Source organism: Peromyscus eremicus, chromosome 15 (genome assembly GCF_949786415.1).
Source record: "Peromyscus eremicus chromosome 15, PerEre_H2_v1, whole genome shotgun sequence".
Taxonomy (NCBI): domain Eukaryota; kingdom Metazoa; phylum Chordata; class Mammalia; order Rodentia; family Cricetidae; genus Peromyscus; species Peromyscus eremicus.
In genome coordinates this window covers 40,831,745-40,975,332 of record NC_081431.1, presented here as the reverse complement: position 1 = coordinate 40,975,332, position 143,588 = coordinate 40,831,745, and the positions used below count along the sequence as shown (strand labels likewise).

The following is a 143,588-nucleotide window of genomic DNA, read 5'->3' as shown; positions in this document are numbered from 1 at the left end:
CAGGCAGACATACGCGCAGACACACGCACAGACACACACACACACACACACACACACACACACACGCACACGCACACGCACACGCGCACACACACACACACTCAGCATCATGACAGCCGTCCATTCCCTGAGGGCCTTTTTGTCTTACTGGCACCTGCCCCGATTCTCTTCAGTGTCTAGGGACAGAATGGAGCATTCCAGCTTGGACAGAAGCCAGGGAAGCCTGGCCACTTTGAAGGGATGGCACACCATTAGACTGCCATCCCTGCTCCTTTATCCTATTGGCAGCTGGGCAAAGCCAAGGACCCCTTTGTGAGCATAGGTTGGGGGTGGTTAGAAGAGTCAGGAGATGTTTTTCAAAGCTGTAGAAGAAATTGCGTACACATCTGCCACCCATCCAGACAGGAAAGGCATAGGTCAGAAGTACAGAAGTTAACACTTCCTATAATCCCGTGGAGAGGCCAATGGGGGAGGGGCACATCCCGGTCCTGATGCAGGGATGCTGTTATTTGCAAAACACCCACAACGTCTCATTTGCTCTTTGCTGCAGCAGGTGTGATCATCCTGGGGCTTGGAAGGGTTAATGGAATTTCCGGTGAGTGGCAGCTGGGATGGGAGATTCTGCCTGCCTCTGTGGTGTCCTGACTCCCAACACAGGCAGAGTCTTCCTGAGGAAAAGGCCCAGGCCTCTCCAGAGCAGCGCCTCCTCTGTGAGAGGATCAAGCACTTAGATTTTTCAGCTGTTGCCACTCTTTACCTGGAGTCTGAAGTCTCTGAGGACCAGAGTCAAGGCTGAGACTTTCTGGCTGGCAGTCCTGTTGCCCAGGACCCTGGTAGGTCACATGGTTCCCATCTTAGTTCTCGTGATGATGAGAGGTAATCCTGGACAGCCCTTCCTGCACAAAGATGAGATTCCCTCACTCTCTACCCATGGGGCTTCACCACTGGATGGCTTTCCAAGCTGACCCTGCACTCTCTCCTCTAACACAGTAGTTCTCAACCTGTGGGACGGGACCCCCGACAAACTTCTTTCTCCCAAACTATTTACATTATGATTCATAACAGCAGCAAAATTACAGTTATGAAGTAGCAATGAAAACAGTCTTGTGGTTGGGGGTCACCACAATGAGGAACTGCATTAAAGGGTTGCAGTATCAGGAAGGCTGAGAAACAAAGCTGTAGCAAATTCCACTGGCAGATCCAGCCTGAGAGCCGTGATCGGTGGTCTTGGGAAAAAGTGAGGCTCCTGCCTGAGTCTCAGGGACTTTCTTGGGAGGGGCTGTACAGACTCTGCAGAGACTGTATGCAGATCCAGGAAGCCTGTCAGCCACAGAGCGGCAACAGCTGGCCTGCCTAGGGCATATTTGCCTGGTAATTCTGATTTTTATTTGAATGCCCATCTGCCCCATTCCTGACATCACAGTGCAGCTGTGGTCTTGTTTTCTCTTCCTGTTGCATGCGCCCAGGGCATGGTCTTGCACTCACTCATGGGCAGTTAAATGGCTCTGTGGGTGGCCTCACCCTGGTTAGCCTGTGTATGGGGTGGGTGTGGGTGTAATGGGCAAAGCAGGAGCAACCAGGGAGGCTCTGGCTCTGGATCAACGTGCCCCGGGGGAGGGGCACCTGCCAAGGAAGTATGGGAGCTTCTCATCTGATCTGAGGGAGGAGGCAATACCCTGGGAGCAGACTGCTCCTGAAGCCCAGAAGGGACTGCTTTGTAGTGAAGGGCTCAGCTCTGCAGATTAAAGGACCATGTGACTCTCCATCAGGACCAAAGCAGGGTTTCCAAACCCAGTAGAGACCAAGGCACATTAAGCAGACATACAAAGTGCTCAGTGTTGCCAGCATACAGGAATTCTTATTTCAAGATGAGACTGGGAGGTATGAAGGTCTCCTCATTATTCTGATTGCCCCTAAGTCCCGCCCTCTGCTTTTCCTCACCTCTGTTCTCCAGTAGCAGTCCTGAATGGAAATCTCGACTCTGGCTGCTTGCTTGCTGTGTGTTATTGAAAACTTTCTGAAACTCCATTTCCTCATTTGTTAGGTAGACCTGGTAATCTCCAAACTATTCTAGTATATACTTGCCACCAAACATCAGCGGCACTGTTGGTAATAACAAAAGACTGGACGTTTCACACCACAGAGCCCTCATAAGAACAATTAAAACTTTTACAGGAATATCATGTCGCTGTAAAAAATGGATGCCAGTGATGCTCTAGGTATCTCTAGAGGGAACTTTGGAAGTTATGTATGAAAAAGAAAGAATTTTTCTTTAAAAATTTAAACAACGAAAGTGTACATATATACATATGCATTTGATTTGTTTGCTTTGAAATCAGGTTTCCTGATGTAGCCTAGAGCTCAGTATGTAGACAGTGCCTCAAGCCCATAGAGATCCACCTGCCTCTACCTCTGGGATGCTGAGATTAAAGGCTACCATAAGGCTACCATGTCCAGCAACAATATATTTTAAGGTCTTGATCTACGTGCAATCACCTAAAGAGAGCAAGAAAATGGCAGGGGATGGGTTTGGCCTGGGTTGTGGGAGGCCGAGGAGATCAGGCAAGGAGCACAGGGGCATTTCTCTAATTCCTCTCTGTTGGAATTCCTGGCCACTCCCCCAGCTGCATGACTGCATATGCACCGTTCAGTAGCCAAGCAAGAGGCCTTATGTCCTACGTAGTCCATGCGCTGTGTGATTGCGTAATTTACTTGCAGCATGATCATGAAATCTATGCCCATGCATGGCATGGTGTAGGTCTGTAAACTCATGTGTGCATGTGCTTGGGAACCCATAAGAAGTGGGACACAGGCCCCCGCGTGCCTTCTCTCTCTGCACATGTCTTCCACAGGCCTGGTCACATTCTCTTCTGTCCCTCCCTTCTCCTGATAAAACTCTAAGAGTGGGTTTTGTAGTACCTCGTGGCTTTTCTCACACAGTGACAGCGCCGCGTAATGAATGACATTGCACCGCCTCGTTAAAGCCAACACTCTCCATGTTCTAACTCTTGGAGATATGTTCAAACCTCCTTACCACATTGTTCAAACAGGGGGTCGAGAGGAAGAAGAAATAATGAAGACTCAAGCATGGATCAGTAAGGATAGTAGTACATGAACCAAGGGATACAAGGATTCACTTGATTTTGTGCACCATGGTTCACAAACACACAGGTGTAGCGGCTGCAGGATTGCACTGCCCAAGAAAAAGTGCATCCCATCCTCTTAGGGGCCCATCGGTCCACCAGAAGTTCAAGAGATAACTCTGCCAGGCAACAGGGACTTTGTCTTGGTCTCCGCCAAGGAGAGGAGGGTAGAAAGTGAAGTCCAGAGGACCTTGCACAAAGCCTTACAAATCATCGTTAAACAAAACGCAACAACAAGAACAACAACAAAAAGGCGGCAACGAGGAAGCCTAGAAATCCCTGGGCCCAAAGCTCTGGAGAACAGGGGGAAGCTCCCAGCTCAGGAACGGAACAGAGGTCCTCCAGGGTGTCCCTCCAAGGTGGCTGCCTCATTGTAACATTAAAATGCACAGCCCTGGGTGGAGCTTTAAGATGTTAATGAGCTGTGTGAGGACACGTGAAATTCTACTAGAAGTACACAGATCACACACAGGAAAGTCTTGTGCTATTACAATGACTCAGCCATGTGACATAAAAGCCCACCCTTAGTGCAGCAGGGGGGCTGTGTGAACCACCAACCTTCTTGTCTCTGCTTCGGCTTGCTTCCGTTCTTAGAAATGTACGTTTTTCTAATGAACTGTCCCTGTCTCTGGTGCTATCCACCCATCCCTGCTCAATTTCTGGTTCTTGCACCCAAGAACCTAGAACCCCTCCGAGGTGCCCAGGGACCCTGATATTGGTTAATATCATTACGTGACTCTGGATTCTGAATGCTTTGATTCTTTTTTTTTTTCTTTTCATTTTTCTTTATTAAGAATTTTTCTAGTCACTCCACATGCTATCCACAGACCCCCCCTCCTCCCTCCTCCCACCCCCAAGCCCTCTTTCCCATGCCACCTGGCATCCCCACATCCCCCAAATCGAGGTCTCCCATGGGGAGTAGTGCTTTGATTCTTAAGGGTAGACTCTCAAGTCACCGTTCACACCCTCCTGAGATCAAAGCTTCCTCTCTCACATCACAGGGCTAGAGAGTGTAGCAGTAGCACAGAGAAACTTTCAAGTATTAAGTGTCCTCTGTAGAAACTCTTTGCCCTGTACTCAGTCAGGAGATGGAAAGAAAACATGGCTCTTGAGTCCAGAGATCCTTGAGTCCTTTTGGAAGCCTGCTGGTAGGGGCCTTCATTGTCTCTGTGCAGAAGAGAGAATCGCTGCCGTACCTTCCAGTATTCCAGGATGGTGACAGAGGAGATGACCTGAGGTTGCATCTGTGATCTAATGGAAAACACTTCGGACTTGGGACTGTAAAGCCTGGGGTATTGGTGGTTTCTCCTGTCACTGTGACTAAAACACTTTAAGAAACAACGTATGGGCACAAAGATTTATTGTGGCCCATGGTTTCAGCCAGTGACAAAGGGACTAAAAGAATGAAGGGTGAGGTTCTGCCCGGGGTGGCAGGAGGAAGTCCCCTAGCTGCCATCCATGGGAGCTGCACACAGTTCAGACATGACAAGGCATGCAGTCAGTGGGAAGTAGCTCTAGGAACTCAATGGATGGGAAGTGGAGGGAGGGGCTTGTAAAAACTGTTAGGCTTTGCTGGATGGCGGCGGCGGCGGCGGCGGCGGCGGCGGCGGCGGCGGCGGCGGCGGCGACACACGCCTTTAATCCCAGCACTCAGGAGGCAGAGCCAGGCGGATCTCTGTGAGTTCGAGGCCAGCCTGGTCTACAGAGCGAGTTCCAGGATAGGCTCCAAAGCTACATGGAGAAACCCTGTCTCAAAACAAAGAAACAAACAAAAAATTGTTAGGCTTCAATCTAGGCACAGTGGAGGACACCTGTAGCCCTAGGACTTGGGAGACAAGAGAAAGGGTTTTGAGTTCAAGGACAGCCTCTGCTATGTAACAGTTCCAGGCCATCCTGCCTTATACAGTGAGACCCTGCCTCAAATACCAGAAACAAAGAAACAACAGTTATGCTTGGCTTGAGAAAATCACCTCCCTTTTCCTAAAGAAATGACTTAGTTTGGGTTAGGCCCGTGAGACAGACAGGAAGCACACTGGGCACGGTGCTAAACTTCTGTGTACCTAAAGAAAACTTATTATTCAGCCATTGAAGGTCTCCAAATAGTCATTTTCCAGACAAGAAACAGAACTGTGACATCTTCTTAGGTCAGGCGCAGTTAAAGAGATAAACAGTGAAAATGTGGGTGAAGGATCTAAGAGCGGGGGTGGAGGTAAGTGATGGAAGTGGGAGTTGTCGGCCACCACAGACAGGAAGCGCCGCATCCTGTCTGGGGTCACGCTGGCCTGTCTCACTCAGAGGTGGGGGTGGCGTCTGTGGATTTTGACCAGGCGATGACTCTGAGACTTACATGTACTGTCCTTGTCACCACTAAACTGCCACACTGCTGTCCCGGCGGCAGCGGGACACCGTCTGATTGGTATTTAACTGAGATAAAATCCTCACCCTGAAGAGATGAAGTTCTGTGAGCTTTTAGGTACCAGTTGGGATTTGGCTAAGGGGAGGCTTTAGGGCCTCATCCGTCATCACTTGAGGGGGCAAAATTCTGTTCTAGTTAAAACTGGAACCTGTCACCTCTCTTTCTCTACTGCTCTCTATATTTGAAATTCTTGGGGTGTTTTTGCTTATGTGTGAGTAGGGAAAGGCCTTTGACCTGTAGAAGCTCTTTTTTTTTTTTTTTTTTTTTAAAAAAGATGAGGTATATAAAAGTGGATTATAAATAGGAAAGGTTATGTAAGTAGAAGTGATGTTTTATCCCTGCTGCCCATGGAGCGGCTGTAGGTGACGGTCTCTGATCTCATCTCCCTGGAAGTCTGTCTCCCTTCATGGGGCCTGACCCAGATCGGATGCTCAGAATGACATCTTATATAACCCTCAGATAACTTGAATACAGCTCCTCTTCTCAGTCCTGGAGAGTCAGTGGAGTAGCTAAGAGGGGAAAGGAAATTTTCCTGTTGAGTGAAATTTTAGTTACATCCTCAATGCATAAAATGTGGAAGGGGCAGCTAGGGCTGAGGTACAGGTAGAAAAAGGGGGCGGAGAGGAGGTGGGAGGAGGAGGAAGTCAAGGGTCCTGTTTGGCCAACCTCATCTTTTCTCCTCTAGGCCCTTCTAGGATTCAAAGAGCCCAGTTTAAAAAGCAATAGTTTCCATGTAGCTTACAGAAGGATGCAGGAGAGTACTTCCACAGCTTGGAGATAGATAGAGAGTCGTAGGACACAAAAGCAAGAGGAAAGAGTCAGTGTTAGACAACAACAAAATTTAAAACTCCTGCTCTCTCCATGGGTAGGAAATGGGTAGGAAAGCCAGGCCAGGAAGTGATTTTTGCAGCACAAATATCTGGCAGCACACTTGTATCTAGAACTCTTATAACTCGATAGAAAAAAATGAACAAAAAGCAACTTGCAACCCTGATCAAAAGATTTGGACAGATACTTCATAAAGTCATGTATCTAAGTGGCCAATAAGCCATATTTTAAAATTGGTCCATAACTGTCAGGGAGATGTAGAACAAATAGTTTGCCAACAGTTTGTTTTGTAAATATTGATGGCAGAATTGGAAACAGTCTGTGTCCTTGCTGTTCCAAGGGTCCCTGTATTGGTCAGTTTTTGCTGCTATAACACAATACTTAAAACGATTAATATATGAAAAGGAAAGGCTTATTTTGGCTAGATGGTCCAGTTCAAGACCAGATGGTTCCATTCTTTGGGCCTTGGTTGAGGACAGCTCATCACGGCAGGAGTGCAGGGATAAGAAACCCACTCACACCACAAGCCAGAAAATGAAGACTAGAGACTGAGCGACCAGCATCCATTCGGGACACATTATTAGTGACTCCAAGCCTCCAAAAGGACCATGCAGGGACCAAGCCTTTGATACAACACCCTTCTGAGGACATGGATTCAAAATAGAGCAAGGTCCGAGTACATTTTCCTTCTTTGGTTAAGCCCCTGCCTTTTTTTTTATATCCCTTTTCTTCCTCCAAATTATTTTTATCTATAGCACTAAAGCCACAGAGATACAGCCAGATTTCCACAGATGTCAATGGTTATGTAATTGTTCACGTATAGCTTCACAGACCTCTTTTCTAAGTTTTCAAAAGATGTGTTAGTATTTCTTTTTTGCCAGGGAGCACTCCCCTGTGGGCTGCTGCTACTCCTCCCAGTACTTACTCCTCCCAGTAAGCCTACAAATCCTCCTTATTATCAGCCTGGCACCGTGGTCATCCTCTCCGACCCATAAACAGCCATATTTGAGAAGTACTAATGACAATCTGAAGGAGAGCCAGCCCCACTGGAGCTCCAAGAAGCTCTCCCAGGGACTAGGGGATATTTGGAAAAATCATCCAAGTCCCCCTGAGACCGCTCTGTCAATTTACTGAATCACACAAAGGGCTGGCAAGAGTGTGGACTGCCTAAAATTCTTAGACAGAGGTGGTGTAAAGTGCAAAATAGGTCAAAGTACTTCAGAAAGAAGCTTGGACATTTCACATAAAGCTAAATGCATACCTACACTATGGCCCAGCTACCCTGAAAATACGTGTCTATCGGAAGTCAGGGATGTGATGTTTACTGCTGTGCTCTTCACAGCAGCCGAGATATCAAACCAGCCTGGATGTACATCAATAAAGGAATGGATAGAGAAAATGTGGTGTGTATACATGGTGGAGTCATATTAGCCACACACACATACACACACACACACACACACACACACACACACACACACACGAATAGAATCATGTCATTTTTCAGGAAAATGGATGAAACTGGAGAGATCACCGTGTCAAGTGAAACAAGCCAGATCCAAAATGACAAATACCACTTCTTCTCTCGTATGCAGAGTCTAGATTTAAATACTTGCATAACATAAAGTACAGAGCAACTATAAAAGGAGAGGAAAAGGCTCAAAAGGTGGGGGGACAGTAGATGGCAATGTGGGAGATGAAGTCTAATATTTCATATTTCATATTTTCTCTCACATGTAGAATATAAGTAGATATAAGTATAAACATATATACGTGACATAAAAACAGAAGAGGAACTACAGTCTGTGGGGAGGAAGTAAAGTATGGGAGTGAGACAAATAGGAACAGGGTTATATGAATGCAGTGTCATAATGAAACTTGTTATTTTACAAGCTCACTAAAAAACAATGTTAAAAAGATACATATGCAAATACTTACAACGGCTTTATCCACAGTTAAAGCTTGAAGCAATACGATAAGCAGGACAATGATAAGCAAATTGCAGGCTATTCGTGCATGGAATACCACTCTGCAATGTACAGGAATGTGTTACTGACAGATGGCTCAACATGGATGAGTATTAAAAAGCACTCTGAGTGAGAGAAGGGTTAGGCCCCAAAGACCACATTCTGTGTGATTCTGCTGAGGTCAGATTCTAGGTCAGGGAAACTGCTCTATGTTTAGTTATAGTCAGAAAAGTAGGTCCCTGACTCAGAGTGGAGGGTGTTGGCAGCAGGAAACCGAGAAGGGACACAAGGATCCAGCCAGCCAGAGAGACAGGAATTCTCCATACATTAATAGATACGTGGATTACATTGGTGAATGCATTTGTCAGAATGTCTGAGCTTTTATGAACTATTACTCATGTTTATATATAGATTATGTATATACATGCAATTGTACTTTGATTTCCCTCATCCATCTCCCAACCTCCCTCCCCTGAGCCCCTCCCAACTCCTGTTGCTTGTCCTCTCCCTAACCCAGTTAGCCCCCTTGTGCTTTCCCATCACATATATTCTATTGCTTTCTCTATTTCCCACCTCCCTCATGAGCTTTTCTTCCTTTTCATGACCCCTTCTAGTTTCACAGCCCTCCCACATACATGTATACATACATGCACATAGAATTTTAAATCTAAGTTCTATATATCAGAGGAAACATGAAACATTTATCTATCTAAGTCTGGCTTATCTCACTTAACATAGTGATTTTTTTTTTGGTTGCACTGTTTTCCTGCAAATGTTATGATTTCATTTTTCTTCATGGCTGCATAATTCCACTGCATGTATGCACCGCATTTTCTTTATCCGTTCGTTTGTTGATGGAGATCTAGGCTGGTTCCACTTCCTGGCTGTTGTGAGTAGAGCAGCAATAAACATGGAGGTACAAGTTGGATGTGAGAATTTTGCTCATGTCGATTATAATCATAATGTAAAAATGTTAAGCAGTGATTTTCTGGAATGGCAAAACATGGAAATGGTTAAGGGGCGGTGTGTGTGTGTGTGTGTGTGTGTGTGTGTGTGTGTGTGTGTGTGTGCTGTAGTCTCCAGAGGTTGCAGAAGTTGGGGGGAGGGATAGGATGGAGCTGTGAAACTACCCACTGTGCTGCTTTGGTGGTTGCACGTTTTATACATGATGTGAACATACAGAATGTTCACCATCAAGAGTGAGCAGATGCGAACTACAGGCTATGGATGATAATGGCGGGTCAGCGTAGGTTCACCAGATGAAACAGGTGTACCACTCTGCAATGGTGGGTCTGCTGCTTACAGAGAGTGTGCACCAGTGCGGTCAGAGGACACATTGGAAATCTCTACACTTTCTGCCCAACTTTACTGTGAGTCTAAGACTGCTCCAAGTAAAAAAAATCAACTAAAAGACCTGTTAGGCAAAGAATGAACTAGTTTCCATTAATAAAATTGTAATGTGTGTGTGTGTGTGTGTGTGTGTGTGTGTGTACACCTGTGTATGTGTGTGGGTATTCACATGCCAATGTGCATGTGTGGAGGTCAGAGGATAACTTGTGGGAGCTGATTCTCTTTTTTTTTTTTTTTCAATTTGTAGGTCTCAGGGATCAAACTCAGGTCATCAAGCTTGGTAGCAAACATCTTTATTCACTAAACTACTTTGCCAGCCCATTGGTTTCCATTTTTAAGAAAGCTGAGCTGAAACCTTTCTTGCACTTTTCTCTGTTAAAATGACCTACAGATAACTAATAAAATAAGAAACATCAAAATAAGAGTCTCAATGTGCTGGCTAGTTTTATGTCAACTTGACACAGTTAAGAGTCACCTCAGAGGAAGAAGCCTCAATTGAGAAAATGCCACCTCAAGATCAGGCTGTAGGCAAGCCTGTAGGGCATTTCCTTAATTAGTGATTGATGAGGGAGGACTCAGTCCATTGTGGGACTGGTGGTCCTGGGGTCTATAAGAAAGCAGACTAAGTAAGCCATGGGAAACAAGCCAGTAAGCAGCACCCCTCCATGGCCTCTGCACCAGCTCCTGCCTCCAGGTTCCTGTCCTGTTTAAGTTCCTGTCCTGACTTCCTTTAATGATGAAAGTGATGTAGAAGTGTAAGCCAAATAAACCTTTTCCTCCTAAAGTTGCTCTAGTCATGATATTTCATCATAGTGCTAGTAACCCCAACTGAGACACTCAATGAAACTAGGTAACATCTGCAAACCACAATGCTACACGGAGACAGAAAGCTGATGAGGGAAATAACAAATGACTAATCAGAAGGAACACAAGCCAACCTTAGACCCGAAAGTGAGGTGTGTAGGAAAGCTGACTGGTGAAAGGCCAGTTCAGCTACCTGGAGAATCCCTGAAAGGCTTAGTTCCCGGAGGATCGAGCAGGAGGGTGAAGGGGTGAAGGTTGTGAACAGTGGACTGTTCGAGAACCTACTTGGAAGGGTTCACCTCACCTTTACCCCTCAGGCCCGTTCCCAGTTTGCCATTCTGAAAAATGGAACCCTCTGAAGTCATGGAGTCTGGGAAGGCCCAAACCAGGAAGTTCTGCACAGTGCTTCTGTTTTCTCATTCTGTAAGGCACGTTCTTGACCATAGAAGGCACATACTCAGCTATTTGCTCCCATGGAAGAAGAGAAATGAAATGTTAAGTAAGGAGAAGACAGGTTAATATTGCTAAACCTCACTTGGCTGCTTCCACATACTTGCGCACCACACATTTCTTAGCGTCGTATCTCCTGTAGCTTCTCACTGAAAATGAGTGTGTGAGGGGGTCTAGACTCTCTTTTCTATTTTACATGTAAGGAAAATTGAAACACAGAAAGGTCACACGGCCTGTCCAAGGTCACATGTTACTATCTAACCAGAATGGCCCAGATCCTTCTATGCCAAGATCAGTATTTTCCCCCTCTTTGGTGATAATGGTCCCTTTCCTCAAAAACTAATGTGAGGAGGCAGGGCTGGGAGTGGGGATGAGGGGGAGAAGAGACTACCTTTGGGATACTGTATATATCCACCGTTTGATTATGCTGATTTCACTGGTGTTTACTTACGTCAGAATTTATCAAATACCCATGTACAATTTATTGTATTTTTGTGTAATAACATTGTAGACATAAACGAGTTGCTGGGAGTTACTACAATCATCCTTTCGACATCTTTAACCTTTATGGAACCCTCATGCATGAGGCTAGACACAGATGACACAGAGCCTGACCTCCTGCAGGTGTGCTTAGAGAGGAGAACACCAGAGAAGGAAGTCAAGAGGACCTGCGGGTGGCGGGACTCTCACGCATGGTCTTCTGTGGCCTATGTGGCAGATACTGTTATCATATCTATTCTACTGCTAAGAAAAGTTTCAGGCCAATAATAGCTGGCGTCTGAAGAAGCCCCGTCACTAACAGCCCCACTGCTTGACTTCTAACCCTTTGGCAGCGGAATCAGAGAGACAGTGATGAAAATGTCAACTGGTTACTAATAAAAGCTGTTTTGGAAGGCTTGGCCGAGAGTGAAATAGTAACGCCAAGTGGATCTGCTGATTCTCCTGAGTCGAACTTGATGCTCAGCTTGCAGCTTTCCCCTGAAGTTCCACTAAACTTATAGGACAATAGGGATAGTGGAGATGTGTGTGTGTGTGTGTGTGTGTGTGTGTGTGTGTGTGTGTGTGTGGTGTGTAGGGCATGACTACATTAGGGGAGAAAGGCTGCAGGTAGAATTTTAGGGTGGTCCTTTAACGTGAAAACAGAAGAACCAGAAAGAAGTGTTCCCCTTAACCATCATGCTAGGATCAGAGCCGGGGTCCCTACCAAAGGACGCAGTATATTAGTGAGCTTCTATGCTGCTTAACATGGCCAACTTGGTAAGACCTAACATCACCAGGACACAAGCTTCCATGCACACCTGTGAGGGATTATTTAACCCTCTGGCCAAGCCTGTGAGAGATTATTGTTTTCAGGCTAACTGAGGTTGAAAGACTTGCCCTAAGTGGGTGGCGCCATTCCCTAGGCTTGGGCTATGAACTGCATGAAAAGAAGGAAACTACCTGTGTAGCTGAAGTTTTCTCTAGTCCTGCCCAGCCCCACAGACCCCGCAACCGCTTGTAAAATAATCACTCAGAAGCTTATATTACTTAAACTGCTCAGCCATTAGCTCAGGCCTACCATTGACTAGTTCTTACACTTAAACTCAGCCCATTTCTGTTAATCTGTATGTCGCCACATGTTCTGTGGCTTTACCTGTTGCCTTTACATGCTGCTCCCTGGATGGCAGGCTGGTGTCTCCTGACTTAGCCTTCCTTCCTGTCCCAGAATTCTCCTCTCTCTTTGTCCTGCCTATACTTCCTGCCTGGCTACTGGCCAATCAGCACTTTATTAACCAATCAGAGCAACACATTCACAGCACAGAGAACATCCCACAGCATACCTGAGCGTGAGCGTTCACTGCTCCCTGCTTCCTACAGTGTGACCAGCCATGGCACACGCTTGCCATTTTGAGGTCCCCACCAGGATGGACTATGAGCCAAAAGATACCCTTCCTCCCTTAAGTCAAATTTGTCAGGGTATTATGTCACAGCCGTAGGAAAAGAAACTAAGCCAACTTCATTTTAACAATTCTTTGTAGAGTGTGACCTCCATGCACTGAGTCCTAAATTAATGGAGTAAGGAATGTCTGATTTCAAGGAACTCAATGGTGAACTCTTGGCTAATAAGATGGTTTTTCTGTACTCTTTCATTCGTATGGACACATTCACACTCCTGCTCTTCCTCAGGCCCTGAACCTATCACCAGGAGGGATAAGATGAAATCACGGCCCTGTCTTTAGGGAATTTAATATTCAGGAACTACGAGTTAAAGCTCTGGTTTCGATTTCTTCCTCAGCATGTATTTCGAGATCCCTTCTACACCTTTTAAAGGCTTATTTTTATTTATGTGTATGTGTATGTGTACGTGTACGTGTGTGTGCGCGCGTGTGTGCGTGTGTGCGTGTGTGTGTGTGTGTTTGTGTGTGTACCTATGTGTATGCCACATGTGTGAAGGTGCCCTTGGAGGCCAGAAGAGGAAGCTGGACCAATTAAGTGTGAGCCATTTAATGGGGGTGCTAGGAACAGAATTCTGGTCCTTTGGAAGAGCAGTCAGCTCCTTTAGCGGCTGTGCCAACCCTCCAGGCACCCTACTGCACTTTTTGTTACCCACAAATAGCTTTACCAACTGCAGCCCTATCCACATACCTCATACCCTTTCTCATCCCTTGCTTTTGCTTATTCCAAATATTTGGACTCTGATTCAATGAAGCATCAATCCATGTATACCTGCTGAGTTTAGGACTGAGAGGTAGAGCTCTAGTGAAAAGTAGTACTAGCTACTGGGCACTGCAAACTCTGCCCTTTGTTTGTTTCAAATTTATTTTTGAGATGAGGTCTCTTTCTATAACTCAGGCAGAAACTCAGTATAGCCTGGAACACACGATCCTCTTGCTTCAGCCTCTCAAGTGTTTGGAAGGCAGACATGTGCCATCATGCCCAGCAAAGGTTGGTCTTCATACGTCTAAATGGTGCCCATCCTTCAAGGTCCCCTTCCTTTGTGACGCTTTCTCAAGTTTCCCATCCAGCTGTGCACTTCAGCACCCGCCTGCTGGGGAACCGGGGCTGTGTGTGAAGAGTCTCCAACCCTATCTTTTAAGGTTCTCTTCTTTCTCGCAGACTCTTCTCCAGTTTCCAGTCCCGCTCTGGCTGTTACTTGCCAGCTGGGGAACAGAAAGATGGAGATTGAAGGCTCCTGAGCCACACCCACCTGCAGGAGCAGTGAGGAAAGACTCCACAATCCCATGACTCACCTCCATAGCTGGGTCCCTGAAAAGCACACCTTTCATTCCCTCACTTAAGATGTTGCTGCCTAATATAAAATAAGCAGAAAATGACAGCATCAGTGGGTGGCAAAGGCCACCACATGTTTGGCTGTCCTTGTACCTTACCTGGCTTCCTCCATGTCTAATTCCCCTTTGCCTAGGTGACAAAGGACCTACCTTTTGCCATGACTGCAAGTCCTCCCAAGCCTCTCCCCACCCTGCCTTCCTGCTGCAGGCTCTGCACTACAAGCTTGAATGAACTCCAGCTACAGATGCGCTCAGCAGCCCGCCCGAAGTCTAGGTCCTCGGCCAGTCCTGTCCTTCTCTCATCTTCTCCCACAGTCCTTGTCCCCAGCGAGATGACACTGCTCTGCCCTGGGTGTAGAGCCAGATTACATTTTGATGCAACTCTGTGCAAAAACTCCTTCGGGTTTTTCCGGGCTCAGGCTTGCCAAATGTCTCAGCAGACCAGGGGACATGGACAGATTTTTTTTTTTCTCCTGCTGCTTTAATGGGAATGAAAAGTGTGTGTAGGGGGGTCCTTTATATTATTAAGGAAATTTGATATGGATGTAAATTCAGCTCCAATCAGCATTAACAGAAGGGAATTTTGGCTAGACTATTGGAGTACACCATGGACACTGGACGGGGGCACAGCCCAGCTGGGGTTAGGAACTGAGGAGAGCCCTAGTAACCCCAGAGCCCTGCTTCTCCTCACCGGGGTTCTCTCTGTACACTGTACCATTCACATGGCTTGTTTCTATTTTCATTCACATGATGAAAATTAGCCAATAGAATCCATGTTACATATGAGTCTTAACAAAAGAAATCGAGCCGGGCGGTGGTGGCGCACGCCTTTAATCCCAGCACTCGGGAGGCAGAGCCAGGCAGATCTCTGTGAGTTCGAGGCCAGCCTGGGCTACCAAGTGAGTTCCAGGAAAGGCACAAAGCTACACAGAGAAACCCTGTCTCGAAAAACAAAACAAAACAAAACAAAACAAAAAAACAAAAACAAAAACAAAACAAAAAACAAAAGAAATCGAGAAGAAAACCATTTTCTCAGTCTCAGGTGACTGAGACTACTCAACCGATTGTCACAGCTTCATTTGGATGTGCTCACTCAGTCAAGGAGATGGGGACACACCATCAGAGACGCCCCATTCTGCTGCGACCCTGTGGATGCAGGAGGGGAGTAAGGACATTCCTAAAGACACAATCCACACTGGCCTGGGACTTACCAGGGCTGGAAGCTCATGAACTTCTAGCCTTAGCCTCTCCAGTGTGGCGCCACTATGCCAAACAAAGGTGGACCTTCACGTGTTTCCAAGTTCTCAGACCTTCTCAGGGTGTATTGATCCACAGATACCTCTTCTAAGAAATGGCCCCTCTGAGTGAGTGTTGGTGGTGCACTACTTTAATCCTAGCACTCGGGAGGTAGAGGCAGGTGGAGCTCTGTGAGTTCAAGGTCAGCCTGGTCTACACAGGGAATCCCTTTCTTGAACACCTGCCACTGAAAAAGAAAGAAAGGAATGAATGAAGGAAGGAAGGAAGGAAGGAAGGAAGGAAGGAAGGAAGGAAGGAAAGGAAAGGAAAGGAAAGGAAAGGAAATGGGTCCTCCCATTTTGCATCCACCCACCTGTACATTACTGCTGGTATAGTACAATGAATCCAATAAACATATGCTTATTAATGGGTGCATCTTCTCCTCCTTTCTCTAGACCCTTAAGCACCAGAAGGACAGGACTTGCTTAGACATTTTTAACCCCAGTGCTTATCCAGTGCCTGGGGTCAACGGATCATCTAGTGTCTGCTGAGAGAATGTAACACTTACCCACACCAGGGATGGTTCTGAGCCCTTTGCACATCAACTCATTCAGTCTTTCAAATTACCCTGAAAGGTGGGAACATCTGAGGAGACCAAGGTAAGTTCATGACTTCCCAGAATCATCTGGTGGGTGATACAGCTGGGATTCAAGATAGACCTTGTGAACACAGGTCCAGCTCTGTTGCCTTGCATCCGTGGCTGGTGAGCTCCTGCCTTGCCTGAGGGGTATCGGGGGAGGGTCTGTGTTGGCAATGGGGTTATTTCCCTCTGTGGTCTCCACCTTACGTTTCTGAGTAGGGTCTGTCATCGAATCTGGAGCTTGCTGTTTGTGCTACATTTTCCTCTGAGCTCCCAGGATTCTCTGCCCTATTTCTGTCCCTCAGAACTGATTTACAGGCACCAACCACCACGCCTGGCTTCTTCCGTGGGTGTTGGGGTTATGAATTCAGGTCTTACGTTTGAACAGCAAACACTTGACCCACCGACCCATCTCCTCTGCCCTCCACTGTGTGTTCATCTCACAGATTGGGTGGCTCTGTTGACCCATCAGCGTCCAGCATCAGTTTTTGAATCCCTCTTCTGGGAAAGAAAAGAGAATTTTACACTCACGTACATTCCATTTTTCTTGTCTAGGTCCCTGCCCCTCCTACATTCAGATAATGAAGCTTTAATTTTAATGATTTATAGGGATCCAGTTGGATTTAGGTATTGCCATCTTGGCTGTGGCCACCTTCTTGCCTACCAGCAGGCTTTGGTACACACTCCAAACTCTATAGGACAGTCACTGAAAGCTAGTCATTTTGTACTGGCCACAGATAACCCAGACTCCAACTCTTCCTCTTTCCTCCTCTACCTCTAAACTCATGACCTTCTTGCCTTGGCCTCTCACGAACTGGGATTAAAGGTGTGTATCACCATGCTTGGTTACCCCAACTATTTCTTAACTGATGCCTGGCAACATGAGAAGTTCAAGTATATTCTAGTTGGTTCTGGTCCACTCTGCCTTGCTTATTGGAGAACCCTCTTCCTCCTGCTTTGGGATGTGGGAATCTTCTTGTTTTGTTGCTGCTCAAAAACACTTGCGTCCTCAAGTAACTAATAAATTTCACTAAATACAGCACAATCCGGGACGTGCCTGCCTCTGTCTGGTGCTGTCTGCCTCTGGTGGCCTGTTTTCTTATGCTATGTTTTCTGAAACCATGGTTGCATAAATATTGTTTACTATTCAGCCAAGTGATACATTCTAGTTATGCATTAATTCTCACACTTAATAGAATTTTTCTCATCTTTTCCTGGAGCTTGTGATTGCCTCTTTTTTCGTGCATTTGTTTGTCTATGAACACCTTTGTATAAGCTCTTTCCCATGTCCTCAGAATCTCAGAACCTCTCCCTCCGCCCGCCCCATGGCTGCCAGTCCATCTGTTGTGTATTTTCTGAATCAGACATCCATCTTGGGCCTTGTGACCCCGTATTCGGAGTTGGTTGGTCTCTTGGCCAGCTGTGCAGCTTCCTGCTCTTTCCTTTGCTGAGTTCCTGAGAATTCTTATCTCTCTCATCTCTGATTCCATCTCATTCTCTTTTTCTTCCATGGCCTTATTTCAACAGACCGTGATTTCCAGTGTAGTTTCTGAGAAGGGATGCATGAGAGAGAATTGCTTTTGCTTTTGAGAGGGTTTTTTTTTTTTTTTTTTTTTTTTTTAGGCAGGATCTCATGTAGTGTGGGGCTGAGTTCCAACTTACTGAGTAGCCAAGGATGACCTTGAGTTTCTGGTCCTTCTGCCTCTACCTCTCCATGCTGACAGAGGCATGCACCCTTATACCAGGTTCATGTGGTGTAGGTGATCTAACCCAGGACTTCATGCGTGCTAGGCAAACGCTATCAGCAGAGCTACATCCTCAGCCTTTTAAGACTTTTCTGACAAAAATAACACACAAAAACCCACTTCATTCTCGGCTAGGTTGGTTTAGGATCTTCAGTGGAGGTTTGGGATGTTACTCTGCCTCGTCTTCCTGATGTCATTATTCTTGATGACATGCTGGCTCCCAGGCTCATTTGTAGTCTGGTTTCCCTCCCTCCACTTTGTTACTGGTTTCTTTTTTTTTTTTTTTTTTTTTTTTGTTACTGGTTTCTAACCCTTCAGAATCTCCTCTCCTCTGTATCCCAGGCTTCTAAATGTGCAATGACGTAGGATATTTACATTCAGTAAGTGCATCTGATAGGCCTTGTCAGTCTGGTGTTTGACACTTTGGGGTCATACGTTTTGCTTTATTATCAATTAATTAATTAATTGATTAATTAATTAATTAATCAATTAATTAATTAATATTTATTGTTAATGTCCTCTGCTCTGTTTTCTTTCACCCCACCCCCAGAATTCCTATTAGAAATGAGACATCTTCTTCCTCTTCGTTAAAAACAAATGTTCCTTTATCAGTATTATTGTGTGTGTGTGGATGATGCCTTTGTGAGTGTGGGCATGTGCTATGACATGTGTGTGTGTGGGGTCACACAATACTTTGGGGGAGCTGGTCCTCTCTTTTCACATTGGGTTCTGTCTTAGGATTTCTATTGCTGTGAAGAGACACCATGACCACAACAACTCTTATGAAGAAAACATTGAGTTGAGGGTGACTTGCTTACAGTTTCAGAGGTTCAGTCCATTATTATCATGGGGGGAGCATGGCAGCATGCAGGCAGATGTGGTGCTGGAGCTGAGAGTGCTACATCTTGCAGGCAACAGGAAGTTGACTGACTGTCACATTGAAGGAAGCTTGTGTGTGGGGGAACCTCAAAGCCCGCCCCCACAGTGACACACTTCCTCCCACAAGGCCACACCTTCTATTAGTGCCACTTCCTTTGGGGGCCATTGTCTTTCAAACCACCACAGGTTCTAGCTCAAGTTGTCAGGCTCGAGTGGCAAGCACCTTTACCCCCAGAGCCATCTTGCTGGTCTTAGAAATGAGACTTCTTAAGTTTTATAGTCTATTTTCTCCTTGTTGGGTTTTTTCCAGGTTCTATAGACAAGTATGGGACAGATTTCAGGTGAAATATCCTTTAGTCACTCTGGGCCCCACAAGGGGAAGAGCTGAGAGAGGAGAGTCATTAACTCACAGTGGAGATTCCTCACTTCACATACTTTGAACAGAGAGGGGTCTCTGGTGAGGCCCTGCTCTGAAGTGAATGTGCTGTGGGGCTTCTCTATCCTAGGAGCTTAGGGAGGGTCGTATGTGGGGTAGAAGGTCACAAGCCTGGCTGGCTGGGGTGTGGGCAGCAAGCAGGAAGGGCATCCTGTGACTTTTCCAACCAGGAGATATCTGCCTTCTGAAGGTCACAGTGAGGAGCCTGTCCGTGGTAGAGAGAGGTGACAGAGGGATGTGACTAACCTCCTCTACAGTGGCAGTGTCTGTGATCTGTCTTTATTGTTTTTCAACTTATGTGGAATTTCCCCAATATTGCCTTTGAATACTTCCGTTGATTTTGAGTGTGGGTGTGGGTGGGAGTTATTTTTGTTTGTTTGCTTGTTTTTAAGAATTTGTAATTTGGTGCACTGAGTCCTTGGGGTGCCTGGCTGGGTTGATATAATTAATGGGCTTCTGGTGAGGGCTGCTGCTTTGCTGTCACGTGATCACAGTACGGTTGCCTGGAGTTTGGAGGCTATACACATTTGCCTTTCCTGGGCTGAGACTGTTTCATGCATTTGGGGATCAAAACATGGAATTGGTTTTTACTTTTAAAAAGACATCTTCAGCAATCCCAATGCTACTATCAATATAGTCCTCGATGAAGATGCATGTGCCTGTATTTTGATTGGATTGGTGGTAGTCCTTTTTGAAAGTGTCTTTGAGTGGTTTTATTTGAAAACCCAAGTATCAAAGAATATTGAGTTTAGAATGGTGTAATAATATAGTTATTCTGTTTGAGGACTACAGATTTCATAGATTACAATTGGAGTCCATCTGTATCCTCCAATCAAAGTAGTTCATACTATATTTTTTGATAAACCTAATTTTGAAAAGTTTTCTATTTGTAAACTCCCCTGAGAGATAGAAAAAAAATAGTGGTACAAAGTCTTTCTGGATGGAGCTAAAAGATGATGGGAAAATAGACTTCGTATCTGAAAAATCCCAAGATGAGCTACCATCCCTGAAACAGAATATAAAAGATGGTTCTGCCACAAGCAAAGAACATATACCCAAGCAATGATTTTAGTGAATGAAGCAATTATGAATAACAAGTCAACATTAGCAAAGGGTCATGTACTGTGACTCAGAACCAACAGGAAAACAATTCATAGGTTTCCCCTTCACATCAGGGAAGACCCTTTCCTGCAGTACCATCTGGGGTGGTGCCACTCTGTGTGCTATATCCCTTAATGTCTTGTTTACTAAATATCCATAGACAATTTACTTTCTATAAATTGTATCTTAAGATGATTGTATTTTATAATAAACTAAAATCTACCAAGATAAAACTTATATTTTTTCTCTTGCTTCTTAAGAAAACAAGATATTGTTTTTATTTGTTTGTTTTCTTTCATGAATACTCTTTCTCCTGGTTTTTCTGGGTAGTAAAGAGGAGCTTGGCTTTCTTTCTATTTGTTTGTTTTTTATTCTGTTCCCCTCATTGTTTCTCTGTTTCCCACTCCCCGCCCCCATTGTCCCCCAACTCCTGTGTCTGATTCTTTCTTCAGTCCACTAGGACCCATGCTCTACCCCCACCCACCTCTAGCCCTAACCTTGGTTTTCATTAGCCTCTTTCTTTAAATCTGAGGCCCTTGCTCTACGGTCTGGACCTTGGTTCTGCACCAGGGATATGACCAGGAACTCTGTGCAAAAGATGGAACTTTCAGACAGTTGGACGGTTTTCCTTGGATCCTTTCTCTCTCTCTCTCTCTCTCTCTCTCTCTCTCTCTCTTTCTCTCTCTCTCTCTCTCTCTCTCTCTCTCTCTCTCTCTCTCTCTCTCTCTCTCTCTCTCTCCCCTCTCCTCTCCTCTCCTCTCCTCTCCTCTCCTCTCCTCTCCTCTCCTCTCCTTTCTCCTTTCATTATCTCTCTTGGATTTTCCTGCCTGGCTCCATCCTGCCCTGCCATAGATAGGCCAATGCAGTTTTAATTATCAACCAATCAGAGCAACACATACATCCCCAGCAGGCGCCAGTCATAGAGAAGTATCATGGGAAGAAGGTAAGTTTTGAACTAGCAGTCTGTAGAATGAGCGCTCTGGCTGAGAAATTAAAATGAGCTTAGGGAGCTAAAACATATTCATAGGATGAGACTTATAACTGGTATATACACATTTACCTGTAAACTAACACCAAGTGTAGCAAATAGCAATGGCATAAAAGAAATTCCCAGGCCTGAAGAAGGGCGAGGGGGCTCTGATAGGCTACAGTAAGCTCCTGAGCTGCCCATATAACTTCTACATTCTTGGTCTAGCCTGTGTCCATCACTGGAGGATTCTGTATAATCTTCCCACTCGCTGAAGTCACACATCAGTCCTACAAGCAGAAAGTGGACAAGTGGTGCAGAAACTGTAGACCTTTCTGGAGAGGATTTCAGTGGTTCTGGTTAGGAATCCTATGTGGGGGTACCCATGTGCACACAGACCGGATTTCTAACTCAAGAAGTAGCGGTGTGTGGGTGTGGCATGAAACTCCGGTGTGGTTCTTTGGAAGCCGTCCTCACCACCCCCAACCCTAAGACAGAGTCTCACTAGGTAGCTCTGGCTGGCCTGGAACTTTATTTCGTAGACCAGGCGGGCCTCAAACTCACAGAGATCCGCCTGCCCCTGCCTCCTGAGAAAGAAATCTTGAGAGATGTGAGAAATAGGTTGACTTCCAGTCTGCCTGGAGATCTCTAGGCAGAGTCTCAGCATTTCTGGAGATTCAGTCGGAGTCTTAGCTAAGTGTCTGAATGTAAAAGAGACAAGTGGAGACAAGTCGGCACACGGGAGGACATTAACACGATGGGCATTTGAGTCCTGCTGGGAAGCAGGCCACACTCCCCTCCTCCATGGCCCTGAGAGCCTCCATGCTGAGGCACTGTGTCCTGTATTTTCAGCAGCTCTGCTAAATTGTGTCTCTTAGAAGCAAAAGACAAATCTCCAGAGGTTTCCATGTTTGGTTCACACCTACGATGGCAGCTGTCTGCTGCCCGGGGAAACACTTCTGTGTTGACTTGCAGCAGCCGGGGACAGCACTGTGAGCCTTGTAGCCATCTGCTTGTTCTGTCGCTCTGGCCTTAGAGAAAGTGTGAATGATGCTGTGCCAGACCTCCTTGCTAGGAGAGACTCAGCGGGGGCACTTCTGGGAAGAGAGACACCTAGCCCTGGGGAGGGCACTTAGCTGGTGATGATGGCCAACCTCTGCATCATACCCCAGGCAAAGTCAGTTCTCTTCACAGACACCTGCAGGCTGCATTCTAATAAGACCTTGTGCTGATTCCCACAGGACCTTAGACAGACAGCTTAATTTAAATCTCACCAATTGCCTCACCAAGTATGCAAATGACTCTATGTTAGGAGAGAAACTGAGTCCTAAGAAGTGGGGCTAATCATGATTAAGCCCAACACAGAAAGACCCAGAAATCAGTATATGTTCTCACTATTCTCTTCTCCCCATGGTCTCTGACTGAATTACTCATTTTAAAGTACTGATTATTACTACATGGCCCCTATGCATGCAATGTTATTAATAAAAATCAAAAGGATTTTGATAGAAATATTTTAGAGACTAATCTTTCATATCAAATGGATTTTCCCTCCACTTTATAAGATGATTTTCCCTGGGATGCCATTAATATTGCACTTCCACGGTCCACCTCACTACTGGCTTCTACATCTTTGCTTGCTAAGAAAGGAAGGCATGGGGAGGAAGCATCAAGCTGGAGTGCCCAGGGTCAATGAGCTGAAAAGTAGCCAAAGACCAACAACGGCAGTGAAAACTGGAGAGCATGGAGTCATTCAGTCATGCAACTCTCGAGCAGCCGGGAGTCATGGTCTCTCTGTGTACAGCGGAGCCCTGTCCAGTGGTGTACCCCAGAGGGCCTTTCTGGAGGTTTCAAATGTGCAGGCTCAGAGGGTGGAGGTGGCGGCTGGGCACTTGGAGTCCAGCTGTCTGTCTGGGAGGCTGGACAGCTGCAGAAGCCCACGTTGGAGTTGACTGGCTGGAAGAGTCTGCGGCCCTAAATCCAGAGGAGCGGACTGTTGTTCCTGTTTCCCATGTGGTCGGACTTCTGGAGGAGGAGGTGGGGATGCTTTTGTGCTGATGCTTTGCCTGCTTTTCCTGTCAGCCCCCCGGGGGGGGGCACATGCTGAGAGCATTACAAACATGGGTTGGTATCCTAGTTAGGGTTTCTCTTGCTGTGATGAAACACCATGACCAAAAAGCAAGTTGGGGAGGAAAGGGTTTATTTGGCTTACGCTTCCACATCACTGTTCATCACTGAAAGAAGTCAGGACAGGAACTCAAACAGGGCAGGAACCTGGAGGCGGGAGCTGGTGCAGAGGTCATGGAGAAGTGCTGCTTACTGGCTTGCTCATCATGGCTTGCTCAGCTTGCTTTCTTATAGCACCCAAGACCTCCAGCCCAGGGGTGGCCCCACCCACAATGGGCGGGCCCTCCCACATGAAACACTAATGAAGACAGGCTTGCCTAGAGCCCCATCTCATGAAGGCATTTTCTCAATTGAGATTATCTCCTCTCAGATGCTCCAGCTTGTGTTAAGGTGACATAAAACCATCTAGCACCGTTGGTATTTAAACTCCGCCTGTTGGTTCACAGAGCCTGGGCAATTTCCTCTGTGTCCCAAAGCCCTGGATTCTGCATCAGGAAGTAGAGAGCACGAAGCAGCATGGTATCTTAAAGACTTTGCATCTATTAAGTGCTCAAAATCAGTAGCTGCTATTTTTATTGGATGAGAAGCTGTAATTCAACCCAGGGAAGGGAAAGAGCTGCGTTAGACAAACGAGGTTGTGACTGTAAGTATGGTGAGGATGGGTGCAGTCTACTACGGAGTGGACGAGCCAGGTGTGTTGGCCCATGGTCACAATCTCAGTATTTGGAAGGCTGAAGCTGAAGGATCAGGAGTTTGAGGTCAGTCTGAGACATAAGGGAGGCTTAGTGGGTAGAGCGCTTTCTATGCAAACATGAGGACCTGAGTTCGAATCCCAGAACCCACCCAAAGCAATATCGCTCATGTCTGTAATCTCAGTGCTCCTACACAGAAAGTGGGGAGGCGGAGGCAGGAGACTCTCTGGAAGCCTGGTATATGCAGTAACAAAAAGAGAGGCCCTGCTTCGAACAAGGTGGAAGGTAAGGACTAACATCCAAGGTTGTCTTCTGACTTCCACAAGCATGCTCAACACACACACACAAAATGAATGAATGAATGAATGAATGAATGAATGATGAGTGGATGGTTTTCAGTGTCATCTATCCCCTGAGCCTGGTCTGCATACCCAGTAGATTGGGAATTCCTGCCTCTGTGTGTCGTCTGCCCAGCACAGATTTTTAACTTTGCATCAGCAGCATGGGCGGCAATGAGCCACACCCCTCTGGGCCGTGTAATCAGGAGGTGGTAGTTCAAAGCGGAGGGATGGTGGAGGATCCAGTTTGTGGACAGCGGTGGCTACCGCATCCGCATCCGGTTTCTAGGGGCAGCGGAGTCTGCCGGGGCGGCTGGGGAGTTCTGGGTGGCTGTGGGAGGCTTAGGTGTCTAGCCCAAAGCCCTGGCACCTGCTGTGCCTCATCAAAGCGGTTTTGTTGAGGGGTTTTCAACTGCCTCCCTTTGTTCTTGTCTGTTTTCTGCAACACCCTGAAAATTTTGTGGGGTACCCCAAGATTTTCGTATTTCTCTTCGAGCTAGAGAAAAAGCCTTTTCTTCCTTTCCCCACAGAAACTCCGTCGGTGCCCTCCACAGAGCACCTCGCTCAGCAGCTCTCCTTTCAAGCTCTGCCTTCTTTACGGCAGTCATAATTCACTATTAGTGATATCTGAGATTTCCCCAGTCTTCCTCGGTCCCAGCTTCTCTGTGAGAATGTGGGTCAGTAGACCGGTGCACTCTGGCAGGGCCTGCCGGCTGCTTGGCAGAGCCGTGTGTGGAGCCCACGGGAGCTGTAGGTAGTGACCGGCTTTGGATCCTGGCTCGGTCATGGGGAGATGGTGGGACTCCGTGTGTCTCAGCTCCTCCCCTATTCGTAAAGTGGGATAAGAGTATTTCCCGTGCACCACAGTTGTGAGGATCAAAGGCACCGACATACCCAAGGAGGCTTGGCACCATACTCATGCCTGATTAATTGACATTCAGGGGAGAGAATAGGTTTTTTTTTGGGGGGGGGCATGGGAGAGGGGAGTACTAGTTTTGTCCTATGGCCTCACCCCCCAAAACACACACTTAGGTAGCGACCTTTTCCCTAGGAATCAGGGTGAAAGGTTGTCAGTCGGGAACTTTGGGTTCATTGGGTCCACTCGTCCAGGTGGCTCTCCATTTGCCCACAGTATGTTCATCCGTGTTTAGTTACATAAGCAGCTCATATCTGATCCTCAGCCTGAAGTCAAGCACCTTCTAAAGAACTGAGTTTTGGACCCCTCATCCCTACCCTGACCCGGGGCCCCTTGTATCCCCATTCTTCCAGTAGGACCGCTACTGCTTCCAGGAAGAGCTGGACCTTCTGAGAGCCGGGTCCCCCGAGGCACAAGACTATCAGGGCCAGAGCATCTTGGTCAGTGGGGCCTCGGACCGGCAGCCAAGCCAAACACGGTATCCTGGATGATGGCCCTTTTCTGGAAGGCATGTGGATACTTTTTCCATGGGCTGGCTCTTCCGGAGCACAGGGCCACGTGAGCCAATTGTTGAGTCCTGCCCAAGTCCACAGCGCGACTGAGCCCTAGGCTGTGAGCTGAAGATATCTGTTGCTCTATTTTAAGATTCCCAGCCGTGTTTCCCAGCAGTTGTCTCTTGGTTAGAGAAAAGGAAAGGCGGGGTGGAGGCAGGGGGTGAGAGACAATGAAGCCCAAGCTGCGGAGTGTACTACTTCCAGCTGAGTGGAAATTCCCATCCTTCATGCAAGAAAGTAGCACCCTCCCCCATATCCTCAACACACTCACACTGACTCAGAATCTTTCATTGGTCAGGACAAAGTCTTTCTTATTTTAATAACAAAAATAAAGTTAACATACAGGTTTATTTCTCAGAGTACTTTCACCCCCCCCCACCCCCATTTGTTGGCGGAAACAGCCATTATTAGTTCCTGTTTGCTAATGAGAAAACCCGGGCCCAGAGAGGTTAGTGATTGCTCATGACCACACAGCCAGTTAATCATAGAGCCATCACAGAGTGTAGATTTCCCGTGTTTTATATCGTGTTACTTCATTCACAACTCATTCAGCAGAGAGCGAGGTATTATCTTGCCCATGAATGAAGCAAGGAAGGGCTGATGTATGGTAACCCTGGCGGAGTCTCAGGCCTCTGGCTTGTGTCTCCTCAAGCACAGCCTCATGAGAGGAAATAGTCTGTTGAAGGTTTCTAAGCACATAATTGTTGGCAAATATACACTGTTAGGGAAGGAGAGAAAGGTAAAGTGTATTGCCAGGGGGCAATAAAGGCGTCTTCCCACCAGCTTTTTATTAGAGAGAATTTCAAGCATACAGTAAGTAAGGGTGAAGATAGATGGTTATAGTGTCTACCACTCAGACTCCACAATGCCCTTCCTCCACCACTTCCATAGTGGCCTTTTTCTTTTCTCTTGAAATACAGAAAAGCAGATATGGATTTACACCAATGTATGCATATATGTAGACATATGTAGCTGAAGCATTTGAAAAGAAGTAAGATATGAAATTCACCCCGGCTTGGGAGATAGCTCAGCTTTAGGTAAAGCGCTTCTTGTACAAGCCAAAGACTTGAGGTTTGAATCCTCAGACGTCATGTCAAAAAGCCAGGCGTGGTCGTACACGTCTGTGACCCCATTGTTCCTACAAAGAGATTGGAGGCTGAGAAGGGAGAACCCCTGCAACTTCCTAGGGGTAGCTAGTGACAAGCAGAAAGAGACTGCCTCCAACAAGGTGTGGAGATCGAGAAGCAACCTCAGAGGAGGTTGTCCTCTGACCTCTCCACATGCGCCTCAGCAAGCACGCAGCTGCACTCACACATGCACACAGATCAAATCAAATTCACTCTTAAGCACTTCACGCATCTTCTGAGAATGAGAATGCTTAAACTGGCGAATTTGGAGCTCGGGTCCGGTCAGATGAACGGAACTTCATTGGAAAAAAGAGGAGGGTCACTCCAGGTAGCAGTAAGGCTTTGTGTAAATGCAAACAGGTGAATGACCTCAAGGGACCTGGAAAAAGAGGTAGGCATGACTGATGGACCCGATTGTGAACGAGTTGTGTGTGCCGATAATGGAGTTTCAGTGTGACTCTGGGGAGGTGGAAAAAGCTGGAGACCTTGAGAACAAGAGGACACCATGTTGGTGACAGGTGGGTTGGATGGGAAAGATGGAGAGGGAGGGGATTAAAGAGGCTGGGGGCAGTGGCAGCTCAGGTGAAGGGGAAGAATCCAGCGGCCAGGTGGGAGCTGATAGATCCTGGAGGCTGGCTAGAAAGTGGTGGTAGTGGTGGAGAGAATGTAAATAAGACCCATTCATCCCTCCCACTTCTGCTCTCCTCCCTTCCCTCCCTCCCTCCTTCTCTCCCTCATTCTGACTCTTCTCCCCTTCTCTTTTTTTTCATTATTTTGAGATAGGGTCCCACGTCTCATGTAGCCCAGGCTGTCCCTGAACTCACTATATAGCCAAGGGTGACCTTAAACATCTCCTGTCCCTCCTTCAGAATACAGAGCTTACAAGCATGTGCCACCACACCCGAGATGGCTTTCAAAAGCTGCCAAACAGAGGCACTAACGTCATTCATTAATGCCTCCGATCCAGTGAAGTGGGATGTGGGATGATGCGTCTAAGACATTGAATTGACTTCAGATAGGTTAAGTAGGAAGACTTCTGATTTCCAGGTGGCGGTACAGGTCCTGAACTCTAGGAGAGGCCAGCCTAGGTGTGGGACCCATCAGCATACCTGATACATACAATAGCAGCTGAGTGGTGGAGGCCAGAGTCGGAGCAGAGATGAGGGTCCAGGTCGGAATCCTGGACTGTATCCGCACAGAGTGCACAGATGGGGGACAGAGGACCCGTCCTAACAGACAGGCCACAAGGAGCACTAGATGAGCTCCTGCGTGTGGAATTCCAGACTCTCGGAGAGGGCTTCAGAGTGTAGTACCACGTTTAGAGGGGATGGCCGTTTTAGAATGATGAACAGAGTTGCCCCAGGGCCAAAAGCTCCTGGGAGTAACAGGGTTGCCCTTCTGTATACTGCACTTAGGAAGTTGAAAGCCCTCCCCTTTTTTTTCAACTCCCTCTGGCCCCTTCTGAGAAATGAAGACCGGCTAGAAGTATATGTGAAAGAAAACATTTATTGCAGGAGCCCTCCTGGAGCTCAGGGCCAGAAGTAATTTTCTGGAACAATGAGGGAGGGGGGTTGTGCAGTCTGCAGAGTGAGTAGCTGACTGAAATGGTAGTGGAATTCGATGACCTGGGGGTCAATCACAGCTTGGTCCTTCTGTCTGTTCCTCAATTGATCTCTCTGTGCCTCAGTTTCTCCACCTGTCAACCACGATCACTGCACCTTCTTCAGAGGCTGGGGCAGGATTCTGTAGGACTGTGAGAAGCCGGCATGGAGAACTCAGACGCAACACTCAGTAAATACCCGCTGCCGCCATTGTTATTACTGTAGCCAGGCAGTTTGAGAAGCCTGGGGATTCTGGATCGAGAAGATTCCCTGGTGGCCTTGGAGCAGCTGAGCCAGCTGCCTGCTGGTGGGTGGGGGAGAGAGGCCCAGTCACACAGCTCCCCGCGTGTTGCCCCTGCTCAGATGTGTGGGGCCCCATTATGGAAAGCTCATTTCTTTCTCTGCAAAACATCACGGGCCCCCTGCCGCGCTGCTCCCTCTGTCCACCTGGGCCTGTTTCTGGGACAGCTGCTGTGTCAGGGGCGGATGGCCTGGGAGCTTGTGAAAGGACCACCTGTTCCTGTTGCTCACTCCCGCCCTCCCCCTCCCCTGCTGCCAGACCCAGCCTCCCAGCTGCTCACACATCAATCCACGTTTTTTCTCCCTCTGTTCAGGTGTTGTGGGCGCATTGAGAGAGGCACGTTTGCTTACAACTTGTCCCAGCATCGTGGCTAATGCAGGGGCCGTGTGGAGCCTCTGTTTGCCTATGGAACTTGTGTCTCTGGACCAGCCCTTCTCATCCCCACATCCCACCTCCCCTGTCACCAAGGGGACTCGTGGAGAGTGGCTCAAAATGGGGGGAGGTTATTGCACAAAGGGTCCCTAACTCCTAGGACATGGCAAAGCCCTCCAGTGCCTCTGGCATTATGTTGGAAAATGTCATTGGTGTTCATATGCTGGGGCTTGCTGTTCTGGGGTTCCTCATGTCCCAGATGAGGTCTAGGAGTAATTTAGGATAACGTGGAGACATGACTAGAGTGGTAGCCAGGGCCTAGACCCAAGCTGCTCTGAGATCAGCATTGAATAGTTCTGGGTTTGGACCTTTTGGACACATCTGGGGTCTAGTCTTGGCTGAGTCTGGAGTATTGATGTGTGATAGACTGGTAATGCCACTAAAAATCCTCCTACTCAACACAGACCTGGCTGGCTGGGGTTCTCAAACAGGCATCTTGGGAATGTCCCCTCCCCCCACAGGACCCGAAGGAGGCAGGAGGCGAGATGTGCTGAGAGTTTTGTAGCAGGGGCTTTGAGGGACAAGGAGAGTTCATTCAGGTTCCAGCTGTGCTCGGTGTCCTGTTCCTGGCTTCAGCCTTGCTGTCTGCTCCTCCTGCAGACTTGGTTCCATTTACTGCGCTCCAGGAGACTCCAAAAGCTACTGTGGCGGTCCATGTTAGGGGCATGCATAGCATTAAATTTCACTGCATAATCTAGCCCTTCTGGGACCCGTTTCCAGAAAATTGCCTGGCGTGAGTTCAGCAGAGAATGCTTGCAACTCAAAGACCCTGGGGAGGTAGGGTTGACAGTGATTCTCCAAGGGTATTACATTCTCTATGTCTGTGGGACTTGTTCCTTTGTTTATTCATAGATTTGGTACTTAGCGAGTGTGTATCGTGTTGGATATGGTGCAGGGCATCAAGATTCGGGGTTTGAAGCATCTCTGTGATCATCTCCATCCTGCCTAAGCAAGCTTCCCACCAAGAAGAGCTAAGTGTCCTTGAAACCGGGGATGGTTTAATTTGCTGAGTTTCTGGGCTGGGCCATAAACAGTTAATCATGGGACCTTCCTCTGTGAGTGTCTTTGAGTCCTGCTGCCCCGAATTTGAGAGCTGAGCAATGCTGTCTTCTCACCTGTTCTGGATCTCTGGTGTGCCATTGGCACAGCTGTGGGCTGTTCGCCATTTTCTTGGAGAGTGCTGCACCCTGCTTGGAGTTCCTGTTGGGGGGTGTGTGTGTGTGTGTGTGTGTGTGTGTGTGTGTGTGTGTGTGTGGTGGAGGGTGGCAGAGGGGTGATGCTGGGGATAGCTGGAATACCTCCTCTACTCCAGCCCCAGGGTGGTGGGTGTTAGGGTCCTTCAAGGCTTGGTTCCTGCCTGAAACAAAGCATGGCCTCACCCAGAACCTGCAGGACTCTGCAGTTCTGGGATGAAAAACAGCTCTGCACCTAGTCTTAGAACCAGAGGTCTGACTCCTGCTTCTCAGCCACTTGCAAATGCCAGGCCTCAGTTATTCCCTCTTCTAGAATCTTTCACTCTGAATGACTTCTCAGGGCCTTGGAAAATGCCGACCTGAGGAAAATCTAAAGTTCATTTCCGAGTCTTAGTGAATGGAAGAGAGGTGCTCTCAGAAAAGAGGAGGAAGTGGGTGGGGAGCCACAACGAGGAAGAGGAGGAAGATGTTTAGAAACTCTTAGGTAATTCTCCCAGTTTGGAAATGGCAATATTAGGATTAAATGGGGTCGTGGATGCCACCGGCTGACTCAATCTCCCAAGTGCTCCCACTACAACTGCAGAGCAGTGGGCAGATGTGTGAGCGGAGTCAACATGGGGTGAGCAAGCAAGGGGAGAGGTCAGGAAACTTGGTCAGGGGGAATCCAGGAGGCTGGAGGCAGGTGGACGGTCCACTGTGGTGGTGGGAAGACATCGTAGCTTGGCAGACAAGCTCATGTGTGCCCAACCATAAACACCACGCTTGGTAGTTATGAAGATTCATACCAACATGCCAGAAACCAGGAAGCATAAACAGAGAGAGCCAGGCTCCATCTAACAGTGGCCGGGGTTCTGGAGGACAGGGAGGGGCTAGGGTCTTCAGGACTCAATGATTCCCTGACCAAGACTTTGGAAGCTAAAGGTCCGACTACAGGATGCTAGCCCTGGACTCCCTCCCAAGTGGGAGCCAGGACCTTCTAGGAGCAAATGGGGGTGGAGAAGCATGGGCTGGGAAGGATTGCAGGGGACTGCAGAGTTCAGAGATTAACTGAGGGACTTCAGCAGAGGCCGGGGCTTTCCACAGCCACACTCGGGAATTGTAGACACAGGGGACTAGGAAGTAAGGAAGCAGAAAAGTCCAGAGCCAGTGACGACACAACAGCTCAGGGCAAGGGCTGAAAAATGGAAAATGTGAGTGGAGAGAAAGGAATGGAACGAGTAAGTAAGGGGGGTGGGGTGGGGAGAGGATACGGGAGACAGAATCGTGGGATGAGTGCAGCATCCCGCCATTTCCTCCAGGGATGGACTTCTGTTTTCTCCCTGTGAGCCTGGGTTTTAGCTAGGCTGGATGGTCAACAAGCCCCAGGAATCCATCTGTCTCTGTCAGTATATCCCACACCTCTCCCTTGCCAGCCCCAGGATTAACAGCCCTGGCTTTTTAGGTGGGTGTTGGAGACCCCAACTGGGGTTCCCATGTTTGTGAAGCAGGTACTTTACCTACCAACCCATTTTCCTAGCTCCTGAATTATAAAATCCTGGTGGTAAGGGAAGAGTCTAACAAGTTGTTGTTTCCTACTGACTTCAGAACACAGTAAATTAAAAAATATATATATATATTTTCAATTTGGAGGATCCAGAGCACTGTGGGGATTGTGTGTGTGTGTGTGTGTGTGTGTGTGTGTGTGTGTGTGTGTGTGTTTTAGGAGATTACAGTCATTCACTACCACACCATTTACACTAGACAAAGCTCCTGTCTGGACTTCTGCTACTACAGAAAGGCTAGTGCTGGGTACCACAGGGGCTGATGGAGATGAAGGATGGCCAGGCTGGGACACTGTGGGGTGTTTAATCTTGACCCCAGCTCTGCCCAGATTGCTGATCCCCGATGACCCAGGCCACAAAGCTGTTGTCCTCACACCCTCCATTCTTTAATGGCAGCTGTGCTGGATGTGCTGGGCAAAAAAAAAATGAGGTCAGGTTTCGTCAAAGCCAGTGCGATTCACAAGCGCAAATTCAACTGGCTAGATTCACACCAGCGGTGGAGTCAGTCGCATTTCTGAAATCACAGATAGGAACTGACCTGCTGGGAGGAGAATTTGGGATGCATTGTGAACTTCAAAAAGTTTCTGTCTGGAAACTGGAGAGGTAACCATGGCAACCGGGAGGCAGGTTGAACTCTGAGGAGGGCTCTTCATCTGCAGCAGGGAGCTGTGTGCTCTCAGATCTGCCTGTCGTCTGTGGTTGCACATCAATCCCTTTGTCTCTGCTTGCTTTATCAAATAGAACATTCCAGCTCAGGAATCCGGAGACAGCCCTGGCTTCAGCTAGTTGCAGTTTGGATTCATTTAATGAAGGGCACCTCGGGCACTGCTGTTTTGTTGCCTGCAAAAATGGAAATTAAAAGCCTCCTGTGGCCTATTTACAGGGATGCAGAATGGACAGGGAAGTTTGAGAGGAGTCTGTGAAGAAATCAGTATTGTTGTCACGTGGCTCTGTCTGGGCTGATTCAACTACGGGCAAGAGTGCAGGTGACACCAGAGTCTGATCCATCCATACCTTTTTTTTTTTTTCCTCCTCCTTTGTCACACGGAGAATGGCTGTGCCATGGGTAACACATGATAACACAGATAACATCTGTGCCTGGCTGCTGTGTGATAAAAGTGTGTCGGTGGGCATCATAGGAGCACCAAGCAAAACAAAACCCTCAGCTCAGCTGAGCACCTTTGCCTCAGAACCAGGAGGTGCTCCCGGTGGGCTGGCTGGACTTGAAGACTTGAGACACCCAGCTGCTCTACAAGACATCCTCCCACCCCTGCCAATATAACCACGGCCCAGCACCAGTCTAGCCCTGGGGCTGTGAGGTAGGACATCCTCAAGAGCTGAGGTTGGCAAGATGGGCATGTGGATGTGGCGTTGACTGCATCCAAGATAGAAGTGTGATGGGAAGGGGTGCCATATCCTACCTGCCTTGGCTCTCCACTGAGTACGTGGGAGTTTGGGAAAGGCTTCAAACAGTTGAGAGTACACTGTGTTGACTAACTAGGTCACCCCTCACAGGGCCTGGCTCAAGGGGGGAGTCTACTCGACCAATTGTCCCACACTGTGTCTAACTTTGGACTCGATCATCTTAACTTCCTCGACAACTACTAGTTCATAGGCCTCCCTCCCCTCCTGCTCTCTCTCTCACACTCCCCTCCACGTCCTCCAGCCTTCTAGTTGAGCTTTCTTGGGTTAGAACTCCCCCGTTGTCTCTTTCTTCTCCTCTGCCTATTTTTCTCCTTATCCTTCTGCCGGGGCTCAAACCCAAGGTCTGGCGCGGACTTGGCAAGTGCTCCACCACCAAGCTGCATCTCCAGGCCCCTCCCTCCCTCTCTTCCTACCTTCCTTGATCTTTTACTTCAAGGAGCACAGAGCAGGCCTTGCTCAAGAACTGTTACTCTGAAGATGACATTTATGAAATGGAAATCTGTATTCTAAAAGGCACACACACAAAAAAAATCGTTTTTCTTATTGTCTAGAATTCTGGCTAAGTAAAACTGAAATGCAACATAGAGTGCCGATTACGTGCTAAGTCTTGCTCCAAGCACTTTACATGTGGATGTGGGTACTTTGGCATGTCACCTAGATCCCCTTCTCTAGTCTGTGGGTATCTTCTGTGGCACGGTTTCTGTTGTTGTTCTTGACAGAGGAGTTACCTGGAGCCAGGTCAGGCCATCTCAGCCCAGCAGCACCCAATAAATGGTTAATGTCAGGGCCTGCCCCTTGGCTTTGGATGTAGACATTTGTGAAGGTCCAACACCAATCTAGAGCGTCCTTGAAGACCCTCCGGGGGTCTCTCCTGAAATGGTGTGACATCACTTCTCTGTTCAGCCTCACTGCTTTTCTTTCCTCCCAGTTCGGTTCTGAGAACTCTCCCTAGCATGCACGCCAATGCTGCAGAATGTTTCCTGAGGTAACGGAAACCTTCTTGAATCCCCACAACAGTAAGCGTAGTGCTAGACATGAAGAAATGGAAACGTCTGGAAAGATGAAGTTTGCCTAAGGTCTCTCATCAGCATACAGGAGAACCAGGATTTGAAACTCCACAAGTATCTACCCTTAACCTCACCGGCTGCCTCTCAGTCACGATCTCAAAGGGAACTGAGGGTCAATAGGGAAGACTGTGGTGCTTTTATGGGAGGGTGAGGAGCAGCACATATTTATTACTGTTAGCCCAGAGATGCTTAGCCTCAGGGTCACTGATCAGTCACAGAGTTGTGTCTGCTAGCTTTTTTCTTTCCAGTGGGAAAAACATGGTAAATCCAAATCTGAATCCAGGCACTAATATTTACCCTGTAACTATAGAACAATTAAACCTTTTTTGCACCGTTGCAAAGGTTTCTGCTATAATTGCGTTAAATAAATGTTTTCCCACATGCCTGCTGTTTCCAACCCTGATCTTGGCCAAGTTTTCTGATCCTCTGATCCCTTCCTCTCCTAAGTGGAGGTGATGGCAGTGGGGTGAATAGCTTACTTAGCTCGCTTCACCTTCGGAACACGTAGAATGGTGCCTGTTCTGACCTGCGAGAGTTCAGTATAACGGTGATGTGCACTTTTTCTTGTGATGCACCCTGTGCTCCTGTCCTCTGTGACCCTAGAAGCCCAGCCTCTCCTGTGAGCTCTTAAGTGCCTCCGGGACCGGCCACCCCCACCAACCCCCTCCTGACACTTCTGAGTTGTTTTCTTGCTTTTACTAGAGGTCGGTCGGCGGGGCTTTTTTTTTTTTTTTTTTTTTATTCCTGGCAATCTGTGGGCGTACGTCTCGTCTTCAAGCCTTCCTCCTCTCCTGGCACCCCAAGTCTCCGACCTCCGGGGTGGGGACAGCCCCGTGCGCTCTGGGAGGAGGCCCTGGGGGCTGCCAGTCGCGCCCCGCCCTTCGGGCTCCCCGCCCCGCCTCCTCCCTCGCAAGACTCAGCCCTAGTTTCTTATTGGTCGGCAACTCCGGGACCCCGCCCCGCCCCTCGGGGATAAAAGCAATGGTGGCCCGGGCCCCGGCGCGTGCTCCTCTCCAGACCCGGTCCGTGCAGTCCGGTACCTGGGACGGCCTCGCTTTTTCCCGGTTCGCCTTCCAGTGCCCCGCGGAACCCGCCACTCTCCTCCCCGAGACGTGCTGCCCTGCGCCCGCAACCATGTGCCGCACCCTGGCCACCTTCCCCAACTCCTGCCTGGAGAGGTAAGAGGAGTGAGTTTGTTTAGCCGTCCCGACCACAACGTCCTGAATCCACCAGCCGTCAGGCCTGGAAAACTTAGGTAGAGGGGACAGCGGAGCGCGACCGCAGCGCCTTAAAGCCCCCAAAGTGTTAAGACCTATCAGGGCTCAGCTCGAGGGCTGCTGTTGTGGCCTAGAACTTGGAGACGCTAATGAGAAAAGCTTTGGGGGTCTTGGGGAATGGTCGAGTGTACTCAGGTTTCTTGGGACTGAACTATGGGGTGGTGGAGTTAGTTCTCGTGGGACCCCCGCCCCCGCCCCAACTTCTCTGTGCTGGCAGAGCAAACAGAATCCTTACATGCTCGTGGTTTGTCTTTCAGAGCTAAAGAGTTCAAGACACGTCTGGGGGTCTTTCTTCATAAATCAGAGCTGAGCTCCGATATTGGGGGGATTAGCAAATTCGAGTGGACCAGTAAACATAGCAAAGAGAGGTAAGTCCTGTTCTCTCCAGCCCTGGGGTTCGAGGGGGAGGAAGCCTGAGAGGGAAAACAGGAGGAGACAGGCATGAGGCGCCTAAGCCACCACCCTCTCTGGAGATTTTAGTGAGACTCTGCTGCTGTGCTGTGACAGCCGAGCTCCATGGAGCAGTTGGTGGAGGCTGGGTTTTGCAGACCCCAGCAGATGCCTGCACATACGACATGCACTCCTGTTTACAGGACTTTGATCTGGAGATGCCATTGCGCTTGAATACAGGACTAAGACGGGGGTCTACTTCTATTTAGAGAGCCCCTTGCCTAGAAGCCCCCTTTTTTTATTGAAGGCCAGCAGTACAGGTGCTGTGCTAGGGTCTGGGTTGTAGGTAGAGAGAATTTCTGTGAAGCTCCTGCTTCATTGGAGAGTTGTGCAAATCGGAGCTGAGAATCTGGGGAAACAGAATCAATTTTGGTTACAGAAAAGGGAGCCTTAGGGATGCTGGCTGAGGTCTAAAGGGGCCCCTGGCATTGTGGCTGGATGCCCAGTTGCCCATTATATAACCTCACTGCTTACTCTGACTCCGTATGAATCTGAGGGCTTAGCTCTGATAATTAGCAACTTCTGCCTAGGATGTGGGCTATGCCTTTCTTGACTTTAAAAAAAAAAAAAGATTAATTTAAAAATCTCTGCTCTTTCCCCTTCTCTTGGCAGAAGCTTCTCGGAAGATGTTCTGGGATGGAGAGAGTCCTTTGATTTGTTGCTGAGCAGCAAGAGTAAGTAGGACCCTGTTGTCTGTCTGTGAAGGGCACGTGCCTGCTCATGTGCTTGGAGCTTGTCCCAGGGATGCTGAAAAAACCCGGGCAAAATAATAGTAGTAGTAATAATAATCCCGGTCCCCCAGTGTGTCAGGCTCTGTTCAGAACACAAAGGCAGAGCCTTGTTCAGGAAAATTACATTCTAAAAATAGGGCCATTAACGGCAATTGCTGTCTTTTCTCCTTTTATTCCCAGCTGCCCCCTAATCTGACCTGTCTCCTCCCCCCCCCCCCCCCCACCAGATGGAGTGGCGGCCTTCCACGCCTTCCTGAAGACGGAGTTCAGCGAGGAGAACCTGGAGTTCTGGCTGGCCTGTGAGGAGTTCAAGAAGACCCGGTCGGCCACCAAACTGGCCACCAGGGCTCACCGCATCTTTGAGGAGTACATTCGCAGTGAAGCCCCTAAAGAGGTCAGTGTCCCTTCACTCGCCGTGACTCTGCCAGACCCCACCTGCCTCCTCCCAACTGAGAGCCAGGGCCAGTGGGGGCCAGTGAGGAAGAATGAGGTTTTGCAGTACAGGGGTCTTCTTGGTTACAGAGGGGTAGGGTCTCAGTGACCAGACACTAGGCTTTGTGACTCTTGGCGGCCCAGGACAGGGCAGGCTTTTTGCCTTCTCTCTGTACCTACATTTGTGATTTTTTTTTTAAACCTCAGTTATTATTATTATTATTTTTTAAACCTCAGCACATCAACTGGAGGAACAAAGTCATCACAGGAACTGGCTTAGTGCTCTGGCTGACTTGCACCCACCTTTTGGGGACAGTTTTTTTTTTTTTTTTTTAAAGCAAGTCAGCTTTCCCTCCTGGAATTATCTACACAGTAGCCATGGCGCCACCTGGTGGGCATACCTGAGTAATGCCATGCTTTTGTATCGTTTTCTGGTTGCTTCTATATTTCACATCAATCTATAAAGATGTATTGTCATTTATATGCAAGGCACTTTTCTGATCTCAGAGGATATATCAATGAAAAAAAAACAAATCTCTAATGGGATTCTATTCTAATGAGGGAAAATATCAGTAAACCAATTCAGTGTAAGCCAGGTGGGGTGTGGACAGAGCGCACCATGGGAGTTTAGGAAGCAGTGAAACAGCACACAAAGCAGGGAGGTGTAAGGATGGAGAGAGGGAAGGACCAGGGAGACAGCAGGACATGAGGTCGTGCATACAGTTAATCCTGAGAGATCGGAGGAGCAGCAGCCTGTGGGGTCTGATATGGGAACTGTCCCAGAGCTGAAAAGCTGCCTAGTGGGGCTGGAGAGATGGCTCAGTGGTTAAGAGCACTGGCTGCTCTTACAGAGGACATAGGTCACCTCACTCTAAACCTCTAGAACTCTTATATTCCCATCACCAGCATGGCAGCTCACGACCTCCTCTAACTCCAGTTCTGGGGATCCAACATCCTCTTCAGACCTCCACAGGCTCCCGCACACATGTGGTGGACACACTTAAGCAGGCCAAACACATAAAAAAATAATTAAAAAAAAAAAATTAGGAAGGGAGTCTCCTTCTTTATTCAGTGTCTGGTGTTCTTTCCGTGACCTGGCTTGCCCGCCCGACTCCCTGCCCGGCCACTCTGTACCCGTTTCTCACCGTCGCACTTACCCTGCTTCCCACAGGTGAACATAGATCATGAGACCCGGGAGCTGACCAAGACCAATGTGCAGGCAGCCACGGCCAGTTGCTTCGACGTGGCTCAGGGGAAGACGCGCACCCTGATGGAGAAGGACTCCTACCCCCGCTTCCTCAAGTCGTCTGCTTACCGGGACCTGGCTGCCCAAGCCTCGGCCACCTCCACCTCTGCATCCAGCAGCAGCAGCAGCAGCAGCAGCAGCAGCAGCAGCAGCAGCAGCAGCAGCAGCCCAGCTGAGCCTTCACATACTTGAGCCTCCACAGCAGCCGAGAAGCCAGCAGGAAGAGAGGTGGAGTCCACCCGTCCGTCCCTGAAGCAGCTGCCCAGTGTGTGGGAGGCAGGTTCTGCCCAACAAGTGCCAGAGGACAGTGAAGGGACAGACATTCCCGCATCCTGGATGTGAAGAATTCCCTCTCCTCCAGATACCGTGGGGGGCTCGGGGTGGGAGAGGCTCCTCACTTCCCGGACCTGTGGCTGAGAGCTGGACCAGGAGGCTGTACGGGGGCGCTCCGGGGAAGGGTCGGGGGCACAAAGGAACGCTGGGGTGGGTTGGGAACCTTGAGAACGGGAGCTGGAGAGAACCGTAGCAGCTGCTCACCTGCAAGACGTTGGCTTTGGGCACCTCTTGATTTCCTCATTCCTGGACTGGGCCTAGAAAAAACTGTGAATGTGGAACCTTCCTCGTCTGCGCTCGCCTTCCCAGAGATACCAGGGGTCCCCCAGCGTAGGCTTCTTAACATTCCCGTGTTCATTCTTACGGTCTCACGGGGGTCAAGGCGTCAATAGGATTCTTGCCCCCAATGGGATTTTTATACCTCAAAACCTGGCCTGTGAGCCCCTTTCCAGGCCAATAATGAGCCCTGGAAAAGAAGCCACTTTGCTCGTGTGACCCTAGACTGGGTGCTCTTGGTGGCCTTCTGTGGGTGGCCCCCTGTCCTTACATTTGCCGCAGGGTCCACCATTGAACAGGGCTAACTGGGAGGCCTTACTGAGCCCTGCACGGCCTTGGGAGATGAGGTCTAAGAGGGGGGAGGTGGATGGAAGGGGGCTTCGGGCACCGGGGCCATGTCCACTCAAGTCCAGCAACCGAGTGAGGGAGAAAACCCATCTGTAGGAGGAGCCCAGAAGTCTAGCTGAAGTCAAATCAGCTCTCTTTGCGACTATGAGACTGGGAACGAGAGACGCCCCCCGGTGGAAGAGGAGCCTTGTGTTTCTTTCCTGTAGACAGGAGATGCCCACTGTCATAGGGGAGAGGTAGACCAGGGACCAAGACAGGTCTGGATCGGAAGCTGGGAGTGCAACCAGGGCGGATTGAGGGCTGCTTGGAAGGTCGGGGCTGGGGGGGGGGGGAATCAACCCACCTATCCCCTCTGGGTCTTACCGAACAAACATTCTAAGTAAGTTCGACTTCCCGCACCAGAGACCAAACCGGCAGTGGAGACCCAGGTCGCCAACATTGTTCTCTCTGCACTTGAGGCTTCTCCAGGAGAAAATTATTTAAGTATAATATATTGTTACATTGTGTTGTGCTGATTGTCTCAGCTGTTAGTGTCGCTGTGGTTATTTATTGTGGTTTGCTTGCCTCTACTGGAGAATCTCAGCGGGAGCCACTGCCTGGCTGTGCCTCCTCTCCCCACCAGACTCTACCTCTGCAAGCCTTGGGAACCACTGAGGGCTGTCGGGGGAACACCCCACTGTTTTAATATTTATTTATTGTTAACCAGGGGAACTGGGTTCCCTTATCAGCAGTGTATGCAATCCCCGTTTTCCTGTTTGAGCGTGTTATATTCTTGTAAGAAATGAAAATAAAATGCAAGTGTAACATCCTGTCTCCAAAGACTATATGGTTGGGAAGGTGGTCCAGGGAGGTATGGAGAACGTGTGATGTCACAGACCTCTGGGGATTCTGTAAATTGGGGGACAGGATGGGGTGGGTGGCTGAAGGCATGCAAGGGTTGAGCTTTGGGGGGCAGTCTGCAGGGACCAACCTCTTTTGCCCATTGCCTTCTGGGTCACCTCATTCCTGAAAGCTTGCTCTTTGTTTCCTGCTTGCCAACTACCTGAAAAGATGGTCTTGCCAGGCACACAGTAGGGAAAGCCTGGAATCCCAGCTCTTAGGAGAATGACGCAGGAGAATTGTGAGTTTGAGAATAACCTAAATTACATAGTGAGATCCCGGTTGAAAAGAAGAGACAATATTTTTATGTGGTGCTATAGTTAACTGTTGATACAGTTATATATCCCGACATGCTATTGGCTTTCATCTCTCCCCTAAATTCCCAGGGTGGTCAGAGCTCAAATACTTAGGGGTAAAGACCCCTCAGAATCACACCCTACATCTGGATCCAGGATTCTTGGGTGATGGCAGGCGGGATTCTGACACTGAGGGCCTAGGCAAGAATATGGGAACAGCTGGATGGCGATGGTGCACACCTTTAATCCCAGCACTCAGGAGGCAGAGGCAGGTGGATCTCTGTGAGTTCGAGGCCAGCCTGGTCTACAGAGCGAGTTCCAGGACAGCCAGGGCTGTTACACACAGAAATCCTGCCTCAGAAATTAAATGATTAAATACATAATAAAATAAATATGAGAACAAACACTCAGGCAGACCTTGACCTCATATGGTCCAGACGACAGCTCTACAAGTTCCTGGAGGAAGAAACGTGTGTGGTGTAGCTGGTGAGCGGTTACCATGTGGGGGCATCTGTCTGCGTGAGATGGGCAGAGAGGACCATGACCAAGGATGGAAGGAAGGCAGAAGTGCTTAGAATTGTGGGGCATGTGTGTGTGTGTGTGTGTGTGTGTGTGTGTGTGTGTGTGTGTGTTCGCTCTGCACACATGCATGCCACAACATGCATGTGGAAGTCAGAGGACAATGTACAGGAGTTACTTCTCGGCTTCTACCATGTGGGTTCTGGGGGTTGAACTCAGGTCAGCCTTGGCAGCAAGCACCTTCACCTGCTGGGCCATCTTACTAGCCATGAGGCCCTGCGTCTCCATTTTCTACTGCTGTAGATGCTTGTATAAATAAAACACGGACATTCCTTAATGCTGCCAATGGTCATCACCTCCCTTTGCCAGACTCCAGACTCCAGACTTACACAGGTCCTCGCCCCCAGTTTTCTATATATTTTGTCTGCTGCTTGTGGAGCATTCCAGAATCCCTGTTGAGGACATGTAAGGCAGTAGGCATCGATTAAGCCAGCATGCTACAGAGAACACAACACCCACTCAACGGTGCTTCTGTGGCTGAGGAAGGCCAGCTCATATTTTACCCTCTGCTGCCCCCCTGTGGCCATGACCATGCTTTTTCTTAGGCTCGTCTGACTTTTAAGGTTAATACATATTTAATTATGTGTACTGGTGTGTGGTTATGTGCCCATGAATGCAGGCGCCTGAAGAAGCCAGAGAAGTATGATCCCTAGAATTGTGATTACGGGTGGCTGTGAGCCACTCATGTGGGTGCTGGGAGCCCGACTTGGGGGCTTTAGAAGATCAGACGTACGTGTTTAACTGCTGAGCTACTTCTCTCCAGCCTGAACTTCCACCGTTTTAGAAAGTTCCGCTTTTTCCTGTGGAATTCTATATAATGGCTGGAATATGTTTGGTTTATTAATTCATTTTTGTGAACATATGAAATTTTGATGACGTTGGAATTATTAACACAGTGTGTGTTAATAATTCGCCTGTGTGTAGGAGTTAAGCCAAAATTTCCTTAGTTCTTTTAGGGCTAAAAATTAACTTCCCAATCTGGAAGGTCTGGGGTAAGAGACTGTTCAGGGGTCCAGGCACTACGAAGTGCGGATTCAAGGTAATTCGATGTGAGTGGAGTGCTTGAAATTGGTCCAGCTTTGGAGAAGAAGAGAAAACCTGAAGTTAAACATCTGAGGTCCATCCTAAGGGTGAGAGATGTAAGGGGGTTAGGCACTGTCACAGGGCAGATGGACTTACCTGCAGGGAGCAGAGGCAGGTGGGCCAAGTTTGTAGCCTTTTCCCCAATCAGAACTCCCATGTCTTGGCAGCAGCTGGAAGATGCTGCCCACTCCACGGAAGGGTCTTCACCGGCCACTCCAACCTTCCAGAAAACATTCTCAGAGACCCACCCCTCTAGAGGCTTGTCAAGGTGACAAGCGAGACTAACCATCAACAATCACGAGCTCAGGCACTGGCTTAGACTTCCAGTAAAGCAAGAATGTGTGGATCTTTAAAAATGTACAGTGCGTTCCCATTTAAGAGGCAGCCTCACCGGGCGGTGGTGGCGCACGCCTTTAGTCCCAGCACTCGGGAGGCAGAGCCAGGCGGATCTCTGTGAGTTTGAGGCCAGCCTGGTCTCCAAAGCGAGTTCCAGGAAAGGCTCAAAGCTACACAGAGAAACCCTGTCTCGAAAAAACAAAAACAAAAAAAAAAAAAACAAAAAAAAAGGCAGCCTCACTGAAAGCATGATGCAATGTTCAGAGCTAGGCAACTGATGTGAATCTCATGTCTGTGGCTCACTAATCAGTGTATTGCTCAATTTCCGAGACTCTCACTTTGTATTATAAAATGCGACTATAAATAGCATTGGCTTCAAAGAGGTTTTGTGATGACAGAAAACGTATGAAAAGTGTGTATCAGACAGCTTGGTGGCATGCTCAAAAAATAGCAAATACTTGTATCTGGCAGATACTGCTCTAAATATTTTACATATGTTAATTTCTATAATCCTTGTAAGGATCCTATAACATTAACAATATAGAAGCTAAGGCCCAGAAAGTTTAGGGGAATCACTCGAATGTAAAGAGGTAGCAAGTAGCTGGACCAGTTAGCTGTTGCTGCCTAGCAAGCCTGTCCAGACCATCCGCACATTACTGATAGGAGAATGGCAGTATTCAGTCAATTCCTCTTTACCCATTGTCTTCTGCTCGAGATCCCAGAAGGCTTTGGGTGAGCTAAGTGCATCTCTGGAAGTGAGCTCAAAGGCAAGCCCTGCAGTCGATGTTCTTTTTGGTCAAAGGAAGGCTTGAGACAATCACAGCCACAGTTCTAACATCTTGAGTGTGAAAGTGGGTCAGGGAGAGAGGGGTTATGTCCTCACATTTACCCTGGCCTTGTGTTTTCACTCTGTATCTCCAGTCCAGGCTTTCCACTCACTCCTGGACTTGCTCTCTATTCTTAGTAAATTATTCCTTCTTCAAAGTTTAAACCTCACCCGGGGCCTGGGCTCTGTGAACAGACTGATCTCTTCTCCTGCAAGAAGGTGGTCCTAGTCTGTCTCTCCGGCCATCTCCTCCTGGAGTCTCTTGGTTCAAGATGGTCCGGGGGAAGTCATGGTTCCTGCTACTCACCTCCATGCTTTTCTGTGCCAACACTTATCCTCCCCCAAGAGGGCAGCTGGTACCAAGTGACACGCCTCTCATGCTCATGTTTGATGTGACAGCTAATAAATCATTGTGTTTTCCTCACAAGGGTCACTCTTACTCTCTGCCCTGGCCTTGATCCAGGGTTGAGTTTTCTACTGGAATCCGATGGTTGCTTCCCCGTTATTCACGAAATTTCTTATTCATGTGTTAATAGTTTAGAGTTTTATTATATGCATGCTTTCTACTATAAGTGGCCTCAAATGAATTTTAGGATTGGGATTTGGAATCATAAAAATATATATATCAAATCAGTGTGCCAGTTTTACCTCTTAGAAATCAGTCAGACCTGCAACCCCTCTGGGGTCTGATCTGGGTTGTTTAAAATTCTTCTCTGGGAAGAAGTGCCAGGATGAGGGAAATGGTACTTAGCTTTCCAAAATGACCCATTCAGACTAGATGGCTTCTTTTGCGGGTGGAACTTATTCCCCAATGTATCCATCATGGCTCAATTCTAAATATGAGAGAAAACACATACATGAGCAAAACGGCCCTGGCAGCTCTCTGCTCAGCGGCTGTATATAGCGCTTCTCCTAGACAGAAGCATCCCCACAGAACGTCAGCAGCAATTAGAGATGACTGCGGGGGAAACAAGACAAAAATAAGGGAACCGGTAATGCGGACCAAACACCAGACTGGGCAAGAGTCTCTATCACCACAAAAGTAGCTAAACGTCGCCCTCTGCTGGCTATCCTGAGTGACTGCTGTCAATCCGGCTCCCCTTTGTTCCGCCCAGTTCCTAGAAAACAAAGAGGAAGGCAGCCATCGTGAAATTTCTCCCGCTTCCAAAGAGCATCCAATTGCGCATGGATCTTTATCTCCTCGTACCCCAGATCACCCGGCACAGCCCCAAACCTGTCAGGATCATGTAATCAAGTCCTGGATTTCCTCTGGGCTGAGTTCTTCCTACACTGCTCACGACAGGCAAGCTTCCTCCGCGCAGGCTGTGGAGGAAGTCAGCCTTCTCCAGGAGTTAGCTGCTGCTCAGAACAAAAGGGCATGCTTTGCTACCCCGTGCCCTGCTCTGCTCTGTTCGGCGCTGACCTTAGCTGGATTATTTTAACAGTCTGTTAAAGGAAGCCCTTTAGACACTCCACATAGCAACGCTCGGCCGAGTAATAGATGATTTGTGGATCAGGTGGCAGTAAAAGCCAGAACAGTTTTCGAACTCCATCCCATAGCCACCTGATCCACAAATCACTTATGTTTTTGTCAATTAGATACAAACTGGAGTCACCCAGAAGAGGGAACCTCAACTGGGGAATTGCCTCCATCAGTCTGGCTTGTGGCTAAGCAGGTGGTTCCGGGTTGTACAAAGAAAACAAGCTGAACAGGCCATGGGGAACAAGCCAGTAAACATCATCCCCCATGGTTTCAGTTCCTGCCTCCAGGTTCCTGCCTTGAGTTCATGCCCTGGCTTCCCTGGATGATGGAGTATATAACCCATGTTAGTTCCGGCTGCTGTGACCAGCCTGCCTCGGCCACGGAGACATAGCTTATGTCATCATCTGCCGCCAGGTGCTTTCCCACGCTCAGCTATGCAGGGCACACACCTCTTAAAGTGTCAGTCACAGCTCTTGTCTCTTGCCTGTTCTCTCTGCCTGTCCGTCTGAGTGTCTGCCTCTCTCATGTCCCCACTCTGAGAAGGCTTTTCCCTCTTTCCCTCTCCCCCTCCCCCAACAAACCTCTTGGACTAACTCTGTTGTGTGTGGCGTGTTCTCTTAGGGGCCTTCCTTAAAGGTAGCTCACTTCACTGTGGTAATATTATATTTGTGCTGAAATGTGATATTTTATTTGTACGTTAATAAATAAAGTTTGCCTGGAGATCAGAGGTCATAGCGAGCCATAAACAGAAGTCAGGCACTGGTGGCACACGCCCTTAATCAGACCACATGGCAGGCAGAGTCTCTGTGTGGTCAAGGACACAGCGTGGTGACACACGCCTTTAACCCCAGTACCAATCATAGAGACCTGGAGGTCTGTATAGACAGGCAGTGATGAGGAAGTGATGTGGCTGGGCTTAGAGCCAATGAGAAGGCAGAACAGGAAGGCAATAAAAACACGGTTAGACAGGAGGACTCTGTCTTGGAAAGCTAAGGCGTAGTGGTAAGATAAGGCTAGTCAGTGGCTCTTTCCTATTTCTCTGATCTCTTCGACTACTACTTCTGCATTTGGCTCTGTGTTTCTCATTTAATAAGACTTTTAGAAATTCGTCTACACTCCACCACTTGTTTTTTTTAATCCTTCAACCCACAAGCCAACTAAACCCTTTCTCTCCGTGTTGATTTTAGTCAGTGTCTTTACCACAGCAACAGAGGGAATAAGATTGGCATCCACACTCGGAAGATGGAAATGAGGCGTAGTGACAGCATGCCTCCTGAGAGCTTGGTCTGTCAGACAATCCCTGGAACTGAAGCCCGGCTGCACGGATTGGAGGAGAGCCCTATCTGTTACACATGTACAAGCATCAGCTTTCTGTAGTTATGAATTAAGTTCGGTTGTGGTTTATTGCTCGAGGACAGAGGCACCGGAAGTCCAAACAGAGCTGAACGTCTCCTGACTTCCCAGTTTTGGTGGCCATCTTGCTCTGGGTGGAATCCAAAGTCCTCACAAGGGTCCCTAAGGCCCGACATGACTCGGATTTCAACGTCCCGTTCCCTCTCACTCCAGCTTCATGGATCTCTAAGCTGTTCCTCGATTATTTCAGAAATTGTTCCTGCCTCAGGGCCTTTGTCCCTACAGTTCCTTCTGAGGCATTTGTGCAGCAGCCTTTTCCTCCAGTCTGCTCAAATGTCACCTTCTGAACAAAGCACCCCCCACGCCTTCCCCAACCAGTCTGTGGAGATTTCCCACCCTGGTATTTAATGTGTGTGTGTATTGTGTGTGTTGTGTGTGTGTGTGTATTGTGTGTGTTGTGTGTGTGTGTGTGTATTGTGTATGTGTTTGTGTGTTGTGGGTGGTGGTGGTGGTGGTGGTGGTGTGTGTGTGTGTGTGGTGTGGTGTGGTGTGTTGGCTGGTCTTGAGGACCCCGATTGTCTATGTCTCCCCAGCAGTGGGATTATAAATGCTCCACTGCAGCCCACTCTTGATTACCCAGGCTCTGGAGATTGTGCCTCTGGGTCTCCTTCTGGCATGAGGTCTAGGCATTGAATTCAGGTCTTGAGTTTGCAAGGCAAACACTTTACTGACTGGCCTGTGTCTCCAGGACTCTAAAACCTCCCATGTCTACCTTATTTTTCCCTGTGGGTTTTTCCACTGTAAGATACACTACGTGATTGAGTTATTTTGTTCCCTGTCTGGCTTCAATGGGAATGAAGGTAGGTTTGTCGTTCTCTGTGATGTAGCCCAGTCTTCCGAGCACAGCAAGTTACTTAACCACTTTATGCCTTAGTTCCCTTATCTGTAAAATGGGGTGGAAAACAGTAGCTATCACAAGAAGATTTGCTTCTCTGAGTTGGTGTCTGTGAAGTGCTCAGAACAGTTCCAGAAGAGCTATGCAAATGTTTTCTATAACTAGCATAATTACCACCACCACCTCCAACACTATCACCACCAATACCTCAACTACCACCACCACCACCATTACTACCACCACCGACTACACCTAAAACACCACCACCTCAACCACCACCATCTCAAACACCTCCACCACCACCACCACCACCATTACCACCACCACCACCAACAACACTATCACCACCAATACCTCAACCACCACCACCATTACCACCACCACCACCACCACTACCACCATCACCACCACCACCACCATCTCCACCACCTCCACCACCACCACCACCACCACCACCACCACCACCACCACCAACACTATCACCACCAATACCTCAACCACCACCACCACTACCACCATCACCACCACCACCACCATCTCCACCACCTCCACCACCACCACCACCACCACCAATACCTCAACCACCACCACCTCCACCACCACCACCAATACCTCAACTACCACCACCACCACCACCACCTAAACCACCTAAACCACCTCCACCTCAACCACCTCCACCACCACCACCACCACCACTAACAACAACACCTCAACCACCACCATGACAATCCTTGTTACTATTATCTGTTCAGATAGCAAAATAGCACGCACAAAGACAGATTGGAAACAGCAGGATGTATTGATGCTCTAGAGGAAAACAACAACCATGAAGCCTACAGGAAAAGGGACCGCCAGGAACTCCATCATACCTGGACATCTTTTTTTTTTTTTTTTTTTTTTTTAAAGATTTATTTATTTATTATGTATACAGAAGAGGGCGCCAGATCTCATTACAGATGGTTGTGAGCCACCATGTGGTTGCTGGGAATTGAACTCAGGACCTCTGGAAGAGCAGTCGGTGCTCTTAACCTCTGAGCCATCTCTCCAGCCCACATACCTGGACATCTTATTATACGCTATTACACTATTTTAAAAAACTTATTTATGGGGTTGAATAAACGGCTCATCAGGTAAAGGTGCTTGCCAGACAAGCCTTGTAACCTGATTTTGAGCTCTGGAACCTATATCTATGTACAGGTGGAAGAAGAGAATCCACACCACACATCATTGTCTTCTGACCTCCACCAGCCTGCCCAAACACATCCATCCATCATGGACATACCCACAACATTCCTCCTCTACCACCTGTAAGATTGCTTATGATTTCTCTGTTTTCATTAAGAAGCAAGCTCCAGGCAGAGCTTCAGGTTTGTGTAGTAAGTCGCTGCATCCCAAGTGCTTCCAATCATCACTGGCAACAGACCTTCTTCCTGCCCTGTACTAGCTGACTGCATAATGGATTATGTATCTATCTTCTTGTTTCCATCCCAGAACACCGGGGATTTGTGAAGAGAGAAGACACAAGAGTGATGGGTGAAGCTGGGTCCTATAACCTGAAGGGCGAGCGCCCTGGGGCCGGCCAAATCTGTCCTCCGTGCTCAGGGTAGAGTCTTTGCTTTCTGTCATGGGGTGAAGATTGCTCAGGCTGTGTCTGGGCTGACCCTGCGCACACACCTTCAGTTCTTTCGTTTTCTCACTCCTTTCTTGGCTCCGCCCTGAGGGCTCAGTGACATACCACAAGGAAATGTTTCCTCTAGGGGATGGTCTTAAAGGATTGTGACTGCCAAAAGAATGATGCTGAGGAGACTGAGTTTGGAAGGTAAGGTGGAGCGGACTGGAGGAGAGCTGGCAGTGCCTGAGGAGTCCTTCCTGGCCTGATCTCACGGGTGGGGGTGGGGATGAAAAAGCCTGGAGGATTTGGGCAGCAGCCCTGTGGTCCCGAGCCCCTTCCTCCTCAGGTTGCCACTGTCCAGACGCTGTTTATTTATGGTCTCTGCTCCGGGGGCAGCTCTGGAACGAGGAAGGAGAAAATGAAAGTGAAAGCAGACGCATTTGCTGCGGGGCTCGTGTTTGCTGCGGGGGCTCCATTTCTAGGCTGGGCTTTCCTCCTCTGCCCCTCACGTGACACCAACCCACCTCACAGCCAGTCGTAGTCAGGACCGGCTACAGAAACGCTTTGATCAACGACTTCGGTGCTTGGTATTCAGATTATACTGCATCTGCAGATCTCAAAGAGGGAGACTTTGTGCATTTTGTAGCAGACGCAGCTATTTAGATGTGCAGGTTAACAAGGGCTGACCTGGATCGAACCCTAAAACTGAATGAGGCTTAAATGACACTCCCCCTGTCCCACCCACGAAGGACACATGGGCAGGAGAAGAGAATCTGCTACAAAAGAAAAAATTCACCAAGAGGCATCATAAGCTCTGCCTTTCAGCCAATGCCCAGTATTTGCTACACGCCCTAACGCATTCTCCTATGACCCTGTTTATTGTTGAGGAAACAATATTGTAAGTCAGCGGTTTAAGAGTGTGCAACCAGGAAGTGACAGTCAAAAGTTGCACACCCAGAAACTCAAAGCTGAGCTCATAATTCACGTTTTTTCCACGACTGCTTCAATTAACATCGCACAGGAGTGTGAAGAGGCCAGATGCGGAGGACGCAGCATCGAGGTGGGGTGACCAGCCAGCCTCCCAGGGGATAAAGAAACCCAGATGGACAAAGACTAAGAAATACACTTCTCTTCTTAGAGGAGCTTGCTTGTGCTCCCCCCAGCCCAAAAGCCACCAACTGCTAGGTAAGTACGTTTTTATAGACTATTGAAAAAGTAGTTAGTTTTCATGACTAGTTATGAAACGTTAGGATGTCTGTTATAAGAAATTTAAATTAGGAAAACAAGATAAAATGAGCTAAACTTTCCACCACATCTTTCAGAATTGTTTCAATTTGTTTAATTTTTAATTTCTAATATTGAAATAGTCAAGATTAGAAAATTGAAATAAGCATTTAAGTGCAGCCTTACCCCAGCCTGAAAATAATTCTATATGAAAGAAAGAAAGAAAGAAAGAAAGGAAGAAAGAAAGAGGAAAGGACATGACTGATCGAGGTATAGTGGAGGAGAAAGTTTATTGTAGACATGTGGGAGAGCATAGTCAGAGACAGGGATCTCTGAGAGTCCAGAGTGGACATGACCAGACTGAGTGGGCCATGTGTGGAGATGGGGGGGGGAGGGAGAGAGGAGAGAAGGGTCCAGGTACAGCAGCCAGGAGGCCAGAGGTACAAATGGGGTGGATAACCATGATGTCTAGATTATATAGGGAAGAGCCTCTGGGGGAAGGGCAGCCCAGCCCCAGGGCTGCAAAGTTCAGGGTAGAGGGCAGGGTATGCCAGCCAAACCCTGTAACAGGTAGTGACTGAGGGATGCTGGGAGAACCTGGCTGCCAGGTCTACTTTGATTTGTTAAGTAGGCATCTCAATTATTTGTCCTGGGTTTGAAACTTAACACTATACACATATACTAAATATTGGTAGCAGTTGCTTTGGGGGCGTGGAACTATGGAGTAATAATTTTCTCGTTTTAAATTTACATATATTCACAATAGTCTACAATGTAGAAATTCCTAATTAAGCAAGTAAATAAGTTTAAGAAAAGGCTTCCTATATGGGTAAAGCTGAGTTCTGAGTCAGCTGAATTTTCCCTGACTGAAATGACAAAGCCACCTCTTCACTTGTCTATAGAGGAGACATCAGAAGACAGAACACATAAACCCAATTCCTACCCCAAGACTCTCATCGCGTCCCAAAGAAACAAGTGTTCATTTCTCAAGGAAAAAGCGGAAAACGTTCAACATTGGAATCGACTATCATGGAGATCACGGATCATGACACCCCCCAGGATGGATCCACATCCTCAAGTAATCAGAGGACCATTAGTGAAGACAGTCTTTCGTTGATTGAAGCTGTTAAAGAGGGGAATGTTGACAGGATTCAGCAATTGCTGGAAAGAGGGGCTGATGTCAATGTCTGTGAAGACATGGGGGGCTGGACACCTTTGCACAGTGCAGTGCAGTTTGGCAGGGTAGACATTGTCGAGCTCCTGCTTCGTCATGGTGCTGACCCCCGTCGAAGGAAGAAGAATGGGGCCACTCCCTTCATCATCGCTGGGATCCACGGAGACGTGAGACTGCTCGAGATTTTCCTCTCTAAAGGAGCAGATGTCGATGAGCAGGACTTGAACGGCTTCACGGCTTTCATGGAAGCTGCCGAGTATGGTAACGTCAAAGCCTTAAGATTCCTTTTTGGTAAAGGAGCCAATGTGAATTTGAGACGGGAGACCACAGAAGACAGAAGGCGACTGAGGCAAGGAGGGGCCACAGCTCTTATGAGTGCTGCTGAAAACGGCCACACAGAAGTCCTGAGTATTCTCCTCAAGGACATGGGGGCAGAAGTCGATGCCCGGGACAATATGGGCAGAAATGCCTTGATCCGTACTCTGCTGAACTCCGATAGTGAAAATGTGGAGGAGATTACTCGCCTTCTGCTCCACCACGGGGCTGACGCTAACGTGAGAGGAGAGGCGGGGAAGACACCCCTGATCTCTGCAGTGGAAAGGAAACACACAGGTTTGGTGCAGATGATACTGGATCAGGAGGGAATAAACATCGATGACAGAGATAGCCAGGGCAAGACAGCCCTGCTAATCGCTGTTGAACTCAAACTGAAAGAAATCGTCGAGTTGTTATGTGCTAAGGGAGCCAATACCAAGTGTGGGGATCTTGTTGGGATAGCCAGGAGGAATTATGATCCTTCCCTTGTAGACCTTCTTCTCCGTTATGGAGCTAATGATCAAACCGGCCCTTCTGCTGTAGACAGGTTGCCTCATAGTTCACGCTGGGAGGAAGCCTTGAAAAGACTTCACCGTATGTCTCGACCCATGATTGGCAAACTCAAGATCTTTATGGACAACGAATTTAAAATTTCTAGCACTTCTGAAGGGGGCATCTACCTGGGGTTCTATGACAATCGAGAGGCGGCTGTGAAGGTCTTCCGTGAGGACAGCACACGTGCACGTAATGAGGTTTCCTGTCTGCAGGGCTGCCTTGGACACAGTAACTTCGTGACTTTCTATGGGCGTGAGACCAGCAAGGGCTGTTCATATGTGTGTATGTCCCTGTGTGATTGGACACTGGAAGAATTCCTGAAAGGGCACAGAGAGGAACCCGTGGAGAATGGGGAAGATAAGTTTGCCCGCAATGTCCTCTTGTCTATTTTTGAGGCTGTTAAAAAACTACACTTGCATGGATACATCCATCAGGATCTGCAGCCACAAAACATTTTAATAGGTGAGGCCTTTGTGGTAGTCTTTTATGTGTGGCTGTGACTGAATATCACAGACTAAGAGATTTGTAAAGAATGGAGATTTATTTCTGATACTCATGGGGGATAGCAGAGGTCACCTTTTGAGGGCTAAATCTCTGGCTTACCTTTAGCTCTTACTCCCAACTCCTATCATTCTTTCATTCCTCTTTCTGGGGACTCAGTGGCTTCTTCTAGAAGGAAGAAGAGCCTGAGGGGGGCAGGGAACCGTGACTCCGAACCAGCACATTTCTGACCCATGATGGTGGTCTAAAGTACCAGAGGAGCTTGGGGCTGGTGGGGTTAACTGGATGGAAAGTGATGCCAAGACATTCTTAGACTCAGAGCCTTGCTGCTCAGCTGTTAGCCATAGGATGCAGCCTTAACTATGGCCAGCAGCCCCTTTCCTGTGCTGTGCCCCAGGATCTGTGTGAGTGGACAACTGGTCAACTTCACCTTCATCTTCTCCTACTATCTGCCCTGTAAAAAATAAAATGTGTGTCCTGCTCTTGATAGACACCTACTAGATCAAATGAAGCTAGACATGAGTAAATAGTACTGCTGATCTTCAGAGATGATAGATTGTATAATGTGTTACCTAGTTATTTAAATGATTTGACTATCACGCCACGGAGAATATTTTTTCTATGCACCTCTGGAACTGTCCCTTAGACTCCAAGAAAGCTGTTCGCCTGGCAGATTTTGATCAGAGTATCCAGTGGAAGGAAGATCCACAGACGGTCAAGAGAGACTTGGAGGTAATTTCTGTGTCCTAGTTAGCTTTTTAATTTTCTCTGCTTCCTTATTTGTTCATTCTCCCACTTCCTGTGGCCAGGTAGAGAACTTCTTATTTTAACCCGGGAGGAAAGACTTCCCAAGGCTTCCTTTCACCTTGTCCACGGTGGCATTTCCGTGTGTCTCTCACCGGGCAGAGGAGAAGGTGGAATTGCTGAGCTGGTGTGGAGTTGCCTTTGGCTGTGGTCTCTTTCCTTATCTCTAACTCTTTCCTTCTGCCTCCCTTAGCTAAATAAGTAACTAAACGGAGGATGCCGCTTCCTCAAAGACTTCCAGGAGGCATTTCTGAATACCTCAAAGATTCCTTCTGCAAATATTTTTCTGCTTAAGGATAAAGCAAATGAGATTTCCTCCCAACTCTACTCAAACTTACCTGCTGATCACCAAAGAAAGTCAGATACGGAGGCTCTAAGAATTCTTGGGGTGGAAGTGAGGTGGGGTCAGTCTTCAGCTCCAAGGAGACAGAGCTCAGCAGAAGCCTCAAGACTGTAAAACAGCTCCCGAGAGGACACAGAGCGAGGCCCTGTGTACTGAGGGTGCCTGGCTTGTTTAGACACAGCTGAGCAGTTCTCTCCTGGATCGTAGGCAATGGGCAATAGCTTTGGTTCTGAGTTTGATGGCTCCTGACTTCAATTCTCCCCCCCTGGTATCTAGTGTAACTGTCTTTTGTGCTGACCACTTCTCTGCCCTGCCAAAGCCTGGTTCCCCAGGTTAGCACTGTGTCCCACCTGACTGGAAATGACTCTATTATCTGCCTCCTCACATAGTACTGGATCCAGTTCCTAGTTTGTTCTAAGGTGTCCCCTTTGTTCAAAGCATCCTTCCTTTATTTATTTATGTATTTGTTTTTAATTTATTTTACATACCAACTACAGTTTCCCCTCCCTCTTCTCCTCCCATTTCCTCCCTCCACCTCCTTTCTACACCCCCCCCCCCCAACCATCCACTCCTCAGAAAGGGTAAGGCCTCCCATGGGAGTCAACAAAGCATGGTATATCAAGTTGAGGCAGGACCAAGCTCCTCCCCCTGCATCAAGGCTGAGTGAGGCATCCCACCATAGGGAATAGGTTCCAAAAAGCCATCTCATGATTCTGGTCCCACTGCTAGGGGCCCCACAAACAGGTCAAGTTACACAATTGTCACCTACATGCAGAGGGCCTAGGTTGGTCCTGTGCAGGCTCCCTAGCTGTCAGTCTAGAGTCCATGAGCGCCCATGAGCTTGGGTCAGCTGTCTCTATGGGTTTCCCTGTCATGATCTTGACCCCCCCCTTGCTTATATAATCCCTCTTCCTTGTCTTCATTTGGAATCCTGGAGCTTGGCCAAGTCCCTGGCTGTGGACCTCCGAGTCTGCTCCCATCAGTCACTGGACAAAGGTTCTATGATAACAATTAGGGTAGTCACCGATTGGATCACAGGAGAAGGCAAGTTCAAGCATTTTCTCCACCACTGCCAGGAGTCCTAGTTGGGGTCATCCCTGTGGACCCCAGGAGCCTCCCTGGCACCAGGCTTCTCCCCAACTCCATACTGGCCCCTCTATCAAGATATCTCCCTTGTCTCCCTCCCTCTCCATCCCTCTCTCAACTCAACCATCCTGATTCCTCATGTTCCCATTCCCTATACCCTCCCCTATACCCCCTGCCCCCGGTTTACCCAGGAGATATCATCTATTTCCCCTTCCCAGGGCCATCCATGCATCCTTCTTAGGATCCTCCTTGTTACCTAGTTTCTCTAGGGTTGTGGATTGAAGCCTAGTTATCCTTTGCTTTACAGCCAATATCTACTTATAAGTGAGTACATACCATGTTTGTCTTTCTGGGTCTGGGTTACCTCACTCAGGATGATTTTTTCTAGTTCCATCTATTTGCCTGCAAATTTCATAATGTCATTTTTTTAAATTACCACTGAGTAATACTCCACTGTGTATATGTACCACATTTTCTTTATCCATTCTTCGGTTGAGGGACATCTAGGCTGTCTCCAGATTCTGGCTATTATGAATAACTCTGCTATGAACATAGTTGAACAAGTGTCCTTGTGTATCCTCCCTTTCTTGTCTTATCTACATTCTGTCAGAACATTCAAGACCCAGGTGGAATCCTGCTGCCAACAAGTCTATCACATCAACTCTGGACCGGGCTCTTCTGGGAGCCTAAACTGTGTGGGCATATGTGGCCTTGAAGAGCTCTTTGTGTACAGAGCTTTGCTTTTCTCACCTAGAATCCTGAAGATTTGGAGTCCAGAGTGTTAACATGACACCACGGGGCCACAGGAATCTAGCCCCCAGGTCCCTTCAAACCCCTCCCATCTTCCATTTCCACACTGTCTGGACTGACTACTTATGTGTCACTGTGAAAACCTGAAGGAAGAATGTTTTGTTTAGGCTGGAAGTGAGGGTTCATAGAGCAGCTCATCACGGACAGGAAGCAAAGCTGAGCCCCATCTGGAAGGGACCAGGTCAAGGTACAGCCACCAAGACAATCCCCTACTGGAGCACTTCTTCCAAACAGGTCCCATTTTGGAATGTCCCACTACTTCCACATAAGTCTAATGAAAATTTGAATCCATCAGCGGATTAGGCCAGAGCCCTCATGATCATAATCTCCTCTGTAAATACCGTCACAGACACACCCAGAGATGCCCTTTACTAATCTTCGAGGCAGGTATCTGACCAACGAAGTTGACAATAACGATACTAACAATCAAATCTTTCAAGGTTACTCAAATAAAGAGGTAATTTTTATTTTGTAATTTTGGCTTGATTTATGGCTTCTGTGCAGGCCCTTGGACGGCTGGTCCTCTATGTGGTAAAGAAAGGTGAGATCCCTTTTGAGACACTGAAGGCTCAAAATAGTAAAAAGGTGATTAAAAAGTCTTCAGACGCGGTGACTAAGGACCTCATTTATTGCCTGTTTTATCCTGAAAAGAATGTAATGAACTGTCTGGAGGACCTGCTCGGCCATCCTTTCTTTTGGACTTGGGAGAAGTAAGTAGAACTCGGGTATGTGTTACAGCAGTGGTTCTCAACCTTTCTAATGCTGTGAGCCTTTAATACAGTTCTTCATGGTGTGATGATCCCCAACCATGAAATTATTGCATTGCTACTTCATAACTGTAACTTTGCTACTGTTATGAATCATAATGTAAATATTTGCTATGCAGGATGACTGATATGCGGCCCCTGTGAAAGGGTCATTTGACCCCCAAAGGGATTGTGACCCACCGGTTGAGAACCATTGTGTCACAGGCTTTCAGATGGAGAGGGACAAGTGGTATGGGCAGCTGCCAGGGCTGGGGAGCAGCAGGCCCAGGCTTTCCTCTCACATTGGCATGTAGGCAGTGTGTCCTTGGGAGGGGCAACAACCCATTCTGGTTTTAAATACTGAAGAATGGTGGGAAGCAATGGGGGTGGCCTCTCCATTATGCAGAAATTTCATTAAAAATCAAAACATATCAGTCTTCTCTTTTTGGAAAAAATGGAATGACCATGATATTTCTATCATTCTCAGCCGCTACAGAACACTTCGGGATGTGGGGAATGAATCTGACATAAAACAACCAAGATATGAAAGTGAGCTTCTCAAACAACTGCAGTCTCGGACACCTGAACCTTCCAGAAGTTTCTATCAGTGGAAATCTAAGGTATGAACACTTTCTGTGGCCTAGCAAGAAGAGTATGTGTAACAGTTTATGCTGCTTTTTCTAACTTATTTTATACACCAGGCTGTTGCTACCAGGAAGTGAAGGAGATCATTAAGTTCTGCCTTAGGATGGCCTTAACCCAGGCCATTGTCCATCCCCACAAGTCCTGTTATGATAAGAACAACTGAATAAGTAGAGCCTAAGCCAAGGAGGCTCTCTACCCATGAGGGCAGACAGACACCCATAGCCTGGACAGGCTGGACACCCCTCTGCCTGTGTGCAGCATCAGCTCCGAGGACCCACATTGTGTTGAGAAAACACATTATGAAAAAAGATAACCTTTCAAATTCTCTCTCTTCAAAACAAATTCTGCCAAACTTGAACTTAGGGGAACTCTATAAAATTAATCACCATCTCAATCTTGTCTTTAGCACAAAACTTTCATTATTGTGAATTTACAAACATTTCTCAAATCCAATTATGTTTTAAGCCAGCATCAAGGTCTGGGCACCATAAAGCAGAATAAAGCATGTTTCCTGTGAGGCAGAGATGATGCTGTGTGGTGTGGGATATGTACAAAGCACTCTGGGAGAATCCGTGGTCTTCAGGTCTTTGAGACCAGCAGCTTCTCCACTTCAGGCCCCTGTTCCTCTCTCCGTCTTTGTTTCTGCTTTTCAACTTGTTTTTTTTTTTTTCTTTCACACATCTCTGCTTATAATTGCTGGTTTAATATGTGTGTTCATTGCTAGTCTGCAAGTTCCGTGGGGGCAGAGACAGCCGCTGTCCTGCTAGTTCTTAGTATGGAATACGTGTGCCATGACTCTTTGCTGAATGCACATACATGAGACTTTAGCTCAAACTTGGTATTTTTAGACCTGGACAAACTTGAAAGTAGAAACATTTTTATATAAGTATATGATACACCTTGAGCACGTTCCCCCACGCCTTTCTACCCTCCCCTCATAACCCTCCCCTTTTCCTTAGTCCCTATTGCTCTAGACAGTTTGGCTTCTGTTTTCATGTCAGATATACATATAAGAATTTATGTATCTAAGCAAAATCCCATGTTATTTATCTGGGAATGACTTAATTTGCTTACTATGACTATCTCCATTTGTATCAATTTTCATGCAAATGACATAACTTTGTTCTTTCTTTGGCTGAAAAAAAATTCCATTGTGCATACAAACCACATTTTCCTTAACTGTTCTGCTATTGAGGGACGCCTAGGTTGGCTCCACATCTTGGTTACCATGAGCAGTTCTACAATATCTCTGTGATATGCTCACTGAGAGTCCTTTGGCTAAATACCCAGCAGAGTTGTAGCTGTTCTTTTGGTAGACGTAGTTTTAGTTTTTTGAGGAACCTCAATACTGATTTTCATAGTGGCTAGACTAGTTAGCACTCCCACAAAGGGTTTCAATAGGCGTAATTTCTTGGAAACTGGTAAATGCGGACACAAAGGAAATCAGTCACTTATAGTGCCCCATTCAGACACTACACAACTGCCCCGTGTAGGATAGTGTGTGGTGTGTTTCATGCGCTTTCATTTATTTCTGTTTATTTGTTTTGTTCATTGGTAAAGGGCATTTATTCAAATTTGTATTTGGCCTTCCGATATTAATACGGCATAGGGATTTGTTCCATACTGTTATCATATCTTGGGGGTAATGTTTCGTTTTTTAGATCGACGAACATGTTATGGGAAAAATGGATTATTTCTATACAAGAAATGACAGAAAACCTTATCAGGACACTGTGGGTGACTTACTAAAGTTCATTCGGAATATAGGAGAACACATCGATGAGGATAAAAATAAGCAGTAAGTGTAGCTTTCATTCTCGTGAGTCATCCATGGAGTGAGAGCAATTAGAAAGTCCAATTAGAAAACTTACTTTGATAAAGAAAAGCAAGTTGAGGGTGGGGTGGCTCATGTCTTGAATTCCACAACTCAGGAGGCAGAGGTAGATGGATCTCTGCGAGGTCAGTCTGGTCTACACAGCAAGATCCAGGCCAGCCAGAACTGCACAGTGAGACCCTGTCAGGGAAGGAGGAGGAGAAAGAGGAGAGAGGAGGAGGGGGAGGGGGAGGAGGGGGAGGAGGTAGAGAAGAAGGCAGAGGAGGAGAAGGAGGAGAAAAAGCAAAAGCAGTTACTTTCTGTTTAAAAAAGGGATCTCACTGAGTCCGCAGGCCCTCAGCCTCCTTTTCAGCTTTGCTGAGTTCTACTGAACAGAAGTAGTGTTCTATGTGAACAGTATAGAAGATAGGACCACCGTATGAAGCAACGCAGAGTTACAAAAGTTGAGCACATCCCCACATTAGTTAAATCATCCTTTGTTATCAAAAATGTTAGCTGCAAACACACATATAACACACACACACACACACACACACACACACACACACACACACACACGCACACGCGCGCGCACACACACACTACAGTTCAGGATTGTGTATAAGGAGTTGTGGAATTGTATTACCATTTTGCTTAATTACTTTTTGTCTTTAGAATTTCATGCATAAATACTGTATGTACATCACTTCCACCCTTCCCTCTCCCTTCCAACTCTTCCTGTGTTCCCGTCAACTCCCTCTCTAATTCCCAGCCTCTCTTTAATTGCTGCTTCACATATACATATGTATAGACAAATACTGAGTCCACTTAATGTTGCTCCTGTATGGTTTCATTTAGTGCTTCTTTTCTCACTTGGGATTGGAACCTCTCAGAGGAGTCTCCTTCCTGGAAAAGACTGATCTCCCTCTCTCAGCACCCATTAACTGCCTGTAACAGCTATTTTTCTAGGGGCAGGGTCTTGTGAGATTCCCTCACCCCTCTGTGTTACTACCATTTTTATGAATGAACAAACAAGTTCAGAAAGATTAAGTTGCACAGTTATTCAAGAGTCAGGAAGCATCTTATTCATCAGATTCCAAAGTCCTTACTGTTCCCGCTATAAAATCAAGTACAGAGAGCTGCCCGGGCGTATTCTAAGAAGGGGGAAGAGCTTGGGGCTGGTCAGCTAACTGTTTGTCTTTCCTTTCAGAATGAAGGAGAGAATTGGAGAACCTTCTCGTTATTTTCAGGAGACATTTCCAGATCTCGTAATCTATGTCTACAAGAAACTACGGAACACAGAATACAGAAAACATTTTCCTCAGGCTCCATCAAGCCTCAGTGTGCCCGAGACAGCGGGACCAGCGGACCTACAGAGCTGAGGCTTGCAAGCTCAAGGAACCGATTTTTAATCTGTATAGTTCTTGGCAAATTGCATATCTGTGATCTCTTAGGTAATCTGGTTGTTTGTGAGGGCTGAGTTAGCTAGCCAGCATGTCAGTTTCTGATACACTGTTCCACACAATCACAAAAGCGGTGTACTACAAAACTGTACTACTCCATTTTGGTGGGTAGAATAGGGAGAGCCTTCTGTTAAGATTTCACTTTTTTAAAAAATGTGTGTGTGTGTGTGTGTGTGTGTGTGTGTGTGTGTGTGTGTGTGTGTAGGGGGGGCACACATGTCACATGTGGAAGTCTGAGGACAACTTCTTTGTGGAGTTGATTCTCTTCTTCTACCATTATATGGGTTTTGGGGATCAAATTCATGTTGGGAGACTTTCATGGCAAGCACCTCTACCCACCTGAGTCATATCACCAGCGTGATTCCTATTATATTAATTGCACCAAAGGAATGAGTATCAAGACCCTGTGCCTGTGTGTTTTATGTTTATCTCATTTAATTCTTCCAATGATCTTGCAAAACAGAAATTCATTATCTCCATTTAAGAACCAAGGCTTGGAGAGTCTGAATGACTTGCCCAAGATCATACAGCCTGTCAGAGCAGTGTCTAAAAAGATGTAACATTATTGTTGCATCTCACCTGGGGGCTTTAAACACAATCAACATCTCTTCTGGATGAAACTCAGAAGGAATTCGCCAAAGGGCTCCAGGAGGCTTCGTTATCATTCAGTATTTGGTCCCTAGCTAAATGAATCCCATTTTTTCTGTAAGCACTAGTACTGGTTTCTCCTGACCTCAAGGTCATAGTTCTCACTTGGAATCATTTGTTAGTGTCGTAGCTGGGGGGAATGGCACGACTGGCATTGAGTAAGTATGAACCAGGGATGCCATCAAACATTCTGTGATGCATAAAGCAGCCCTCTCACGACACCACACTGTGCAGACTAAATATCAGTGGTGCTGAGGTTGACAAAGACTGTCTGAAGGGATTGGGATACGTTTGAGCTGGCCTTGGGCCTAGGGCTGTGAAGTACATGGAACACCTCCCAGAAGAATGACTTGGGTGTATTTTCTTGATGCTGGATCTGAAATGAAGTGGTTCCTTCTGGCGTCCACACAGGAGTCCTCATCTTCCCTTAATTCCCATGCTCATGGTGCACATGCTCTGTTTGTGGTGCTCTACCATCTCCCTGACACATTGTCACCTCAGTGTGTGCTTCATCCCAATTGTCCTTTTGTCCCCCTGCCCCTGAATCAAAGCTCCCTAAGGCCTTTGTATCTTTACTGCCTAGTAATGCTTGATAAATCTTCACTGAGTAATCAACAGATCACCCTTGTACATGGATGATGATGATGATGATGATGATATGATGATGATGATGACAACAACGATGAATTTATGGATTTTATACATTATACCTACATATTTTAAAATCTAATTTTGTTTTGAAAACAGTACTGTAAGGCAAACACTGTGATCTTTATTTTGATAACGAGGAAACTAAGGCTAGAAATATTTTTATGTACTCTGGGCATATAGCATGAGATTTGGACTGTTTTGGTTTGGACAGATTTTCTGGTGTGACATCTGGGGTTCTTTCTACCTATCATTGTGGTGGCTGAGATGGAGTTTTGGAATGGGAATTAGATAGTATCTTAGATTCTTTCCAAAAAGGAGGTATCTGGAAATGACTAGATGGCTGTCACTGCAAGGAGTTACGGTCCACTGGAAGAGACAAATTCATGGCTTAAAAGAAGGTTTTTAAGCAGAGTTATTGCTTTAGGTTTTAAAATTGAGCTTTGTTATCTGACTTGAATATGTCAATCAAAATGTCCATGTGTGAAGCATACCCAATACAAAATTGAATCATTTCATTAAGTTGGACTTTCTGTGAATGACTTGTGAGGTCTACAATAGAACAGATGAATCAAGCAATTCCTGGGTACTTTATAAAAAACAATATATATATATATATATATATGTGTGTGTGTGTGTGTGTGTGTGTGTGTGTGTGTGTGTCCCTATTATTAATTTTGTTGTGTGAAACCATTTTATGTATGAGTTTTCAGCTTGTAGGCTTTTAATAAATTGAGTGGGTGAAATATCTAAGCCTCACCTCTTGAGTATGTTAGGAAAAAAACTTTCTTTTCTATCTTGTATACTACAAGAGAAGAGGCTAAAAAGATACCGTACATAAGAACTACACATGGAGAGATGAAAAGACACACATGCCCAAAGTCATCCCCTGGCTCTTCTGAAAATGGAGTGGACTTCATTTTCCTAAGAGAAATATTATCCTTTTAGTAATCACCTTTTATGCTTAATATAAAAATACTCTTAGAACAGTAGAATTTTAAATATTCTTTAGATAAAACTGGGATGTTTTGTGTTGGTAAAACATCCTGCTAAGCACGGGCCCCTGTACAGGTAAGAGAGACATCCTGCTAAGAACAGACCCCTGTACAGGTAGGAGAGACATCCTGCTAAGAACAGACCCCTGTACAGGTAAGAGAGACATCCTGCTAAGAACAGACCCCTGTACAGGTAAGAGAGACATCCTGCTATGAACAGAGCCCTGTACAGGTAGGAGACCTCACCTGCAGGGGAAATGACACAGGGCAGAGTTCATACAGCTCTCACAGAAAGCCTCACACTGCCAGCGTCACAGGAAGAAATCTTTCTAAATGGTAATTTTTTTTGAGATTATAGCTACATCATTCCCTCTTCCCTTTCCTCCCTCAAACCCTTCCATATACCCCTCCTTGCTCTCAAATCATGACCTCTTTATTTTCATTAATACATGCATGTATGCACACATACATACATACATTTATAAGTAAATAAACACATCCTGCTCAGTCTGTAGATTGTTACTTTTATGTACGTGTTTTCAGGGCTGACCGTTTGGTGTGGGATGACCAACTGTGTGCTCTTCCCTGGGGAAGACGGTTTCTCCTGCGCTCTGCATTGCCTAGTTGCTTGTAGATCTTTTTATAGGGGTGAGACCTCATGAGTTCTCCCCCTTTTAGTTAGCAGGCCCATTGGTGTCATCCTTGTTCAGCTCACGCTTAGGCAGTCATGTTGGTGACAGAAGGACTACTCTGAAAATCCTTCTAATACCACTCTGATACCAAAGCCAGGTAAAGAAACATCAAAAGGAAATGACACCACTATCCCTGATGAATGTAAACTCAAAAAACGCTCAGTAAAATGTCTGCAAACAGAGTACTGACACATCCAAAAGATCATCCACCATGACCAAGTTGGCTTCATCCCTGAAATGCAGAGATGGTTCAACATATGCAAGTCAATAAATGTAATAAACCACGTAACTGGACTTAAAGACAAAAATCACATGGTTGTCTCAACAGATGCAGAAACAGTCTTTGACAAAATCCAACATGCCTGCATGATGGGACTACAGGGGACACACCTCAACATAATAAAAGCTATATATGAGAAACCCACAGCCAACATCATCCTAAATGGAGAAGAGCTTGAAGTCAGGAATGAGCCCCGGGCTGTTCACTCTCCCCACACCTCCTCCATATTGTGCTCAAAGCATTAGCTGGAGCAGTGAGGCAAGTGAAGGAAATCAAGGGGCTACAGATAGGAAAGAGTTAAACAATCCTTGTTTATATACATGAGGAATGCCAAAGAGTCTACCAGAAATCGTCTAGAAACAACACACAAATCCAGGGTATGTTTTAAGGAAGGGCACCTCATTCTTTAAAAACGTGGAAAGGACAAGCTGGGGAGATGGCCCAGTGGGTCAAAGTGCTTGGTGTACAAGTGTGAGGATTTGGGTTCAATTCCCAGAGTTCACATGTGAGCCAGATATGTAGGGCAAAGGTCTGTAATCCCAACACTGCTACCAGGAGATGGGAGGTGGAGATGGGAATCCCCAGAGGCTTTTGGGACAGCTGATCTTGTATCCAAAGCTAAAATAAAACAAGGCCTTGTCTAAACTGAGGTGGACACACGCACACATACTTCATTCTTTATTTCAATTCTCTGAGATATTTGGACAGACATGGAGAAAAAAATTTCACTGGGTTGTCCCCATCACAGATATTTCATTGGGCATGCAGCTCACATTAGTTACTGTGTTAAGCAAGGTGTGATTGGCCTTGCCATGCAGAGGTACCAGTACATGTTAAGAACATGCTGGATAAACAGCATAGATGGCAGGGCAAAAGTTATAAAGCTACCACTTTCCAATCTCCTGCTTTCTAGTGCCCAGAGCCTTTGTGTGTGATAGCCATAGATGTCCACGACTATGCCGGAAGATGCTGTCATTTCCATCATGTAGAGGAGGCAACTGATACTCAGTTGCTAGGATGCCATCATTTGCTCACAAAGTAAACAGAAATGTCAGGATGGCCATCCAAGTTGGTGAGGTCTTAGAGGGTAGTCTTTCTGGAATGGCCAATGTGTAAATTGAGGTAGGTGGGACTGGTCATGGTCACCGTTCAGATGTGTGAGGATTTCCTCAGTCCCTCTCCTCAGCAGCTGTTGGGTGACTTTTTCTGGGGAGACAGGAACAAATGCCTATCCACCCCAGATAAGGCAAAGACGACAGATCTAAGAAACAATCCCACTCAAGTCTAGCTTGGTGGATTCATGAGGTTATTGGGGTGAGGGGCTGCTTACAGGATTATGGATGTCTCAAAGGTAGCTGTATTAAAAAAAAAAATCCCATCCCAGCATTGGTGACAGCTCACAAAAGCTGGCAGTTCCACAGAAGGGTCTCCCTCTCCCAGAAAATTTTTACTGTTTATATGGCCACAGGAGAAGGCTCCTGAATTTCATAACTTTCTGAATCTTTTAAGTCTCCCTCCTTCTTTCAATTCAGAGGAAATAGCTGGACAATGGCAGCCTGGGGGTCAAGGTCACCACTGCCTTTCTTATGGTGGGTGTGTTATGCACAATCATATGAGTGCAAGCATCTGCGTGTATGGTGTGTGTGTATGGTGTGTATGTGTGTATGTGTGTATGGTGTGTATGTGTGTGTATGTGTGTATGTGTGTGTATGTGTGTATGGTGTGTATGTGTGTATGTGTGTATGGTGTGTATGTGTGTATGGTGTGTATGGTGTGTATGTGTGTATGTGTGTATGTGTAGGTCAGAGGACAGGCCAGGGTGTTGGTCTTTACCATCCACGTTCTTTGACAGGGTTTGTTATTGTTGTTGTTCACGTTGGTGTACCCCAGGCTAGCTGGCCTCCATGTTTGTAGAAATTCTCCTGTCTCTGCTGCCATCCTAACATAGACGTGCTGGGTGTACAGACACATGCTACTACATTTGGCTTCACTTGGGAATTCAAACTCTAGGAATTTGAACTCACATCCTCACACTTAGGTAAAGCACCAAGGGCTCTCCATACCGAGGCATCTCTCCAGCCCAGTTACTGCTGTTCCAAATCACTGTTATGGGCTGAAGGTATGAAGTAAAAAGTACGAAGCTCCCAAACCTCTAGACGGTGTTTGGAGATGAGGCATTTGGGAAGCAGTTAGGGTTAGAAGAAGTCTCGGGGTGGGATCCTCCTCATGAGCTCTGTGGCTCCTCTAATTCATACAGATGAAGAGAGAATGGTCTTTTCCCTCTCCTTGCTGGAAGGGCACAGAGAATGAAGACAACTACCTGTACGGCACAAGGAGAATGAAATGGCCGACAAGTTCTTCTTGGACTTTCAGCCTCTAAAACTGAAAGGAACGTAGCCTGTTTCTGTTGGACCCCAAAGGTTAGGGTCTCAAGTGGGCGCCCCAAGAACCCAGACTCCAGTCCAGTTGATGCAACAGCAAGAGGTGTTTATTGAAGAAGCAATTGTACAGACGGGCAAACTCTGTTCCTAAGAGCAAGAGTTGCATCTTACTGCAGCCCCATGGGGGCTTTTAAAAGAAAAACCCACAAAAGCCATAAGATTACAAGTCCCATACAGTTTCGTTCCACAAGATCATGGTCTGATCACAGAGTAGGTACAGTCACGTCCGCATGTACATTCTTCCTGAAAACTCAAGGGGGGTATCAGGGCGGGAGTGGAGTTTACACAAAGGTCACGGTGGTCCTTCCTGGAACACTTGCAACTATCCCAGTCACAGTTGAGCACATCTCTTAACAAAAATCTTTTTACATTGTTACATTGTTGCAGGGGTGATTGAATGATGGCTGAGTCAGGTTGCTCTTGGAACTAATTTTCTTTTTAGTTCCTTATTTCCTGGGGCTTGGGGGTATAAGTCTGAAGGGTTAGGGTCTTTCAGTTTCAGCCACCCAGTCTAAGATGTTTTTATGACAGCCACCTAAACTGATATATACTCTGGTTTCTCTTCAGGTTGTATGAATATATATATATATATATTTTACCAAAGTGACAAAGTCAACCACTCAGCACACAACAGACCAGCCCCACATGTTTATAAACTTCCTCTTTTTGGTCACAGGAAACAAATGTTACAGGGAAGAAAAAAAAATGATGCAACCTCTCACCTTGTTTGTAGTTTCAGGTTACCTTACGGTCTGTGTGCTCAGGCTACGAACATGAGATGCTCTGACAAGGGGACAGAGCTGCGTGGGAAGAAACAACGTGGCTGGGTTGTTAGAGACTCTAGAAAACCATGAGCAGATCGGACGTAGACAATGTTTATTTTTATTCTTAAGGCAGCAAAGAAACAACACCATCACTATGCTAGTCATCATATTGCCTTTCCACACCGAGCCCCTGAGTCCCGAGGGAATTTACAATCTACAGTAGTGTGAGCACCAACCTACAAGAAAGAGAGTTTCCCTTTCCGTTTCCTCAAAAGGCTCTCTTGTCTGAGTATCAAGAATGCACCCTCTTCTCCCCAGTGCATGTTTTATAACATTGAGGTCATCAGTGTTTTGTTTACCTCTTTAAACAGAGACCCAGTGATAATGGCTCTCACAGGCGGAAGGTTTGATTCTGGTGTGTGCGGGCCTCGGTGGCTGGGCAGGCCAGGAAGTAGAGAATTATGTCGTGAATCATCTACAGAACAGGGCTATCCTGCCCTCGGTATTCAAGTACTAGATACATCACAGGGGGAAAATCAGGTCCTGACCCCTGACCTCACAAAACCTGGCTGGGTGTGGGGCTGGGATGGAGATGCTTAGTAAAGGTACAGTATAGAGATGTGCCTGTAAAGACATGGCTTGCTAGATGGGAACAATGTGCAGGAAGAAACTCTAACCAGGCTAGAGAGGGGTTGGGTAGTCAGGGCAGGTGGAAGTTAATATGGCAGTCAGCTGGGCTGCAGCAGAGGGAGATGGTTAAGTGAAAACCTGAAGGATGCATGAGAACAAGATGCAGAGGTGTTGGAGGGATCAAGGAGCGGGAACAGCGAGTTCAAAGGTCCTGGGCCACGCTCACACCTCACCTGCTCATGGAATACAAAAGTGTGGTTATTGCATACAGAGGGAGTCTAAGAGAGGCCCACAGCAGCGAGGAAAGAAAACCAATGAGCTTGGGCTTCTGAGATGTGAGATAAGAGCCCTCGGTGGACTGTGGGCAAGCGTGCATCTGTTGAAAAGCAGGATACATTTAAATCCCAAGAGAATCACAATCTTCACTGTGAACAGGCTGCAGCAGGCAGTTGTGAAAACAGAAAGGTCAGTTAGGGACGGTAGATGGTTCATGAGGAGGGGTTTGTTTGCTTACGCTGGATGAGAGGCCGGGCATTCAGTTCTAGCAGTTAAACTATGGATGTGTTTGGAAGAAGGACGTGTCAGTAGGATTTGCTAATGGAGGGACGGCTGCAGGAGGGATGAGGAGTGTGGGTCAGTTGTGGGCATCCTGGCCTGAGGGATGGGGGCAAGTGGACTGAGGCTAAACTGCATGGAAACGGTTTTGGAAGAGTATGTTTAGAGGAAAGACCAGGGCATCCATTTGGGATATGCTCAATGTGATTTTCCTACTAGATGATTAAGGGCAAAGTCCACTTTGGACATATCAAGAGCTCAGAGACAGGCTGGCTGGGGACGCATGAGTCAGCTAATGATGCATTAAAAGCCTGTGTCAAGAAACGGTTGTTGAGAGAGTGAGTGCAGATAGATAGCTCCCAAAAGAAGTGGAAGGCAAGTAATGTTGTTCCTTCTGCTGGCACCCCTGTGTCCTCTCTATCTGGCTGCACAGAAGGTTGAGATAACTTTCTAGTGACTGACTGACCAGGGACCTGGTTCAAACACGCAGTTCTACTACTTAAAGTAAGTAGAGAGGAGAGAATGAGGGACCAATGGCTTCCAGCCCAGAGGTTTATGGTGCATCTAAATGAAAAGGAGCCGGAGGCCAGGAGGGAAGTGGCCAGAACCAGAAGAACAGGAGAAAGATGCCGGTGGCTGAGCTCTGGGACCAGAGATGGAGGGTCCGAAGGCACCAGGGAAATAAACAAGATATGATGAGCTGCAGGCAGGTGTGATATATTTTATTCTCTCTAGACAAAGGCACATGCCCTCGGTCCTAAGGACATTTCTACAGAGTCACACAAAAGTGGCATCTTGCCAGAACTGGTTACATAACGAGTTATTTAACAGTCACATTTTTTGACTCGTGGTTCCCCAGATATCATTAGCTGCCGCCTTAACTAAGTCGTTCTGAATATCCATACCAGATGTCATCTAAACCCTTATGTGGCTCTTATGGCCATTATTCATTTTTGGTGCCTTGTGGATGCATGGAAACTGCCCTTAGAAGGTTCACCATCTAATCAGGGAGGTGGTCTATGAATCATAGTAGCCATTTGGTGCGGTGGGTGATATCCTAGGGGATGGAAACAAGCTAGAGGCTCCATCTTCTGGTGTGGAACACCAGGAAGGCTCTGAAAAGAAAGCAAATCCTTAGGAGGAGTAAAGGCAGAAGATTCACAGTGCAAAACACAGTTTGGACTGACTGGAGACTCGTACAGTGGGTGCAGGAGTAGGGACCAGGTCCTTTGGGGCCTTAGATACTGTGCAAAAAGACTTTGGGTTTCATCTGAGAGCAACAGGGAAAGTTCTGGGTCTTTAGTATGGAAGTGAAACACTCACATTCGCCTTTAGGAAGATCACAGGGAGGAGGAGAGGGGAGGAGGTGGGGAACGACATCTCAGGCTACTTTCCTTGAGTGCACAGAGTAGGAAATATCCACTTCTACTAAACCCAACGTGCCCTATGAAACGGGCACCCTGGTGACTCTTGGCTCTTTGTCTAGAAGCTTGAATGAGGCCAGTAGCTGTGTCTGCATAAGTTAAAGCATATTTATAGCCATTGTTGTCCAGAAAAGGGTCAATATAGTAGACTTCCAGTCCTGTGTGATCGGACAGCTCAGTGTATCTATCTCTGTGTGGGTCAAACAATGCACCCAGAAGCATGAGTGCACTTCATATTGGGATACAACCACTGAGTCACTATATTTTAGGGACAATCCATTCTCCATGTCCCATCCTACTCTATCATCTTTATGTCCATCTGACTCTTCTGGACCCTCCGGGCCAGGTCCACTGCTTAGGCTGGGAACAGCACCTTAGTGAAGCCATCTCTCATGTTTTTAGGCGCAGAGATCTTAACACAGGTGAGTCCATGTATACACTCAGTCATGGCTATGGGTCATGTAGCTCTTCCCACACTCCTTGCCATGTAGAGACCCCCGAGAGAGGCTTTCCCAATGTAGATAACTGTTCTGCCTCCCTCAAGCCATCCTCAGGGCAAGCTACTGCAAACAGCCAGTGACCATGGCTCCCGAGCGACTACTATCCACGCCACCTGGAGCTCTGCTCACTGGTTGCTCTGGTTTTCTCCTGTGTCAAACCAGAATGAGAAGAAAGTTATACTGCAACCTCATTCCAGGTTCTCTTATTGGAGCTCAAGACGTGGCATTTTTTTAGGCATGGGAATGGTACTTCTGGATGCTGGCTGGAGAAGGTATTTCCAGGTTCTTGACATCTTGTCCAAAGAAGGAAGAAACATACACAAATAACAAAGTAGCAAGATTTTTTTTTTCAGAAGCAGTGTGAAAGTACAGAGTAGTAAGTTTCAAGGGATCAGCCAGTTCTGAGCAAGATTTACTCAGGAGCCCCTGGTCACTGCCCAGGGCTTCCTTTTGTGGGCTCAGGAGAAAGAATGGTTGCTAGGGGCGGGGTGTAGGTGACTTTGTGTTTGGATGAATAGGCTTGGGTTGTGCACATCTTTGGTCACTGTGCATGATGCAAGTGGTTTTCTTTCCCATGATGCAAGTGGTTTTCATCATATGCATTCCCAATCATGCACAGGCATAAGACAGTAAATACAGAGTTTCCATAAAAATACACTAAGAGGGAGGGCATGGTGACTTTACTCCAGCACTTGGGGAGCTGAGGCAGGTGAATCTCTGTGATTTTTGAGGCCGGCCTGATCTACATAGTGGGTTCTAGATACACAGTGAGGTCCTATCTAAAAAACAAAAACAAAACACCAAATTTCCTCACAACACACCAAACTAGTCCAGGCTGGATCAGCCCATTGCCTCTAGCTCTGGGATGTGTTCCAGGATGTATTTGACCACAAAAGGGTGCTTACTAAGGAACTGTTGGGGTGAAGGAGCCATTGCTTTGTTGGGAGAAGGGTGAGCATGTAACTTGATCCAGGTAGAGGGGTCTTGGGTTGTCAAGTGAATCCCTTTGCCTGACTCAGGGATGGACTGACCACCAACTCTTGCTGTTAATACACGTGCTGCTATTCAGAGTGGGAGTCTGTAGTCCAGCAGGCTGAGGCTTATGAAATAGGCTCCTAAGTGCCCTCTTATAGAAAGGCCAGTTCACACTGTGATGGGTAAAGTCATGGTCAGTGGTTTAGCGTATTGCTAAAAAACGTTGTTCTGGAGAATATGCCTGTTCTCAGTTCCTTTTCAGAGCTGTGACCAAGAACTTTGAAGCACTTTTTGTCCTTATTTTTGCCAGAGAACCCACTTCATACTATCACTGTTGTTGACAAGTCACTACACTGGCAGAGGAATGCCAAGAGCCTGTCCCTTTGTATTTTCAGATGCTTCTTGCTGGGATATATACCTGTTCCATGTAGCTCCATTCTTAGTACACAGACTAGGGACAGTCTTAATGAATAATGAGAGCCTACTAATAACCCAGGAGCCCCCCCCCCCCCAGACCCTTAACCATCCTTTTACCTCAGGGTAGATGGGGAAGGGCTGTATTTTAACCTGTCCCATGCCTTGAGTCAAGTGGTCCTTATCCAACCAGACCAGGCTTAGGAATTTCAGGTGGGTCTGAGTTCTGAATTCCAGAGCTTTATTGGAGTTGACAGCTCACCCTGTCATATAGAGGTGAGTGCTTTCTCCCATGAGTCTCCTCATCAGCTAGCATGACATCCTTAATATGATGGAAGCAGATAATGTTGGGAGGGAAGGAGAGAAGGGTGAGGTCTGCTCCCAGACATCAGGGTGTAACAGTGACAGGTCTGTGTAGGCATACCAAGGCGTGCCTGGACCGCTCACTGCCTCCCCTCCCAGGTAAACACAAGCTAGTTTTGCAGGTCTGTAGTTATTCTCCAAGTTCTAGCTGGATTTTAAAAATTTTATAACAGCCACCCAGAACTCTTGAGGGTACTGAACATGCCATAAAATCTCAGGCTCCTTTAGTTCTTTTATGGCCTCTCCAGTCTCTCCATGCCTACCTGACAGCTTGCAGTGCCTGCTATTCACCGCCTCCCTGGAAGCCGTAAAGCTCACAGCTATAAAGCTAACATTTCACCATCAATATTGCCTTTCCTACCTGAACGTTGAGTCCAACTCCAGCCCTCCCAACTTCCCAATCCCAGAGTTCCTCACTGTCTTTCTCAAGAGAAAAGCCATCCCTGGAGAGTTTTCCAGGACAGGGACATTGGTATCAAATACGGAGTGGGGGTCCTCTTAAGAGCAACAATGCCTGTTTTATTCTGATGACCTTCCCTTGTTTTGGGGAACCAGTAAACAGAGAGATACTGGTCTCTAGACATCCCTACAGCCCTTAGTTTAGGGTGACTTCTGTCCCATCTCCGGTCACAGAGGACGAAGGGATTTATCCTCATAGCCAGCAGTGAGTGCCAGAGGGAAGAGAGGGGGAAGAGAAGTTGTTCGGATTTTTTTCCATGAAGCCACCAAGATGTTAGCAGCTTTCCCTGTCTTTTCTTGGGTGGTGCTGGCATGAACCAAATAATAGACTGTCTGCTTTCTTGAGATCCTAACTGGCTCATTTCTTTCTTTCTTATTTTTATTTGCTCATTTTTTTTTTCTTACCAGATCTTGTGACAATATGCCCTCTGTCCTGAGCACATTTCTCTTCTCCCAGGCCAGCAAATAGCCTTGCCTACATCTTAAATATCTTACTCAACAACTGGGCTATGAAGCAGAGAAAAGGAACATACTGTTCTTTTCAAATATAATTTCTAATTTATTCTTTGGCAATTTCGTGCGTGTATATAACATATTTTGATCATATTCATCTCCCATTCTCCCCTCTTATTTCCCTCTTACTCCTTTCTGGGATCTTTCTTCTTCCCAATATACATCTCTCCTACTATTACATATTTTTAATAACCCAGTGAGTTTAGATAGGGTTGCTTGCATTGTATGGGCGTGGGGTTATTTACTAGATCATGGGCAACTTAACAGTGGTTACGCCTCTAGAGAGGACATACCGTTCATGAGGGAGTGCCATTTTTATTTTTTTTTTATAATTCTAGTGTAAAAATGAACTATATTGGGTCCTTGAAACTCTTGAACACGAGTGATTCACTGTATGTCTAATTTCCAAGGAATGCTCTGGGATTCTGTAGTGCTGTTCTATGGACTACATTTTCCTGACAGTTCTCTTGATTTGACCGTGCCTTTCTGATGGGTGATGTTATTCTGTATTCTGTGAAAACGTGTTGCTCTGACTGGTTGATAAATGGAGCTGTTTGGCCAATGGTGAGGCAGAATAAGGTTAGGTGGGACATTCTAAAGAGAGAGAGAGAGGAAGGAAGAGGACAGAGCAGAGGAGATGCTGCTAGCTGCCGCCAGGTAAGCCACAAGCCGTGTGACAAAGTATAGATTTATAGAAATGGGTTAATTTAAGATATAAGAACTAGATAACAAGAAGTCTGCCATGCCCATAGTTTGAAAATAATATTAGCCTGTGTGTGTTTATTTGGGTCTGAGCAGCTGTGGGACCTGCAGGTGAGAGAGATTTGTCCTGACCGCGGGCCAGGCAGGACACAGGAAAACTTTCAGCTACACCTTCCTCATGCTTAAGCTAATTCAGTCTGTAAGGGGGTATTTCCTTGGATCTGGTAGGGATGTGTAGGTTTTTTCTAAGGCCCTAGTACAGTGGTTCTCAACCTTCTTAATGCTGGGACCCTATAATATAGTTCCTCATGTGGTGGTGACCCCCCCCCACCCATAAAATTATTTCATTGATACTTCATAACTGTAATTTTGCTGCTGTTATGAGTTGTAACGTAAATATCTGCTATGCAGGATATCTGATATGTGACCCCTGCAAAAGGGTCTTTCGACCCTCAAAAGGGGTCACGACCCACAGGTTGAGAACCACTGCCCTAATAGCTGTACTATTACTAATTCTCTCATTTTCATTTCTGATGAGAGAAATCCTACCCCCTATCATGCCACAGACTCTCTCTCTCCATGCAGGCAGACAGACTCTCACAGGGGGGTTTGGAAGTTTTCAAAATATCTAACAGTTCTGCAGTGGCAGGGTCCCAGTCTCAATCCTAGTTTCTTGAGAGGGACGGCTTCTGCATATGAATATCATGGCCCTTTGCTCGGGCTCCCAGGCAGGAGAGTCTCTAACCCCAGCCACTTCAACGGCAGGTTGTTCCTCACTCTTCCAGGGATTCAAAGTCTTTGTGCGCCACTGATTGTGAAACGGTTGGTTTTGTCTGTTCTCCCTTCCAGTCCTTTCCTGCAGTCACGGGAAATGATAGGCTAAGCTTCCCTAGGCAGGCTAGAAGGTGTGAGAGAGGGAGACAGATGCACGTCCTTTGCAGATTGTAGTGCTCGAATTTCTTTGCTCTCTCTCTTCAGGAGGCCACTGGGCATTGATGTGCACCTGACCAGCCCACAGTCATGGCCACCCTGTGCAGTCCTGCCAGGATGCTACCCTTACTTTCCATGTTAGCTGAACAGTACTCAGCAAGATGGCTGCTTCTAACCCTATGGCAATGATAGGGCATCCCATAGCCACGAGGCAGGCAGAAGACACTTAGCATACAGCACGCTCCTCCAAACACAGCTAAGTTGGCAACCCTGAAATTTCCCAGGATGTTTTTTTTCCCTGCACTTATTTGCTTGGTCTCCTGGATGGCTTCCCACATGTTCTGTAACAACCTGGTTGCAGTATGTAAAAACCAGCCCCCAAACGAGGCTGAAGAAAAGAGGCAGACAGATATATAATTTATAGGCATCTTACTGATAAAAGACTGGTCCTAGGCAGCAGCAAGACCAAGTAGATCTGTGTGATTTGAACAGAAAAATAAGAGCTTAAAAGTGGTCAGGGCAAGAGTGACTTCATCCCATCCTGAATGTGCCTGGTTTATCTCAAGAAAGAGTCAGGCAATTGGTTGGCACCAAGGGCTGGTTGTAAAGCGCCGTATACCGATCTAATGGTTCTGTGTATTTGTAATACGTTGAGAAACTGTTCAGGGGAACTGACCAGAGTTACTGAGGAGCAATCCTGATGACTATGCTCCAGAATAGATGCAGTCATATACCCAAAGTCCATTTCTTTTTTTTTTTTAAGGTTTTTCGAGACAGGGTTTCTCTGTGTAGCTTTGCACCTTTCCTGGAACTCACTTGGTAGCCCAGGCTGGCCTCGAACTCACAGAGATCCGCCTGGCTCTGCCTCCCGAGTGCTGGGATTAAAGGCGTGCACCACCACCACCCGGCTCCAAAGTCCATTTCTTATACGCCAGCAATGAGCAAGCAGAGTTGCAAATGAAAAACCCGGCACCATTAATGTTAACATCTTCCAGTGTTAACATCTTAGTTACAAATACTGAAGTACATGAATGAGAAGCATATGGGGACAATTCTGAAGTCAAAAAAGCAAATTATCCCTTGTTTATGAATTCAACATTGTAAAATGTTGAAATTTTGACACAGTACAAATATTTTTAAGACAACAGTTCTTTCTTTGGCCTTTGTAAATAGTCCTTTCACTCACTAGCAAGGGGTCATCCTAAACTGAGAACATCACCTCTCTCCTTCCTACATTTCCTTGTGGTCTCTGTCCTTCCCCACATCCACTGACCCCATGTAGGGTTCTACTTCTCAGTATATGAGTGAATTTCTCAGTTTTTGGACAGATCACAGTTATAAGCAAAACCACAATGGATTTGGAATCGTCAAACGAGGTCATCACAAGGGGTGGGACCCATTCTCCTGCTTTCATGCCCTCAGGGTCGGCTTGCCCACACCTACACTACACCATCAGGGCCAGCTCTAATGTATTGCCCAAGTGAGGTGCAGGGGCCACTCTCCGGAGTCCTGTGGCTGGTGAGGACAAGGACAGCTCTCTTGCTCTTATGGCCTCAGGGCCAACTCTCCCATCTGCCACAGGTGTCAGGGGGGCATCTCTGCCCACCCATGCCACCATATGGCAGATGAGGGGCAGGGCCAGATCTCCCACATTCTTGGCTCGCTCAAGCCCAGTCAACAGAGTCAGCTCTACTGTGCTGCCCAGACGAGGTGCAGAGCCTGCTTCCCCAAGGGCTACTATATCTGGTAAAGGGGAGGGTCAACTTCCTAGCCAGCTGCAGGTGCTAGGGGAGACGGGGAGGGCATCTTTCCCTCACCCTCATCATCCCACTGCAAGTGGGGTGCAATATCAACTATCCCACTCTCATGCTCTCAGGGCTGGCTCACCCATGCCCCTGTCTACAGGGTCAGCTCTGCTGTGCTGCCCAGGCAAAGTATAGGACCTATTCTCCTAGGTGCTTCAGCCTGTGAGGACAAGTTCTCCACAGTGTTGCAGCCAGTGAGGGGTGGGATCAACTCTGTAGTTTTCCCCTCAGTTTTTGGTGACATCAGGAGCTAAGGACATTAACACAGACCATAGCTGCAACAGGGCCATGAACCCAGACATGGCCCTGGATGGCAATCGAGCTGCCCACTTCAGCCTGCTCCTCACTGTTTTCACCTCTTCAGATATGCCTCTGTCCATAGGACATGAACCATTGTGTCTCTCTCTCCCATACCAGACCACACATTTGCTCACCATAATAGTGCCGACTGCCTGGTGCCTTGTGGTGTGTTTTTCTCTTCAGAGCCCAGGGTGGACCATCCCAGGCATGTGGGTCTCCTCATCCTGTTCCCTGGCCCATAGTTTTAATGAGTTCAGTTCACAGTTGCTTGGCCCAGCTTGGGCAGGACTTCATGGTGGTGGGAGTGTGTGGTGGGGAAGCATCCTCAACTCATGTCAGAGGGAAGCAGAGAGACCAAGTACAAGAAGGGGCCAGAGGGAGCTAGATTTCCAAATGCCCTACTTCCCCCAGCCAGGCCCACCTTCTACCCTCTACCACCTCCCAATCATGGCACCAAGTAACGGGTTCATTGGAGGACTGACCCCTCATTAGGTCAGAGCCCTCAGGATCTACTGGTGCCTGGAAAAGCCATCACACCGATACAGAATTAGAGGCCTTTCTAGTCTCTAAGATTGCTCTCAGTCCAATCAAGTAGACAAGATTAAACACCACACTACGTGCCCTGTCTTTAAAAAAAAATGAGAAGGGGTATGGGGATTAAACACAGGGCCTTGCATTAAATACAGGGCCTGTATGTACTAAGCAAGTGCTCTGCCATTGAGTTACATACTTCAACCAGTTGTTTTTTTTTTTTTTCAAATGACTTGTAATGGTATGTATTTGTGGGGCACAGTGTGATATTTCCACTCACATATACAATATGTACTGTCTGTATCAGGTCATTGTCATGCCCATGACCTGATATTTACTATTCCTTTGTTGGGAACATTCAAAATCTTTTCTCCTATTTAGAGGTATGTTGTTATCAGCCATAGTTACCATACTACCTTACAGAATTTTGGGCCTTTTTTTCTTTCTATTGAACTGCACCCTTTCTGCTAACCACCACCTCGAGTCACCCTGACTTCCCAGCTTCTGGTAACTGATATCTTATCCCTTACTTCCATGAGCTCAGCTCCTTTCGTTTTAGCATATGAGTGAGAATGTAAGATAGTAAATAGGGTGTATCCTTTATTCTGGCTAATGACCAACAACCCTGATTACTGTGTCAGGGTGAGGGCTGGCACCCCACGGTGCTGTACACACAAGCCACTCCTCCTTGTTGAGGAAACGAGAGACACACATCATCACACTCCTCCTGTCGCTCCGCAATGCGCACACCTGCAAAGTCTTCTCTGGAGGTGGAGGTGTATCCTTCGGTCTCTCTTGCCTTTCTTCTCTCTGTCTCTTTTGGTTACTCCTTAATCTGAGTGGGTTGTGTGAACTTCCTAAAAAAAAAAAAAAATCAAAGTTCCCAAAGCACTAAGAATGATTGGACTATAAAAGTACCCACCAAGGAGACAGTTCTTGCTGTTTCCTCTTTGCTGTGGTCATCACGACTGGAACTGATCATTGATAGGAAACTCTATGGTCAGAAAAAAGCAGAAACTTGACTTCCTGGTTTATTTTTCTCTACTACATTCCCATCAGTAAGCTCATTTCATTGACTCGTGTATTCAGTACCTATTTATGGGGAAACTATTAATGTGTCACTCTGTCAGGTACTGGAGATACAAAGAAAAATAGAACATGGTCTTTGCCCTACAAATCATACAGCCCACGCCTACAGGCAAAGCTATAGGAGTTTACCCCTCTGTTAATGGTCAATGAGAGAAGAGCCCAAAGATCTTTCTCTCAAATGAATGAAGCCATCTTTCCTTTCCTTAAGTGAGACTCATCTACTGCCAACATGTAGGAGTTCAGCTGTGTTTTAATCTACTTGGAGAGCATCGATCCTGTGACCCCAAAGTCGGCATTTTACTAGATCCCCATTGGTCACCTTATGGGTATCCTCACACCTTCTTCAGTCTCATGATCAGACCTCTTGCTCTTTTTTGATTAAGTTCTTTCCCGGGACCTCCATTCCAGTAACTAGGCTCTTCTTCATTCCTTGTCTGTTATGAGCTATTGCAGGCCATGATGCAAACACAACTTATAGCAATTGATAATTCGGATGTCAAGCCACCAGATGAATATGTCTCTGATGGAGGAGAATCCTACCTAGGCAAGGCTTGTGGGACCACTGACTCTGGAAACTGTTGCTCCTGCCTGTGATTTCACATGTGCAAAAGCAGCTGTGGTGTCTCTCCAATACCTGCACTGCAGTGTGTAATTTCATGTGATATGTATATGTAATCTACATGATTGCATCTCAATCTTATGGACACATATACCCGTGGATGGTCAGGGAGATGACTTCTCGTTAAGCTGTATAATTTTGATAAATAGAAAATATACTAGAATATGCTTCATAATTAGATCTGTTGTCCTACGAGAACTGTAAGACACTTAGAGGCCTGCTTTGTTCTTTTAACTCAGACTAACAGAGGAAAACAACAATTTCTCTCCAGTCTAAGACAAGCTGCATACCTTTTGCTGATTTGATACCTCAGAGCAGTTTCAAACTAGACTCAATGTTTCTGTAAATGGATCATAAGTTAAAAACTTTTACAGATACGCACAAGGTCAGAGTCTCAGATGTCTAACCGAGGTTATTAACACAAAGCAACCTAATGCCAATTCTTCACTTGCCAAGTCTGGCTGATAGCACAGACCATGATCACTCCCAATGTGAAACCCTTCAGTGACTTGTCTCACTGGGCACTGTGCCCCTGGCTTCAGGTCACAGTTTGTACACAAGGGACCTTGAAGTTGGGCGTTGCCATGGTTACTCATTCCCCTCAGATACAGCCTTTGTAGCTTATTTATTTATTTTTTTTTAAAAAACTACTGCTGTTGAAAATATATATAAACTGTGGAGAATCCAAGCAGGGGGAGATAGAATTGGAACTAAAGAGAATTGGAGCTAGAGAGAATTGGAACCAAAGATTTAGAACTACAGAACTGGAACTAAAGAATCAGAGCTAGAGGATTAGAGAGAATTAGAACAAGAGAATTAGTGAATAGCCCTCAGATCATGTGTGAATTATTATAGATAAGAAACTTTTCTAAGGCCCTCGCTTTTGAGAAGCATTCTCTGAGTAACCCTGGGTGGCAGTTCTGGGAGCTGGACTCCCCAGGCTGCTGAAATTGCTGGGGATCTTAATCTTCATCTGATTTTAACAATTAGAGTTCTGTTTCATTGTCATTATTCTTGTTATAAATTGAAGTCTTGTTCTTAAGCTTAGCCCTGTAAGGCAAGGGAAGCTTCATTTCTTTTTTCTGAGTCTTTCTTGTCCTGAATACTTGCCTTGGATGGGCCATCTTGGGGGCTTTGAGGCGCTCTACCTGAGCCTTGCCTGTCTCTGATCACTTCTGAGGCCAAGTGTGCCTATTGTTTTTCCCTACCTGCTTCAACCCCAGCCTCACCAGATGGCTTCAGACCCAGGGGTCATACGCCCTGTTGTAATATCATAATGTGTTTCATCCTTTGGAAAATTTTAGGGTAAAGGCTATCAGTGCAGGACATATTTGTGGGCATTTGAAAGGATTCTCTAGCAAGCTTTGTAATTCTGTAATGTGTAATCCCTATGATCATTGAGCTAGGTTCCTGCCAGTTCCTGCCAGTTGAAGGACTCACTTCCAGTGGTACTCAGTAATATCTCCATCCATCCATCCATCCATCCATCCATCCATCCATCCATCCATCAATCCATCCATCCATCCATCCATCCATCTGTCATGAGGATTCTCAGCTACACTGAGCCAGGATTTGTACAAGGCTATGGAACTGTAGAGTAATGTCTTAGGCCCAGGTCAGGTGACTTAACCCACCAACTCATATGCCCCCCACCCCCGGCCTCAGGGAAGGCACAGCAGCTGTCTTTCATACTCTCTGTCCACATCTTACCCATCTCAGTCTGGTCTTGCTGTGTCTGGGCTGCCCTTCTGTAATCTATAGAATCATTGAGCTAGCTGTTCAGTTCCTTCTAGTTGAAGGACTGTTTATAAATTCCCATCATTTTACTCCTGACTTTTTTCAATAGATATGAAGTAAGTCTAGTTACTCTAAAAGGGAGGCCATTGCTTAGGTGCTTTGGTTTAAAAAAATGTTATGAAACTGTATTAGCTGTTAAGTGAACACAGCCCAGGGAAGAGCATCTGTTTTCATGCATGGGAAGATGCAGCGATGTGTACCACAGGGTGAGAATACAACAAAGAATGGAAAGTGCCTCATTCAGAAAGTCACTTCCCTACTCAGTGCACCAGCTTCTTCATCTGTCTAAAAGTCAAGATTCTCCTGAGACAATGGAGGGGAGTTATTATGCAAATGTGTAGCTGAGAACAATGGGCCCTCACTTCCAGTGGTACTAGTGACATCTCCATCCATTCATCCACCCACCCACCCATCCATCTATCCATCCATCATGAGACTTGTCAGCTACACTGAACCAGAATTTGTACAAGGGTATGGAACTGAAGAATAATGTCTTAGGCCCAGGTCATGTGACTTAACCCATCAACTCATATGCCTCCTACCCCTTGAGTCTCAGGGAAGGCACAGGGGCTGTCTCTATACTCTCTGTCCACGTCTTACCCATCTCAGTCTGGCCTTGCTGTGTCTGGGCTGCCCCATTCATTCTCCTACTTGATCTTTGCAGATGGTGTCAGGACATTTCATTTCTGACCAAAAAGGGATCTGTCAGTGTTTGAAGGCTGCTGAGAAATGATTTGCCTCTGTTCTGGACCTGACTTGATTACTTTTTCTTTTTTGATGTAGGACAGTTTTGGTCTGAAAGAAGAGATAAAAAGGGGGAGCAGGGTGAGGCTAGGGAGATGGTTCAGTTGGCAAAGTGCTTGCTGAATAAGTATAAAGACCCAAGTTTGGATTCTGAGCATCTATGTCAAAAGCCAGGTGTGATAGTGTGTGCCTGAAATCCCAGTGCTGGGGAGACAGAGACAGGATGATCCTCTGGACTCACTCACTCACCAGCTAGTTTAGCTGAATGGGTGAACTCCAAGTACAGTGAGAGACACTACTGCAAAAAAAAGAATAAGGTGGAAAGTGACTGTAGAAGATACCCAGTGTCGACTTTTGGCCTCTACATGCACACTCACAAATGTGCATGTGCACCTGTATACAAATGCATGTATACATGAAAATGTACACATATGAGAGAGAGAGAGGGGGAGAGGAGGAGGACGAGGAGGAGGAGGAGGAGGAGGAGGAGGAGGAGGAGGAGGAGGAGAAGCAGCCAGCAAATAAAACAACTGAAATTAAACAAGTGCTGGTGCGTTGTAACTTGAAATGCTTTGAAATGCCTGTTCTGGTGGGAGGTGAGCAAAGACCTCTACAGAGATCTCCCTCCCTGACTTCTGGGACTCCAGATGTACTAAATTTCACTTGGTTCTATATGCAGGACAGTGTCAGAACATGGAGTTGGACTCTGGGAAGGTTAATCCTGTCACCCATTGTGCTTGTAGACAGAACATCTCTAGGCCAAGGATTTCTAGCTCATACCTACCTCAGGCCAGAAGGACCCAACTGCATAGAAGAGACGGCACGTCGGCTTGGCTGGGTCAGGTTGCTAGATGAAGCTTAATACAGATGCAAAGGAGAAAGTCAGAATGCATGGCAAACTCCACATCCTGTCAAAAGAAAGACCCCCTCCACCCACTGCTCCTCCTGTACTCTTCCAGGGATCAACTGCTGTGAATAGATCAGATAAAATTTTGGCTTCTTATTCATATTTATTTCTAGATTAGGTTATTTTCTTGTCATTTGAGAAAAGATTTTTATTTAACAGATTATGGTTTACAATGTATGTAAAAATATACATAGGCTTGGAAGAGAGAGAAAAAGGAGTATATACAGTTATATAAAGAAATAGATAGTTTTAAAAAATAAAGTCTTTAAAGAGTCAGTAAAAGTAATATAAAAGTTAAGCCACGTAAATATGAAAATCACACAGAGTCTGGATTATATTGTCTTTGGGATTTTTTAACTACAGAAAGACATTCGATTGTAAAGGCTTCTGAGTTAAACATATATATATATATATATATATATATATCTAAGGATATGTTGCTTTGGAAAAGAGGTTCTGCTTTTGTTTCCACAGAAGATGAGAACCTATCAATTGCTTCTAGACTAATATGGTTTGATCAGCCAATACCCCCTGAGAGGTCTCCAGATGAACCAACATCCAGAACAACTTCAAGGCAACTGTCTCAGAGAATACAGTGTCACAGAAAACTCTAGTCAGGACTTGACCATAATCCTAAAATTTTCTTTGTGTCCCTATAAGACAACCAGTGCCCCCAATCAGCAGGAAGTAGCCTAGAACACTATACCCACATTCCTCCAAAATGGATTATGGATGTTTGTCTTTGTTTAGATTGTTGGTTACAAATTATTATTAGTCATAGTCAATCTCTTTCTAAAAGAAGAAAGGGGGATATAATACAGAAATGTAGGATATAGATATGGTAGGATAAAAGGGTAGATTATTGAATCTACTTTTAAAGAGCAACAACTTGTTTAAAATATTTACATTGCTATGGATTTTAGTTTACTGATACAAATTTAAAGTTAATTTTGTTATACCGTATGTATTTTTTACTCTTGTTTAAGGTATCATGTTAATGCAACTCATTTAAAATTGTAATGTATCATTAAAAATAAGATTAATAGTTAATCATCTATGATAATCAAACTTATAATCATATTAGTTGTTTTCTAGGTATACAAAGACATATTTCAATTAGGTAGGTAATCTTCAAACACTTCAAAGACTTACAGAATATGGCATTTAAAATGTTTTAAAAACTTAGACTTTCTGGACAATGAGGAACATCTGCTCCTAGCAGTACTGATTTACTTCAAAGAGGAAGATGGGCATCGAAGACACTCCATATAAAGTTTATCTTCTTCTTGTCAAAAATAGCCATTTGGGCAAGAAACTGCTCTGGCCTGGACTGCTGATAATATGTTGTATAAACTGGACATACAGGACCAATAGAAAAATCACCACTAAATTTGCCAAAATAAGGCAATATGGTCCTTCAGATTCCTGCTTCATAGAGGAGTTTGCCAGACAGTCTACAGGGAAAAATGACTGAGAGACTCTAGGCCTATAGGTTAAAAATGGATAACCCAACATTGCAGAGGAACTTTGGGTGATTGTCCAGGTAGCTGTCTCTGTCATTCTAGATTTTTGAAAGCTGCTTACAATGCATTTCCTGTTTACTTAGGTAATATTATATCCTTCTGGGGTCTTTGATGTAGTTGAAGACTAGATAGTTATAATTATAGTTTTCTTCAGTCATGAAAAAAGATAGATTAGATATGAAACCTTAGACTTACAAATATAAGATAGAATATTTTCTTTAATTTTGCCAAATACAAAGACTAGATATTGTAACTGTAATTCTTACTTGATAACTGTTCTATTATATTTAATTTTACTATGTTAAAGTTAAAACCTTCCTTTTTGATTAGATAGAAAAAGGGAAATGTTGGTGGATGTCTTTCTGTATGCTGTGAATATAAGTTGTTCCCATTGGTTAATAAATAAGCTACTTTGGCCTATTGCAAGGCAGCTTAGATCAAGGTAGGAAATCTAAGGAGAGAGACAGGAAAGAGAAAGGCAGGTCAAGGGAGATGCCAGCACCACCAGGAATCACAGGATGTGAAAGTACCTTGGCTTCTGATAGATTAACAGAAATGGGTTAAGTTATAAGAGCTAGTTAGCAAGAAGCCTGCCATAGGCTATGAAATTGGTAATTAATATTAAGCATCTGAATGATTATTTTATAAGCATCTGAGGGACCATGGGGCCGGGTGGGACCCAAGGAACCTCCCGGCTACAAGACTGAACTACAAGACTCTCCAGTTGACCAGGGAACTTTTGCAATCAGTGAAGCTCCCACTCACAGTTTTGGATTGAATTTGTCACTGCCTGTTGAGGTCGAAACCATTCAATACCTCTGAGCAAGGTGAACCTTAAGACAGCATGGTCACCTGGGAAGAAAGAAGAAACACATTAAAACTCTATAACACTAGCCGTCCCCCTCCCCCAAATAAAACAAATCTTCTCGAGTAAAGCTCTTGTTACGCTCACAGGTTCTAATGTCAATGACAGAGCATTACTGAGAGGCGGCAAGCCTTTGTATCTGTGATGGGGGTCTGGGCTGAGAACTAGAAGAAGGACTCAGGACTTCTCAGTTCATGTGACTTGCATTTTCTCTGATGAAGTCTAATGAACTGGGCCTCCATTCCCTGCTGCCCCCTAGAATCCTATTTGCAGAAGCTTCCCCTTGTTGGCACATTTTAGGGGCAGAAAATTCCTTGGACTTTTTCCTTTCAAGAGTTGCCAGCTTAGCTGGGTGGGTTCTTGCCGTGAGGGGGGACTCCCCTCTTTGTCTCCGTGCAGACCAGGCCTCTACTAGGTCTCCTTTTCTCTTTTAGCACAAGACTTAGCTCCAACATTACATTTCTGGGGGCCAAAGTTTCCATGACCAAAAGCAACTTGGGGAGAAAAGGGTCTATTTCATCTTACAGCTCACAGTCCACTGTGAAAGGAGGTCAGGGCAAGAAATGAAGACAGGAACCTGGAGGCAACAACTGAAGCAGAGGCCATAGAGGAGTGCTCCTTGGTGGTTGCTTAGCTTACTTTCTTATACTTCCCAGGCCCACTTGTCCAGGGGTGGCACTCCCCTAGTGTAGTGGGCCCTTCAGAACCAATCATTAATGAAGAAAACGCCCTACAGACTTGCCTACAGGCCGTCCAGTAGCATTTTCTCAATTGAAGTTTTCTCTTCCTTGATGACTCTGGCTTGTGTCAAATTGAAAAAACAAACAAACCAAAAAACCAAAACCAAAACCAAAACTAATCAGCACAATGACTAAGAAAATACTACCTGAGGGTGAGAGGACTAATGAGGTAGAATGCAGTGTGTGTGTGTGTGTGTGTGTGTGTGTGTGTGTGTGTGTGTGTGTGTGTTACTTCTCTGTTGCTGTGATAAAGCACCATGCCCAATGTGACCTATCAAAGTGTTTAATTGAGCTGATGGCTTCGGAGGGTCAGAGTCTACGAGAGCAGGGTGAAGGAACAGCGGAGAGCCCACATCTAAATCTACAGCCATGAGGCAGAGGCACACTGGGAATGGTGAGTGACATACTTCCTCCAACAAGACCACACCTCCTAGCTCTTCCCAAACAAACAATTCCGCCAACTGGGGGGACTAAGTACTTAAAAATATGAGCTTATAGGGGCCAAATCTCATTCAAACCACCACTTACATGTGGCATATACACGTATATGTACACATATACACACATATGTATCTATATAAATATAGATCAATAATAAATATATCTCATTAATAATCATCGCACCCAGAGATAATCCTACTAATACTTTTAATTTCTACATTTCTCTTACATGTTCATAAAACTGTGTGTATATGTGTATATATGTGTATACATGAAAACATGCACATTCATCACCATGTGTCTAGTTTTCACACCTAGCTCTATAAAATAGATACGTCTTGAATGGTAGGGTATCCATGGTGATAGATGGATGGGCAGCAGCCCAAGAGGTCACCACTGCCAGGTGCTCAGCAAGTGGGCCGGAACAGGTGTGCCCAGCAGCATCCTGGGAGCCCCTTCTAGGTCTTTTCTGGATAGCGCTCCTCATCACTGGCATGACACACTTTAGCACGAGTCCTCCTGTTTCTCAGAGGGCCAAGTTCAGATGCTGACCACGGCACTAGCCACCACCTTTTGTGCTTTGTTAGGTCTTAGAGTTAGCTCTTCGGATCCATGGTCTCTCTTCACATGTCTCCAGCTGGAGAGATGGGGCCGTGGGTCCGAGGTGGACTTACCTCCGCTCCATGGTGGGTACTTGTATGTAGTCTTGGGAGGGGTTCTCCCATCCTTAAATTTCTTCCCCATGTACTCGATGTAAGAGCGTGTTGCCCGCCAGTTACAAAACCTGTGGGAAGAACGGCTTCTGGTCACACAGAATGGCTGGACCAGTCCTCCCAAACTGTGGGCTGTCTGACACAGAGAACGCTACGCTGGGATTGCTGCCTACTGAGGACGTTCTCTGTGTCCAGGCCTGGCCCCAGTGAAGGACTGACCTGCACACTGTGTGAGAGACTTCCATCTGGAACTGTTGTGGATGGAGTCTGTGGAGAAGCCACTGTGCCCAGGCCTGGGTTGCAGTCAGCTGTGTTCACCTAAGTGTCAGACTGCACAGTCTCTGTCTAATCCCTTACTACATCATCAGGGAACCCAGTGGGGTCTCCACGCATCATTTCCTGAGAGCCTTGCTCCTTCCCTGATCCCAGCAGTCTTCCCTGGAAGATAACTGCCTCCCCAGAGCTGCGCATTTACGGTCACTTGAGAAACCTTCCTTCTCTGATGCTCCTGAAACACTCCTCACTTTCTCTCTGGTCCCTTCCTCCCAGGACTCCTTAGTTGATAAGACTAGGTTTAACTGTCTGCACTTGCGCTCCTTTTGCTTGAGGTGGGTGGGTGGGTGGGGTATGGTCCTTGCCGTCTCCCGTCTCCCTGCTCCCCAAGGGTCAGACTATGTTACTACAGTTGCTCTGCTCTAATGTGCAAAGATGCATCGTTTATGGAGGCAAGAGAACAAAAGGCTAGAATCCTGGTCTAATCACTTTCCAAGTGACGTTAGGCTAGTTCCTGAGCAACTCCGAACCTCAGTCTCCTCATGTGTAACCTGGGGACCACAATGCTTTGTCTCCACCTTCTTCTCATGACGCTGAGTGTTCGTATGTGATGAGACACAACACCACAGCGTGCACAGTGCAAGTATCAGTAAGTATATAAGCCGGCAAAGAGTCAACCCCAGAACCTCCACAAAGCAAGTCTAAGTTTCCTAAGGACATAGTAGGAGCAGGGAAGCTGAGCACTGAGTTAAACAAGGAGACACACACATTTTCTAGAAGTCTCTGATCCTTCCAAAAGTGTCAAGATAAGTTTCTATGAAGCCCTGGGTAGGAAAAGTAGAATTAAGTTCTGAATAACAAATGGTATCCAAAAGGGTTCATTGCATATCTTAAACCGAGATTTTGAGTTTCTTTCAATTTTGAATAAAACAACTTGTCTTAGGGATTGAACTGGTAAGCATCCTTTATAACTTTATTTATTCATTAGATACTTTACTTTTATTTTACTTGTAGGGGTGTTTTGCCTGCATGTATGTCTGTGCACCATGTGCATGCCATACCCATGAAGGCCAGAAGAGGGCATCAGATCCTCTGGAATTGGAGTTACGGACAGTTGTAAACTGCCATGTGGGTGCTGAGAACTGAACCCAGGTCCTCTGAAAGATCAGTCAATGCTCTTAACCACTGAACAATCTCTCCAGTCCCAAATATTTGTTTTTAATATTTATTTTTTTGAGATACTACAATTACGTAATTTCTTCCTGCCATTTCCTCCCTCCAAATCCTCCCATATACCCCTCTGTCCTCTCTTCCAAACTCATGGCCTCTGTTTTCATTAGTGGTGATTGCATGTGTATATGTATATGGACATACACATATATTGTTAAATATAACCTGTTCATTCTGTATAATATTACTTGCATGTATGTTTTCAGGGCTGATCTCTTGGTGCTGGATAACCAGTTGACATGCTCTTCCCTGGAGAAGAGTATTTCTCCTGCTCTCAGGCATTCCTTAGTTGCCTGGAGTTCTTTGTGCAGGGTGGAGGCCTCATGGGCTTTCCCCCATCCACTTTAGCATTTCTGTTGGTGTTGTCCTTGTTCAGTCCATGTTTGAGCGGTCATATTGGTTAGTCTTTAGGGGTGTGGCTTCTGATATTGCTAGGAGACATAATCTCATAGAAAACTACACCTTTATTTTAATTGAAGGGTACATTTAAAAACTGCACTTTTATTTATGTGTGTGTGCCTCTTTGCCTGTCTGTGCACCATATGCATTAATGCTTACAGAGCAGGCAGAAGAGGGAGTTATATCCCCCAGAACTAGAGGTGTGGTAGGTGGTTGTAAGCTGCCTGATGTGGAACTGCTTTTAGGTCTTCTAAGTGCTTTTAATTACTGAGCCATTTCTCCAGCCCCAAGGTCACATTTTTTTTTTTTTTTTTTTTAAGAAAAAGGGAAGCCTACCAGCCAGAGTCACACTATGACATAAGCATCATCATTAGGCTTCTTTGGTGGTTTGAATGAAAATAGCCGCCAAAGACTCATAGGGAGCGGCATTATTGGAGGTGTGGCCTTGTTGGAGTAGGTGTGGCCTTGTTGGAGTAGGTGTGGCCTGTTGGAGTAGGTGTGGCCTTGTTGGAGTAGGTGTGGCCTGTTGGAGTAGGTGTGGCCTGTTGGAGTAGGTGTGGCCTTGTTGGAGTAGGTGTGGCCTTGTTGGAGTAAGTGTGGCCTTGTTGGAGTAGGTGTGGCCTTGTTGGAGTAGGTGTGGCCTTGTTGGAGTAGGTGTGGCCTGTTGGAGTAGGTGTGGCCTTGTTGGAATAGGTGTGGCCTTGTTGGAGTAGGTGTGGCCTTGTTGGAGTAGGTGTGGCCTTGTTGGAGTAGGTGTGGCCTTGTTGGAGTAGGTGTGGCCTTGTTGGAGTAGGTGTGGCCTTGTTGGAGTAGGTGTGGCCTTGTTGGAGTAGGTGTGGCCTTGTTGGAGTAGGTGTGGCCTTGTTGGAGTAGGTGTGGCCTACTCCCACAGTTTTAGGAGGAACTGTCACAGGGGTGGGCTTTGAGGTTTCAGATGCTCAAGTCAGGCCCAGTGTCACCCTCTCTTCCTGCTGCCTGCCAATCTGGGTGTAGCATTCTCAGCTACCTCTCCCATATCATGTCTGCCTGCATGCTGCCATGCTTCCCACTGACGATAACGGACTGAACCTCTGAACCGTAAGCCAGCCTCAATTAAATGTTTTCTTTATAAGAGTTTCCGTGGTCATGGTGTCTCTTCACAGCAGTAGAAACCCTAACTAAGGCAGCTTCTCTAGGAAAAGTTTATCGAACTACTGTTTCATTGAGGCTGCGGGAAGCAGAGGAAGGCTCTGATAGAAGGCCAGAGTTTGACAGTCAGCTGAGACATCTCAGGCCAGATGCTGAGCACAACTCTCGGCAGGACAGGTTATGAACCAGGACACTGTTATGAACAGTCTGCAGGTATTCTGTTCATCTTAGTTTTGAATTTTGGCCCTCATCGGCTCCTTGTCAGGTTTCCATTTTGAGTTAATTGCTACATTGGTCACTGGGATTTGATGAGAGAGGTCACATGAACCTGAATATTGGATTTTTCTCCAAGTAACTGTGCCTCAAGTGGTGATTATGAGAACTGGATAAAACGGTAAACTGCTCTGACCTGCTTCCTCCATGATGTTCTTCATTATAAACAGTTTCCGCCTGGACAGACTTTGTCCCTCAGGAGCTGTGGTCTACCTCGTGCTTAGTGGGGAAGTCTGGGCTTAAGTATATGTTGTGCCCCCAATCCAAGAAAGCACACAGAGAGGTGTGGAGCCAGCATTCTGGTGTGGGTTTCTTCTGTCTGTCCCTTAATTCAGTGTGGGATAGAATGTAGTGGGTAGGGTAAGAGCAGACATCTTAGTTCCTCACAGAACTGGAAACTGTGGGATGCACGAAGACAGGAAACTATTTGACTTGGCAGTCACTGGGTAAGAGAATTTAAGTACCTTTTCCAGAAGTACATAACGACAGGGAAGATGGATATGATAGCCCCATGGAAGATGGTCCGGTCTAGGTGGCCTTCTGTAATGGCAGCAAAGATGATGTCCTTCTGAGACTCAGAGATGTTAACCTACCCATAGAATGGGAGTATGTCACTGTTAGAGGCTCTTGGAAAGTAAAATGACTTCTCTTGACCCCTAACATCCCCTGAAATGCCATCGCTCCAGAAGGCAGTTTCCCGTGGATTTGCTAGGCAATGGGCATCTTGTTGACTCAGGACTTATGAGGAACCAGCAATTCAGTTTTAGGGTTTTTATGGGGGAAAGGGTCATGGTGGAGCTGGAGACCCCTTACCCTCAGCTTTGGAGGGACATCAGAAGCCAGGAAAAGCTTTAGAATAATGTTAAGTTTAGAGCGCATCAGGACGATGTCATTCTCATTGTACGCTCTGTTGATCTGCAGCACGTGAGCTGAACTCACCAGGTCGTTAAATCTACAAGAGAGGCATATGGAAACATTCAGCAAGAGAAGACAAAAGCAAGTGCTGGGTAGGATGCCTGGCTCAAACCTATTTCTGGCAAGAAAAGGGCAGGGCTGTTTCTGAGCCAGATTGTGACGTCATTCACTCAATCTCAATACTTCCGTTAGCAAACACTGAGCACGGACCACAGGTCAGGTTGTATGCCAAGTGCTCTGTCCAGTACATTTCTTCACCACAATCCCCATCTCCACCCCCTTCTTCATTTCACGGTCCCCTCCTAGTCCGGAAGTGTGTCTCACCGATGACGAATTCAAGAGCTTCAGGGCTCTTCTGCTGTTTGGCCTTTGCTGCTGGCTGGAGGCCAACACTCAGAGGCAGGTGGATTCCCCTCATGTGGAGCACCTTAGGCAATGAATGGCTTAGAATGCACCTCCATGGTGACGGGGAGCCACCAAAACATTCCCAGGGGGAGAGTAACAACTGGTTTCATGCTTTTTATACGTGTCTCCGGTTGCTCTGCAATGGTGGTTCTCAACCTTTCTAACACTGCGACCCTTTAATTCGGTTCCTCGTGCTCTGGTGACCCCCAACCATAAAATTACTTTTGTGTGTTACTTCACAGCTGTAATTGGCTACTGTTATGAATCACAATGTAAATATCTGATATGCAGAATATCCGATATGCAGACCCTAAGCGGTCGTGACCCACGGGTTGAGAACCACTGCTTTTCAAAGACCAGTTTGCAGAGGGAAAGCAAAGAAGCAGAGAGGAAGGGTGGGGGGGATAGCAGGGGCAGCTGCAGAAGTAGCTGTGGGCTGGCTGCTCTCTCTCCTTAACAACCTCGTTATCTCATTAACCTCACGCATCCTTCAAAGTTCAGCCTGTCTCTTGCCTCCATGATGGGGGCTAGCTTGGGCTGGAGACAGCTGGGAGGTTCTGATGATGAGAGTGGACCTTTTGCTCCTTATCTAGCCCAGAGTCCTGCCAGACAAGGCCAGCTATGGACTGGCACCAGGGCCTTGGTGGTGAGAGGGCGTAGTCCAGGAGCTAGCACTACACATTTCCCCTGGGTGAAGGTAGTCAAATGTTCCAGACGCTGAGATGTGAAATGCTTTGTTTGCTGCCCCCAAAATGTAGCTTGCTAAAGGGGAAATTGAGATATTCTGAGCTTCCTGCAATTCTGCTGTCTAAGGAATGTTCTTTACTGACCTTGTTTTTGCTTCTCAGTTTGAGGGATGTGAAGAAGAGCTGTGCCGTTAACACGCTGGCTGGCTTGGGTCAGCCTTTGCAGTCCATCCCTGGTCCTCCCCCTGGGGACCCTGTGTGGAGCCCTGAGAAGGCTGGTCCAGGCCAAGACACTATGCCTGAGGACTCCCCATTGTTTAGCTCTATTCCCTGTGCCTAATTCTACCCAGCACCTGTCATCCCAAGAGACTTCCCCACCTTTTATGCGTGTCCTGTCTGCATCCTGAGTCTGTGGGCTGATAGACATACATGTCTATGATGACAGAGCCTGTGCTCAATAAGAAGACAATCAGTGAATGTGTTTAGAACTGAGCTGAGTGCCTCCGTGGAGTACAGCGGGCCCAAGTCCCCTGATGTGTTAACACTGGATATTCTACATTTCTGAGAGTCTCATTAACTGGCATCCCTGGCATGGTGAGCATAGACCGGTGTGCTCTCCTTAGTCCATTCTTCTACTTCTCCCAGTGGGAATGTTTTCCAGGAGTTACTAATTTTTTTCCAAATATTTTTCTCTGTTGTACTTTTTACTCTAAGTTTTAACTCGTTCATACAACAGAGCAGCATCTAAAAGGAAAAAGCTTGATTGTTTCTAAAGTTTATTGAAAATAAACTAGAGCAGAGCATGCTGATGTACACCTGTAACTGCAATCTTGGGAAACAGGGAAGTCTTGTGTTCAGGTCAGCCTGGGCTACAGAGTCATACCAGTTGGAGAGAGAGAGAAAGAGAGGAAGAGGAGGAGGAGGAGAGAGAGAAGGAGACAGTGAGAAAAGAACAAAAATTCTCTGAAATGTTGTAACAAAGACAAGTACTATAGGTTCTGTAAATAAAAAAAAACAGTTCAGTCAGGTACAGCAAAGGAAATTTAAATCACTGAAAAAAGTCAGTTTGGGAAGCAGAAGGGTTTGATCAGGAACATAGCTCAGCTCTTCAGTTCTTGCCTCGCATGGGTGTGGCCCTGGATGAGATCCTGCGCCTACAAAATACAGACATGAACAAACAAACAAACAACAAAATCCAGAAGTACTGAGTTATTTCCGAGTGACCTTTACAGTTTTGTTCCACTTTGGTATTTGGGGCTGTAAGTCTGGCCTTTAAAGCCTGAGCCATCTCTCAGCCCGTGTTCCACTTTTAAGAAATTGAAATTAGAGTAGGTTGACAGTATTTGGAGCATAATTTAGAGTTTATACAAGAAAGATATATGGACTGCCTATTGGTAGGTTGACTTTAAATTTGAAATTTGGCCGGTGAGTGAATATGCATTAGCACATCTACTTAATGGTTCATGCATACCCATGCTCTCTCTCTCTCTCTCTCTCTCTCTCTCTCTCTCTCTCTCTCTCTCTCTCTCTCACACACACACACACACACACACACACACACACTTTCTCTTATAAGAGTCTCTGGTTTTAAGCAAAGAACTGTTGGTCCGTGGGTGTTACATGAGTAACAGGAGACAACCTCTGTCATATCTATAAATAGAGAAAAACAATCCATTTACCATCGATACGTGAGTGGCTTATAACCTTGGGATCTCCAGGACATTGAAGAGAGAGACCTGTAGGACCCAGAGAAGGGTGGAAACCGACGGGGTGACAGAAGCCCCAGAGCCTGTCAGGACTATTTCTCTGGCTGAGCTGAATCACTGCTTCTCACACATGCCAATCACTGTGGCTCTGAAACGTCAAGGCTCACTTTTGCTGGGATGGGTGTGTGTGAGTGTGTGTATGTGTGTGTGTGTATGTGTGTGTGTGAGAGAGAGAGACAGAGAGACAGAGAGAGAGACAGAGAGAGACAGAGAGACAGAGAGAGAGAGACAGAGAGAGACAGAGACAGAGAAGACACAAGAGAGAGAGAGAGAGAGAGAGAGAGAGAGAGAGAGAGAGAGAGAGGTCTGTGACTTCCTCCATCACCCTCCACCTTGGCTTTTGATGTCGTCTCTCACTGAACCTGGAGTTCACCTCCGGCCAGGCTACTTAGCCAGCAAGCCCCAGGGAAGTTCCTGCCTCTGTCTTCTCAGTACTAGAATTATAGATCTGCATTGCTGTGCCCAGTTTCCCCTCACCTCACCCCATAGGTCCTCATGCTTGGGAGGCATCTCCCCAGCCCCTGCTGGGAAGTTTTAAACGTGAAATCCACAAGAAGAAAGAAAGATGGGAACTTACTTCTCCATTTCAGAAAGGAAATATAGATCATTAATGGCAAAATTGATAGTGATAACTCTATGTCCAAATATCCGGCGTTTTATAAGGACTGTTTCTCCATTCTCCTGTTCTGTGCTCCGGGTTCCAGGGGATACGGGGGTGTGACGTATTGATATGGTGGTGGGCGATGCAGAGAAATCTAGCAGAGAAACAACAAGGAATTACCATCTGGTTTGATCATATTTCTCTCAGGTCCTTCACCCTGGGCGTGACCTCTCTGGACTCATGTTCTGTACCTGTTATAAGTGTCATGCCCTACACCTGCGTGCAGCCTCTCACTCATACTCGAATGACTGCTGAAGAAGTCACCTGCTGAGGTGTGTGACAACACCCATAGCAAAAGATAATTAATAAACTAATTCATTACAAAAGCAATTGAGTGTTGAAGGCTGTTTTCATGGCACTTGCCTAATAGAAACAATCACGGCTGTGACCAAGCTAATCTATAAGGCTTTCTGCAGAGAAGGTAAAAACTGTGCGTGCGGACTCAACTTTTCAAATGGGAGTGTGGTTCTGATGGAGAGTTACTCAGGGTTTATCAGGGAGCAATCAATGTTTAGCATCTAGGTGGGAATTTGAAAAACAACAAACATCTTAACTAAAGAAAAGTTTATTAAAGGGAAGGCGAATAGAAAGCTAAGGTAGAGAATGAAAGATCTCAAATTCAGGGTTCCGAGGGACCACCAGACAGACTCTCGGGGGTTAGACCTTTATCAGGAGAGTTATCAGCACCTTGAGTAGGTAGAGAGATGGATAACAGCATGGCGGGGACCCTAAGCAACTCAGGCCACAGTGCCACAGGCAGAGGGTACTGAGCTGGGGGCTCTAAGGAGAGTTAGGGCTAGAGTTTTAAAAGTACACCATAATCTATGTTGGTGAGAATATGAAGGAGTATAAACTAGCGCAGTGGTTCCTGAAGGTATTTCTTCCACAGAAGCACTGTACATTTGAGTGAATGTTAGAACCACCCAGAAGTCCAGAGAGATATAACCTGTCACTGCCGATTTCTTCCATGCATCTCAGGCACTTTCCCCATCTCAACTCTAGTCCAAGCAGTCTGTTTGAAGTTTCCAGGTTGTACTATCTTCTTACTTTTGTTTTAGGGTTCTGTGCATACACTCTTCCCACTGTACCTGCCTAATTTGCTCACTCCTGAAAACTCAACTTCATGTCATGTTTTCAGAGGTGTTCTTCCCAGACCATTGCCAGTACTAACTAGGGTCCAGCTACAACCATTATTGAAGTCACTCATCCTTACATAGTAGTGACAACAGACTGGTCAGTTATTCTGTTGCAAAGTACTGCTAAGCATAGTTCAAAGATGCCTAAGTTATCACCTCAGTTAGGCTTCACAACAGCTCTGTGAGATAAGGATAGTTACGCCCATAACTTACTATGTGAGGAAACGGAGGCCTACAGTGACCTTTTAAACTCACACAAGTAAAAGTGGTAGGTACGATCTTTACCACTGAAATCTCAGCACCTGGTGAAGTACACACCCTAAGGCATTCTTAGCAATGGTCATGAAGGAAGGAATTATTCATGGATGAAGCAGTTGAATAAATCTCTACAATGGACAATTTATGCCAGTCAAAAGCTGAGCAGATAGAGGTGTACTGACAGAAAGTGATGTTCAATATAGAACACTAAAGAAAAAGGCAAATTATAAATGGAAAGTTTATATATATACATATGTATATATATATATATATATGTATATACACACATATGTGTATGCATATCCTCAGAATGTAGGCTACAACCAGAATGTAAGCTTCAAAGCATTGGCAATGTTATCTCTAAAGATTTTCATTTCTGTCCTACATATTCTTGTAATTTTGTTGCCTCTTTATTAATAACATGGAGTAATTATACAGCCGGGCAAACTTTAGAGACATTTTAAAAGACCAGACAAAACAGCGCAAGGAAGTCATTTTAGAAAGCGTGAGTCCTCGCTGGTAAGAGAGCCGCACTATGGTAGACGGTGGCACAGAGCAGGACTTGGTGGGCTGTAAAAACATGACGTTGGGAGAGGCTGGAGAGGGAGGGAGTGCATCTGAGAGGAACCAGCAAGAGCCCAATGATCAAACTATATTGTACACATGTACAAAATTCTCAAAGAATTAATAAAGATTACACATTTAAAGTGCGAGCTTTCTAAGTTGTTTCCCACACTTGCTGGCTCTTTGAGAAGCCTCACCATCCCGGCAGGCCTGGCCACCCAGGTTCTGTAGTCTTGTTCACTGGGGCTAATGCAGGCCTGACCCAAATCCTTCTGCCTGAGTTCTCACGTGGGCTAGCCATGATGGCAGGGGAGTGACTCACTCTCCTTGGTGTTGTACATTTCCAGGCGGATAAAATCTAGAAGCTGTAGGCGTTTCTTGGGATTTTTCATGAATCTGCGGTAGCTGCAAAAACTCCTGATGAAGCTGATCATTTTTATCCATCCTTTCTTCTGGGGGGAAGGAAAGGGGCATCCATTAGTAGGGCTGCTGTTGGTCAAGAACCTACTGTGTGCCGCAGACCTGCTATTGGTTACATAGTATCCTCCCTTCTCCAAAGGGACACTCTTTTTTTTTTTTGAGCTCCCATTTCAAGGGTGAGGAAACTCGTCAGTCTGCCTCCAATGAGGTCGGTGAGTAGAAGAACCCAGCTCCAATCAGTGGTCCTAGAGCCTTTGCTCAAACTCCTCCCACACTGCCTTCTGGCAGCGAGGGTCAGCACTCCAAACAGGAAGGAACAGAGGAGCCAGACTAGTTTCTGCTCACAGGAGGAAAGGAAAGCTTAGCTAGCAGATGGTAAAGTGTTACAGAAATAGAGAAATGAGTAAACTCATTTCTAACCCCTAAGAATTTACACATACACTGGGCAGTGGTGGCGCACGCCTTTAATCCAGTACTTGGGAGGCAGAGCCAGGAGGATCTCTGTGAGTTCAAGGCCAGCCTGGAATACAGAGCAAGATCCAGGACAGGCACCAAAACTACACAGAAAAACCCTGTCTCAAAAAATAAATAAATAAATAAATAAAAATTAAAAAAAAAAGAATTTACACATACCCACTCCCACCCTTCTGTCCCCTCCCCCACACAAGCAAATGGATTCTGCTCCTGCACTCCTTTAGTAGGCATGAGGAGGCTGTTCTCCAGTTCACTTGCCTCTAGAAAAGATACATTGAGCCAAAAAGCATCTTTGTGATGGGAGTGCTCACTCCTGTACCCCAGTTCTCAGAGAGAGATTGCTGTGGATATCGTTCTGTATAAATAAAACACTGATTGGCCAGTGGCCAGGCAGGAAGTATAGGCGGGACAAGGAGAGAGGAGAATTCTGGGAAGTGGAAGGCTGAGTCAGGGAGACACTGCCAGCCGCCACCATGACAAGCCGCATGTGAAGATGCCGGTAAGCCATGAACCATGTGGCAAGGTATAGATTTATGGAAATGGGTTAATTTAAGATATAAGAACAGTTAGCAAGAAGCCTGCCACAGCCATACAGTTTGTAAACAATATAAGTCTCTGTGTTTACTTGGTTGGGTCTGAGCAGCTGTGGGACTGACAGGTGAGAGAGATTTGTCCTGACTGTGGGCCAGGCAGGACTGGAGGAAAACTCTAGCTACCAGAGATCAAGGCAGACGTGACTGTGAGGAGAGAGATCAAGGCAGACGTGGCTGAGGGGAGCCAGTGGTGAAACACCAGATTTGCACTGGATTTGGGGGCTACAGACTTTCAGAGTAGAGCCTAGCTTCTCCTAAGATGTGTAACTTGGGCCAGTTTACTTGCTCTGCATCCCTGTGTGAGACAAAAACAAGAGCCTTCCGGGTTGTGGTGAGCCTTAGCGTGTGTGTGAGAGAGAGAAAGTGTGTGGCCCACAGCAGGCGGTGAGAACATCTGGTGTCTTTCTATCTGACCTGGAAGAGCTGACATTCAAACAAAGCTCTCTGGTTCTCCATAGATCCTTTCCAACATCCAGTCACTCATGGTGACCTGGCAGATTTGGTTCGCACACAGAAGGGGCGGGGAAAGAAAAAGAGCAGCACATTTTCGTGTCTACAGTATTGGAGTTAAATCTTATTTTCAGCTCTATCTTAATTTCATCTTTGGAGTCTGATAGAATTCGCCTCAGACTTTTCTGTCAAACCAACTCAAACCACATGAAAAGACCTCCCTGAGTACCATTCCTGTCTCTTCCCTCTTTCTCTCTTCCCGCAGGACAAAGGATAAGAGGGGTAATTGTGTTTGGAAGAAGGAATGGGCGTTCTCGGCCCCAGCCATCGACGTTGTCTCTCTGGGGTTTGCTGGTCGGTGGGACACTTGGTCCAGGCCTATACGAGGGGAGGCTTATGTTGCCAGTGACTGGATGTGTAAGTCAGACTAATCTTGGCGCAGGAAGATTAGAGAACCATTTGGCTGACGGCCAACCCATACCTTCGCAGTAAGCACGGGCAGCAGAAACACTAACACTTTCATTCCTGCGTATCTAACCCTGTGCCTGTCACTTGGCTGGTGACAGAGGGGCAGACCAGAAAGGGATTTCCCAGCATACTTTTTCTGAGCCTCAGATTATCCTTTAGTAAAATGGGGCTTAAAACACGACCCCCATACCCCAGAGGGATTCTTCCAGTGACACATCCAACGGCCCCACAGGGGTCATCTTTCCACTAGCCAACAGTGCCTGACTGTGGGGTGTTTACCCACCACCCCCACAGTTCCCCAGAGTTTTCTTGAGTGCGAGCAGCAGGAAATATTAGATAGAAGGATTTATTGCGGAGAATCTTGCGGAGATAAACAGACAGAAAATAAAGGATAACCTCGAGAGGGCCTGGAACCTTTTCCAACGGGCCCTGACTGTCTCTGCCCCAGGGTTTTTATAGAGACGCCAAGGGGTGGAGCAAAAGACCTCCTCCCCCAGCACAGCCAAGTGCAGACCATCTCAGACACCTGCACTCAGGCCTGTGGTCTAATCATCCTCTATGCGGACCTGCTGGGTAAAGCCACGAGGAACCCGAGAACGGGCTCCCACACCTGACGATGGCTTTTCTTTCCTCCTCACTGACCTGGGAATCCTGCAGGTGGATCGTTGACTTTGAGGGCTTCCTAGGGGGAGAGTGTATTTCACTTTCCAACTCCAAAGGACGCGGTGGGAACATTTCTTGGTACTCTCGAAACCTACCAGAAAGACCGAGAATATCAAAGAAACAAAACCATGGCTCACGAAACACAGCAAGACAGTCTTGTTTCAAGTTGGCGTCTACATTCCTCTTGCTATCCCAAATCTTATACAGAATCAGCCTGTCTTCTTAACACTGTATTCTTCCTTATCCTCTGTGTGTGTGTGTGTATGTTTGTGTCTGTTTGTATATGTGTGTTTGTGTGTGTGTATGTATATGTGTGTATGTATATGTGTGTCTCTGTGTGTGCATATGTGTTTGAGTGTGTATATGTGTGTGTGCATATGTGTTTGTGTGTATTGTGTCTGTGTATATGTGGGTGTGTGTCTGTGTCTGTGTGTGTTTGTGTGTGTATGTATGTATATATGTGTGTGTTTGTATGTGTGTCTGTGTGTAGGCATATGTGTTTGTGTGTGTGCTTGTGTATGTGTTTGTATGTGTATGTGTGTATATATGTGTGTTTGTATGTGTGTCTGTGTGTGCATGTTTGTGTGTTTATGTGTGTGTATTTGTATATGTGTTTGCGTGTATGTATGTGTGCCTATGTATGTGTGTGTTTGTTTTATGTATGTTTGTGTTTGTGTATTTGTGTGTGTATATGTGTGTGTGTTTGTATATGTGTGTGCATATGTGTGTGCATGTGTGTATATTTGCATATGTGTTTGTGTGTGTATTTGCATGTATGTGTTTGTGTGTGCACATGTGTGTCTGTGTGTTTGTATGTGTGTGTGTGTTTTGCACTGGTGCTGGCAGGCAGGAGATTTCAAAGTAAGTTCGGCGTTTCTCTTGGAGGAGGGCTCTGGCAGTACACTGTGAGGACTCAGAGACCTTTGCTTAATGTGGCTTTTCAGAGCCAGGAAGCAACTCCAGAAAGAGCCGCCTTCTCCGAGCATACTCACCACTTCTCTTCCAGAGACTTCATGACGTAGCCCTGGAGCATCAGCAGTGTGGTGGTGGTGATGTTACGCATGTGAACAATTTCTTTCATAAGAGGAGCATTGCACTGCAGTATTTCTTCTAAATGATGAGAGAGAGAGAGAGAGAGAGAGAGAGAGAGAGAGAGAGAGAGAGAGAGAAGGGGGGGAAGAGCGTCATTTCTGCTTCCTGAAGGGGGGGGAAGAGCGTCATTTCTGCTTCCTGCTTGGCCGTTTCATGCGAAAGTCTCACGGCCCTCTGTTCTTGCTCCGGCTTCACTCCGAGCCTTCTGCAATCTACAGATCTCTAAAGAATATTTCAAATGTTAAGGGAAATGGTTTTTGTAGACAAAATACCATCTTAGTTCCATTTCAAAGACGAAAGCTTAAAGGGAAATGAAATCTTAAATTTTAAATCCATTTCTGTAGCTGGGGTGAAGTTTTTCAGTTTAGGGGGAGGCTTAGGAGGGAAGGAAGAAAATGTAATCTTTGGGTGCAGAAGGAGGGTCCAAGACACAAATATCAGTGCCGAGTGCAGCAGCGTGGTGCTCCTCATGTTCAGAGGTTGGAAGGCTGGTTAATGAGACTTGAAAATGTATCAGAGGAACATCTAGATGCTCCTTTCTCTTTGAGACTCCCCAAATAACTATATATAGAACTCATACTGAAAGTCAGTAAATAAATACTTATATGTGGCAATGTATTATGATAAAATATCTCTTCCATTCTAAAAGTCAGGAGTGTTGGCTGGGCTGCACAGTCAGAGTTAACAGTGCACCTGAGGTCACTTAAGGCTTAAGACTACTAGAGCTGTGTACTTAGGCCGTTAACCTGCCCCTAGGGAACACTGTAACAACTAACCTTCCTTGTCTTAGATTTCCCATGTAATTCATTTTAACAAGGGAAGCTAATACACAGCTGCAGTCTTAAACATGTACTTTGCCACGTTCCTGTTCCAAGATTAATGCATGTGTGTATGTATGTTATGATAATCATTTGCTGAGGACAGAAAAATAGGACCAAACCAGCTTTATAAAATAAATGTCCACCATAAATGTTGGAGCAGTGTATGGATATTGCTTATGGCGTTGGATGGTTTGTTACCCAGGTCAGGCGGACTCCGTTAGAATCAGTGACTCCATCCTTTGTAAGACTGCTAAACATTTCCGTAAAGTACCCTGTTCCTGGTGCTTTCTGTGCTGTTCAATAAGAGAGAGCAAACCCTTTGCTAGGGACACATACAGGAACACGCGGACACAGGGACAGATTCACAAGAAGCCTTCAGACTCAAACGGATAGACAGAGGATGAGGAAAGACACAGGGAGATTAGAGAAGTCAAAGCTGGGCTCCCTCTTGTTTAAGTTACACCAAGGGTAAGCACTTTATAATTTCTTATAATTCCTCAACGTGACCCCAAGGCAGTATCGGTGATTCCGAGTTCATTATCACCACATTCAGATTGCACCCACAAACTGTGGCATGCTGGACTGGGGCACGTCTGTAAATCCTTTCAGGTGGCAGGCAGACGTGGGACGTGTGAGAGTTTCAGGCCAGCCTGGAATATGTGGCAAGACCCCGTTTCAAAACGAACAAATGAACTAGAGAGACTTGTTAATTATGAACTTTTTCTAATTTGGTATTTACACCGTTGTCCTGGATTAAACAAAACCAAAGCAAGCAAACAAACAAACAGCGAGCCCCCTCCCCACCTACACAAACTCCGCCTGCTCCTCTGTGACAGCAGGAAGATTGGCTCTCTCACCTCGCCGGGCGCAGTTGCTCATGCCCTCTTTCTAAAGCTATAAGCTAATACTTTACTTGCAGCTTCCAGCTAAGAGGAATTCCCATGGGCCAAGCTTACCACTACCTCAGACAGGAAAACAAGACAGTTCATGAACAATTTTGAGATAGACCGTTCTCCACTCCAGCTCAACTTTTCGTACCTGTGCTTGGAAAGGACCACCTGTTTGCTTAGAGCTAGTCCCACCCTAGTTGATTTGATGATCATGTGACTTGAATTTGTGTTGAAGTTCCACAGATAGGAAAAGCTGGTTAACTTCAACATGTTCTACTTTCTTTGTCTAGAAAACACAGCACTTTCTCTCTACCCTCCAGGGATTAAGGTTCGATTTCCAACATGAAGTGAAATTAATGAGCATGTACATGGATTTATCTTACACGAGGATCCTTTCACCAATATTATGCCTTTGGGCTGAGTACTGTTCTCTGTGTTCATTCTCCCAGTCTCAATATTTCTCCCATGTAGCGACTCCCCTTGGGGTTCTCATGGAGCCAGGCTATTTCCCAGACTTGTCCTCCCAAGAAACTGAAGTGAGAATCAGGAGAAAGAGAGGCATACCAGGAGGGACCTTGCTGTGGAAGTAAGTCTTGGTTATATTTTCCAAAGCACTCTTATAGATCTTTTCATTCGTCTCCATCATGACCTTCTGGATGGCTATCAGGAATTGCAACGGGGTTTCAGCCTTCCGATTCTTGAGGAACTCCCGGAAGTACTCCAGGTGTGGAGAATTTAGGAGGACTTCTGTTATGTTCCTGGAAAACAGAGCAGTGCTGGTGACCGTGGAGAATTCCGAATAGGAAATGGATCCGCCTGCCTCTGCCTTCCAAGGGCTGGGATTAAAGGGGTGTACCACCAACGCCCGCCCGGCTGCTCCTTGAATGGAGTTAGCGCTAATGTTTTACCCACAATCCTCTTTCCTTTTCTCTTGCAGTCTTTTCTGAATAGGCTGTACTGCTGGGGTTTCATCTTCACCGGCATGGTGCAACTTTATCTCTATTTGCTCCTCTCTCCAACTTTAACTGACCACTTAATCTCATTTTACGTCACAGTTATCCTTTGAAACTCTCTGCACGTACCCATCTTTTGACCAGTTTACCCATCTCCTTTATGTACGTATGCCATTTTGTTGGATGTTACCAATAGGTTTTTGATAGATATCCTTTATCAGGATGAGATAGCTTTTTTTCTATTCTCATTTTGAAAGTTTTTTTTTTTTTTAAATCATGAATAGATGGTGTAAAGAGACTTTGTATCAATTGAGATAATCATGTAAGTTTTCTACCTCATTTTTTTTTTTTTTTCTGGAGCTAAGGACCGAACCCAGGGCCTTGTGCTTGCTAGGCAAGCGCTCTACCACTGAGCTAAATCCCCAACCCCCTACCTCATTTATTTAATGTGGTATATGTGATGGTTAATCTTGGTCATCTAATTGCTTGGATCTGGAATTGACTAAAAGGTAAGTCACTGGGCTCTGCTGTGAGAGGTTTACTTGATCAGATTGTCAGAAGTGGAAAGGCGTATCCCAAATAAAGGTGGTGCTTTCCAGCCTCAGCCCAGATAGAAGGGAAATGAAAGAGAAATTTTGTTCTTGCCTACTTGTCTTGACTCTCACTGTTATCATCTATGGTTACTGCTGCAGTTCCTCATTGACATTAGAATCAGCCTCTGCAGGTTAACAAATGAGTGAGGACCAGTGACTCTCCAGGAAGTCTCCATGTCTTCAGTACCAGACTGGGACTCCGGAGGCCTGTGAACTGAGCAGCTACTTAGTTCTCAACCTCTCCAGTGTGAGATGACCATTGCTGGACTACTCCAGCTATACTGTATAAGACAATCTAAAAAAAAAAAGTCTCTTTTTAATATGCACTCATTCTATTGGCTCTGCTACTCTCAGGAAGCCCAACTAATACAGAATGTTATTTTGGTTTTTGGATGTTAACTCAATCTTGTGTTACCCAGATAAATTCCAATTGGTTATGCTAAATGATACTTTTATTTGTTACTGGATTTAGTTTGCTATTTGTTGAGCACTTGTATGTCTAGATTCAAAGAGAAGTACTAGTCTGTGTGTGTGTGTGTGTGTTTTTTTTTTTATGCTGCCTCTCTTTTGAGACTCAGGATGATATTGGCCTCATAGGATAAGTGAAAGTTACTTCTGTTTTCTCAAAGAGCAACTGTGATGTTGGTACTGTCTTTGCTTTAAGTATCTCACAAAGTTCTCCAGTGATGCTGCCCATGCTCTGCTATATGAAAAAAATTAAATTACCAAACACCTATCACGTTTTTGTTTTTGTTTCAAGACTGGGTCTAACTGTGTAGCCCTAGCTGGCCTGGAAATTGCTTTGTAGACCTTGAACTCCCAGAGATCTGCCTGCCTCTGCCTCCCAAATGCTGGGATTAAAGATATACACTGCAGTGGGTAGCTGATCCAGCTTTGACCTGGAAGTACTACCCCCATTGAGGCTTCAGTAACTGTCAGGCCTACAAGGTGGGGCCGAGACAGGAGCCCTTAAGACCCCAGATCCGGATGTGCCGGCTCTCTTGGTTCCTGGATCCTAGACACTGGGGGTAGAAGATTGAGCAGAGTTTTCCAGAGAACACCACTGGACTGCACTACACCTTTCCCAGACCCTGTAAACTATCCCTTCACTTCTAAGTTACCCCACAAAATAAACCTCCCTTTTAACTTCATGGAGTTGCCTTAATACTACAACCAATAATACACCATTACACCTGGTAAAAATACTACTTTTTTGATGCTGCTTGAAGGAGACCTAGTTTTTAATCACTACTACTTTTTTTCTTTTGGATCTTTCAATTTTGTTGTTATTGCTATAGATTTACCAACACTTTCAGCTTGTCTTTGAGTCTGCTTTTAGAAATTTGGGCATTTTTTAGAGGTTTATTATATTAAGTTGTTGAATTTGATCGATTTCCTAACAATCTCAACTTCTGTACAATCCTTTTTTTTCAGTCCTGATTTTTAAAAAAAAATTATAAATAAATTGTTATTTTTGTGTGTTTGTATGTGTGTCCATGTCTGTCTTTCGGCCTGTGTCGTGTGTTTCATGGTACACATGGAAGTCAAAGGATAACTATTGGGGATTGGCTTCTTCTGCTGTGTGGGAACTGGTCCTCCAGACTAGATCATGTCTATTGATCCATCTTCTAGCTCCCTGGCTCTTCCTCCAGACTAACTCTGCCAATTCTGCCTAGCAAGCTTTTCATCCAGGTGTTATGCTTTTTCTAACCCAGATCTGAGTTTGGTTGGGTTATAACTGGTCTCATTATTGGTTATCTCTAGTTGACTAATGGTTGCTTTCATACATTCCTTCAGTTCCTTAAACACAATTTCCTTTACTTTGTTGAATAGTTTCTTAGATGTTTTTGTCAAGTCCAAATAGGAACCTCCTCAGAACCAGTTTCTGTCTGCTCCCTGCCCCATGTGCGTTCTCTGCTTCCCTGGTTTTGTTTTGTGTGACTATAGTAGCATCTCTGGAGGTGAAGCCCACTCTCTCTCACTCTTCACTCTCCCCAAGTTGTTCCTGTGGATGGTTTTATTGGCTTTTTCTAGTTTATTTTTCTTTAATTGACTCACTGGGTTGAATTCTAGAGAGCACTGCTCTCCACGGTGTGTTTCCACAAGGTACCTGATCTACTTTTTCTTAAATTCTCTTTCATTCTTCTTATTTATTTTAAATGTTATAATAAAAAGGATGCAAATAATAAAAAGTCACACATTGAAACTAACCAGACCCTTCAAAGATTGTATGTCCCAGTGACCTTCTGTACAGTCCAAATAGTAATTCAAAACAGAGCTGTGGAGCTTCACATTACATTTTATACTTTTACTACTGAATATATTTTTGTGCATTTACCCATCACAAAAATATTTTTAAGGATATATTCATTGTTGCTTTATATGTATGAGTGCTTTGTCTGCTTGGCTGTGTTAATGCCTGTATGTCTTGTACCAGCAAAGGCTGGAGTAAGGTGTTGGAAACTAGTGGTTGTAAGCATCATTCAGGAGCTAGGTACTGAACTCAGGACCTCTGCAAAAGCAACAAGTTCTCTTACCCACTGAGCCATCTCTCCAGGCACCGTTCTTTTCATCTTTAATTAAAATTTTCAGGCCTTACGGGAAGCCAAGAAAAGTAGCTAACTGGGTCCATCTTTGTTCTATCCGGGATTCCAAACCTATACATGATCCCATTTCTATGCAGTTGAGTTCCTACATGCAGTTTAGGAACTCTCCCTATAGTCTAACTTTTTAAAATCTGTACTCAAAATTTATTTCTCTTTCTATTATGCTCTCATAGGAATCAGACAAAACTTTATCACAATACTTAAAAGTCAGATTTGCGTTTTCCTTAGTTTATGTCTTAGATTAAGAGCAAGAACTGCCGGCTGGTGGTGGTGCATGCCTTTAATCCCAGCACTTGGGAGGCAGAGACAGGTGGATCTCTGTGAGTTCAAGGCCAGCCTGGTCTACATAATGAGTTCCAGGAGAGTCAGGGCTACATAAGACCCTGTCTTGAAAAAAGAAAAAAGCAAACAACAAATAGAAAGGGATAAGAATTGTCTTATTAGTATGATATGTATTATATTAGCATTATCCTCTATATCATTAGAATGGCCAAGACAAGCATATGATCAATAATAACTCACACTGAATGGGGGTTAGAGACAAGCTTAGAAGAATTGTGACTGTGGAGTCCCTGACTCTGGCTGTGATCTTACGTCATGGGCTGTATGACTTCCAGGATTTAGGAAAGACTTGTATTATTTGTGGTCAACTAAGTTGGAAATGTTTCTGTGGTCTGAGTAGAGAACAGTGATGAGCACAGATTAGAACAGCAGGAGGGATAGGTGACTGCATGTCAGGAAACCGTTTCCGTTATCCAAGTGTGTGCGTGCGTGCGTGCGTGCGTGCGTGCGTGCGTGCGTGTGTGCGTGTGTGTGTGTGTGTGTGTGTGTTATTCAGAGTGTTTGGAACGGACAGAAGATCCACAACCACTGGTGAATGCTCCAATAACAGTAGCATTCTGGTGGGCATTTTTTTTCTATACAAAATATTTTCCCAGAGATTTGACTGCCTTTTTGTATACTATTATGTTTTCATAATCTAGAGATGAACTTTTCCTGTAGCTAGCAATTAGGCAAAAATGGAGTAAAATGAATAAGTTGGCCTCAGAGAAAAGTATAGTCAAGAAAGGAGGAAGCATGCCTAAAGTGTAAAGCACTAAAAAGTAGCACATAGGTGGTGGTCCCTGGGGATGCAGTTTCAGACCAGGGAATTATAGCAGATGTAACATTTGGGGAATTTTTCATGTCTAAGTGGCATTTGTGCTAAGGGAAGTGGAAAGAAAGACAGGTGTTACCTATGCAGGAAATGCCACAGAATCTTCTCCCAGTGGAGATGGACTCTTAGACTGATTAGAAAATGGAGAGACATGAAGTGAGAGACCAGTTGTGAGGATGGGGTACATGTGCTATTTACAGCAGTGAAACATAAGAGACAATGTAAATGCTTAGAGGAAGGACAGGACTCGACAAAATATGCTTCATCTACAGTGTTGATGATAGTAGATCTATGCAGGAAATGTAGAAGAGTGTCCATGACAGTGAGAGTTCATGTTGAGACTCATAATTATCAAAATGTTCAGAATAAGTCACTGACGAGTGCTCACCCCGAAATGGAACATTGATATCAGCCCTCCCCTAGGCTCAGGGGACATCTCAGAAGAGAAGGCAGAGTGTAGGAGGCCGGGGACAAAGAGTACTGCAAAGCGCTGTCTGTCATTTGACCATGACATGGCTGTGGCACCTGTGCACTCGCAAGATCAGTAGTGACCTGCGCAAGACCCGTAGGAGACCAGGCCCGTCAACATGCCAAGACGTGGGTCGGGGAGGGTCTCGTGAGGCTCCACCCCTCCCTGGGGGCTATAGGCAGTTAACAGTTGTTGAGAGAAGAGGAGTCATAGTCCCTAGTGGTTTAGCCACTGGTACTTTGCCCTTGATCAGGTAAATAACTCTTACCTATTCTCATGCAAGTAACTCTAAGTGTATTGGATATCACACACACACACACACAGAGTAAAAAAAAAATAAAAGTAGAGAAGAGCAGGTTAAGCAGAACAAGTTTGATGAGAAGGGAATAATAGAAGTTATATATATATATATATATATATATATATATATATATTTAGTATAATTATATATAAACAATTTTTTTAAAAAAGTTGTCTCTGATAGTTTTAAGATGTCATTTTATAATATATGTTACACAGTACTTTAAAATAAACAACTTAACATGCAGAGTGTCTTGTTCATATGCATATGATCTACAGAGAAAGGTCTGGGAACCTCCAGAGAGAAGTGAGCCTAGAGATGTTGCTGTAGCCGGATCCCCTATCTTACCTTGGTCTCATGGAAGGCTTCCTTATGACAGCTTTTCTAACAAAGGATGTTTTCCTGTGTGAAGGTGTGTGTCTTGGCTGCTTGACAATTTCTACTGTATAACCTGAGAAAGACCACACAGTTAGGTAACAATATTTTATAAAGAGAGAGTAAGAACGGACATTTTTCAGGCATCAGCCACAACTACTGTGTCAGGCCATTGGACAATTGGACACTGTCATCAGGTCAAGGCGTGTTAGATGTACATGTTGGTCATCAGGCCTAGAGCCCACCTTCCTTAGAGACATTGGCCATCAGGCCTAGAGGCCACCTTCCTGAGAGACAGGTAGACCAAGCTCACTATACTTCTAGGTACATTACTAAAGATGAGATGCCACCTGTCTCCCAATCTGATTCTTCATTCGGCCATAATGCATGCGGTGGTCTACCTTCATTGACACCTCGGCTGTCCTCTCAGAAGCACTCTACATGTCATTTGAAAGTTTTACTTTGTAATCACCAAACTTATTGACTGTTGACCTCAACTCTAAGAGGCTCCACTCAACTTCTTGCTTTAACTAAAATTGTTTTCTTTCCAAGGATGTGGCATTGCAATGTATTCTGGCAAACCACACACAATTCAGAACAGGTGTCTTGCCCTGTGGTGCACTTTAGAACAATTATTCTAAAAATTTATTTAACCATTTTTTTTAAATAATAGATTCCATAGATCTCACCATTATCAAAACCCTTTGGGGTGTGGGATGTCATTTAGTTGACAGAGTGCTTGCCTAGCATTCATGAAGCCCTGGGTTCAATCCCTAGTGTGATGTGATGTTCTTGCCCGTAATTCTTAGCATTTGCAAAGTGGAGGCAGGAAATCTGAAATTCAAGGTCATTGTTGATTACAAATCGAGTCTGAGGCTAACCTTGACTACCTAATACTCTTTAATTTTATCAAAGAAAAACACTGGCCATAAAATCATCAAGGGCAGAAATAGAGTCATCTCACTGCTCAAAATGGGAGCATGACCCAGTTATACAGTCAATGGCTTAAGATGCATATTAAATAGAATGTGCACATGCAGGGTATTTTTATGTGATTTGATAATATTTCTGTGATAGGCAGCATACAAAAATGATTGAAAGCCATAGATATATACATAGGTTCTTAATAAATGCAACTGAGTTGATTGAAAAAATGAAATCCAGACTGTAGAAGACTTGATATAACAGACAAAGAAACCCCACCAAGCTCTAAAAGAAAAATCCTTCCTAGGAACAAACACTGAAAATGTTGGGTTGAAAAAAAATAACATTTCAAAATAATAAATCAACCAATAAGAAATTCAGTTAAAACTTGAAGATTAGAAAAAAAGATGGTGAAAATGGGAAGAGTATGTTGAAATACTAATGTTCAGTGTTTAAGCCACAGTGAGCAAAAATAAAGCTCAGGACTTGAAAAAATAGAAGAACTTCCCACCCCACATTTTTCTTAAGATAGCTGGCAATTTTGCAAATGCAGGAAGCTTAAGAAACTGGACATTCTTTTAAAAAATAAAACAAAGAGGAAGACTCTTCTCTCTTGACTGTGGGTGTGACTTGTTCATCAAGCTCCTGCTTTGGCTCTGCCTGGGTCGAAAGCCCAAGAACCCTTTTCTCCTTTAGAGCTGCTCCCGTCAGGTATTCTGTATGACAGCTGGAAAGAAAACTAAAACACCCACAGAAAGGTGGTATCCAGTCAGCACTGTGGCCAGGATACCCAGAATGTCATCATGGCCTCTCACTAGAGAAGGCACCTACAGAATTAGGGATGGAGTCCTGGACCAGGTCCAGTTCACACTGGGTCTACTGGGGCCCCAGGTGTGCATATGAAAGTCATTTCTCCAGCCCCTAAAATGTTTACTTGGAATGAAGTTTTTTGGCACTCAGCAGGCTAGCCATATCATTTCTTTAGTCCGAGGAGTGCTACAAGAGTGAAAATTGACCAACTGAAATTACCTAGGGCACTCCTTATACTTCCAGTTAGGATGACAAAATCGGAATAAATATTGTATCCTAAAATAAAGACAGATGCCAGCAAAATGCTTAAAGAAGCTTAAAACTTATGCTACAGCTTTGTATTCTTTCCTTTAAAAAACTGATTAGTTTTACTTATATGTATGAAGTGTGTTGCCTGAATGGGTGTATGGGCAGCATGTGTGTGCAGTGCCCACGGAAGCCAGATGAGGAAGTCAGATCCACTGGAACTGGAATTACAGATAGTTGTGAGAGGCCATGTAGGTTCTGGGAATTGATTCCAGGTCCTCTGCAAGAGTAGCAAGTGCTCTTCACCCCTCAGCCATCTGTCCAGCCCTGGCTTCATAGTCTTCATATAATCATTAGTAGTAAAATCCTCCAAAAGGAGGAATAAGCCACAATGACCCCGTGGGATACCAGATCCCCAGCAGAGTAAGAAGAACTTCCCTGTAGGAAGCTCCTTTGCACCGGCTCAGAAGCCCAACCAAGGTGAACAGAGGTCCATAGGAAGAAGAGCCACATAGCTGGAGAATTCAGAACAGAAGCAGAAACTGCAGGACATGGCAAAAAGGCCAGCACAGTGTGAGGAGTCCAAGTGAGCTGAGAAAGAACGTCCATATAAAAGCAAAGAAAGCAAGCCAACATGGACCAACACTCTACCTAAGTCAGCAAGCTAGGCAGAATGAAAGTGGTAATCCCCTAGGTGTGGGCCTGCATGGGATGCTGTCAGAAGCTGAGCAAACTGAGAATATCCATGTTAAGGGGTCATCACATGTGGGGTAAGAAAGTCGAGGCAAGATGAGGAGAGAGCCCATCCAGGGAACGGGCAAGGCCCCTAACAAGGATGAGGAATACATACGTCCCCGTGAAGGGGTAGCTGGGTTGAAGATGGTGGTCGGAGCCTGAGTGGCAGGAAGAGTGTCTACATACAGTGATGGCCTGACATAAATTGTTAGATGTGGGGAACCAGACAGATCCAAGAGGCCTCAGAGGCCCCCATGAAAGAACAAAATCTGGAGCCAGTGCCCTGTAGAAGTCAAGGTTGTGGTTTCTGGGGACCCAGTTCTTCCCCCTTGGCTATGATTATCAGTCCTTAGACAGCTGTGTCTGAGATATCCTGAATTCTCTTTGCCAACATTGACGTGGCTCACTGCTGACTGTGGTCATTTTACCCCTTGCAAATAGTACATATGATGCTGTAGTTCTTAATAAACTTGCTTGGCATGGCTCATCAGCTTATGCAAGGCATCGTGGTCCCAGCTATTGCTCTTGTCTTTATTTCTCATCCTGGGTCCTCCCACTTGACACCTCGCCTTTTGGAACCCTTGTTCCTGCCAGTTTGGGTTCATTAGGACCCAAGTGAGCAGGATGAGGAAGGTTTTCCCTCAAAGGATCAGCCTGAAGGTGGTTGTGGAGTTCTAGCCAAGTAAGGAGTTGCTCATGCATGAGGTGCTGGTGCAAAGCACTGAAGAGAGGAAGAGGGGAGACAGACCTTTGTGAGAACAAAGGGGTGGTCGTGAAGACAGACTGCTCATGTGACGGGGCTATAAAAAATAGAAGTAAATTTAATACAATGGGAATCAGGATTCTCATGATCAGAGAAGGGAAGCATAAATACGGAAAAGGAGAAAAAGAGAATGAGCCCAACCTTTGGGGATATTAGGTTAAAGGGACAATTTTCATACTGCTCTTTGGTATTCCTCAGCCCAATATTGATGATACATCATCAAATGAAGCGGCAACAGCCAGAGAACTCGCGACCACGTGGACCTGAGACACATCAGGGATGAGAATCTGGGTTATTCAGCCCTTCCTGCCTGGTAGGCTCTCCAAGTCCAGCAGAGGTACCAGCTGAGAGGGATGATAGCCCAGCATGGGGAGCAGAGGAGGGAGGGGAGAAGCTTTCCTCTCTGTACACATTGCAGTGGTGCAATTTTCTTTCTCGAATACATTCTCCAAGAAACCAAACGGATCTTTGAAGAAACTGCTCCAAGATACAGCGGAATTTCCATAGAAAGCAAGTGGGCACAGTGGGTGCTGCTTGAATTTTCCCTTTGGGATGAAACTACTCTTTCTCCCAGCTGTGTTGGCTACTGATAGCTCATTACTGGTAAGGAAAAGTCACTATTGCGCTCCCATTGCCATACACAGTGCAAATAGCACTCGCGTCTGGTCCCAGCAAGTACAGTGTATTGGACTGAAGAGAAGCTACTGTTCTTGTCAGTTTCCTAAGCAGAGTTGAACTAGATATGCCCCGTGTGTGTAGGAAGCACAGTTCTTTTGTTCTGAGCTAGCTCACTGCTCTGGCTGTATAGGAAACACAGTAGAGTAGAAGAGTGCTCCTTTCTGGACCATTGGAAATTGAACGACCCAATGTTGTATTCTACCCTCCCTCCCTCCCTCCCTCCCTCCTGCCTGGCAAACACATTCCATCTGGGTCAAGGTGGCCATACAAAAGCCTAGGTACCTTCCCTCAGTGAGGGACAACTCTACAGGGCCGTCCTAACTTCCGAGCTTCCCCTGGCATTTGGAGAGTTCTGCTGTCAAAGCCTCAATACTTTCCTCACTCAAACATCCCCCACAAATCCCTGGATTCAAAAAGAAACAACAAAATCTCCGACTCCAGGAAACTTGGCAGGAGACAAAATCACATTATTTTAAAATGTCTATTAAGTAAGAAAGACGAAATGAATGGCGGGAACATAGCATGAAGGCCCTTGCCCCTACAGATCTCCAGAGAAACCAGGAATGTTAAGCACACAGGATTGTCTTTCAGATGGGAAAGATGAAAAACCTGTTCTTCCATCCAAAAAGCAGAGAGTTGGTCGAGATTAACAGCCTGGTGATCTGTGTTATCTGTTGGGCCATGCCATATCAAGCTCTTACAACCAAGACCAGAGGTGGCTAGTAATCCAAATGACCATTACAGTCAGAGGCTCCCCCAAGATCCCCCAACCAAAACCAGAGGTGGCTAATAGCCCAAATGACCTCTATGCTATCTGTGAGGCTAGGACAGACCCTTAGGCCCTTAAGCTCGTACAGGTAGCCTATCACCAGAACCCATCTTCTTGGAGGAAATGACACATACCCTGAGTTGAATTTCAATTTAATTATGCTTCTTTGTATCACACCAGGAGGCTTTTTTTTTTCTTTTTCAAATTGTATTGGGCTTAAATACATTGGGAATAACCACCTGTTGTTAGACTTCCTGAAGTCTGATCCAGGTTGACAAAGTCAGTCTGCACCCGGTTTTCATTTTTATCTCTGTGTGGTTCACTTCCCTGTATGACACCTGCAGGGACCCCCTCAAATGATCTTAATTGTCACCAACCTCAACGATTTATAATTGTCTTTGATTTGCATCACACCCTCTAGGACTCTGTAGGAGTGGGGACACATGGTGACTATCTCTGGAGGTATGGTTCCTCTTTTGGCTTAGGCCTCCAGAGTTTGGAAATTCTTAGATTTGAAAAAAAACACTTGCCTTACATCTAACCTTAAACACTTGCCTTTTACAGGTGCCTTTTCACAGTATATTTTAAAGTCTTCACTGATCTTTTCTATGGCCAACTTTGGATTTTTATAAGAGAGCTCCTCAAAGGTCATCTTGTTCACATCTGTGAAGGAAAAAATAAAGACAGAGTTTAGCTGTCCATTTTAGGGTCAAATATCCATGTACTTTTCTTGAAGACATTGCCTTTAAAATGTTATTTGAATCAGACAATCGTGTTTAAATGGGCTACTTACATCAAGAATACAAATTATCTAAGTTAAATTAGAGTTAAAGAAACATAGACTCTTTTCCATTCTAGAGTGGGTGGGTTCCACCTTCTTTGCTAGTACAGAGATGACATTGAAGGAACTATTGTTAATTCAATATAAGAAGTAACTCATTCATCTGAATGGCTTTTGATCCCTTCAAAACAATCACCACTTGAAAGGAGAAGATGTAAATGAATTTCAAATATTCTGCTATTGCATTAACTTTTTTGCATACATGTCAAATAATTGGTTAGGATTTTTCTTGTTTTGGGCTTTGACTTTTTGTGAATTAGTTTCAGAACTAGCAGCTCATAGGTTGGGATCATGTAGGGTTTTTGAGAATGACAGGACCTTTTGTGGTCAAGTTGTGCACGACCCAAGGACCTAAGATGCTAGATACTGAACAGTCACAGAAGATCAACCTGGATTAATGGCTCATTGTCTCATGCCAATGAAAGTTAGACAGAGTCTCATGGGAAGTGAGCGAGCAGAATAAGGCTTTATAAAGAATTATTACAAGAAAGTAAAACATTGAATAAAAGTGAGTGGAACTTCTGAGAGTGAGAGAGTGGTTTTCAAGAGCGGGGAAATGGTTAAGATTTTCTTTGTTCAAGGCTTTTGTAGGACAACATTAGAAACTGAACAGAGGCTGAGGTAATCTCTATTGAAATTGCTTAGTTCTCTGGGCTATTATGGGCTGAGACAGTGGAGGGCCCACATGCCCTATGCGTGTGTGTGCCCCTACCCCAACCAGGGAGCTAGTTATGCTTTGGTTATATGCTTCCTATTCAGTTAGGGATAGTTGAAGCCTTCTTTACCTGTCTCCAATGCTGGCTTTCTTAGTTATTAACCTTGGCTATTGGTTAGCTGTTGGTTACTTGGCCAAGTCCCACCACTCTCAAAAGCCATACATCATCTGGTTTACAAGCAGCTAGTTCTGAAATGATTTCACAAAAATCAAAGCTCAAAACAAATTGCTTGCTGCGGACATCAAAAGACTGAAGCAAGAGCAATTACAACCTCTGATCTTGCAGGCATCTTGCTATGGACTATGCTAAGCTCTCTGGCTTTGCTAGTTATTGATCCTACTGGGAACTAGTTAATAGCTGGTGTTGCTAGCTTAGCCTTGCAAGTGTCCCAAATGCTGTTAACAGTCTAAGCTCTCTTTGTTCTCACAGCTACCAAGAAGTAGCTGCAATGTTCATGATAAACTCTTTGTGTGTAGAATGGTCTGGGGTCTCTTCCCGAGATGGAACAGTTCCTTAGGCTCCATCCTTACAGCTTAGTCTATTACAATTAGTTCCATTAGAAGCACCATGTCAAAAGCAAGGACACGCAATAAGCAATTGCGCCTAGCATGGGTCTCCCAGTGAGAAAAGGGCTCCTGGAAGCTAGCCAGTCAGTCTGCCATCACTAGCCTGGCTTCTTCAAGCCTGGTTGCCTCTTATGAGGTCCACTGGCCATCTCATATCCGACCGGAAACATCTTTGTCTCTAATCCTTAGTGCTGTGGCTTCACTGTTTTAAGCCTCACACACACCCCCTTTTACCATAACATCCATGTCTACTGTAGGGTCTGTGCAAAACTTGTAGTTTTTGATAGTCATCCCTTTCTTTTACTGCCTACTGTGAAGTAACTCATGCCTCAGAGATACTACCGATAATTGCAAACCCTTGCTCTTTGGAAGTAGGTTTCTTGTTTCTTTTTCTAGAAGCAGCCACATATTAATTCTTGTCACATGTGGTGAACTGGTACTACACACTCACAATGCGGTGTGACAATAAGGGCTATAAGAGCAAGAGAAGTGATGATGTTCTGGACAACAGAAGCGGATAGCAGCCTCTTGCCTCATTGGTGTTGAGTTCTTGGGTTTGTTTGGAACTCTCTGGATCATCCAGGATAGCCATATGGATGGGAGTTTCTTCTTTCCATATGGAGGAAACCTGGGGCAAAGTTACAGACTACTTGGACCCAGCTCTGGAAACAGTGTGGTGAAGTGGGAGTTCAGATGGGCGTCACAGGGTGTTCAGTGCTAACTGTGGCCATGCTCCGGTGGGCACAAGTTTTCCAACTTCAGTGCCTCGGCTTCCAGAGCCAGTAGAGATCACAGTAAGTTCGCCAGGGTTCAGATCCTGACGGCCGTTTTCAGTGTAACCTTGAAGGGTGACATTGTTTGGGCCTTGGTTATTAGTTATTTGATGAGCTGTTTTGAAGATCAGGTTAGGTAATCTTTGCAGTGCACAGTGCTGATTCATAATAAAGGATCACTGATAAAGTGAGTTTTATATTTTCTAGTTCTCTAAGTGTAATGATAAAGAAAAGAAAAAAAGTGACTGCCCTTACCTTGTAAGAACACTGGAGACGTCGTCAGTTCTACCCGGATAGAGCCTCCCTGCTTCAGGTTCTCAGTGGCCACTTTTTCCCACTGCATAGACTCCATTTCCTGCATGTTAGCCAAACCCTGGCTTAACCTCAGAGATTCCTGAATCCTTTTGTACAGAAGAATGTTCTCCTCTTTGCTTGTGGCTTCCCTTCTATGCCACCGGGCTTTGATGAAGCGCGCTTGAGTCTGAGAGGAGTTGGGAGAAGAAGCGAGAGACAGTTGTGGGAATCAGCCAGAAGCAAGAGACACTGTGACAACTCAGTCCTCCATCTCTATGCCTCCTGGTCACATCTTGCCTGATGGTCTTTAGAGCGATATGCCAAGCCCCCCCCCATAGTCCAACTCATTTTCTCTAAGAGAGAACTGTACGTGAACGCAACTTCCTCTGAGTTAGTTATGTATTGAGTCTTTCTCCTTGAGAGCTTTATGTTCCTTTTAAAAATTTGTATCTCTCTCTCTCTCTCTCTCTCTCGTGTATGTGTGTGTGTGTGTGTGTGTGTGTGTGTGTGTGTGTCTGTCTGTCTGTCTGTCCGTGCATGTGTGGTTTCAAAGGCCAGAAGAAAGCATCAGAAATTTGGGAGCTGGAGTTACACACAGTTATGGGCTGTCCAATGTGGGTCTTGGCAACTCGAGTCCCCTGGAAGTGCAGCAAATACTCTAAACCCCTGATCCATCCCTCCAATCCCTCAGGTTCACATTCTTTAGAATATCAGCCACCTCCAGATGCCTCCAGGAAAAAGTCCCAATTTCATTTACTTTGTGCCTCTAAAAGTGAAGCACTTCCCCTTCCCTCCTGAATCACCCACAACCCAAAGTCCCTCCTACTGTGAAAATGAGAAACCAGTAGTCCTCTTCGTTCAGGAATTCATCATACCAGACACTGAGCACCTGAAATCCAAGCACAAGGTGAATATTATGAGATGGGCCCTCAGTTGGCTACGTCTTTTCAGCTTGTGACTAGCCCACACAGTACTAGCCCAGTAGACAGCAGGGTCAGGCTTTTTTCACAGTGGGAGATCTAGTGAGGTGGCAAGCATCAACTATGACATCCGGCAGCATTCCCTCATTTTATATTTTTCATATAGCAGCTCTCATAGTCTCTCTGTAAGCGTCAGATAATAGCAATAAATACACATTGAAAGAGCAAAGTATCACTTAGCATCTGCATCCTGCATGCTGCCTAGTGCCTTCCCAAAGCTCGGTCTTTGAATCTCAAAATGGCTTTGAACACCAAGCAACTCTGCTCTTACCCTCCCGACTTGGGGACCTCTCCCGATGGTGAGTGCTGTTTCATACATCCGCGCAAACAAAACCCATGAATCGGTGCTAGGCTGAATTTATTTTTTCACATTCTTCCTTTACCTGGCAACTATTTCCTAAGTGCCTCCCATGTGCCAGGCATTGTGCAAATTGCTGGCCCTAGGCTTGTACCAAGGAGCTCGACTCCCAGCAGGGTGAGCAGCAGTGTGGTACTTGTGATGTGTATGTGTGTGATAGACGTACAGACCAGAGTTCTCTGGGAAGAGAGAGAAGGCAACGGTTGTGTCTGACCGAGTCAGGAAAACCCAAGGGGAGTTTACAAAGGCAAGAAAATGTAAACTCAAGTTTGCACCTCTCAGGATAAGTAGGAGTTAAACCAGAGGCAGCCAAGGAAAGGGCATTCCAGGCACAGGAGGAGCTTAGGCAAATGAGTAGAGAAAGGGTGTGTTGGAGGACAATGGATGCTCTCTGAAATACTTCTCTTCCGAAGAGCCTGGGAGATAGAGGCATGGAAAGAGATGAGGCAGAGAAAATGGGTTAGCACTCTCTATGAGGGGGTTCAATGACTTGGCTCAGCGATGTGGGCATTATTTTGCCAACGGTGAGGTGCCTACGGTGTTTTTGAAAAACTGTCTGATGAACTCTGTAAAGCAGTATGAGGAAATGGCTCAGTAGTTAGAGCACTTGCCGCTGCTATCAAGGGGACCAGAGTCTGGATCTCTAGTGTCCACACAAATGCCAGGAAGAGGCAGGTGAACTGTACTTTCAGCCTTGGAAAACGGAGACAAGGGAAACCCCGAAGCAGCTGGCTATCAGGAGTAGCTCTATCAGTGAAGAGTAACTCTTTCTGTGAGCTCTGGGTCTGGTTGAAAGTCCTTGCCTCAAAGAGTAAGTTCCGGAAATGGGGTCCACTGGGGCTGACCGTGTAAGTGAAGAAAGCAACCTAAAGTGAGCAGGCAGTATGGGTACATTTGCTCTCTCTGCTCTTGAGTGTGGATGGGAAGCTTCAAGTCCCCACCTTGACCTTCCTGAAATAATGAACTGCCACCTCAAACTGTAAGCCAAATAAACATTTTCCTGCCCTGTTGCCTTCTGTCGGGGTATTTTATTACAACGGAAATGGAATTAGAATGAGAAGACTCTACTTCCCAATGCCTAAGAGTTCATAAACTTCCTTCAGGAAGATCCTCTGAATTTCATAGTCTGGGGAGGCTGCATTTGAAGAAGGAGTGAAAAGCAATGGGAGGTGGATATTGACCACACATTCCTCCACTCCACTTTGGAGTTTTTGATTGTTTCAAAAAGTCACAGAACTTTTTACTTTGTAAAAGTAACCAGAGCCCCAGTGTATGAAGGTTTGTGTGGACAATTCTACCTTTAACAAAGTGAGTATAGATGATCAGACAGCACTTTTTTTTTATTATTGGCCTTCACCTAGTCTGCCAGATGCTAACCCGTTTCTTTGAGACACAGCCTACCTTGCAGATCTCTTTCTGGGCTTTGGGGATCCAGGGATTCACATCCCCAGAAGGCAGGAGCTTCTTTAGGCCCTGAATGGTCTGAGGTTGGAGTGGTAAAGGTGGCCCAATCCACTCGTTCAAGTAGAGCTCACAGATTCTGTTCCCCAGCATGTGACGGAAGAGGGCTTTCCCACTCCTCCTGTTATTCATCAGAACACTGAGGAAATGCTGCAGGTCCTGCCAAAGGTCCAGGAGTTGCACCTCCACCTTCAAGTTCAGCTTCTTCAGGTGATAGCGGAAGGGACCCCCTGCGCAGGCGTCAGCACACAGGGCCCAATGAGTGTACCCAAAGTGGAGGCCTCGCTTGAGGGACTTCTTGACTGCCAGTGGGGTAGTGTGATTAATGATGGGAGTGGAAGTCCTCAGGTGGTTGGAGAAGTTTGTCTCAAAGAGGCCCCCCATGTGGAGTTGGATCTTGGATCTCTTCTTCACGATGGGTTTCTTGGCATGCTGAGCATCCTTGTTCAGGATATGGATTATTGACTCCTTTGAGGAATCGACTCCCGGAAAAGGCTTTTTAAAAACTACCTTTTCTGGAAGACTCGTCTCTTCTTGGGCCTTAGTGGAGACTTCTGGCTTGAGGTCCATTTCCAGAGGCCACAAGACAGGGTCATTCAGCTGCCACAACTTCCTCTTGGCCTTCCTGCTGGAGTACTTCTTTTGGGAGTGGTGGGATTTCTTGATGCTCATGTTGAGAGGGAGCCCTCCCGCATGCTTGTAGCAAATGCTGCACAGGCGAGTCTCGTACTCCTGCATCAGGTCGTGACACGACTCCTCGTCGGCCATTGCTATCTTGGCGTGGGTGTAAAAGTTGGGAAGCCAGTAGCTCTGGAGTTTGAACAGAGCCACTTTCTGCATGTGGCTTAGGATCTCCCTTCTGGTGGTGGACTGGTTGGGATGCCAGATGGAGAGGTTCAGGAGGGACTCTGGAAGAAGAGAGAGAGAGAGATCAAGGGTGAGAAGGAAGAGGTGGAGGCCATGATGGTGGGAGGGGATCTGGAGATTTTTCTGAATGTTTTTGTGTCCAGTATGTTGCTTGTTCTGGATGAAACCCTGGGGGACAGGAACAGGTAGAACACAGTGGCATGCTTTTGATGACTTCCTAGCGCAGAGTAACTGCTTTTCTCTCATTACTTTCTTCTTCCCCACGGAAGCAATCCCATTTTGTGGGATTTCTTGAGCACATTTTAGGTTGTATTGTAAACAAAAGCAAAAGGTACAAGAAAAGGTGTTTGAAAAAATGAGATTTTACACATGTGAATGGGACTCATGATTCTAAATGACAATCAAAGGATTTGGACTGGATAATTCCAAGGAGTCAAGCCCTTCAAACAATATCCAGCCATTGCTAGCTCTGGATTCAATGTTCTCAGTTTCTTAAAGGGTCTCATATAGCTCAGGCTGCCAAGATGACCTTAAACGGCTGACCCTCCTCTCTCCACCCCCCAAGTGCTGAGATTACAGGCATATGCACCCACACCCAGATAATGTCATCAATTTTCAATTATTGTTAGGAATGGGAAGAGTATGGCTAGTCTCAAGCAGCATATCTTCTGGAACACCGATATTGGGTTCAAAATGCCTCTTCATTTTTCATTCAGACTAATAGGGATGAACAGGCAGTCAAGAGGAGTTTAGACAATGTCTCAGATAGTAGGCCAGATGGTAAGTATTTGAAGCTTGGTAAACCACTAAGAATTTCTGTTGAATGCTAAAACTTAAACAGTCTTTGCTTGCAAAGGTACTTACTGCCTTGGGTCCACAGGCTGTTATATGTTCTAGAGAATCTCATTAACTCAAAACTGTAACAGAGCCACGCAGACCCGGAAGATACAGTAATTTCCCAGTTCTCCTGTCCCAGTTCTTATTCTCTTCCTCCAGTCAATCTGCACTTGCCAGCTGTGTCTCAGGAAGATCTGAGCACCCTAAGCATAGCTGGTATCTTCCAACCCTTTCTCTGTTATGGGTTGTGAGTTCCACTTGTGCCCCTGCCACCGAGCAGATGGAGAAGGTAGCCGTGTGGAAAGCAAAAGATGAGGGATAGCGGATGCCAGCCTGAGCTGTTGGTTACATCCCACAAGAATTCGTCTCACACGTGCACTATAATTCTTACTGATGTTCATGTTGCAGAGAGTCACCACTGAGGAGCCTTCCTGCAGATGAGTGGCCTTGAGCAGGAACAGGAGGGACAGGTAGTAGTCTCTCACATTCACGTCTGTCTCGTCTATGCTCAGGATCTTCTCAGCAAGGATCCAGAAATCCAGCAACTCTTCACCTACAGGCCAGACAGGATAGACACAGGGCTGCACTCTAATCCCGCCTCTTGGGTGAATGTATCTGGGTGCAGCTACTCATGCCCTCCCAAGGCTTGCTCTGCTGCACCAAACACCATCCCTAGCCAACTTCCAGTTAAGACAGGGTCTCCAGAAAGTCTCTAGGGTGTGAGGATGGGAAGCATAGGGAAAATGGACTTCATGGGAAAGAGTCATTCATGCCTTTCTTTGGTTTTGCTTTTAAAAAACAAAATCACTTTAGGGGAAACTGTGACATTACAAATCATGGAATATTGTGTGTTGTCAGAAAAAGACCTCGGGGAAAGGATATTCCTAGATCATGGACTCTGACCAGCCTACAGATGGGCTACAGTCCAATGGTGCCAAAGACCACATCTGTTTCCAGAGTGGAAGCTTTAAGAAGCAGGAACTTACTAGGCAGTGGTGGTGCCCTTTAGTCTCAGCACCCGGGAGGCAGAAGAAGGTGGATCTGAGTTCGAGGCTAACCTGGTCTACAGAGTGAGTTTCAGGACAGTCAGGGCTACATAGAGAAACTCTGTTTCAAAAAACCAGAAAAAAAGAGGAGGAGGAGGAAGAACAAGAGGAGGAAGAACATATGGCCCCTGTGCATGTTTAGCAAATACTGTTCCATGGATGAACCAAAGGGACTTGGATAGCTTTTACTGCACCTTGTCTTTGGATCCCAGCTTCCGAAGGCTTTCATCCAAACTGCGTTATTAAATACATCTAGATTTTCCACAGACACACATAGCTGCCATCTGGGGTTTGGACAGCCTGGAGATGGTTAAGGGCTTTTTGAGAAACCTACCTGCACTGCCCCTGAGGTAGGAGTAGAAACGCCATATCCCTCTGACTCCAGCGACACATTTTTCCAGAAGCCACTGGTCTGCTTTTTTCCATCTCATCATCTTGGCTGCCAGGGGAAGTCAATGAGAGAGGGGCTGTGAACTCTTCCCCTTCCCCTTCTCTCAGCCTTGCACACAACCAGAGCCCCATTCATTCAGTGTGAGTCAGTTAGATGAATGGGGGGGCCCTGACTGTGATGCCTTTGAAACGTCACTGGACCAGCTGGTAACATGTGTCAGGGCCATATGCAGGGTCTTCATGTATGTATGTAATCCACCGCTCTAAAATACCCTCTCCTCCATGACAGTCCTTGTCTGACAATGGTATTGTCCTTAATATCCATTTGAATCTCTCCTCTCTCCTTCACTGTTCCCTCCTTTCTCTCTCTCTCTCTCTCTCTCTCTCTCTCTCTCTCTCTCTCTCTCTCTCTCTCTCTCTCGGTGTGTGTGTGTGTGTCTGTGCGCGCGCACACGCACGCGCGCGCGTGTGTAAAATGTAATTGAAGTGGTAGTTGGATATAGCAGGAGGCTTGGTACAATATTTGGCTCCACAGATGACCCTGAATGTATCCTCCTTTGGCTAGTGAGTCAAAAGTTGCCAATTCAACCCTATAAGGAAATTTTGTTCATTCATTCAACAAATACTGATTACATGGTTACCAAATGCCAAGCCCTGTTCCAGATACTCAGGATGTCAAACAAAAGTTCCTGCCCCTGAGGAGTAGTTTATATTCCTATGAAAGGGATATGACAAAAATATGTATGATGAGTACTCAAAGTGGTAAAAACTGCTAAAAAAAATATGGTGGAGCAAAGTAAAGCATGTTGGGAGTTCTGGGTGAGCAGATGGACAGGATTCCATGGGGTTGTTAGAACAGCTTTCACTGAAAGTGAGATTTGCAGGAGCATTTGAGAAGGTGACAGAGAGAGCCCTGTGGCTATCTGGGGGGACAACTAGTACAGAGCAGAGCAGTGGGAAGCTGTTCAGCATGCTTGATGAACTGGGAGTCAGTGAGGCTGGAGCAGAGTGACTGGAGGCAGGGGGAAGTGATGAGGCCCAAGATGAAAAGGAGACTGGTCTGTAAGCCCCTAAGGGTACAGGGGTGCTGGCCTTGAACAGAGACAGGAACCACTGTGTGTAGGGGCAGGTGTTGGGGATGGGGCACAAAGGCATTGCCTGATCTGAATTACATTTCTCCATTTTTATTGTATTAAAATACATTCAACAAAATTACTATGAACTATTTTAAATGTACAATTCAGTCACATTAAATACATTTGCAGTGTGCAACTAAAATGACCATGCATCTCCAAAATGCTTTTTTTTTTCAACTTGTAAAACTGAAATTACAGCCATGAAATAACAACCCTTCATTTCTCAGTCCCTCCAGCTCCCGGCAGTTACCAATGCACTTCTCGTTCTGTGATTTTTGACTCTTAACACTTCATATAAATGGAACATACAGTATTTTTCCTTTTCTAATTGCTTATTTCACACAGTATGGTCTCTTCGACTTTCACCATGTTGTAGCTAGCATATGTCAACATCTCCTTTTTAAAGCAGCATACCATTCCACTGATGCATGTATGATGTTTTGCTTAGCTACTGATTTGTTGATGGACATGAGTATCTTCCTTGTCTCAGCTGTGTGAACAACGCTATTGGGAACATGGGTGCACAAATAACTCTTTGGGACTCTGTATTCAACTCCTCTTAATAGCCACCTAGAAGTGAAATTACTGGATTGTATGGTAATTTTGTGTGTTTTTTTTTTTTCAGGAATTGTACTGTTTCTTGTGGTTACTCTGTCATTTACCATTCCGACCAATGATGTGTAAGAGTTCCAGTGTCCTCACATTCTGCCCAACAGTTATCATTATCTAGGTTTTCATGGGAGAATGGTTGTCCAGTAGGGATGGTAATGGATGTAGGGTCACAGCTCAGTTCGATTTTGGCTTGTATTTCCCTTGGAAATGTACTTCTTAGCTATCTGTTTATCTTCTGTGGAAGAAATGGCTTTGCATGTTTTTGTTTTTTTTTTTTTTTCCTATTTTCATTTTACATTTCTTGTTGTTGTTGAGTTTTAAGAGTTATTTATATATTATGGATTTCCTCTATCAAATAATATAACTTTCAAGTATTTTCTTACATTCTATGTGGTTCCTCCCACACCTCCCGCCCCACTGTTGATAGTTTCTTCTGAGGTTTAAATGATAATATTTTTTCTTTTTTATTAAGTCCAGTTTCTGTTGTTATCTCTGCCACTGATGCCACAGTCAAGAAATCACTGCCAAATCCGATTATGTGAAACCCTGGGCCTGGACTTTCTATTGGTTTTGCAGTTTTAGATATAATACTTAGGTCTTTGATTTATGTTAGTTACTATCTACCATGTTTTACGGAAGTCAGACTTCCTTCTCATGCATCTAGACTTCCATTTGTTCCAGAATCTTGTTTTCTTTTGCGCTCTTCTCTCTGTCTCTGTCTGTCTCTCTCTCCCTCCCCCCACCGCCGTGTGTGTGTGTGTGTGTGTGTGTGTGTGTGTGTGTGTGTGTGTATGTGTGTGTGTGTGTGTGTGTGTGTGTGTGTGTGTATTTGTGCACATCCATGTGCATGTGGAGGCCAGAGGACAACCTTCAGTGCTGTCCGGGACCATCACCTTTTGCTTTTGAGACTGATTTTTCACTGAACCGGAACTTGCCTGGTAGGACGACAGGCTGGCTGAGTAGTGTGTTCCCCAGAGACCCACCTGTCTCCACCTGCCTAGTGCTAGGATGACACATGTGTGTGACATTGTGCCAGCTGTTTCTGTGGTTAAACTCAGGTCCTCCCCCTTGTAAGGCAAGCATCTTACTGACTAAGCCATTTCCCCAGCACTCAGCACTGCCTATTGAAAGACTTCTTTCACAGAATAATTTTGGCATTCTTCTCAAAAGTCATTTGATTGTATATTTGGGAGTTTATTTCTGGGTTTTATATTGTTTTTCAATGGTCTAAAGTTCTGTCATTATGCCCACACTAAACTATTTTGATTATTATAGACCTGTGTTAAGTTTTAAAATTAGGATGTATAAGACCTCCATTTTTTTTTCCTCTCCAATTTAAAAATTGTTATAGCTATTCAGGATCCGTTGAGATGCTATATGAATTTTAGCACTGAGTTTCCTATTTCTGTAAAATATGCTATTGGGATTTTATAGGGATTTCAGGAATCTGTGTTTTTAAGGAATACTGATGTCTTAGCAATATTTGTTTTCCAAACTATGAACATGGGAAGTATTCCTATTAATTTATTCCTTAGTTTGTTTTTGCAATGTTTTGTAATTTTCATTGTGCAAGAATTTCATCTCTTGGCTGAGTTAATTCTTGAATATTTAATATTTTATTATTTTTTAACATTCTTATAAATTGGATTGTGTTTTTGTGATTTCTTGTTCAATTGCTTATGGAAAGTATATATAAATGCAACTATTTATGTGGCTTTATATCCTACTACTTTAAAGAATTCATTTATTAGTTCTAACAGGAAATATTGTATAAAAGTTAGGGGTTTTGTTTTACATAAAACATTATGTAATGTGAACAGTGATAATTTTAGTTTTTGCTTTCTATTATCTTCTGTTTTTCTAAAAACAAAATCTTTTTTCTTTTCTTTATTTTCTTGATTACTCAGGTAAAGACTTCAACTACTGTGCTGAATTGGAATGGTGGACATGGGAATCTTACTTCATTCTGTTATTGTGGTATGCTAAAGTGATTAAATTTTCCATGTTGAACCGTCCTTGCCCCCTGTGAATACATTCTGTTTGTTCAGAATGTATAACCTTCTCCTGTGCTGCTGAATTCAGATGCTATTTTATTGTGAATTTTTGCATCAATATTGATAAAGGTCATTGAGCTGTTTTTTTCTTATAGCTCTTTGTCTGGCTTTGGTATTAGGGTAATGCTGTCCTCATAGAATGAATTTTGAAGTAACCCTGTTGTTAAATATTTGGAATTATTTAGAAAGAACTGAGGCTAGTTCCTTAGGTGTTTCATAGCTTCTGAGAGAATATGAGATTGGGTGAGTTCAAGGTGGTATAGTCATAGATGAGTTGTCTGTTTTTTATTTAGTTCTATAAATGTTTGCTTTTGATATTTGGATGGTATCCAAGAGAAAAGTAGAAGTTCATAGTTATTATATCTTCTTGATATTTTGGAATTTGCTTGCACTGACATATAATGTCTTTATGTGTCTCTTCTTTTCTGATTTAAAATCTGTTTTGTCTGATTTTCTTATAGCCACTCCAGCTCTCTTTTAGTTATTATTTGTATGTAATATTTTTCCATTCATTCACCTTTCTTTCTCTAAAAACCTTGTAAGCTTGATATAATTCATGAATATATGCTGTCATACAAGTATAAAACAGTTAACAAACTCTTGAGGAAATATATATATATATATGTATATATACATACATATATATATATATATCAAAGAAATTATAATCCAATAGTAGAAAATACTAAAACTAACTAAAATATTATTTGATCTGAAGAGACAAAGCATACATATAAAAGATAAGTGCCTATTACATGAGCCAATCAAATATCCTTTATTCACGATTACTTAAAAGCTACAAAATAATTAAGTCTGTAAGTATGCTAGATATTTCAATTCACTTATGGAACTGTTGTACTTCAACATTTATTTTCAAGAATGAAATTAGACTGCATATTCCAGATGTTTACCTTAAGAATGAATGACTGACAAAGATATTTAAAGTTTTTATAAAATTTATTGCAAGTTATGTAATTTCTAGAGCATTCTACACAAATTATTTTGAGTAAGTTTTTTGTATTACTTATGTTGATACTATTCCACTACAGAAGGTTTTTCTTCAAGTCTATGAAATTGTTTGATATAATAGACATATTTATTTTTCACATTTACAAAGTCCTGACAGTGTGTATCATGTATATTGGCAAACTAAAGACTTGTACATCTCCATTTCTCACCATACTCCACTCTTTCATATTTGCACTTAAAGTGAGTTGGCTAGAGGTCTTCCTAAATGTTTTATGTTGATGTGAATTTCTTCATTATCCATAATCATGTTTGCTATAAATATGTTGTGGTAATGGGACCTACCTACATAGTATATTTAGAGATTTTCTCAGTTGTGACTTTTCACATATTTTCAAAGGGAAGCAGAATAAGAAAAGGCTTTCCCATATTGCTTACGTCCATAGTGTTTGTCTCCAATATACTTATATTAATGTGTTCCCGACTTACTCAAAAGATACAAGCATTTCTACACTATGGAACCTTTCATGGAAATGAAGGGAACTGTGATGAATGAAGTCTTTCCCACATTACATAACTCTCAGTTTCCCTACATTGAATCATTCTATTACATTGAAGAAAAAATGGAAAAGATGAATGTTTTCCTACATATATATGTAGGACTTCTCACCTTTGTGAATCTTTTTGTGGCATCTAAAGGAACTGTGATAAGTGGGGACTTTCCCACACTGATTAGATACATAACATTTTCCCCCCTGTGGATCTTCTTATGGTATTAAGAAGGACTGCAATTTGTAAAAGGTTTTACCACAATGCTTACACACATGAGGTGTTTGAGTCCAATGTGAATCCTGTGGTATTGTCTTAGTCACTGTCCTATTGTGGTGAAGAGACACCATGACCAAGACAACTTTTATAAAAGAAAGCATTTAATTGGGGGCTTGCTTACAGTTTCAGAAGCTTAGTCCATTATCATCGTGGAGGGGAGCATTGGTGGCACACAGGCAGGCACTAGAGCAGTAGCTAAGAGCTTTATACCTTGATCCACAGGTAAAGAGAGAAGAGGACATTGGGCCTGGTGTGGGCTTCTGAAACCTCAAGGCCCACTCCCAGTGACACACTTCCTCCAACAAGGCCACACCCACTCCACACCTCCTAATCTGTAGTTCAATTGGGGACCAAGCATGCAAATACTTGAACTTATGGAGGCCAATCTCATACAAACTACCAGTGGTATAGAAGGTTAAATGTGGTCATCAAAGGCTTTCCCATATTGGTTACATTTATAGAAGCTCTCTCTGTTGTAAAGCCTTTGGTAGGACTGAAGTGAGCTGAAATAAGGGGAGGCCTTACCACACTGATTTCATTCATAGGTTTTCTCTTCACTGTGGCTTTTTTTTCTGGCATCAGAAGGACATGGAACAAGTTAATGCTTTCCCCACATTGCTCACATTCACGGGGTTTCTCTCCAGTGATTCCTTTCAAAGTACTGAAGTGGAAAAGGATAAGTGAAGGCTTTTTTTCCATTTCTTACACACAGTTTTTCTCACTGCAACTTCTTTCATGACCAAACGTGAAACTGGTTGTGCATAGGTATTTATGTGATCCAACTCTGTTGTGTGTTTCATGGCTCATGCACATAGGTTGTTTTTTCTAGCATGATTTCTTTGAACACAACTATGCATACTGAAGGGTTTTCTACATTGCTTGCATCTGTAGTCTCTTACATGTTTCAGAAATCATTGGGGAGAACTGAGGAAGTTTCCTCATTCCTTACATTTATAGTTCCTCTTCATAGTTGTGATACTCATCTGGCTTGTGTTTACTCTCAAATGTGATGAACACTTGGGAACAAATGAACATTGCGAACATCTCCACACACCTTCCTTTTACATGGTTTTGCTCCACAAGCATTAGTTTTGTTCCTAAGAGGATCTAGAACACAGCTGAATTGTCTCCCCATTGACTATTTCCATTATGTTCACATAATCTCTCTATAATTTGATGTCTTAACGTTTCTTGAATTGTTGCAGTCATCTTCAGTGTTCTGGTCTTCCTGTATTTTTTTTTTCAATAACATCCAAGATCCCAAAAGCTTCTTGTATCACCTTTCAGTGGGGCTCCTCCTGAGAATGATCCAGGAAAGTCCATTCTCCAGGGTGATGTTCATAATCACATCTCAAAGGTCACAGACTCCATTTGTGTTCCCAGGTCTGGTGCTGTCCTCACCACTGCTCCTGGGATCAGTATCCAGAAAACAACAACAGGCTAACCACCCAAGGCCTCTCTCAATAGTCAGGGTCGTGTCATAACTATGGCGGCACTAGAAAGGCTCCATCCACTCACATTCAATCATGTGTATCTCAAAGGATTATCATTATCATTATCAACTGAACTTGCTTTTTGACAATTTCATACATGTATATACTGCATACTGATTGCTCTCACCTCCTCCGTTCTCTTCTATTTCCTTCTCACTCTTCCTCTCCCTTTTCTCTTTCTCACATTTCCATCTATTTGTTTTGTTTTGTGATCTCTTGAGTTTATCCAGGCACATCTCTGTGATCACAGTTTTGGACTTACCAAACCCACTTCTGGTGGGTTCAGAACTGAGTACACAACTGAGAACAATTTTTCCCTTTCCCATAATTTTTCAGTATTCGATAGTTTAGTGGTAAGGGGTAAGGCCTTCTCCCATCCATAACTGATTGTTGACAGGGTCAGTACTGCACAAAGCTAGAGCAAGTAGCTGAGGCTGCTGAGTCCATGATGGTAGTAATAGTTGTGTCATACCTAAAGGTGGCATTTCACAACCTGTCTCCCTATGCTCCAGTTCTTTCTTTCTTCCCTAAAAGAATTAACTTTTAAAAAGATTTATTTTTATCATTTTTGGTTATGTATATGCATGTAAATGTGTGGGTATATACATGTATCTGTGTGGGTATAAACATGTATCTGTGTGGGTATAAACATGTATCTGTGTGGGTATAAACATGTATCTGTGTGGGTATAAACATGTATCTGTGTGGGTATATACATGTATCTGTGTGGGTATAAACATGTATCTGTGTGGGTATATACATGTATCTGTGTGGGTATAAACATGTATCTGTGTGGGTATATACATGTATCTGTGTGGTATATAAACATGTATCTGTGTGGGTATATACATGTATCTGTGTGGTGTATAAACATGTATCTGTGTGGTGTATAAACATGTATCTGTGTGGGTATATACATGTATCTGTGTGGGTATAAACATGTATCTGTGTGGGTATATACATGTATCCGTGTGGGTATATGAACATGTATCTGTGTGGGTATATACATGTATCTGTGTGGTGTATAAACATGTATCTGTGTGGTGTATAAACATGTATCTGTGTGGGTATATACATGTATCTGTGTGGGTATAAACATGTATCTGTGTGGGTATATACATGTATCTGTGTGGTGTATAAACATGTATCTGTGTGGGTATATACATGTATCCGTGTGGGTATATGAACGTGAAGGCAGATGCCCATGGAGGCCAGTGGTGTCACCTCTTGATGCAACAGGTGTTTGGCTTTTTTCATGTCTACAAATGCAGGAAGGATTTGTACCATACCATAGAACTGATAAGCGTAGGATCATTATGCAGTATGGCTTCCCATATTTCTCCACACGCTCTCACATCTATGCTTACCTCCTTCTGGGGACTTAATAAAGCTGATGAGTTCCTGACAGAGAATGTAATGAAAACACAAGTCCGTTTTGCAGAAGAAAGGTAACCGGTATTTTTCCAACCAGGTCAATAAGCCTTTGTACTTGGCAACCTAGAGTTTAAACAAAATGACACAAAGATAAACAGAACTGAGCCCTTCAGAAATGCAGTACAGAAAGGGAAATCAAGTCATGTTGTATTTGCCATATCTGGCTGGAAGGAGACGTGTGCTGATTAAAAGTTATGCCTAAAGGGAGGGGAGACTTGAGCTGACATTCCTAAAGATGAAAGTTGTTAAGTCGGAAATAAAAAATTAAAACACACGCACATACAAAACAAACAAACAAAATGTGTCTTCAGAAGGTTTTCCTTATTCCCAAGTTTGTTTAAGAATTTGTTTAAGAAAACAGCTATGTTTTGTTTGAAAAAAAAAAAAAAAAAGAAACAGCAAAACTCTTGTTCTGTGATGTCAGGTTCAACTCTACTAACTTGCTTCTTTTTTCAAAATAATTTCTCATAAAAGCCCAACCTATATCAACTGCACAAAGAAGCTAAGTGTGAAGGTACATACCTTTAATCCCAACTCCTACCAGGAGACTCATGAGTTCTAGTCTAGCCTGAGCAACATAGTAAGTTCCTCTTTCAGCAACTACACAAACACATAGAAAAAACATACACATACCACCATTTAGAGGAGGCGGGGGGGTGGGGGGGGTGGGGGGGGGGAGGATCCTGAGGGACAGTCTACCAAAGAAAGAAAAAAAAGCAAAGTTTTGAATTACAGGGGAGAAACCAAATACAACAATTGAAGTAGGCTGGCTCCTCTCAGGTCTCTAGAACTCAGAGAGAAACAAACTCCTGCTGTGAGCAAGGCTCAGTGTGAGCTCTCCAGTAACACACACTTCTGGCATAGAACAGAAAGCCACTGACAGGTCTAAAGTCTACATAATGGAAAAAGAGGTGAGAAGAATAATTTGTAAGGAAAAGGAAAAGGAATAAGGTGGCAAAAAGTAAGAGAAAGGCATGCTTTGAGAAGAGAGAGGCATCTGGTCTTGGGCGGTGCCTACAGCGCGCAGCTGATCACAGCTGTCACAGCTCATACTGTGTCGACTGAGCCTTAGATTCTTGCTTAGGTGTGTGACCTCAGACTTCTCAGCATTGTGTCCAAGCATCTCCTCCCCAGCCGTCACGGCAGACAGGAGAGATTTCCTAACTGTGGACTAGACTATCAAGAGAGAGTTCAGCAGCAATTGCTTGCTCTGGGGTGGGTAAAGCTGCGAACTGCCTCCCTGGCTGAACGCTACTTCTTCTCCTCACATGCTTTCCATCTTCTCCCATGGTCACCCTCTACGTGTCTTCTTCCTTCCCATTTCCAAATTCTTCAAATACAGCTCCCCTCCCTCTGCCCCGAACCTTTTGCCATTCAAGAATCTTACCAAGTCATAAGGTATGTCTGGCCATAAGCTCCACTGCGAATTCTCAACATTGTAAAATGGTGTCTGACCAAAGACCTGCAAAAGAAAATGTGACGATTTGAACAAGAAGACCCTCCGTAAGTGCGGTCCCGATGGATACATCTACAAAACACTCCCACACTTAAGGCTCAGAGAACATGGTGTAAGAGGGGGTGGGAAGATTATAAGAGCCAGAGGAGGAGGAAGGACTTTGCTGTGAGGTTGTGTCTGTGACATCAGAAGTTATACTCATAAGTCTCGCCAACCTGACTGCCTAAATGTGAGCAGAGCAAGGAAGACAAAATGAACATGCCAAAGTGGACGGGGAGGCTCAGCACACACAAACAACTACAGGTGACTGTGAAACACTGGAAGTGGGGAGGTGGTCCTGCCTGGGAAGAAAGCACACCAAACCATTGTCCAGTGCCAAATGGTCAGTCCTGAAAATATACATACAAGTAACGTCATATGGATGGAACAGGCTCTATTTAGGAATGTGTGTGTATATACAAATACACATATGTGTGCAATATCAATTAGTTTTAAAAAAAAGGCCATGAATTTGAACGAGTGGAGGAGTAGTTTATGGAAAAGTTTGGAGGGAGGAAAGGAAGGGAGATACATTGTAATTAAAACACAGTCTCAACAACAACAACAACAACAATAACAACAACAACAACAACAAAAGGATATTGTCCAAAGGCTCAGATATTTGAGTATTTGGTCTCCAGTTATCAGTGGCACTATTTGGGTAGCTTTAGATGGTGTGGCCTTGTTGAAGGAAGTATGTCATTGGAGGTGGGCTTTGAATTTCAAAGCCATGCACCTCTCCCAGCTCTCTCTCCCTCCTCTCTCTCTTGTCTCCTCTCTCTCTGTCTTCTGTGGTTGAGGTTCAGGATGTGACCCTCAGCTTCTACCCCAGCCACCATGCCCGCCTCCTGCTGCCTCCTCTCCACCATCATGAACTCTTATCCCTTTGGAACCGTTAGCCAAAATCAACTTTTTCTTTCTTAAGTTGCCCTGGTCATGGTGTTTTATCACAGAAATAGGAAAGCAACTAGTTCAAAAAGCTAAAAAATACCTCCCAAAGCAGAAGAAATCTTCACACATGCGGCAAGTTTCATCTGCAGCAGCCATGGGGGAAGAGAGGTTCCCTGACACTACTATTTGAAGAGACATTAATTCTCATTTCCCCCCATTAACAGCTTTCCCTGCACAAGAACATTAGGTTGACTTAATTCCACGACTCCCTTTTCATTTGGATATACCCTGCATAGACCTGGGATCTACCTTGCTTGTATGTAAAAGCTAAGGCTCTTGATAGTAGTATGTATTTACCAATGCATTGCAATACTTACCTTCTTGTGGACTTAAGAGAGAGAAAACAAAGGCCTAAATCTTTTTCTAATTAGAAACAGCTTTTATAGCTGCCTATACCCCTGGCTGGAATGCCACTTTCCCATATCACTGTTTCTAGAACATCACTGTGAACTACGTAAATTGTATTAGTGAGTTGGATAATTAACATGTCTCGAAGTGGCTCCTGAGAACTGAGACAGTGTCAGAGACAAGAAAAGATTCTGGATAGGAAAGGCAGGCTTCGGATTTATGATTTGACTGGGAAGTTCCGGGAGACTTGAGAGCTGGTTCTGGTTCCTGTTTATTTGCTCAGATTAAATTCAGGGCCATCAAGGTAAACTCAGTACTTAAAGCTCCAATCCACCAACCTCGTGACCCGGATTTGACAGTTGGGTCCCACATGGTGGAGGGAGAGAACTGACTCTCACAAGTTTCATTTTTATCTCCACACACGCATGGTGCTTGCATTCGACACACACACACATACACACACACATATACACACACATACACACACACATACACACACACACACACACGCACACGCACATACACACATGCACACTCACACACACGTACGCACTCACACATGCACGCACGCACACACATGCACAATAAATATAATGAATTTTAAAACAAAAAAAATCTCAATTTGAAAAAGAAACTAATAAAACAGAACAGACACTTAGGCATGTCAATGGAACGTTTGGATTCAGGGCTGAGAATGCTTACCGGGAGAGAAAGAAATGTGTTGAAAAAATCAGCAAAGATTTCATCCTCCAAAAGAATGATAAGATTTGTAGAACCGATGATCTCTGCATGTGGAGAAAACAAAACAAAACAACCATGACGGGGTTGTGTCTGATGGAGAAAACAAAGGAACTGGACAGATGACTCCAGGCCAGGTCTCAGCACCGTGGCCTTTAGAGCTGACCCCATGTCCCTCCTCCAGGGCCCTCTTTTTGTTGTTACTCTCTTACATATCCCTAGCTGTGGGGAACTCACCACCTTACACAGCAGCCTATTCAATTTATGAAGAGATGAAAACCAAGAGTTTTTTTTTTTTTTTTTTTTTTTTTTTTGGTGGTAACTGTGCGCTGCCTTTACCTGCTGCTTGGGGGCAGTCTGCCCTTCACAGTGTAACAGGACAGGACTCCAGCCTTTCAGAGCCCCCCTCCCCCCAGCCTTCCACTCATCTCCATCTCTCATGATGGCCTTTTTTCTTACCCACTTCCTCTCTCACTGGCTGGAGCTGCCCCAATAACCCAAGCACCGTAGACGCTTTCCAGGGTGGTGCCCAGAAGAACACAGCCTATGTGTAAGCATGTAATATTAGTGTATCCGGAGTCAGGGGGCTCTCATGTGACACAGTTACCTCCACCATCCTTCATCTGTTGCCTTTCAGAAAACAAGGGAAGGAATTTGTGTGTGTTCCAATAGAAGTTCACCTGGCTAATTTAGGCCTAGTATTCCAGCTTTCTTAGATACTGACTTGCACTGGTGAATCATTTGTTCCTTGGCTCAAATATGATACTTGTTTTGTACAAATGAATCAGAAGATATGGATGCTAAATGTGGGCTGGTGAGGTGGCTCATGGGTAAAGGCACCTGCCACCAAGCCTGATGACCTGAGTCGAGGGAGGGAGAGAACATACTCCTGCGAGTTATCCTCTGACAGACACGTGTGTGCAGCGCACACAATAAATAAAAACCGTAAAATAATAAAAAATTCTAAATGTCATAAAGCCTAGCATGAGGCTAGATGACCCCTTTAAGGTTGTTCCAATTCACTGTCTAAGCTACTGATTGATTGATTGACTGATTGACAGAATTTTGAGGCAAGGACTTGCTATCTAGCTCAGGCTAGCCTAGAACTCATTATGTAGCTCAGAGTGGCCTCAAATCAGCCAAGTGGTGGTGGCTCACACCTTTAATCCCAGCACTCAGGAGGCAGAGGTAGGTGGATTTCTGAGTTCGAAGCCAGCCTGGTCTATAGAGCGAGTTCCAGGACAACCAGGGCTACACAGAGAAACCCTGTCTCAAAAAAAAAAAAAAAAGAAAGAAAGAAAAAAAAAATAAAGAAAAAACAAACAAACAAAAAAACTCCAAAAAGAGAAAAGATAAGAGAGAAAGAAAAAATTAAATAAAGCTCACAATAACTCTGCCTCAGCTTCTCAAGTGCTCACTACAGGTGTGAGCCACTATGGCAGGATTTGTCTATGCCTTTTAGACCTTAAGGTTTAGTGAATAACAAACTAATGGCTGTATCAGTAGCCCAACAGTTTCCTGTCACACCCAAGGTTTATCATGAAAAACGATCAAAGGATAATCTAAATAACCCAAACTAGGCCCTTGTCTCAGGATAGTTAAGCATCTGATAAGAAAAATTAATGTCACTGAAATGCAGTTTTGATAACATAAGAAAACCAAGAGCAAAAGATGTAGCTCAGCTGGTCGAGTGCTTGCCTGATAATCATGAAGTCCTGGGTTCAATCTCCAGCCCTGAATAAACCAGGCATGATGGTTGTAGGCCTGTAATCCTGACTCTTAGGTAAAGGAGGCAGGAGAATCAGGAGTTCAAGGTCACATTCGTCTACATAGCAAGTTTGAGGCCAGCTTAGACCATTAGATCCTTTCTCCAAGAATAAAGTAAAATAAAATGATGATGATGATAATAATAAAATAATAGCAGTAACAACAATAGTAATAAAATTAAAAAATAAAATAACTTGGCATGGTAGCCCATGCTTTTAATCCTAGTACTCAGGAGACAGAGGCAGATAGATCTCTAAGTCTGAGACCAGGCTGGGGTACAGAGCAACTTTCAAAACAGCCAGGGCAATGTAGAGAAACCCTGTCTTGAAAAAACAAACAAACAAACGAACAAACAAACAAATAATAAACAAACAAACAAACAAATAAATAAGAAAGAATAAAGCCACCTGAGCAATAGCCTCTGGCATTTTCTCTCATGATTGAAATCAGGAAATGTTTATCTTTGAATAACAGAAATAGAAACCCAATCAAACTTGGCTGTGTGCAGCAGAGCTGGCATCGACCCTCGTCTTCTATCCCAGAGACAGTATCCTTTCCTGAACAGTACATTTCCCTAGTGTTTGCCTGTATCACCCACGAGGCCCTCTCTCCTTTTCCTGAGAGCACCTGATTTGTTTAATAAATGACACACAGATCATCCCAAGGTCTGTGTGTTCAGACCAGGCATCTTCCTTTTCTTTTTCTTCTTCTCTTCTCTTTGTAACACAAATCTTAAAAGGTCTTATTAATAAAACAAACAAACAAACAAACAAACAAAAAACCTGGAGCCAAATATTGAGGTAAAAGCTGAAAGATCAGAGAAACAGAACAAGCCAGCCACATTCTTACCTCCACGAAATTATCAGCCTCAAGAGAGTGAGTTCCTATTTCCTCATGCCTTATGTACCTTTTTCTGCCCTGCCATCTTACTTCCGGGGATTAAAGATGTGTGTGCTTCCCAAGCAAAGGCAGGAGATCTCAAGTGTTGGGATTAAAGGTGTCTCCTGAGTGATAGGATTAAGGGTGTGCGTCATCACTGTCTGGCCTCTGTGTCTAATCTAGTAGCTAGCTCTGTCCTCTAATTCCCAGATAAGTTTTATTGGGGTGCATAATATACTACCACATCTTTTTTTCTTTTTCTCTTTATTTTGTCTTATTTTATTTATTTTTATTTCTCTTCTTCTCTTTCTTTCCTTCCTTCCTTCCTTCCTTCCTCCTCCTCCTCCTCCTTCTCCTTTTCCTTCTCCTCCTCCTTCTCTTCCTCCTCCTCCTTTTTCCTCCTCCTCCTCTTTTCCTGCAGCATCTCATGTAGCCCACAGTAGTCTAAAGTTTACATTGTAGCCTGAGGATGACCTTGAAGTTCTGGTCCTCCTGCCTCCACCCCTGTAGTGCTGGGATTATAGGCATGTGCCAGGATGCCTGCTTAAATTAATTAATTTTTAAAATAATACTTTAATGTTTTGGAGACTTCATACATTTATACAATGTATTTTGATTGTGTCTGTCTACCGCTGCCTCCCTCCAACTCCCCTAGTACCCCTCCCCATCTCCCAACTTCATGTCTCCTTTTTGGTTGTTATTGAGAAATCCCCAAGTCTAGTTAGTGCCTTCCATCTGTGCATGAGTGTGGGGCCATCCGCTGTGGGTGCGTGCTCCCTATATGCTGCAGGCACTTGAATTCATATGTACTCAACCAATTGAGCTATAACCCCAGCCCTATCATCTAGTTTAAATAATCCAATGAACATTAATCATCTAATTCAGAAAACATTCTCTCTTCCCCCTCTTCCAATTTTTTCCTGTGTCTCAGTCTACTCTGCCTCCCCCACACAATAGTAGTCCATGCTATGTGGCTTCTCCCCTTTTGCATATTTCTGGCATAGTTCTTCCCCTCTTCTCCATCCATACAGAGTCCTTCTCTCATTTCAGGCCCCACCGTCTCTCTTCTAGACTATTACATCAGTTTATTAAATGGCCTCCATGGTTCCCGGTCTTTCCCCTAAGTACCCTCACACAGTCACCAGAGTGTGTTAGTGTTATGATTGTTAAAGCCCTTCACAGACTCCTTGGTGTCCCACAGGATGAAGCACAAACTTCTCAGGACTGCCACCCAGGGTTACTCAGAAAAAGACTTCTCAAGAGTGGGGTTAGGAAGACTTCTTATCTGCAGTAGTTCACACACAATCTGAGGGGAACACTCTCTTATTCTTCTTCAGTTCCAATTCTCTTGTTCTAATTCTGTAGTTCTAAATCTTTGGTTCCGATTCTCTCTAGTTCCAGTTCTTTTTAGTTCTATTCTCTCTCACACTACCCTCACGCTACTTCTTTTATCTTTGACACTTCTCTCACACTTCTTCATCTCTCACACTTTTCTCTCTGCCCATTCAGCTACATCCCTCGCTCAGCACACACACATTCTCACCTCTGCCCAGCTCTCTACACAGCCCCTTTTCACAGCCAAACTCTGCACAAGTATGACTTACAGTTTCAGGGTCACAAAGCATTTCTTGAGTAAACAATCAGAGACAGAGCCAAATTGATACATGTAAGGAATCACTTGGGTTTCTCCCAGGCTAAGAAGGTCTCTTTGACTGGCCAGTAAGTAACACTTGGTCATTCATGTAGTTCTTTCCCAGACATAAAATGACATTGAAATCCAGGACTTAATAATAACAGTTGGCTGAACCTTGAATGGTGGGGTACATCCAGGAAGAGAATTACTGCATGGGGCTATGTCTACCCAAGCTGCTTCATGTCTGACCTTGATTCAGCAAGAAACACCTGGGAATTTGTCTTTGTGTATTCTCTGCAGGGGCAGCTAGTCTGTTTTGAATTTGTTCTAAAGTCTAAAATTATCTGTCTTTATGACTGAGAATACTGTTACTTTCCTGTGTCAGTTATGAAAAATTTTCTAATATTTCTATTTATCAGAATTGTATAGCTTAAGCAGAAGTCATTTTCCTGACTATCCATGTGTGTCCAATGATGGAGTATTTTCACAAAATAAACACACAAAGCTATTCTTAGGGAAGAAATGTAATGGCACATGAGAGAAATTACAGAGAGGAGCAACCAGTTTTCTAAAGTCAATAACTACATGGCTTTGCCAAGTGGGGCTCCCCACCTGGTGGGTCGAACTGTTAAATACTAGTTTCCACCTGCTGTGTGCTCCCATAGCCCTCAGCACAGACTCCTAAGCATGGTCCCACAAGCAGTGTTTTACCTGCTTTTTGCCTCCCACCACTTTCCACAATGCTCACCCCCCTTTTATAAGTCCAAACCGAGCCATGGTTGCTTCCTGAGCATGCTGCAGACTCACTTCAAACCCCTTGACTTTCTTCCGGATTCCCTTTATCCAGAATACCCTCTCAACCCAAATGGTGTCACAAATCACTAGCTATCCTCAAGAGCGGGCTTATCTTCCTGCAGAATCTACCACAATGGTACAGGGGCTCACTCCACCCCTGCACTACCCAATATGCTTTCCATCAGTACAGGTAGTGAGTCCTGTTTTCCTCCGTTGATGTATGCAGCGTCTTCCCTGGTTTGAGCTCTAAGGCAAGGGGGATTGGATCTTTTCATACTCTACCCCCAGGCATGAAAAGCACTTGTTTATCTAAGATCTGTCACAGAGGTATGAATTTAAAAGAATGTTACACATATGCTACGATATGTGTGTGTCCATGGAGACACGAAGAGGAAGTCAGATCCCCCGACACTAGGGTTACAGGCAGCCATGGGTTGCCTGATATGAGTGTTAGGAACTTAATTTACATCCTTTAGAAGACCAGTATATGTTCTTAACTGCAGAGACATCTCTATCTCTTCAGCCCCGTGAATGCTTTTTATTTTTTAGGGTTTTTCTCCCCAAGAGATGATGTTTAATTTTCTGGTTTGGACTAGGAAAATGGCTCATTTGGTAAAAGTGCTTCACAAGACTGAAAACCCAAGCTCAATTCCCAGAACCCACATAGAAACTCAATATGGAAACATCCATCCCAGAGCATCTAGGGAGAAATAGAAGGAAGAGACAAGAGCATCCCCCCAGAGCTCCTGAAATTCGCAGAAACAAGAGAGCTGCTGCCCCCAAGATAAAAGGCTTGAGCAGGCTCCTAAAAGTTATCCCTCTGACTTACACACACACACACACACACACACACACACAGAGAGAGAGAGAGAGAGAGAGAGAGAGAGAGAGAGAGAGAGAGAGAGAGAGAAATAAAGTTTTGGTTCCTCTGTTTTTCAATGGTTTACACTAATCACTTCTTACTAATTAAACAGATGTTTATTGGATGAGAATGCCATGGAAACCGTCTGAGTGCAGGAAAGTGAGGCTCAACAGAAGTTTCCCGTTCACTGTCACAGGCAAGACAGCCTCTTGTTAATGCTGACATTTCTGTGTTCCTGTTTTTCCACTCCCCACCCCATTCTGCCTCCAGCCTTGTAACTGTGCTCATCCCACACCACAGCAATGTAAATGTGACAACAAAGGAAATCCCTGGATAACCCTGAAGCCCATGTGGGTCTTCTTCCTGGAGGAGATAAGGCACGTGGTGACTGGACCTGCATTGGACTTCCTCCCTCTTACTTTGTCTTATGATCAAAGCCTTCCTGTCCCCTCCTTCAAGGTGTGAGGACAGGAGTGGGGAAAGGACAGAAAAAAGGAAAACCAAGCCCAAGGATGACATCCAAGTCACACGAGGTGTCCCCGAGCGGCTCGCTGATGTTTAGAGGGAGGGCGAGTCGTTGGCTGTATTTGAGGGCTCAAGGCCTTGAATCCATCCACTGCTAACAGAGACTCACCAGCGTTACTCATGTTGCCATGCTCTTCCTGCCACAGCTTGGCTAGGAACAGAATGTGAACACACAGTGAGCCCTCCACGGTGTTCCATCCCAATTCCATTCCATCCGACTCATCTCTGGTGCAGACCTCAGGGTGAAGGTAATCACCTTACTCCATCTCCGGGATCCCCTTGATCAAGCCAGACCCACCCTGGACTTAGTCCACACTCTGGACATTGAAAGCTTCTTTCCAAGTCTGTCGATGGTCTCCTACCGCCAGCTGAGCTGCCGCAGTACTGAACTTGGCCTCGGCCTTCATAAGCTCTTCAGTCCACTTAGAGCAGTGGTTTTAAGGCTGCAACCCCGTATGTTGTGGTGACCGTATGTCGTGGTGACCTACAACCATAAAATTATCTTCGTTGCTGCTTCATACCTGTAATTTTGCTACTGTTATGAATCCTAATGTAAATATCCGATATTCAGGATATCTGATATATCTGTGACAGGGCTGTTCAACCCCAAAGGGGTTGCGATCCACAGCTTGAGAAACGTTGACTTGCAGTATCAAGCTTCCGTTATCTCGAATTCCCATCTCTGAAAGTTCATCAGGCACTTAGTTCTTATCATCAATTCTCTGTTTTTCTGTCCCTTTAAATTCTTTATTTATCTCTCTTTTTCTGATAGGAATTGGACATTAAGATTAAAGACCATCAGGCCTATCTATATACATCAATGACTTAGCCAAGAATGTCTCCCAGACTCCTGAGAACAGCATTGTTCAGTATCACACCTAAGAGAACTTTCAAGAATGTAAAAGATCTGGCATGATTGGGAGCTCGAGGCCAACCTGGTCTACAGTTCCAGGCCAGCTGAGGCTACATAGTAAGACCCCACCTAAATAATAATAATAATAATAATAATAATAATAATAGTAACAATAATAGTAAGCTCTAGAGGAAGGACACCAATGTATGACTTCTGGCTCCCACATTATGGGGACACAGGAAGACATACTTTTTTCTTTTTAAACTGAAAACATAAATTCTGTTGCTAGAAAATTTATGGAGCTCCCTGGGATACCACATGTTACCAGAGAAATTGGGATCCCCTCTCAAGGTTCTTGGTTTCATCAATAAAAGAATTTAAGACAGACACAGAAAGAAGCCCAGGGACAATGTTAATAGTGTTTAAAAGAAAAAGCACAATTCAGGGAAGCTAGAAATCTCAGCATCTGCCTGGAGGAGGGAGATGGAGAAGAGGAGAGAAAGCCATGCCTGTTTTGAATTAGGCATGGAGTTTTGGTAAACAGGCACACAGCAAATGGGAGGTAGCTCCAGAGAGAGAATGAGAAAGACCAAAGGACCAGAGAACACATTCTTGGGCTGTGGCTAGCTCCGAAGCAAAGGGAAGAAGAAGAAGAAGAAGGAGGAGGAGGAGGAGGAGGAGGAGAAGGAAGAAGAAGAAGGAGAAGAAGAAGAAGAAGAAGAAGAAGAAGAAGAAGAAGAAGAAGAAGAAGAAGAAGAAGAAAAAAATTGCACAATTCTGGGAAGGAAAAGTACATCATTCCATTAAAGGGGTAGTTATTCCTCCCATCTCTTTATTAAAGGGGTAGTTATTCCTCCCATCTCTTTATTAAAGGGGTAGTTATTCCTCCCATCTCTTTAGTCAGGCTTCAAGAGAATCAGCCTTCCTGTGGGATGGTCTCTGCTGGGTGATTGACAAGGGTAGCTTTATTAACTCTTGGGGTGTTAGGACTCTACCGAGGGCCAAGATAGAACTTGGGTTCCTTTTGACCTGAGTCAGTAGCTTTGCCTTCATGGCCTCAACAGAGCCCTTGATCAAGGCTGTGGTAATATTCCCCCTTCTGAGGACATAACCCTAAAATCATTTACAAGATGGGTTGTGCTGTGGAATAATGCTTTTGTACACTGGTTTAATAAAACGCTGATTGGCCAGTAGCCAGGCAGGAAGTATAGGCAGGATAAGCAGGCAAGGAGAATTCTGGGAAGTAGAAGGCTGAGTCAGGAGACACCAGCCCGCTGTCCAGGGAGCAGCATGTAATGGCACACAGGTAATTCCACGGAACATGTGGCAATATATAGATGAACAAAAATTGGCTGTTTAAGTGTAAGAGCTAGTCAGTGGTAGGCCTGAGCTAATGGCCGAGCAGTTTTAACTACTATAAGCCTCTGTGTGTTTACTTGTGGGACTGGCAGGTGAGAGAGATTTGTCTTGACTGTGGGCCAGGCAGGACACAGGAAAACTTCCAGCTACAGGGTTGAAATTAGGGAATGGATATAATCCATTTTCTCCATGAAGACCCGATTCTAAAGCTGTTCACCAGAAGGATTGGTGTCTAAGCTGGGGTTCAGTCCTGCTCCCACATTTAGCCTCTGGGCAGAAATGCTTATTTCAGGGAGGAGATCTCAAGGACTGTGGAACCAGA

General features: G+C 45.3%; 3 protein-coding genes across 7 annotated transcripts; 2 read left to right on the top strand and 1 right to left on the bottom strand.

The window, feature by feature from the left end:
* The first annotated feature begins 35,679 nt into the window (after positions 1-35,679).
* Positions 35,680-40,397, top strand: Rgs16 (regulator of G protein signaling 16). Its single transcript, XM_059280180.1, has 5 exons — positions 35,680-35,723; positions 36,080-36,190; positions 36,885-36,946; positions 37,231-37,397; positions 38,607-40,397. Exons 1-5 carry the CDS (start codon positions 35,680-35,682, stop codon positions 38,871-38,873), a joined length of 651 nt encoding a protein of 216 aa, XP_059136163.1. The 3' UTR covers positions 38,874-40,397.
* A 9,571-nt stretch (positions 40,398-49,968) lies between these two features.
* Positions 49,969-62,336, top strand: Rnasel (ribonuclease L). The gene is made up of 7 exons (XM_059280514.1): positions 49,969-50,165; positions 51,107-52,710; positions 53,396-53,481; positions 56,297-56,502; positions 57,026-57,158; positions 58,845-58,981; positions 60,207-62,336. The coding sequence occupies exons 2-7, from the start codon at positions 51,234-51,236 to the stop codon at positions 60,376-60,378; spliced, it is 2,211 nt and encodes a 736-aa protein (XP_059136497.1). The 5' UTR covers positions 49,969-50,165; positions 51,107-51,233; the 3' UTR covers positions 60,379-62,336.
* Positions 62,337-77,603: 15,267 nt separating this feature from the next.
* Positions 77,604-141,241, bottom strand: Rgsl1 (regulator of G protein signaling like 1). 5 transcript variants are annotated; one of them, XM_059280107.1, is made up of 23 exons: positions 141,164-141,239; positions 134,558-134,640; positions 132,449-132,523; positions 130,995-131,124; positions 122,483-122,587; positions 121,494-121,655; positions 119,339-120,306; positions 117,426-117,488; positions 116,561-116,786; positions 113,965-114,072; positions 108,458-108,560; positions 102,596-102,789; positions 100,221-100,338; positions 99,208-99,319; positions 96,483-96,612; positions 94,119-94,296; positions 90,583-90,721; positions 90,234-90,358; positions 86,428-86,537; positions 84,473-84,559; positions 82,062-82,134; positions 81,134-81,328; positions 77,604-77,885 (listed from the first exon to the last, which is right to left on the bottom strand). In XM_059280107.1, exons 1-22 carry the CDS (start codon positions 141,174-141,176, stop codon positions 81,214-81,216), a joined length of 3,417 nt encoding a protein of 1,138 aa, XP_059136090.1. In that variant the 5' UTR covers positions 141,177-141,239; the 3' UTR covers positions 77,604-77,885; positions 81,134-81,213. The 5 variants fall into 5 exon arrangements, with proteins under 5 accessions (XP_059136090.1, XP_059136091.1, XP_059136093.1 ...); XM_059280108.1 differs by having other exon boundaries at positions 96,483-96,609; XM_059280110.1 differs by lacking the exon at positions 81,134-81,328.
* Positions 141,242-143,588: the final 2,347 nt, after the last annotated feature.

What these genes read in the sequence shown, in the direction of transcription:
- Rnasel (XM_059280514.1), top strand. Translation starts at nt 51,234, where the DNA reads ATGGAGATCACGGATCATGACACCCCCCAGGATGGATCCACATCCTCA. An exon ending in CGGTCAAGAGAGACTTGGAG is followed by an intron (nt 53,482 to 56,296) that starts GTAATTTCTGTG and finishes GCTTCTGTGCAG; the next exon opens with GCCCTTGGACGGCTGGTCCT. An exon ending in GATGAGGATAAAAATAAGCA is followed by an intron (nt 58,982 to 60,206) that starts GTAAGTGTAGCT and finishes CTTTCCTTTCAG; the next exon opens with AATGAAGGAGAGAATTGGAG.
- Rgs16 (XM_059280180.1), top strand. Translation starts at nt 35,680, where the DNA reads ATGTGCCGCACCCTGGCCACCTTCCCCAACTCCTGCCTGGAGAG. An exon ending in AGTAAACATAGCAAAGAGAG is followed by an intron (nt 36,191 to 36,884) that starts GTAAGTCCTGTT and finishes TTCTCTTGGCAG; the next exon opens with AAGCTTCTCGGAAGATGTTC. An exon ending in TTTGTTGCTGAGCAGCAAGA is followed by an intron (nt 36,947 to 37,230) that starts GTAAGTAGGACC and finishes CCCCCCCACCAG; the next exon opens with ATGGAGTGGCGGCCTTCCAC.
- Rgsl1 (XM_059280107.1), bottom strand. An exon ending in GTCTCCAGTGTTCTTACAAG is followed by an intron (nt 114,073 to 116,560) that starts GTAAGGGCAGTC and finishes TTTCCTTCACAG; the next exon opens with ATGTGAACAAGATGACCTTT. An exon ending in CCACAGCAAGGTCCCTCCTG is followed by an intron (nt 100,339 to 102,595) that starts GTATGCCTCTCT and finishes CTCATCATTTAG; the next exon opens with AAGAAATACTGCAGTGCAAT.